The sequence below is a fragment of the Loxodonta africana genome, chromosome 1 (genome assembly GCF_030014295.1).
Source record: "Loxodonta africana isolate mLoxAfr1 chromosome 1, mLoxAfr1.hap2, whole genome shotgun sequence".
NCBI classification, from domain to species: domain Eukaryota; kingdom Metazoa; phylum Chordata; class Mammalia; order Proboscidea; family Elephantidae; genus Loxodonta; species Loxodonta africana.
In genome coordinates this window covers 99636071-99779365 of record NC_087342.1, presented here as the reverse complement: position 1 = coordinate 99779365, position 143295 = coordinate 99636071, and the positions used below count along the sequence as shown (strand labels likewise).

Here is a 143295-nt window from a genome sequence, read left to right as displayed (position 1 = left end):
GTGGAAGGAAGCGAACTGTATATTGATGACTTTAGGGGACATATTTGGGAGGAGGTATGAGTAGTTGAGCATTACATTTTTTTTTCCTCATCCTACGCCTCTGTATTACTTGACCTGTTTGAATTATAACAGAAAGTATGTATTACTTTTATTGGAAACCCTGATGGTGTAGTGGTTTAGAGCTATGGCTGCTAACCAAAAGGTCAGCAACTCAAATCCACCAGATGCTCCTTGGAAACTCTACAGGACGGTTCTACTCTGTCAGCAGGGTCACTATGAGTTGGAATTAACTCGATGGCAATGGGGTTTTTACTTTTATTATTTTTGTAACAAAAAAAAACCCCAATAACATAGTTCTTAAAAACCTTTCTGATGGTTCCTGTTATTCTAGTATAAATTCTAAATCTTGTAGCATGACATTCAAGGCTTATCCAAGACTCCATTTGTGCAGCCTCCTCCTTCTTCCCTATACCCTTGCTGGGGTCACACTGAAACTCCCCCTGAACTTCCTACCTCTGTGACTTTGTATATTCTGAGTCCTCTTTCTAAAATGCCTTTCCCACTCATTTTGCCTTTACAGATGCCACTTAAAAGTCATTTCCTAGAAGGAATCTTCCCTCTGCCCTAGGTGGTCACCACCTCTTCCTGTGCTTCTGCTGTCTTCAGCCCTCTATTAGAGCATCCACCGTGCTGTCTGGTGATTTGTCTCTTCTTTGGTCACTTTTCTCCTTAGAGCAAGCTTCTCAAAGGCAGGGGCTATCACTCATTTGTTCATAGTCTCTGGCAGTTACGGTAACACCTGGGTGGATTACGCAGTAAGCAAGGTAAGCATGGGTTTACCTTGCTTCCTGGGTAATCTGTCTCTATCAGGGATTGTAAATTTGAAAAGAGGCTTTGATTCTGTAAGGAAGGTGCTGCAGGGTTGGGAGAGAGACAGATGCCAGCCACAGAAGCATCATAGAAAAGTCACAGAAGCAGAATCTTTGATGTGGTGAAAAAATTGTTCACTACAGATAATCTGGTAAGCAAGATAAACACTGTGCTTACCTTGCCTATTGGATAATCTGCCCCAATATTAGCACCTGTTACATAAAAAACAAACAAAAAGACAGTTGCTGTGGAGTCCATTCCAATTTCAGAGTAGAACTGTGTTCTTTAATAGGTGTTCAATAAATGTGCCAGGTGCTCCCTACAAGCATTAGTTCATTTCATCACACCAACCAGCCACACTTCACCCTCTTTAGCAACTTGTACCCCCACTTCTGAGACTGTGCCCTAATGGCCAAGTTCTAACTGCTCTCCAGTCTCCCCTCTCGGGGAGGGGGGGGTGGTGGTGGGTTACCTGTAGAAACCTCAGCCTCCTCTACCAGAGAGGATCCTACTGAGGGCTCCTGCAGATATGGGACTTGTCAAAGGCTAGGAGAAGACAACTCCTCCTGTTACATCCGGTGTTAGTTCCCAGAGGAAGGCCCTGCCTCCCCCATCAGATTGGGCACCCAGCTCTGGCTTCAGGGGCTACTCAGCCGGGTGAGGTGGTTTGGACAAAAGGCAACAGGAAGAGGCCCCTGTCTCTACCCTCTGCCCCATTCGAAATTGCCTCCTTCACCTTTCCCAGGTTGCATTTACCTTGGCCTCCTCCCCCTGCCCTGTGCTCCCAGCTGATCTGATTGCTGTAATTAGTTAATCAGTAACTGGCATAATTTCCCTCTGATTAATGCAGGAATAATCACCCGCCAGGGCTGCCAGCAATTTGCTTATCAGAGTCACTTTGAAACAGCTTTGAAAACGAACGATTGGCACCTTCCTCAGGGTTAAAATTAGAGCCCGAGAGGCCGCGCTCTGCTGGGGGCGTCTGGGAATGGTGGGAGGGGCCGGCGGGGGCGCCCCCACCCCACTCCCTGTGCCCGAGCTCCTGGCAGCCTGGGTGGGGGACAGAGAGTGGGCACCCCCTTGGGACATGCGATCCCGCAGGCCTGGACCCTGAGCAGTCAAGGGCCTCGGGGCTGCTCTTACGATGGGCCCAGTGCACCCCCGGCAGCCTACAGACTCCTGACCTGGGGCCACGATCCCCACGGCGCCAGGCTCCGTAAATGCTTGCTGAGCTGATGGAGAATTGATACTGTGGTCCTGCCCACTGTGTGCCCGCTGCTAGGGGCTCCCAGGCACCTGAGGGAGGCAGGGCATGCGCACTTACACCGTTTATGACCACGCCGTCATTTCAAGGGAGGACAGGAAGCTGGCGTGTGAAACAGGGCTGCTGCTTGCGGGAGAAGGGGTGGTCTGTTGGCAACAGGGCCGGCTGATGAGGGAGGGTTATGGATTGTATCCCGCCGAAATACGTGTTTTAAATTCTAACTCCTATACCTGTGGTTATAATTCCACTTGGGAATGAGTTTTATTTGTTATGTTAATGAGGCAGTATTAGTGTAAAAAAAAATTATTTTTTTTTGTGTCTTGAAATCAATTTGAGATATAAAAGAGCGGATTGAGCAAGGAAGCCAGCAGAGATGGGGGAAGATTGATGCCCCGCTGAGGAGCAGAAGCTGCAAGGGAACAAGGATCTTCCCCTAGAGCCAACAGATAGAGAAAGCCTTCCCCTAAAGTGGTGCCCTCAATTCGAACTTCTAGCCTCCTAACCGTGAGAAGAGAAATTTCTGTTTGTTAAAGACATCCACTTGTATTTCTGTTATAGCAACACTAGATAACTAAGACTTGCAGAAAGGAGGGGCCTGCTCTAGGTAATAATGCTGTCCTTGGATGCCATCTCACGTGACAGAGTAGAACTGCCTCCTAGGGTTTTCTAGCCTGTAAACCTTTAGAGAAGCAGATCATCAGATCTCTCTCGCTTAAAACCAAAAACCCAAACCCAGTGCCGTCAAGTTGATTCTGACTCATAGCTACCCTGTAGGACAGAGTAGAACTGCCCCGCAGAGTTTCCAAGGAGCACCTGGCAGATTCAAACTGCCAACCCTTTGGTTAGCAGCAGTAGCACTCAACCACTAGGCCACCGGGGTTTCCCTCTCGCCCTCGCTTGAGTTCAAACCGCCAACCTTTTGGTTAGCAGCTGAGCCCTTAGCCTTGCTCCATCACGGTCCTTTAGGTAATAATACCCACTGCTGTCGAGTCGATTCTTACTCATAGGGACCCTTTAGGACAGAGTAGCACTGCCCCCATAGAGTTTCCAAGGAGCATTTGGTGGATTCAAACTGCCGACCTTTTGGTTAGCAGCTGTTGCACTTAACCACTATGCCACCAGGGTTTCCTTAGGTAACAATAGTAGCAGCAAGACAACCACCATTCTTACCTTACATCCAGTAGAGGAATTGTGCTCCTTACATCCAGTAGAGGAATTGTGCTAAGTTCTTCACATACAATATCTCATTTAGTTCTTACGAGATAGAGATAGATTGTTGAGGCTGGCTGCTAGGGAGTTGCCCCCAAATCATGGCAATTCCATGCACAACAGATTAAACACTGCCCAATCCTGTGCCATGCCCACGTTCAGTAGGGAATCTGTTGGGAATTGGACCATTGTGATCCACAGGGTTTTCACTGGCTGATTTTTGGAAGCAGATCCCCATGTCTTTTTTCCTAGTACATTTTAGCCTGGAATCTCCTGTTGGAACCTGTTTAGCATCACAGCAATATGGGAGCCTTCACGCAGGGATGGTTGGTGGCTGCACATGAGGTGTGTTTGGCTGGGAATTGAAACCTGGTCCCCTGCCTGGAAGGCTGTAATTCTACCACTGAACCACCAGTGCCTCATATAATACACACCTGATGAGCACCTACTGCCTCCATACTGCTTCTTTGTTTTTCTTTTTAGAAAAATTTTATCATGGGCATTTTCGAATATACACAAAGACAGAATAGTAATAACGAATTTCCAGGTACTCATCATCCAATTTCTATAAATTATCAATATTTTTCTAATCCTGTTTGATTTATTCCACCCTCCATTCTTCTGGTTGTTTGAGCATTTTTTTAAAGTATAGTTTTTCTTTTATTGATTCTCCCATCGTACTTCTGTGTCACACACAACCAAAATCACATTTCTCATCAGTTTTACATCACTTTGTTGTTGTTGCTGCTGCCATCGAGTTGCTTCCGACTCATGGTGACTCCATGTATGACACAATGAAAAGTTGCCCAGTCCTGCACCATCTTCACTATCGTTGGTATGCTTGAGTCCATTGTTGTGGCCACTGTATATTTTGAGTGCTTTCCAATGCAAGGGCTCATTTTCCAGCACTACTGTCAGACAGTATTTTGATGCCACCCATAGGGTTTTCATTGGCTAATTTTCAGATGTAGATCACCAGGCCTTGCTTCCTAGTCTTAGTCTGGAAGCTTGTTTGAGCATTTTAAAACAAGTCTCAGACATCATATCCTTTTACTTGTAAAATGAGATGCAGATAATAAGAGTACCTCCCTAAAAGTGTTGTTGGAAGGATTTAGTGAGATCTTGCATGCAAATGTTTGAGGAAACGTAACCAAAAAAAGACCAAACCTGTTGCCATCAAGTCGATTCTGACTCATAGCGACCCTATAGGATAGAGTAGAACTGCCCCATAGAGAGTTTCCAAGGAGCGCCTGGTGGATTCAAACTGCTGACCTTTTGGTTAGCAGTGATAGCTCTTAACCACTATGCCACCAGGGTTTCCGAGGACACATAAGCACTTCATAAATGTTGGTTATATTGCTGTGTAAATTGAGGAGAGTTTGAATCTGTAGGGCCCAGAGCCAAGGGTGTGTTAGAGTTTCCAGGTATTGGTGCAGAGGCTGCCCAGGCATGAAGGTCTTGTGGGTATGAAGCAGGCGAGGCTGGCATGAGTGGTATTAACATTTCCTGTGTGTGTGGGTCACCTAGGGAGCTGCAGCTGAGGACCCAGAGAATGATCCCAGAGGATGCTGCAGCCTCTCAGCTGAGCTGTGTCCCCCAGGGTGTTCCATTTGGGCTTATTAGAGTGCACAGCTTTCCCTCCAGCTCTCCTCTAGAGGCTTAAAGAGCTAAGGGATAAGGGGCAGGGGGTAATCAGGGGCGTGGGAGGACTAGTTCTAATTCAGAAAGAGGCATCACAGCGTCATGTCAGGGGATATATGGGAAGTCCCTTGAGTACCTCTATGAGCTAGGGTGCCTGGGGGCTGCTGCGTTGTTGGGTTTGCTGCCAGGTGCACTGCTGGGTAATGAGGGAGATGGGAAAGAGAGGTCATGGAAGGTGATGCCCCTGATCACGGGGAGCCCAAAACATCAGAACACAATGACTTCAGCAATGATCTATAACAAGACAAGCGTATCACATGGTAGTATGTGATTGTCCAAAACAGTTCCCAGGCCTGGCCTGCTGGGGCTCTGGTCCCTGACTCTGAGTGCACACGTGGACTCACACTCCTGACTTGCAAATGAGCTGTCCTGTGTGCACATTGTCAAGGAACACCTGTCACAGAGAAGCTTTTTGTCAGGGTGAGAAATAATAAGAAGTTAATTTAGAAACATTTCTCTGTCAAATAGGTGAGATTATACAATGGGCTGCATTAAAAAAGAATTTTAACTCCACAAAAGAACTTAAAAATGGACTTTATTTTAAAAAAATCAAGTTTTGTTCTTGCTGAGGCAGCTTCCATCAGCAAATTTGCAGAGTGCAGACTTTTGAACAGGCAAGGCAGCAGCGGGGCGGGGGGGGTCTGTATTTCTGAAAGTGAGGCTGCTGCTCCCTCCCCGACCTTAGTGAGTAGGTCCCACTTTCTGGGTTGACCCCTGGACAGGAAGCTGGGCTTGTCCATTCTCTCTATACAGCATTGGTGCTTTGTATCCCCCACCTTCCTTCTTAAAATTTGCTCCACCCTCAGCTTCGCTGAACTTATTCACTTCTCTGACTTCTCTGGTGGCTCCTCTTCACTGGCTCCTCACTGTATCCTCCCCTTAAATGCAGGCAGCCCCTCAAGACCCTATCCTTCCAGCAGAGTTCACTTCTGGCGCCATATGTGCCCGCAACCCCCCACCCTGTGTGATCGCCTTAATCTTCTTGCCTTCAAATCTTTTATTACCACCAAGCAGACAACTCTCAGTTGAATCCCTACCCCTTGTCCTGATCTTTCTCCGAGGACTCCAGCTGGCAGTTCCCCTTGAGTACTGGACACTTCCAACTAGGCTCCTCTGCTGGGACCTCAAATTCAATTTGTCTGTATCAATTTGTCAGAATCTTTCTCTGCAAATTAGATTATCCTTCTGCAATCCCTAAGCCCTCAGCCAGCACCACCACTCTTTCAGTCCCTCAATCCAGAAACTCAGGAATCACACCCCATTCCCAACATAACCACATGGAGATGGAGTTGGGGGGGAGGTTTCTTCCTTCCACCTCTACCCCTTGCCATCTCCATTGACTGCCCTTCCAGATGGAGCCTCAGCCCTTTCACAGGGACCCTTTGCCTCTCGTCTTGTCCTACTCTCATCCTCTCTCCAAACCTTAACCACGCTATAAAGTCCAGACAACTCAAGAAGGCATGTGTGAGCCCTCCAAGGCTGGTCCCAGCCAACTCCTTCTATCTCATCTCCCTGTATTCACTTCCCTCTCCCTGAACCCTCTGCTCAAGCATCACCCAGAACCCACCAGACCCCCAGCCACCAGGGATCAGTCCCCATTAGAGAGCAGAGCAGAGAAGGGTAAGGAATGGATCTGAAAACATACAGTTCAAGAGGGGTTGAGTGAATTGGTTATGGGACAGAGAGACTGGGCTGAGAGAAGAGTCACCTCATCCAGACCCTTAGCTTGGCTCAGGACTAAGCAGGCATCATTCTGAGAAGGGACAGCACGTTGAGAGCTGGGCTAAAGAGGACACCTTGTGTTCTCCCCGACACCAAGGAGGCCCCTCCTCCCAAACGTGGTATTTGAGACCAAGCCCAGATTATAGCTTTGGAGATGGACCTGATGCCAACTGTCTGTGAGACCCCCGTCAGATTACTCAACCACTCTGAGTTCTGGTCTACTCACTGTAAAACAAGGGCTTGGACAGACAAGATCACCTCTTGGATTCCTTCTATCTTACTTTCATACATGACTAAGTCAGACTTTGAAGGTAGAAGTACCAGAAGGGCACTTGCAGATGGGGGAATGGGTGGACAAGAGGGTGGGACTAGATTTTATGTATCTGAGCCTCAGGGTTTTATTGGCAAGATTCAGTAGAGTTGTCTTCTTCCAGGAGATCCAGGATATACTGCTCAGGGCTAGGAGCTTTCTCTGGAGGGAAAAGTGTCCCAGGACAGCCTATCCCATGCCCCCACCTCTTGGAGGGATTGAGAGAGCTTGGCATCTGGAAGGAGGGGATCATCGAACATGGAGGCCCCTGCAGTGATCCCAGGGAGGGGAATAGAAATTGGGAGATAGATTCAAGGGGCCCGGACAGGTTGGAGCAGGGATGGGGAAGAGTGAGTTGTACTAGAAGTTATCGAGTGCTTTATGGACCTGGAGAATGTCAGACATGGAATATATCGAACATACTTGCTAGTCCAGTTCCATCATGTTGCCAGTGAGGAAACTCAGGCCCAGAGAGGGAAAGTGACTTGTCCAAGGTTCCTCATCCCAAGATTCTTGACTCCCAGCGGGCTTCTTTTCAACTGAACTACAGCTATTTCCTACTTCAAACCCAGATCAAAACTGACCTATTCTAAAGGCAAAAATAAGTTAAAAAAAAAACAAAACAAAACTGATTTGTTATCACAATGAAATACCACTTCGTACCGACTAGAGTGGCTATGATTTAAAAAGTCAACAACAACAAAAAAGCAGAAAATAAATGTTGGTGAGGATGTGGAGAAATTAGAACGCTCATGCATTACTGGGGTAAATGTACAATGGTACAACTGCTTTGGAAAACAGTCTGGCAGTTTCTCAAAAAGTTAAACACAAAATTACCATAGGACTCAGCAGTTCCACTCCTAGGTGTATACCCAAACGAATCAAACACATGGACTCAAGCAGGTACTTGTACATGAATGTTTATAGCAGCACTATTCACAATAGCTAAAAGGTGGAAACAACCCAAATGTCCATCAGTGGATAAATGGATAAACAAAATGTGGTATATACACAAGATGAAATATTATTGAGCCATATAAAAGATGAACCTGCTACGTGCTACAATGTGGATGAAGCTTGACAACATAATGCTAAGTGAAAGAAGACACAAAAGGCTACATATTGTACGACACCATTTATATGGATATCTAGAATAGGTAAGTTCATAGAGACAGAAAGAAATTGCTGCTTGCTGGGCAGTGTGGGGACAGGAACGGGCTGCTAACCAGTGCAAGGTTTCCTTTTGGGGTGATGAAAAAGTTTTGGAACTAGGTAGATGTGGTGGTTGCACAGCATTGTGAATGTGCTAAAGGCCACTGACCTGTTCACTAAAAAATGGTTAATTTTATGTTATGTGCATTTCATCTTTTTTAGTTTTATTGTGCTTTAAGTGAAAGTTTACAAATCAAGTCCGTGTATCTTCTTATATACTCCTAGTTGCTCTCCCCCTAATGAAAAAGCACATTCCTTCTCTCCACCAAGTATTTCCGTGTCCGTTCAGCCAGCTTCTGTCCCCCTCGACCATCACATCTCCCCTCCAGACAGGAGCTGCCCACATAGTCCCATGTGTCTACTTGAACCCAGAAGCTCACTCCTCAGCAGTATCATTTTCTATCTTATAGTCTAGTCCAACCCCTGTCTGATGAGTTGGCTTTGGGAATGGTTCCTGTCTGGGGCTAACAGAAGGTCTGGGGACCATGACCTCCAGGGTCCTTCTAGTCTCAATCAGACCATTAAGTCTGGTCTTTTTAGGAGAATTTGAGGTCTGCATTCCAATGGTCTCCTGCTCCTTCAGGGATTCTCTGTTGTGTTCCCCATCAGGGCAGTCATCAGTTGCAGCCAGGCACCATCTAGTTCTTCTGGTCTCAGGCTGATGTAGTCTCTGATTTATGTGGCCCATTCTGACTCTTGGGCTCATACTTACCTTGTGTCTTTGGTGTTCTTCATTCTCCTTTGCTCCAGGTGGGTTGAGACCAATTGATGCATCTTAGATGGCCGCTTGCTAGTGTTTAAGACCCCAGACGCCACTCTCCAAAATGGGATGCAGAATCAATAGATTTTGTTATGCCAACTAACTTAGATGTCCCCTGAAACCATGGTCCCCAAGCCCCCGCTCCTGCTATGCTGGCCTTCAAAGCGTTCGGTTTATTCAGGAAACTGCTTTTGGTTTAGTCCAGGTGTGCTGACTTCGCCTGTATTGTGTGTTGTCCTTCCCTTCACCTAAATTAGTTCTTGTCTCCTATCTAATCACTGAACCTTCCTCTCCCTTCCTCCCTCCCTCCCCCCTCAGAACCATCAAAGAATATTTTCTTCTCTGTTTAAACTATTTCTTGAGTTCTTATAATAGTGGTCTCATATAATATTTGTCCTTTTGAACTGAATAAATTCTCCCAGCATAATGTCTTCCACATTCCTCCATGTTATGAAATGTTTCACAGATTCATTGTTGTTCTTTATCAATGCATACTATTCCATTGTGTGAATATACCATAATTTATTTATCCATTCATCCGTTGATGGGCGCCTTGGTTGCTTCCATCTTTTTGCTATTGTAAACAGTGCTTCAGTGAACATGGGTGTGCATATATCTGTTTGTACGATGGCTCTTACTTCTCTAGGATATGTTCCAAGGAGTGGGATTGCTGGATCGTATGGTAGTTCTATTTCTAGCTTTTTAAGGAAGCGCCAAATTGATTTCCAAAGTGGTTATACCATTTTACATTCCCACCAGCAGTGTATAAGTGTTCCAGTCTCTCCACAACCTCTCCAACATTTATTATTTCATGTTTTTTGGATTAATGCCAGCCTCGTTGGAGTGAGATGGAAGCTCATTGTAGTTTTGATTTGCATTTCTCTAATGGCTAAAGATCGTGAGCATTTCCTCATGTATCTGTTAGCTGCCTGAATGTCTTCTTTAGTGAACTGCCTGTTCATATTCTTTGTCCATTTTTTAATTGGGTTATTTGTCTTTTTGTAGGTGAGTTTTTGCAGTGTCATGTAGATTTTAGAGATCAGTTGTTGATTGGAAATATAGCTAAAAACTTTTTCCCAGTCTGTAGGTAATCTTTTTACTCTTATGGTAAAGTCTTTGGATGAGCATAGGTGTTTGACTTTTAGGAGCTCCCAGTTATCTAATTTCTCTTTTGCTGTTTGTAAAGTTCCAGTAATGTTTTGTATACTGTTTATGCCATGTATTAGGGCTCCTAACGTTGTCCCTATTTTTTTCTTCCATGACCTTTATTGCAGTTCTACTCTGTCCTATAGAGTCGCTATGAGTTGGAATCGACTCGACGGCACTGGTTTGGGACCTTTATCATTTTAGATTTTATATTTAGGTCTTTGATCCATTTTGAGTTGGTTTTTGTGCATGGTGTGAAGTATGGGTCTTGTTTCATTTTTTTTTGCAAATGGATATCCAGTTATGTGCATTTCATTTTGATTAAAAAAAAAAAGGTGGGGGCAAGACCAGAGACCAAAAAAACCACCAGAACAAAAACCTGACCTGTTCTGTGTCCCATCCTCTAAGGGCTCTGCTCTGGATTGTTTGTTGCTCTAGAAAGTAATGTGAGAAGTGAATTTCCATTAAAACAGAGTGTCTTAGACTTGATGACAACCACTATCACCGCACCATCTTAGTTTCATAATGTTACTGTAACAGAAATTGCACAAGCTGGTGGCTTTAAAGAACAGAAACTTGTTTTCTCATAATCCTAGAGGCTAAAAGGCCAAATCAAGGTCTAGGACGTGTTGATTCCTTCCTTGTCAGTAGCCCCAGGCATTCCTTTGTTCCTTGAAGTTACTTGGCTTATAAAGGATCCTCAGATAGTATCTGTTTTCCCTTGTGTGCGTCTGTGTGTCTGTGTTCATTCACTCTTTTTATAGCTCAGAAGTGATTAAATTTAGGACTCATCCTACTAGGGTAAAAAAAAAAAAGGGTATGATCTAATTAATATAACAAAGAAAACCCTATTTCCAAACAGGGTTCATTCACAGGTATAGGAGTTAGGATTCCAATTGTGGTGCAGTGATTTACTTAATATGGCACCACAGCACCTAGAACAGGCCTGGCATGTTATAGGAGTTCTGTAAATGATCCCAAGGAGCCCCAATGGTGCAATTGTTAAGTGCTTGGCTGATAACTGAAAGGCTGGTGGTTTGAACCCACTAGGCCACCTCAGGAGAAAAGATGTGGCGATCTGCTCCTGTAAAGATATCAGCCTAAGAAACCATATGGGGCAGTTTTACTCTGTCCTGTAGGGTCACTATGAGTCAGAATCGACTCAAAGGCACAGAACAACGTAAGTGATCCTAGGAGTCCCTGGGTAGTAGAAACGGTTAAGCGCTCAACTACTAGCAAAAGAGTTGGTGGTTTGAACCCACCCAGAGATGCCTCAGAAGACAAGCCTGGTGATCTGCTTCTAAAAGGTCACAGCCTTGAAAATCCTATGGAGCAGTTCTATTCTGCACACATGGGGTTGCCATGAGTCGGATTCAGCTCGATGCCAACTAACAACACAATAAATGATCCCATTCCAAATCAGAGGTCTGTTGAGGATGATGCATTAGACACAAAGTGCATCAGATGGTGGACGTTTCAGGTATTGGGTGAGGGAGCTGTCTGATGTTTTCCCCTAAGTCGGGAGGGCTATCTACTCCCACGCTCATTCTGATCACCCACCCAGTGACTCCTGGGGAGATTGTTTTATCCCCCCTCTGTCCCCTTCCCTCAATATTCTTATCTTAGAATTTCTCTAGCTGTATCTACTACAGGTAGTCTCCAACTTACGACAGGGTTCCATTCCAATAACTGTCGTAAGTCGATTCTGACGTAAGTCGAATACCTCATTTTTTTTAAGTTTTCATTATTACTGCCTTTTGTTATCATTATCTTTATAAATATGGCAGTGTGTTTTGAAGAGTAAATCATAAAATTGAACATCTGCAATTGAACATCTGAGAATGAGAACATCAGCAAATTAGGTGCTTGAACATTGTATGTAGTACATATTACTAATGATGAGGACTTTTATAAGTGTGGTTCGTCATAACTTGAATACATTGCAAGTTGGGGACTACCCATACATCTCGAGTCTATCCCCTCTCTTTTGACCCCTGTTATGGATTGAATTGTGTCCCCCAAGTATATCTGTCAACTTAGCTAGGCCATGAGTCCCAGTATTATGTGATTGAGTATCTATCATTTTGTCATCTGATGTGATTTTCCTATGTGTTGTAAATCCTACCTCTATGATGTTAATGAGGCAGGATTAGAGGCAGTTATGTTAATTAGGTAGGACTCATCTACAAGATTAGGTTGTATCTTGAGTCAATCTCTTTTGAGATATAAAAGAGAGAAACTAGCAGCAGAGACACAGGGGAACCTCATACCACCAAGAAAGTAGTGCCAAGAGCAGAGCATAGCCTTTGGGCCTAGGGTCCTTGTGCTGAGAAGCTCCTAGACCAGCAGAAGATTGATGACAAGGACCTTCCTCCATAGCCGACAGAGACAGAAAAACTTCCCCTGGAGCTGGTGCCCTGAATTCAGACTTCTAGCCTCCCAAAACTGGAATGTATGAAGTATGAATCTAGAAAAATTGGAAATCGTGAAAAATGAAATGGAATGCATGAAAATCAATATCCTAGGCATTAGTGAGCTGAAATAGAATGGCATTGGCCATTTTGAATTGGAGACTCATATGGTCTTACTATGCCGGGAACTACAACTTGAAAAGGAATGGCATTGCATTCGTCATCAAAAAGAACATTTCAAGACCTGTCCTGAAGTACAACACTGTCAGTGATAGAATAATATCCATATGCCTACAAGGAAGACTATTATTCAAATTTATACATCAACCACTAAGGCCAGAGATGAAGAAATTGAAGATTTTTAACAGCTTCCACGGTCTGAAATTGATCAAACATGCAGTCAGGATGCACTGATGATTACTGGTGATTGGAATTTGAAAGTTGGAAACAAATAAGAAGGACTGTTAGTTGGAAAATACGACCTTGGTGATAGAAACTATGCTGGAGATCACATGATTGAATTTTGCAAGACCAATGACTTCTTCATTGCAAATACCTTTTTTCAGCAACATAAATGCTGACTATACACATGGACCTCACCAGACTGAATACACAGGTATCAAATCAATAACATCTGTGAAAAGAGATGGTGGAAAAGCTTAATATTATCAGTCAGAACAAGGCCAGGGGCCAACTACATATCAGACCATCAATTACTCATATGCAAGTTCAAGATGAAACTGAAGAAAATTAGAACGAGTTGACAAGAGCCAAAGTACGATCTTGAGTATATCCCACCTGAATTTAGAGACCGTCTCAAGAATAGATTTGACATGTTGAACACTAATGACCAAAGACCAAAAGAGTTGTGGAATGACATCAAGTACCTCATACATGAAGAAAGCAAGAGGTCATTAAAAAGACAGGCGAGAAAGGAAAGATCTAAATGGATGTCAGAAGAGACTCTGAAGATTGCTCTTGAACATTGAGCAGCTAAAGCAAAAGGAAAAAATGATGAAGTAAAAGAGCTGAACAGAAGGTTTCAAAGGGTGACTCAAGAAGACAAAGTATTATGATAACACATGCAAAGACCTGGAGCTAGAAAACCAAAAGGGAAGAACATGCTCAATATTTCTCAAGCTGAAAGAACTGAAGAAAAAATTCAAGCCTCTAGTTGCAATACTGAAGGATTCTATGGGGAAAATATTAAATGACGCAGGAAGCATCAAAAGAAGGTGGAAGGAATACACAGTCACTATACCAGAAAGAATTGGCCGACGTTCAACCATTTCAGGAGGCAACATATAATCAGGAACTGATGGTACTGAAGGAAGAAGTCCAAGCTGCACTGAAGGCATTGGAGAAAAACAAAGCTCAAGAATGACAGAATACCAATTGAGATGTTTCAACAAACAGATGCAGCACTGGAAGTACTCACTCATCTCTGCCAAGAAATTTGGAAGACAGCTATGTGGCCAGCCAACTGAAGTCCTAACCTGTGGTACCTGTGAATGTGACTTTATTTGAAGATAGGGTCATTGCAGACATACTCAAGAGATCCAGATTTATGCCTATTCCCAAGAAAGGTGAGCCAACCAAACATGGAAATTATCATACAATATCATTAATATCATGGGCAAGAAAAATTTTGCTGAAAGTCCTTCAAAAGCGGCTGCAGCAGTATGTTGACAAGGAACTGCCAGAAGTTCAAGCTGGATTTAGACGTGGAACCAGGGATATCATTGCTGATGTCAGATGGATCATGCCTGAAAGCAGAGAATACCAGAAAGATGTTTACCTGTGTTTTTTTGACTATGCTAAGGCATTCAACTGTGTCGATCGTAGCAAATTATGGATAACATTGCAAAGAATGGGAGCTCCAGAACACTTAATTGTGCTCATGAGGAACCTGTACATGGATCAAAAGGCAGCCATTCAAACAGAACAAGGGGATACTGCATGTTTTAAAGTCAGGGAAGGTGTGCATCAGGGTTGTGTTCTTTCACCATATCTATTCAATCTGTATGCTGAGCAAATAATCTGAGAAGCTGGACTATATGAAGAAGAACGAGGCATCAGGATTGGAGGAAGGCTCATTAACAACCTGCAATATGCAGATGACACAACCTTGCTTGCTGAAAGTGAAGAGGACTTGAAGCACTGACTGATGAAAATCAGTATGGATTGCACCTCAACATAAAGAAAACAAAAATCCTCACAACTGGGCCAATAAGCAACACCATGATAAACAGAGAAAATATTGAGGTTGTCAAGGATTTCATTTTACTTGGATCCACAATCAACCCCATGGAAGCAGCAGTCAAAAATCAAAAGACGCGTTGCATTGGGCAAATCGACAGTAAGAGATTTCTTTAAAGTGTTAAAAAGCAAAGATGTCACCTAGAGGACTAAGGTGCACCTGACCCAAGCCATGGTGTTTTCAATCACCTCATATGCATGCGAAAGCTGGATGATGAATAACAAAGAACAAAGAAGAACTGATGCCTTTGAATTGTGGTGTTGGCGAAGAATATTGAATATACCATGGACTGCCAAAAGAATGAACAAATCTGCCTTGGAAGAAATACGACCAGAATGCTCCTTGGAAGCAAGGATGGCAAGACTGCATTTCAAATACTTTGGACATGTTGTCAGGAGGGATCAGTCCCTGCAGAAGAATATCTTGCTTGGTAAAGTAGAGGGCCAGCAAAAAAGAGGAAGACCCTTAATGAGATAGATTGACACAGTGGCTGCAACAATGGACTCAAGCATAGCAACAATTGCAGGGATGGGGCAGGACCAGCAGTGTTTTGTTCTATTGTGCATGGGGTCACTGTTAGTCAACAACGACAAACTGCAAGAGAATAAACTTCTGTTTGTTAAAGCCATCTGCTTGTGGTATTTCTGTTATAGCAGCACTAGGTAACTAAGACGCCCCCTTTTAAAAGCCCTGTGGGACCTCATGCAAGAGATTAGGAGGACAGGACGTACACCCCTCCTTCACTCTTGGTTCCAACCTGACACCACCCTCTGAGCTGATTTTCCAAAGGTGTTATTTCCAAGCTCCGAGCCCATATTCTCAAACGCCCATTAAGCATCTCCTCCTGGATGGTTGTGGTAGGTTGAATTCCATCCCCCCCAAAGATATGCTGAAGTCCTAACCTGTGGTACCTGTGAATGTGACTTTATTTGAAGATAGGGTCATTGCAGACATACTCAAGTTAAGATGAGGTCATAGGAGGTTAGAATGGGCCTTGTAAGAGAGGGAAATTTGGATAAAGACACAGGCAGAATGCCATGTGACAACACAGGCAGAGACTGGAGTGATGCATCTTACAAGCCAAGCATTGCTGGCACCACCAGAAGCTAAGAAGAGGCAGGGCAAGATCCTCCCCCAGAACCTTGAGAGAGAGCATGGCCCTGCTGACATCTTGATTTCAGACTTCTGTCTTGCAGAACTATGAGAGAATAAATTTCTGTAGTTTTAACCCATCCAAGCTTGTGCTAATTTGTTATGGCAGACCTAGGAAATGGTCTAACGGTACTGTAAACTGACCGAGTCCCAGAGGTAATCACCTTCCCTCCCAAGCCCATGCTTCTTGCAAGTGCCCTAATTCTGTTCATGGCATCCCCACCTGGCCTTCTCCCCAGGCTGAAAAGCCTGAACTCCATCCTCATTCACTCCTTGGCAAATCATTGCCAAGTCTTCTTTTGCTCTAGTCCCCTGTATCTGTTCTCCCTCTTTCTGCCACTTTCTTAGCTTAGGTCCTCACTCTGGACTCTTATAATCTCTGCTTCTATCATGGCACGTAAGATGGAATAATTAATTTTCTGTAATATTGCTTTCATGTAATAACCCGTGGCCTCTGGCTAAAAACAGAAAACGAAACAAACAAGCAAATGACCTTGGTAGTAGATTTGGCTGATGCTTCATCCTGACCACATTTACGTGGCAGGTGCAGTTACCTACTAGTTGTGGTGAGTGTTGACTGATAATACTTCCTAACTGCTCCTTCTTTGGGAGCCCTGATGGCCAGTGGTTAAGAGCTTGGCTGCTAACCAAAAGGTCAGCAGTTCAAATCCACCAGTTGCTCCTTTGAAACCCGATAGGGTAGTTCTACTCTTTCTTGTAGGGTTGCTGTGAGTCAGAATCGACTCAACGGCAATGGGCTTGGTTTTTTTGTTAATACCCCATGACCGCTGGCTAAAAACAGAACACAAAACAAACAAGCAAATGACCTTGGTTGTGGACCTGGCTGATGCCCCATCCTGACCCCATTTACCTGGCAGATGCACTTAACCCCAGCTGTGGTGAGTGTTGACTGATAATACCTCTTAACTGCTCCTTCTTTGGAGAATTGCCCTGAGCCAAAAGGAACTACCTTGTCTAGGAGGTTATGCCCTCCTCCCAGGGGCAGCCTGCAGCCCACGACTGATCTACACACATACACAAAAGGCCCTGTCCTTGTGCTCTAGAGCATCCAGTAGGGTCAGACTGAATTCAGACTCTATCGGAGACCACATCCTTGCTTAGCTCTGTTCCTACCCTGCCCTTCTTCCCTCCCTCCCTTTCTTCTGACAGCTGTCCCTTAATAATCACATAAACTTGAATACCTGCCTCAGGCTGTGCCATTAGAGAGCTCACCTAAGACAGCCTCATTAGAGCAATACAGTCCCCTGAATTAAGTCCACACTCTTTTAACTGGCATTCAAGACCCTTTATGGCCAGACGTAGAGCACCCACTTTCCCAATCTTGTCGCCCATGTCTCCTTTCCTTTGAAGATGAAATGACAGCTGGAAAGTGCTATACGCATATCAGGGAATGACAGGAGAGAAAGCCCAGCAATGGGTGGGTGGTCTTCAGAGAACCTCTGAAGGTCCCCCATGAGAGGAAGTGGCAACTTTACACACTTGGCCAGCCCAGAGAGCCCATCACCAGAGTACATGACAGCACCTGGCCAGGAAGACTTTTCCTCCTCCATACCTCCCTCACCTTGGAGGAGTAGAAGCAGCCTGGTGAGTGGGGGAGGGGAGAAGAGGCTCTCTTGGGGAAGGAGAAGTGAAGCAAGAGAAACATGTCCCTTGTTTGTTATGGATTGAATTGTGTTCCTCCAAATTTTGTATTGTAAATCCTAACCTCTATGCCTGTGGTTATAATCACATTTGGGAATGGGTTGTCTTTGTTGTGTTAATGAGACGTGATTAGTAGTCAATCTCTTTTGAGATATAAAAGAGATTAAAGAAGCAAGCTAGCAAGCAGAGACGGGGGAATAGACATGCCAAGGCACATGAAGATCAACCAGGAGCAGAAGCTCAAAAAGAGACAAGGACCTTCCTCCAGAGTTGATAGAGAGAAAAAGCCCTCCCCTAGAGATGACACCCTGAATCTGGACCCTAACCTCCTAAACTGTGAGAAAATAAATTTCTGTTTGTTAAAGCCACCCATCTGTGGTATTTCTGTCATAGCAGCACTGCATAACTAAGACACCCCCTTCCCAAAGCAGGGGGCTGGCCAGAGTCAGGCCTGAGGTGGGCAGCCAGAGAGAATCTTCATATTTACATGAAGATGCCATTCCAGCAACATGTTGACTGGACTTAAAAAAACAATAAAAATTGTATTACAGAAAATTTCAAACTTATAGAAAAGTCGAGAGAATACTAGAATGGACTCCCAAGTACCATCACTCAGCTTCAATAATTATCAGTATACGTAGTTGTTGTTGTTGCTGTTGTCAGGTGCCGTGGAGTCAGTTCTCACTCACAGCACCCCATGTACAACAGAAGGAAACACTGCCTGGTCCTGCGCCATGCCCACAATCGTTGTTATGCTTGAGCCCATTGTTGCAGCCACCATGTCAATCCATCTCGTTTAGGGTCTTCCTCTTTTTCGTTGACCCTATACATCAGTGTATGATGAGTCTTATTTCATCTGTACCCCACCCTTTCCCCTTCCCCTAGTGGACTGGACATTTTAATTACTAGAATGAAAGTGATTAAAAAAAAAAAAATCAAGTAAACGGGACTTTTTACTGCCTAGGAGTCGTTTCGACTCTGTGTGGCGTTGGGATAGTGGTTTCCCCTCTCTATGCTATAGTTACTACAGGATCGTGACCCCTGTCTTTCCTTCTGATTTCATGCAAGATGCTGACCATGGTGATCCTCTGGGAATGGTTTTGTGCTGGATGAATGGGTAAGATGATGGTGATGGTGATGATGATGATGATAACGATTACCAGGATCAGAGAGTAAATGGTTTGTGGTTGGCATATGGATGATGTGCAGTTGGCATGTAGATGGTATGCAGTTGGTGTGGAGGGCATGTGGCTGGTATGTGGGTGGAGTGTGGGTGACGTACAGTTGTGTGTCGGTGTGTGGTTGGTATATGGGTGGTATGTAGGTGGGACATGGGTGGCATGTGGTTGGCATGTAGGTTGTGGCCGAGCAATGAGGTGCCCAGGTGTTGGTCTGTCTGCCCTGGGCTCAGTGGTATGTAATGATTTATCTGATTTGCCCTCCTCTGTGCCTCCCTCCCAGTGGCAGCCGATTGCATCTCATACATACCAAGGTTCTTATCAGATCAAGAATTCATAATCATGCCAAAATATTAGATGGGGATATGAAATATTTACACACAAGGCACCAGACTATGAAATGAAACGAGCCCATCCCCAGACCCTGACAGAAACCTCTCTCCTGCAGGGACAAGAAGGGGGCTCAGCAGGGCTGGAGGCATCCTCATGTGTCCCCAACTCTCCTCCCAGATCTACGGGACCCTGTAGCATATACTGAGTATCCTTGTTTGGTGGGGAGAAGCAGATCTCTAGACTCCTCCCTGCTCCCTGGGTGGGCCTCCCCTTCTTGGCTCTCCCAATTGGGGAAAGGATGCTTCTGCTTGGCAAGGGATGGCTCAGGGGGCAACAGGAAGACTGAGGAGGAGCATGTCCTGTATTATAGGATCCCACAATCTTCAAAATGGAAGCGATCTCAGAATTATTCTACCCTCTTTCCCCCAAAGTCACAGGAATCATCATTTGTCTGCTCGTTTAACTCCAACAACAGAGAGCTCACTACCCTAATTTAATAGCCAGCGACTGTTGGTTAGAAAGCTTTCTCTTATTGAAAGCAAACTCCTGCAAACTCCACCCGTGAGCCCTCTTCAGCCTGACACCCTTCAGATCCTTCTGAGGGTCACCTTGTCCATTCCCCTACCAGTCTGGGTCCTCAGTGTCTTGAGGCCCCCAGCCCTGCCAGGAGTCCTGGGATGCACCAGAGCACAGATGGGCCTCTGAACAGCCCTAATGGCCTCATCTGTCTAATTAGCATGCAATTAGCCTAATGCATATTTTAACATCACACCAGAGCTGCTCATCAATCATCCAAGCTGGGGACAGACAGACGACAGTCAGCCCACAAAACCAGGAGGAAGGGTCTTCTCAGTAACTTTTCAGGGGCACGGCACCCTCTCGAGGGTTACAGCAGCCTGAAGGGCTGCACCCCGTTAAAAGGCCCACAGCACCCCCCCTCCCCCACAACGTTGTCTCATTCTATCCCCACAGCCAGTCTCAGGGGCTCAATTATGGATGGCTCCAGAGACAGAGACAAGCAATTCTCCTACTGCCTGGAGTGTCTCTTATGTGCTCAACACTGAATGGGGGCTTCAGGACATAGACAAGGGACAAAGTCTGCCCAGGCTAGGGGCAGAGCTCAGACCATGGGGAGGACCTCTGGGATATTGGGCCCTGGGGGATGCCTCCTATTCAGTCTCCCTAGATTCTCCTGCTTCCAGGACAGGACCGTTATTCTCAGGCCTCAGTTTCCCCAATTGCAGCTTCACCCCCACTCGGCCAGCAGAGTTCACTATGGTTTCCTGCTAGTAATGTCAATTCACCAAGAAGACTGTCTCCCCGATCAGGCTGAGAACCCCTTCAAGGCAAGAACCCTGTCTTTTCTCTCCTCTCCTGTCTTCTCCCCACTCCACCCAGGATTTCAGGTTAAGAACTGTGATCAATAACAAAAAGAGCACTAAGCTTGGAATCACTGCACGTGTGCATTACATTGACCAAGCCATGTCTTTTGGCAGATCTGTTTCCACCGTGGTAGACTGGAAGACAACAGAGACTTGCAACCTTGATCAGTGTTCCATCCCAGCTCCACAACAGGCTAGCCGGACGACATTTGGAAAGTGTCTTAACCTCTCTGAACCTCCATTTCTTCAAGTGCAAATGGGTTATAATAATACCTACCTATGGGGTTTTTATGGGGTTGGTGAGGAGCCCTGATGGTGCCGTGGTTGAGAGATATAGCTATTAACCAAAAGGTGGGCAGTTCGAATCCACCAACTGCTCCTTGGAAACCCTATGGGGCAGTTCTACTCTGTCCTATAGGGTTGCTATGAGCTGGAATTGACTGGATGGCAATGGGTTTTTTTTTTTTTGGTTTATGGGGTTGGTGGGAGAATTATATGAGTTAGCAGGTGCTAGCATTTATTTTTTTTTTAAGACACAATATTTTTCTCCTTTCTCCGTCTTTCCCTTCCTCCCTCTCTCTTCTTCCTTTCCATCTTTGACTGTCTAGAATTCAGTCCCTTCACGGGCTCTGGCCACTTTGCTGGTGGGGAGGTGAGACACTGTGAGAAAAAAGACCCTTGTTGTCAGTGCTGGATGGGGACTGAATGGATGGGCCTGGGGTTTTGCTGGGGGTGGGATGTAGCCTTGAGTGGGTGGGGCAGAGCATTCCTGATTGACACATCTTGCATGAATTGAAACTGGAATGTGACGCTGTTACTGTCAGACCCTGAGCGGCAGAACATGGAGGAGCCTAAATATTTCATGGTCAAATTCATCAATAATAGAAACCGAGACTAAATTACATAACTGTCACCTTTCTGTTAAATAATATTTTCTGCAGGGGGCTGAGAGGGAGCCATGGAGGCCTTTATTGCAAGTCATGAATGATTTAGGCCAGCAAACAAAGGGATCAGGAAGAGGAGAAGGAGAAGGGGTTTTCTAGAATCATCTAACAAATTATCCAGGGATGACGGGAGGAAATCTGCAAGGTGTGAGGGTCTTGGGGGAGAAGGTGCTGGGCATACCTACAGCTTTGGGGGTTGTGGACACACCTTCCAGACCAGGGTAGAGGGGGTGATTAACATGCCAACCCAAGTTTCACCGTCAAGTTGTTCATTTTACTGGAGATGGAAGGACAGATGCTCAGAGACAGCCAGAAATCTGGGGTTCTGTCTTCTCATCAAACAGAAAATATATTCTGAGTGCCGGGGCTTGTCTTTCCCATCAGACTAGGATCTCCCTGATGGCAGAGCTGGGTCTCTCCTTCAGCCTGGGGCCCCTGAGGCAGGATTGTGTCTCTTCTCAGACTGGGGCTCCCTGAGGGCAGGGCTGTGTCTCCCCCTCAGACTGGGGCTCCCTGAGTGCAGGGCTGTGTCTCCCCTCAAACTGGGCCTCCCCGAGGACAGGGCTGTGTCTTCCCTCAGACTGGGGCTTCCTGAGGGCAGGGTTGTGTCTCCTTCCTCAGGCTAGGGCTCCCTGAGGACAGGGCTGTGTCTCCCTCATCAGATCTCTTTCAGGAGACTAAGGGCTTCCCAAGGGCAGAGGCTCCCCCAAGGGCAGGGGCTGTGTCTCCTACAACAGAATTAGAGCCCCTTTAGACCAGAGCTGTGTACCCCCCTGTTAAACTGGAGGCTTCCAAGGCTAGGGCCTATGCCTCTGTCATCAAAGAGCTCCCTAAAGCAAGGGCATTCCCTCTCCACCAGACTAGGGAGCCCCTCAGGGCAGGGACTATGCCTCCCCTAACATACTTGGGGTTCCCCAAAGGCATCAGCCAGGTTTGCCCCATTAGATCAGGGGTTTGGGAGGTCAGGCACTCAGTCCTCTCAATCAGAGTGGGGGCCTCTGTACACAGGAGCCCTTTGTTGCCTTCATTACACTCAAGTCTCCCTGAGATCTTGACCTATCAGATTGGGAGCCCCTGAGGGTGGTACCTAAATTCTTCCTCCTCACTTTGCCCTTTTTGATCATTGGAGGATGGGAGGGACAAGGCAGGCGAACTGTCCTGGTGCCTTGCAGCCTCAGCAGTGGGCAGACCATCTCCCCCCCAGAGAGGGAGCCAGAGTGAGTATGTGTGTAAACTTGCCCTGTACCGTCAGCCCTCTGTGGGAAGGGTGAGGGTTGGGAGTGCCGTGCCCGCTAAGTGTATAATTACACAGTACTTGGGGTAATTTTCCTCTTCCTCAAGAAGCGCACGTTGGCCCTGATTTTCCTATCTGCAGATTGTAAGCTCGTAATTAGCAGCAAATTACCCACACAAGTGACAAATTTTTGTGCTTTCAAGTAAACAGACAAAATACCCACGGTTCATAAATTGCCTCTCGGTGCAGCAGGCACCTGGCTCCCGGGAATGCCCAGCCTGGCCACACGTGGCAGGGAAAGGGGGTAAGAGCTGGCGTGATGGCCGAGGCTGCAGCCAGAGGGTTGAAGGATAGGCTGGCTTACCTTTGGAGTCAGCCCTGTCTGCTCGCCACCCAGCACCAGCAGGTAAGAATCCTTGGTCTGGGTCAGCTTCGTGGTCCCCGACATGGGAGTGGAGCACTAGGGTGGCAGCTCCAGCCCCAAGGGTAAAAAAGATCCCCAGGGCCCCATCTGCCACCCAGGAGCTCAATGAAGCTGGTTCTGTGACTTCTCTCAGCCAACATCGCCTCCCTGAGTACCACGTGCCAGCAGAGCACTGCCTGGTATTTCTCCTCAAACTGGGATTCTTCACATTTTTTCATGCTGTACACCCTTTAACACTCTGATGAAGCCTATTATCCTTTTCAGTAGAATGTTTCAAATGCATAAAATAAAACACACAGGATTACAGAGGCAACCCATTATATCGAAATGCGGTTCTGTCCTTGGAGCCAGGGTTGGAACTCTGCCCTCGAACAGCTTCTTGCCCTAGTTTTAGGGGATCCCTGAGCTTCAGCATCAGGTGGATTTCGATCATATCCTGGCTCTGCCTCTGTCTGGCTGTGTGACCTGGGGTGATCCAGGTAACCTCCCTGAGTATGTTTCCTCATGAATAAAACAGCCATAACAGTAGAGGCTCCCACACAGGGCTGTAAGGATTAGACAAGATAATATATATAAAATTCTTAACAGAGTCCCTAGGACATAGTAGGTGCTCAATTAACATTAAGTGTTATTGTTACTATCAATATCTCAGGATTTTGGTGAGTCAGTTCTTGGTTCTTTGTGCTCATTCATGTCATTCCCCACCCTGCTCCCAGATTTGACAGTCATTTAATAAGAATTGATTTCCTGTGACCCCAATATCCTTAAACTCCCTTGTTGTTGTTGTTGGGTGCTATAGAGTCTAGTTTTGGCTTATAAGGACCCCATGTGACAGAGTAGAACTGCTCCATAGGATTTTCTAGGATGCGATTTTTATGAGAACAGTATATCAGGTCTTTCTCCTACAGAGCTGCTGAGTGGGTTTGAACTGCCAACCTTTGGGTTAGCAAGCCAAATGCTTAACCACTGCAACACGAGAGCTCCTTTTAAGCTCTCTAATTTCATACCTAGTGGCGAAGTGGTAGAAATCCTGGTGGCATGGTGGTTAAGAGCTACGGCTGCTAAACAAAAGGTCAGCAGTTTGAATCCACCAGGCACTCTTGGAAAATCTATAGGGCAGTTCTACTGTGTCCTATAGGGCCACTATGAGCTGGAATCAACTCAACGGCAATGGGGTTTTTTTTTTGGGGGGGGGTGGGGGATAGTGGTTAAGTGCTTGGGTGCTAAATGAAAGGTTGGTGGTTCAAATTCACCAGCCACTCCACAGAAGAAAGATGTGGCAGTCTGTTTTCATAAAGATTACAGCCTTGGAAACCCTATGGGCAGTTCTATTCTGTCCTGTAGGGTTGGTATAAGTTGAATTTTTAATTTTATCCAATAATCACCACGCTCCTGCCCTCCCAGAGAGGAGATACCGCACTACCGGAGTTGAGTAGGATATGAGGCTTACGCACTGTGCCACCCTCCCTTAGTCTTTGCATTCTTATCTTTAAATTGGGGTAATTACACCTACCCCATTAAGTGGTTGGTGGTTGAGCTGAATAGGGTTAATATTTGCAAAGTGCCTGGCACAGAGTCTGGTACCTGCTGTTGTTTGTTGTTAGGTGTTATCAAGTCCGTTCTAACTCATAACGACCCTATGCATGGATTTACTCTGACTGATGATATTGAGCTTTTCCATCGTCTCTTTCTACAGATATAGTCTATTTGATTCCTGTGCATTCCATCTGACAAGGTCCACGTGTATAGTCACCATTTATGTTTTTGAAAAAAAGTATTCGCAATGAATAAATTGTTGGTCTTGCAAAATTCTATCACGTGATCTCTGGCGTGTTTCTGTCACCAAGACCATATTTTCCAACTACTGATCCTTCTTTGTTTCCAACTTTCGCATTCCAGTCACTAGTAATTATCATTGCACCTTGATTGCATGTTTGATCCATTTCAGACTGCAGAAGTTGGTGGAAATCTTCAATTTCCTCATCTTTGGCATTCGTGGTTGGTGCATAAATTTGAATCATAGTCGTATTTTTCAAACCTGAGGTGCTCATCTTCCAGCACTATACCAGTGTTCTGCTGCTACTCATAAGGTTTTTACTTACTGGCCAATTTTTTCAGAAGTAGACCACCAGCTCTGCTGAAACCTATCCACCATGGGTGACCCTGCTGGTATTTGAAATACCAGTGGCAAAGCTTCCAGCATCACAGCAACATGCAAGCCACCACAGTACGACAAACTGACAAACAAGTGGGGGTACGTGGTAGACACAGTGTAACAGCAGCTGTGATTCATGTTATTGTTGCTGGTAATCTGTTACTTTGGGACCCCCCAATGAAGCATACCTCCTATGTTCAGGCCCTTGTGTACTTACCTCTCACAGTGACCCTGGGCTGACTGAGGCCAGTCTTAACCAGAAGTGATGTTGTGCCAATTCCTGGCCTAACCCTGAAGAGGGCCTGGCAACACGTGTCCTAGAACCAGCTTGTACCAGTTTGCAAGAGCTGATGTTTGAAATTTCTGGAATTTTGTGAGCCATCCCAAGTTGGTAGTTATATCATGGAAACTGGCAAATACTACAAATCGGGAATCCACCCTACCCTTCCCATCCTTCCTCGCTCCCTTTCTTTCCTTCTTTTCCCCTATATAGCCAGTTACCAGCCCACCACTGCCTGGCAGATTCCACTCATGAACTTTTGTGAAACTGGAGTCACCACATAAGAAGTTCTGCTACCATTTGGGAAAGACTACCACATGGAAAAGCCACACTGGGAGAGAGAAACCCTGAGACTACAGGGGGAGAACCAGGGAACCCAGTCCATATTTGGAATCGAGACCCTGAACCCATGTCCCCAGTCGAGCCATTCCACCAGCCCCCAGCCTTTTGAGCCCTCCTAGCTGAGACACCCAATCTGTGAGTGAAGGAGCGAAGGACATTGCAGCTCTAGGAGACAGCACATGGGTTACAGATGAGCCGTCCCTGCTGTAACCTGTCCAAATTCTTGGCCCACAGAATTGTGATCAAATAAAACACTTGTTGTTTTAAACCATTAAATCTTGGGGTATTTTGTTATGCAGCAAGAGATAACTAAATGGCCATCTATCCCAGAGGCAAATGGCCAGGTGGCCCCATGCTACCTGCCACAGTCTCGTCATTAGGTGACTTCTCATCTTTTTCTGCACTGAGTTCTGGGAAGCCCAAAGAAGAGGTGCCCAGCTCTCCTCACCCCAAAAGGGGCAGCCTTGCTTGCCCCGAGTCTCCCCAATCTTTCAGAGGATGGCCCCCACCTCCAGTCTCCCCACCTCCGCTCCACATAAGCAGATAGGGAGACACGAAGTGAGGAATTCTGCTGAGGAGGCTGGTGTGGAGCTGAGGGAGGAATGGAGCCCCCTCCCTTCCCTGTTGACATTTGAAAAGGACAGAATTAGGAGGAAGGTAAATGTTACTCTTCTCTTCTCCCAGGGACCAGGGAAGAGGGAGGCAGACACCCAAGGTTGTGATTGCTTCAAGTTTGGGGAGGGTGCTGGGGTGTTGGGCATGAGGTCATTGCAGGGTGAGCTGGTGATTGCAGGTGGGCTTGGCACCCTGCAGTGGAGGTTACTTGGGGCAGGTGTGGGGCAAAACCACCCCCTGCAGCCTATTCCAGTGCCCCTGGTTTGTGTAATGGAGTGGTACCTCTGGTCTGCGTAGAGGAGTGAGTGGTGCCCCTGGTCTGCATAGTAGAGTGGGACCCCTGGTCTGCGTAGTGGAGTGGTGCCACTGGTCTGCGTAGTGTTTCCAAATTCCTGACAGATGTTCATTTTCAGGATTTGGGAATGAGTAGTTGAAATTCCTGAGAATTCTTGGAAATTCCTGAAATCATAAATTATTCTGTATTTTCCATAAGACTTTCTTTACATGTTCCAAATCGCGATGAGTGACTGTCAGTAATAAACAGTGACTCGTTCCCTGTGATAGGGTTATACTAAAAGTTTCAGTGGTCTTTGTTTAAAACATGATATGATGTTAGATGCTGGTTTATTGTTATTAAGACCCTACTGGACAGAGTAGAACTGCCCCATAGAGTTTCCAAGGAGCGCCTGGTGGATTCAAACTGCTGACCCTTTGGTTAGCAGCCGTAGCACTTAACCACTATGCCACCAGGGTTTTCATTATGAACCAATATATTCTGACAAGATTCTATACTTCAATGACATGCTAAAAATGTTCAATACCTGATACAGAATTTTGATTATAGAAAACACTAAAATAAGAGCATTAACACAAAATTAATGCCAAATAAAGTTCATTAAAATTTGAAAGTACTGAATATCTAAAAATTCTTAATTCTTGAAACGAAATTTTTTATACACACAGAGGATTAATTGACCTATCTGACAATCTTGATGTTTGTTTTTCAACAAATATCTCAGATACAAAGAAAGAGCTTTCGTGTTGACATTGGCTGGAATGTTCAGAATGTGTTCAAAAGCATCTTTAGTTTGGGTGTTAGGGTGCGTGTTACTTCCTATAAGCTCGTGGTTTTTTTTTTTTTTGACAATGACAATACTTTCTCTGGTTGCCCTTGTTTTCTTTTTGCTACTGAAATTGATCTTGCTTTTGCTCATTCAGATTTTAGATCAGTTTTTTGACATTGTGTCTGAGAATTTCACGACAGTCCCATGTTCTCCCCTTTGCATTTCTTCTACGGCGAATGTTCCAACACTGGGAAATGCCAGTGCCCATGATTGGATAGTATTTGAAGAAGAATGTAACATTTGGATTTACAGCACTGCACGTGCTAAAATTGCCAGTTTAAGAACCAATTTTGCTTCCAAAACTTATTTCTTGGAATATCATTCATATGATTTGTGTAAGGTATACAATGCATATAAACTTATTAATATTTATTTTATTTGCAAGAATGACTCATCACTAGCAACAGATAGGTCCGCAAACATACATTTATACAATGGCAACAGCTATAAACAAGACTGCCTGATTAAATTGTGGCGTTCTTTCCTATGAGCTTCTGTCACAGTTCCCAGAAAAGTTGACGTTAACTTTCAATTCCACGTGTCAGTGTTTTCTGCTCTTGCTTTCAATTTGACATCAGTTAATTCCTTCAAACCAATAGAATCTTTATGTTGATTATGAAGCTTTAATTCTTGTAGGAGAATTATAATACTTTTTCTCATTTTTCAGACTTCTTGATTGACTTTTCTTGGGATTTTTGGATTTGGGAAAAGATCATTTCTGAGAAATGTTGGGAATCCACTTCTGGCTTCAGAAACATGAGCTCCACTGAAGGAGAGTGAACTCCCCATGTACCTTCTCCTGGACAGGATGAGATGCTATGTCCAGGGTTTTTTTTTTTTTTTTTTTAATCATGAACCAATAATAATGAACCTTTTTCCTGGAAAGGTCATTAAGGAGAAAGCTGGACTCTGGTAGAAAGACTTCCCTGGCTACCCCAGGTCTCTTCTGCTAGACTCTTACAAGACAGCATTTCCCAGGGACCTGTCCTTGGGTCTCTTCTTGTCTTTGTCTTCATGCTCTCTGGGGCACTCCAACCGTGATCTTGGTTTCCACGCGCTGATGACATCCAAATTCATATCTCCAGCCCAGGCCTCTCCCACTCTCTTTTTTTAAATAAATATTTTACTGTTTTTGATGAAAATTCACACACCAAGTTAGATGCCTATTCAACAATTTCCACACAAATTGTTGAGTGACATTAGTTACATTTTTCACAGTGTATCAACATTGTCTTCAATTGTGTTCAATTTGTTCCCTTTCCAGCACTCTAGTTTCCTTGTCCCCTTATCTTCTCATTTTTGCTTTAGATTAGTTGGAATCTTAAAGGATGTAGCCTTTTCAGACTGGCTTCTTTCACTCAGCAATATGCTTTTAAGGTCCCTCCATATATTTTTGTGGCTTCATAATTCACTTCTTTTTATTTCTGAATAATACTCCATTCTATGGATGTACCATAGGTTTTTTTTTTTTTTAATCCATTAGGCTGTTGAAAGACATCTTGGCTGCTTCCAAGTTTTGGCAGTTATGAATAAAGCTGCTACAAACATTCATGTGCAGTTTTTTGTGTGGACGTAGTTTTCAACTTCTTTGAGTAAATATCTCGGATTTTTTTTTTCCAGTAATATTTTATTGTATTTTTGGTGAAAGTTCACACAGCAAGTTAGGTTCCCATTTGCAATTTCTACACAAATTGTTCAGTGACATTAGTTACATTTTTTACAATGTTTCAACATTCTCTTCAGTTGTGTTTTCGTTGTTCCATTTCCAGCATTCTAGTTTCCCTGCCCCCTTATCTTCTCATGTTTGCTTTAAAGTAAATGTTAACACACAGGTGGTTTTTTTAGTACAGCACTGATCTTATAGGTAATGTCCTTTATTTCGTGTGTCACTTCACTATTTCACTAACAGGTGATCTCGGGATAGTTTCAGTTCAAGGTTTAAAGAGTGTCTCAGGGCCATAGCCTCAGGGAGTCCTCTGGTTTCAACTGGTCCAGTTAGTCATGCTTCTTTCTTTTTTTTTTTTTAAATAAAGAATTTGAGTTTTTTTCTACCTTTTCCCCCTATTCTATCCAGGACCATCTATTGTGATCCCAATCAGAACAGTCAGTGGTGGTAGCTGGCCAGCATCTAATTCTTCCGGTCTCACTGTAGGTGAGGTCATAGCTTGTATAGGCTATCAGCCTTGTAGGCTTGTTTCTTCTCTGAGATTTTAGTTACATTCTTACTGTTTTGCTCTTGATGAGTAGAGACCAATGGTTGTATCTCAGATGGCTGCTCACAACCTTTTAAGACCCCAGACATTACTCGCTTCACTAGGATGCAGAACTTGGACTTTGTGAACTATATTATGCCAACTGACTGAGTTGTACCCATAGACTGTGGTCCTGAGCATTCAAACCCAGAAAACCAATCTCAGGAGGTTTTTGGTTATGTCTGACGGGTATCTGTAGTTATATCTTCAATGAATATATGTACCTACACACCAAAAATCCCCAAACCCACTGCCGTTGAGTTGATTCCGACTCATAGCGACCCTATAGGACAGAGTAGAACTGCCCCATAGAATTTCCAAGGAGTGCCTGGTGGATTCGAACTGCCAACCTCTTGGTTAGTAGCTGTAGTACTTAACCACTACACCACCAGGGTTTCCTACCTACACATCTCTGATTATTTGCTCAGCATACAGATTGGTAAGTATGGTGAAAGGATACAACCCTGATGCACATCTTTCCTGACTTTACACGGTATCCCCTTATACTGTTTGAATGACTGCCTCTTGGTCTATGTACAGGTTCCTCATGACCACAATTAAATGTTCTGGAATTCCCATTCTTTGCAATGTTATCCATAATAGAAGTATCTATATGTATGTGTGAATACAAGTACCTACACACACGTATTTATTAAGAATATTAAATATACCACAGACTGCCAAAAGAATGAACAAATCCATCGTGGAAGAAGTAACAACCAGAATGTTCCTTAGAAGCAAGGATGGTGAAACTATGTCTCACATACTTTGGACATGTTATCAGGAGGGACCAGTCCCTGGAGAAGGACATCATGCTTGGTAAAGTAGAGGGTCAGTGAAAAAGAGGAAGACCCCCAGCAAGACAGATTGACACAGTGGCTGCAACAATGGGCTCAAGCATAGCAACAATTGTGAGGGTGCCACAGGCCCAGGCAGTGTTTCCTTCTGTTGTGCATAGGGTCACTATGAGTTGGACCCTACTCGGTGGCAGCTAACAACAACATGGATACTTCTGTCTGTTCTCACGTATGTATACATCTATACCTACCTATATACCTATATGCCTATACTCATTCATGTGAGATCATAAACTTGTTTTTTGGTCTTTGTTGGAGTTGTTGCCATCTTATACATGTCAAATTCTTTAGTACAGCCATCTTTTTCTCTTGAGTACTTCTCAGCGACATCATTTACTTTGGTCATGTTGTGCTCACTACACCCACATTCCTTTCCACTTTCCCCGCTACCAAATATAAGAAGTACCTATGATCTAAAGCGTGCTTCTGCCTCATCCCCTCCTCTCCCTGGTAACTATCAATGAACATTGATCTGTTTATATATATCTATTCTTGTCTTCTTGTAATATAGGTGTCATGGATTGAATCACATCCCCTCAAAAATGTGTGTATCAGTTTGGCTGGGCCATGATTCCGGGTATTATGTGATTTTCCTATGTGTTGTAAATCCTGCCTCTGTGATGTCAATGAGGGAGGATGGGCAGCAGTTGTGTTAGTGAGGCAGGACTCAACCTACAAGATTGAATTGTATCTTGAGGCAATATCTTGAGATATAAAAGAGAGAAGTGAGCAGAGAGACAGAGGGACCTCGTACCATCAAGAAAGCAGCACCAGGAGCAGAGCGTGTCCTTTGGACCTGGAGTCCCTGTGCCTGAGAAGCTCCTTGACCAGGGGAAGATTGAGGAGAAGGAATCTTCCTTCAGAGCCAATAGAGAAAGCCTTTCCCTGGAGCTGACACAGTGAATTTGGACTTTTAGCTTACTTTACTGTGAAGAAATAAACTTCTCTTTGTTAAAGCCTTCCACTTGTGGTATTTCTGTTATAGCAACACTAGATAACTAAGACAATAGGGATCATGCTTGACTTATTTCACTTAGCATTATGACCTCCATGTCCATCCATGATATAGTATGTTTCGCAGACTCATCATTGTTCTTTATGGTTGTGTAGAATTCCATTATATGTATAAACTCATTTTGCTTATCTATTCATCCATCGATGGGCTGCTTTGGTTGTTCCCATTTTTTTGCTATTGTGAATAAAGCTGCAATGAGCATAGGTGTGTATCTGTCTGTTTGTGTCACTGCTTTTAGGCTTCTAGGGCATATACCTAGCAGTGGGATTGCTGGATAGTAGGGTAGTTCTAGTTTTTTGAGGAAGCATCGTACTGTCTTCCATGGTGGTTGTACCATTTTACAGTCCCACCAGCAATGGATAAAAGTTCCCATCTCCCCACATTCTCTCAGGCATTTGTTGTTACCTTTTTTTTTTTTTTTTAATCACTGTCATTTTAGCTAGGGTGAGATGGTATCTCATTGTCATTTTGATTTGCAGCTCTCTAAAATCTAATGATCATGAACATCTTTTCACGTGTTTGTTGGCTGCTTGGATGTCCTCTTTGGTGAAGGTTCTGTTCATGTCCTTTGGCCATTTTATAATTGGGTTGTCTGTCTTTTTGTTGTTGAGTTGCTGGAGGGTTTTATAAGGAAATAGTATTGAATTTTATCAAATGCCTTTTCTGCATCAATTGATGTGATCATATGGGATGTTATTGGTGGATGTTGTTTATAGTACAGATTATAGACTATCAAGATGGGATCATAATAGAATTAGAGAAAAATGGGCATTACCAGTTATCCTGGTGCAATTACTGATATGAATTTGGGTCATCCCTGTCTTAGGCTGGGTTCTCTAGAGAAGCAAAGCCAGTAAAGTACATAAATGTATATGTATATATAGAGAGAGAGAGAGAGAGAGAGAGATTTATATCAAAGAATGGCTCACACAGTTGTAAATACTGGAATGTCCCAAGTCCATGGGTCAGGATAGAGGCTCCTCTTAATTCATGTAGCCACAGGGGCTGACAAACTCAAGATTGGCAGGTTAGAGAGCAAGGCTCTTGCTCATAGGCTGCAAAGATTGATGAATCCCAAGACCGGCAGGTAAGACTGCAGGTAAGCTGCTAGCTCAAGTCACAAGAACTGGAGGTCAGATGAACAGGGGCCTGCTGCAGGATCCAGCACGAGCAAAAAAGCCCCCAAGCCTTGCCAGAATGTCTGCTTATATTTGATATAGGCCACACGCCCAAGGAAACTCCCTTTTGACGGATTGGCTACTCACAGTAGATCCCATCATGGACGTGATCACATATCTGATCTCAACAGGGAAGCGATCACAGCATTATATGACTGCCAATACACTTGCCCTTGGAACCTATCCACCATGCTGTGAGGAAGCCCAAACTAAGCTACATGGAGAGGCCCATGTGAACAGGAGCTGAGGCACCCAGCCAACAGCCAGCATCAATTGCCAGACTTGTGAGTGAATAAGCCTACGTACAGATGACTCCAGGCTTCAGCCTTTTGAGCCTTCCAACTGAGGCTTCAGATATAATGGGGCAGAGACAAGAGGTTTGGGATCTGAATTCCTGATCCACAGAATCCATGAGTATAATGAATGTTTGTTTTATACCAATAAGTTTTGAAGTAACTTGTTATGCAACCATAGTAACTAGAACAGATTTGAATATATTTCATAGATTGTTAGCTTTATAACTTTAAAATATTTTTCTACATACTGTAGTATACGGGCCTTCATTGGTACTTTTGCCCCGGGTCCTGCAAATGTCAGGGACTCTTCCTGGTGCTCGGTGCCCAGGGTCAGCAGTGCAACTGCAGGATCTGGGCCCAGTGGTGGGGGCCGTATTCACTGCAGCAGGCCTAGGGTGTCATTTAGACACTGTTCCTGGCTGTGTGGTCTCCAGGATTTGTCCTCTGGCCCTCCTAGAAATTCTGTGAGCCACCTAATATTCTCGGTAAATTCTTTTTCTGCATAAAGCAGCTGGAGTGGTGTCTTATTTGCCTAGTGCTGCTATAACAGAAATACCACAAGTGGATGGTTTTAACAAAGAGAAGTTTATTCTCTCACAGTCCAGCAAGCTAGAAGTCCGAATTCAGGCTCCAGGGAAAGGCTTTCTCCCTCTGCTGGCTCTGGAGGAAAGTCCCCATCATCAGCCTTCTCTTGGTCTGGGAGAATCTCTGTACAGGAACCTCAGGTTCAAAGGACCCTCTCTGCTTCCAGCATTGCTTTCTTGGTGGTATTAGGTCCCCTTGTCTCTCTGCTCGCTTCTCTCTTTTATATCTCAAGAAATTGCCTCAAAACACAATCCAATCTTGTAGATTGAGTCCTGCCTTACTATGCTGCCCATCCTCCCTCATTAACATCATAGAGGCAGGATTTACAACATATAGGAAAATCACACAATACTGGAATCATGGCCCGGCCAAACTGACACATACATTTTTTGGGAGACATAATTGAATCCAGGAAACTCTGGTGGCATAGTGGTTAAGTGCTACAGCTGCTGATCAAAAGGTCGGCAGTTCGAATCCACCAGGTGCTCCTTGGAAACTCTATGGGGCAGTTCCACTCTGCCATATAGGGTCACTATGAGTCAGAATTGACTCAGTGGCAATGGGTTAATTCAATCCATGACAAGTGGTTTCTGTTACTTGCAACTAGAAACCCTGATTGAAACTAAAATTGGTTCCAGGTTAGTTCACTTTGATTCAGTTCAACAGACATTTTCTGAGCATCTGCCACATGGTTAGTTCCATTTTAGGCAATAGTGATATAAAGACAAATAAGATGGTCTTATTAGATAATAATAGCTGACATGTATCGAGCCCTTGGATTGTGCCGACACTGTGCTAAGCATTTTTCCTGCTGTATCTCAATTCTCACAATTACCTTATGTGGTAGGTATTTCATGAACTTCATATTGGACACAAGAGAACTGAGACTCAAAGAAGTTAAAAAACTTTTACAAGGTCACACAGCTAGTAATTGATAGAGCCGGAAGTGGAACCTGGGGCTGTCTGACCCAATGTCTGTGCTCTTAACCATCTGTCTCCAGGTGACACCTGTATTTGGTGGAGGAGACAGCCATACACACAGATAATGTCATTATAATTTCAATGTGTTAAGCGTATTATTCTGGGAGCACGGAGGAGCCCCTCACGCAGCCTGGGTGGAGATACAGAGTCCCTGATGGTTGCAAACAGTTAACATGCTCAGCTGCTAACCTAAAGTTGGCAGTTCGAGTTCACCTAGAGGAGCCTGGGAAGAAAGGCCTGACAATCTGCTTCCAAAAAATCAATCACTGAAAACCCTATGGAGCACAGTTCTACTCTGACACACATGGGTCAGAATCGACTTGATGGCAACTGGTTTTCTGGGTGACAATCCATGAAGACTTCCTGGAAGAGATGTTGTCTGAGCTGAGTCATGAGGGATGTGGGAGACTGGTTAGATGAGGAAGGACAGGCTGGGCACTCCAGCCTCTGGGAATTGTATGTGCAAAGGGCTAAAGGAATGAAATGGCATGACTGGGGTGGCCACATTGCAGTGCGTGGGAGCGATGGGGAGGAAGGCTGAGGCCAGATCACAAAGAGAGCCATGGACTAAGCTGAGGAGCCCAAACTTGATCCTGGAGTCCGTGGAGAGCCATGGAGGGATTTTCAGTTGGTTTCTGATTGGGAAACCTCTGGCAGAGCAGCAGGACAATATTCAGAGTATGTGGCCTGGGAGCTGTTGGGAGGCCTTTGCATAAGCCAGATGAGAAATGAGCAGGGCCTACACTGAAGCAGCAGAGAGAGGAAGTGGAAAAGGACGGAGGGGATGATGTGAGAGACATTGAGGGGACAGAATCTGCAGGGCCCAAATATGGATTTTAAGGGGAAAGGAAGTGCCTCCCTGGGTGACAGAGGAATGGAAAGCCATTCACTGAGATAAACGCAGGAGGAAGCACAGGGTTGTAAGTCTTAAGCAGAGAAGTGGGCAGCCTCAGGGATCTCGGAGCTGAAGATACAGTTAATAATGGCTAATGATTAAAAAAAACAGTTAATGCTCTAGGCTGCATGCTAAGGGCCTACCTCACAGGGCTGTGCCAAAGATTAAATAAGTTAATACACGTAAAGGGCTTAGAATAGTGCCTAACACAAAGTAAGTGCTCTGGAGGAATTTGCTGTTATTATTACTACGATTATTAGCCTTGGTGGTTCAAACGTTAATGTGCTTGGCTGCTAACCAGAAGGTTGGAGGTTCAAGTCCATCCAAAGGCGCCTGGCAATCTACTTGTGAAAAATCAGCCATTGAAAACCCTGTGGAGCACGGTTCTATTCTTACACTCATGGGGTCACCACGAATTAGAGCTGACTCAATGACAACTAAAGAGACAGCAAGAGCCTTCTTTAACAGACAGGGGAACAGGAAACACAAAGTGGTGATGGAGTTTGTTGGCGGTCACACAGCCAAGAAGCTGCCAGTTTGACTCCAGGGCAGTGTCCAGGGACAGGTCAAGCAGTAAGCAAAGTGTTCACCAGTTCACATTAAGCAAGGTACCCATCGGCTTACTTGTGTTTACTTACTAATATATAGTGAACAATTTCACAAAGATGTGGTGAAAAACAGGTGCAATTGTTCACTACAGATGAGTAAGTATGTACAAGGAAGCCCATGTGTATCTTGCTTATTGGGTTATCTGGCCCTGGCAGTGCCTGTAACCCCTACCCCACATCACGCTGTCTGTGGGTCCCAGAGTGTGGGTGGTGATCAGAGCTCAGGGGTGCGTGAGTTCACATGGGCGGGGAGCAGGTGGGGAGTGAAAGGGAGAAGAGCTGAGGCCAAGAGCCAAGGCCCAAGGAACACTAGTAATGCTGCCCACAAAGGCCCTCAGCCAAACTGTGCACCTTCCACCCTTCCCAACCCCCTCCCCAAGCTCTAAGGCACGTGCAGTTCTCCCCTGGAGCATTTTTTTTTTAACAGCATATTCCCAATATATCTGCATCCCACCCTAGATCCTCTGCTTCAGTCATTTTGGAAGGGTCAGCTTTGGGCTGACCTTGAGTGACCCTGGACTTCACAGCAAACTCTTCCCGTACAGGGAGGATGCTGAGTGTCCTCCCCTGAAAAGTGGGGATACGTATACCAAAGCCAAACCAAACTCACTGCCGTTAAGTTGATTCCAACTCATAGTGACCCTGTAGGACAGAGTAGAAGTACCCTGGCCCATACAGCTTCCAAGGCTGTAAGTTTTTATGGAAGCTGACTGCCACATTGTTCTTCTGTGGAACAGTTTGTGGGTTCGAACCATTGAACTTTTCATTAGTGCTTTAACCACTGCACCACCAGGGCTCCTTGGGGATAAGCGTAGTATCTCTTAAAGGTTTTGGGGAGGATTAAGTGAGAATGGTGTACATGAACTCCATAAAGGTTAGCTGTTATTATTACTGAGGCTTGTGTTTGAATTTCCAGGGGTTAGCATGGTGCCTAGGACTTAACAAACACCTGTGTGATAAATGTCTGAATCAGACAGAACACCTTGGTTCTGGTTCTGGCTTCCCTGTTCACTGGCTGTGTGGCCTTGGGCAAGTGACTCAGAGCCTCAGTTTCCTCATCAGTAGGCTGGGGACACTAATCACCACCTTACAAGGTTCCCAGGATAAAATGAGTGAATGTGTGACAGTATTTGGAGAACTGTGTAGTATTCTACAAATACAGTGTATGGTCACTGCTGCCTGTCTGTCCTCCCTGGAGACGGTTGGCAATATGCTGGGGAAGAGAGTAGGAGGCTGTCTTGACCTGGTGGGAAGCTCAGTTCCTTGTCAGACAAGCGGGGAGGGGGCGAGGTAGAGTGGGGTGGCTGGGAGGATGTGACCCAGGCTTGCCAGGTCCAGGAGGGACTACTAAAGCTAATGGACTGTAACCTTCCTCCCACCTGTCCTAGCTCATGTCTAATGGTTTGGCAACCAATGGTGTTACATCCTGGATATACACTTGTCTCTGTACAGATGTGTGTGGACATGTGCACTTGGGGGAGGCTCAGTTACTCCCCGGAGTAAGGAGGTGGCAGGTATGAAGTCTTTGGGAAGTCAGCTTCTCGGATTAATTCTATCCTGACCCCCTCTTAAGCGTAGTATAGATCATTGGTGAACTTGAAGCATTTGGGTTTGTTTGGATGTCTATCTTGATATCTTGAAGCCAAGCAGTTTCATGTGTGTCTATATGGGCTGCCTAACAGTGCCAATGAGTCACACAGGGAACAGGGTCAGTGGTGAGGGTGGTGAGGATAGCCATATCACCACGGTTATACATCATGGGGTACACTTGTGGTAACGGTGGTGGTGGTGGTATTGAGGGTGGACTGACAGTGGCCACTTGGCTGTCCTCTTTCACACATTGTAGACATTTTCCCTGTAGGTCAGGTCTTTCCCTGAGAAGAAATGATGATAATGAGAAGGCTGGGAGGAGGGAGCAGGAGGAGAAGAGACATCTTCATCTCTCAGTACCTAGTCAGTGTTCAACCAGAGACCCCTCCCTGACAATCCAGCTCTCCCAATATTCATTTTTTTCTCCAGAAAGGTATGATTGGGGAGGTAATAGGTGAAAGAAGCCTGCTGGTATAGCACCTTTACCTAGACGGATTGAACATACTCTGCCTGGTCCTTCCTCTAGGCTTTTGTTCAAACTGTCCCCACCACCTGGAATGCCCTCCGTTCAGGTTGATGTCTCACCTGTCTTGAAAGCTTCAGCTCAAATGCATCTCCTTTATCCAGACTTCCTAGGCCTCATGTGCTAGAATTAAATTCTCCATTCGTGATGCTCCTAGGAGGCAAAGTGAACTGCATAGTAGTTCGGTGTGGCTCTGTGGCCAACAAGCCTGGATGGGCCAATGTTACACTGTAAATTGGGTCTCTCCTGGTTTCAGACTATAAGTTCTTGGGGTTCAGCTTTGTGTGGACCGAGACACCAGGGCCTGGAACAGTAGTGTGCTGGTAAATACTTAACCAGCTCTCCGGGAGAAAAAGCCCTGATTTGTAGCACTTGCCAATTTCCATAGTATAAATACTCCCACTGTGGCTGATTTAGAGCTTCCAATGTGAGGGCACTGAACGTGGACTTGAGAAGAGGTGCACACAATGGCTTTTGTGAACTGGTCCCAGCAGCTGGTCATATCTACGCACCGGAAATGTTGACATCAGCTAGCGTCTGGCACATAGTGGACCCTCAATAAACGTTTGAATGAATGAATAAATGAATACTGAAATAAATAAATGACTGAAGAGATGGATGGGTGAGTGGAATTAAATCAAGGGGCTAGAGCAGCGATGGCCTGTGGCTGGTTTGGGGGGCAGCAGGAGAGAGGGGTTGCATCTGTGCTGGGCAGGGGCATTGGTAGCCAGCACGAGGCAGGTCCGTAGTGTCACAGCCCTTGCCCCATGGACTTCCTTTGCTCCCCTAGGCTTCCCCCAAGGCTGAGGCTGCTTTGCATTCTCTCATAAATAACCCGTAATGCCGCTGAATGCGGGTTTTCTTGTTGGGGCTTTTGTTTCTTCAATCATGACAAAAACCGCACTAATGAGTTATTGGAAAAACCAAGCCCCGCTCCAGGCCAGAGAGGCTGGATGAGAGCAGAGGGGGAGGTGCCAAGCTGGTGGGGAGGCAGGGGAGGTGGCTGAGCAATTCCAAAGGGAGCTCTGGCTTGAGAGAGGGAATTTAGAAAGTCTTAATAGCTCACGTTGTGAACGGGTAAAGCAGAGGGTCAGGGAAAACAACGGAACCCCTCAATGAGATGGACTGGCACAATAGTTGCAACAATGGGCTCAAACATATGAAAGATCATGAAGATGGTGCAGGACCGGGCAACATTTCATTCTGTTACACATAAAGTCGTCAAGAGCCAGAGCTGCCTCGAAGACAACTAATAACAACAGCTCACTTGTGTCCAGGGCTTTATGGTTCACATAGACTATCTCAAGGAATTCCTCTCTACAACCAGGCTAAGTAGTGTCATCAATATCCCACCTCTCCAAGTGTGTTCCTGCCTCAGAGCCTTTGTACTCACTGCTCCCTCTGCATGGAACACCCTAGCCCCCACTTGGCTCACTCCCTCAGGTCCTTGCTTGAATGTCACCTCCTCAGGGAAACCTTCCTTGACTACCCTAACTAGATTAATACCACCCATCACTCTTCATCCCTTGCCCTAGTTTAACTTTGTTTTCATAGCATCAGTCATAACCTGACGGGTTTTGGTTGGATTTTCCCCGAAGCAGACCCCAAGACAAGGATTCGAAAGCAGCTATACCAATAAGAGAATGGGAAGTGTTACAGGGAAGGAAAGGCAGCCAATAAAGGATCTGTTACTATTTATCCAGTTATCACTGTGGGCACTGGAGTCCAATCCCACTGGGGAACTCTGGGAGCCTCAGAGATATCCTGCCTGACAAGTGAGGGAGCTGGGGTATTTATGTACCAGCTTCTGTGAGTCATTGATTGAGGACTGCTCCCAGGAAGCTGAGAGTACCTGGCCCTCTGGCTACTACATGGGCAGACAAAGTGGGCCCTGGTGGCCAAACAAGGCTTTGTGCAAAGGTATGAGGGTGCTGGCAATTAGAAGACAGACCGAAGGCACTGAAGTTAGGGTGAGGGGATATGGGCTGCCTGACACATGCCTCACAGCATCTTCTAGACCTGTATGACATAACAATTCTGTTGTGTGTTCTTATCCACTAAAATGGAAGCTCCACGAGGAAGGGGACTTTTTGACATTCACTGTTATATCCCCAGCGCCTGGAACAGTGCCTGGCAATTAAGAAATAGCCCTTGAGTGAGTGAATGCCCATTTTACAGATGAAGATGGTGAGGCCCAGAGAGGTGAAGGGTTATGCTCAGGATTATTTATTCACACACAAAAATATTTATTGAGCATCTACTTTGGGTCCAGCATTTCTGTACGCAGACAAACAGGACCAGAACCCAGTCTCTCTGTGACTTCAATTCTTGGGCTTCACCCCAGGTATCCCCTACCCCTGCCTGATGGGTCTAGGGTGAGGGGCTCCATTGGTGGTGACTCCATTCCATAACCCCTGACACAGAAGTGCTGCTCTGCCCTCTTGGCATGTCTAACCTCGCAAGGATGGGCCTGAGAAGCCTTAAATTGAAGTTCAGGCATGAATTGTGCAGTCAGGATCTACGCTGTGATGTTTTCCCCTTTCACTTGGAATAACAGCAGACATTTTCCCTTCCTCCATCCCAAGAAAGGAACCAAGGTCAGTGTTCTGAGTTTGGGCTTTCTTGCCTCAAGAATCTTTGGGTTTGTTGTCACAGCAGCAGGGACACCCCCCTCCCCATTTCGTTTGGGAGGTGGAGATCCCTTAAGGAGAAGGGAAAAAAGGGTGACCTAGAAAAAGGATGAGGAGAAACTGGTCTGACCAGGAGGGTGAAGGAAGTGGGGGCTTCCCTAGCCTGGGAAGAGACAGATTTGAGGCCTTTTCTGGGGGCCTTGTGTCCTTCTGGCCTGAAGTGCCAGATGGGTCTGTTTGTGGAGATTGGACGCTAAGTGCTGAGGCCTTGAGGGTCCGCAAGAGGGTTTCTGTGGAGACCTCACAGAACCTGCCCAGGGCAGCAGGGCCAGACTGAGGCCTGACCCAGGGTTCAGAGGTCCCAACAACTGGAATCAATTTCCATGACAACCACAAGGCCTGAGGCCTCTTTTCCTGGGCCCCAGATTCTTCTATGACTCTGAAAAGACTGCCCGAACATAACTAAGGCTGATTTCTCAGCTCTCTAGAAAGCAGAGGATTGGGACCAGAATTTATTTGACTTGAAAAAATAAAACAGTATGACATTTATTGCATGTGGATATTGCGGAGTAAATTCAAACCCACTTCAGTGTGGAGGGACCTGAGGGCCTCCAGATGAAGGGGCACACACAGGTCTCCTGGGAAAGCAGACTGCCTGGGTTGAGAAGGCCACAGGGGAAACACTGGAGAAACTGAATTTTTTAAAATGTATTTGAAAATAACATTAATTTATTCCTGATTGTAAAAATAATACATGCTGCTTGTAGAATTGGGAAGAATCAGAAACATGTAAGGACAGAAATGCAAATCGCCATAATCCCATCACCCACGATAATCATTAAAATGGTATTACCTGTCCTTCTCATCTTTATTCTACACACAGCTTTTTACACAACTGAGATCATATTAATATTATTTATGTAATTTATATTCTATGTATAGAGGACAACAGGTCCCTGAGCTCTGCATGGTAAACAAATGAGGAATATACGCACTCAAATGCTCCCACACAAACACACACACTCACATGTTCGTTTGCACAGTGAAGAATGCAGCAGAGGAAAGAACAGTGAACAGTAATGAGTCCCAACCCTGCTACTAAACAGCATGGTGACCCTGAATCATTACTTCACTCTCTCTGTGCCTCAGTTTCTTAATCTGTAAAATGGGGTTGATAAAGTCTCATCCATCTCACAGCATTTTTGGGGGGGTCAAATGTGAAAGTGCTTTACTAACACTAGTGATATTATTATGCTGTGTGGCGGAGTGAAGGAATTAGGAACCCCAGCTTTGACATTGAATTTGCACTGTCGCTTTGAGCCAGTTCTTCAGTTTCTCTGGTTCTTAGTTATACATTTTATTAAAGGAAGGGCTAGACTATGATTCCTAATAATAAAATGAATCATTGTTAGAATGTTTATTATGTGCCAGACACTGTGCCTAGCACTTTGTATGTATTTTCCCATTTAATCCCCCTAACAGCCCAGTAAAGTTGGCACTATTCTTATCATCATTTCACATATGAGAAACTGAGACACAGAGAGGTTAAGTAACTTACCCAGGGTTATTCAGCGTGTAAACAGTAGAGCCAGGATGAAAATTAAGGACCCCTGTCCAACAGAACTTTCTATGGTGATGGAAATGTTCTATATCTTTGCTGCTCAATATGGTAGTCACTAGCCACGTTGACTCTTGAGCATTTGAAACGTGGCCAATGTGACCAAGGGACTGAATTTTAAATATTATTTTTTTAAACTGAAATGTAAATAGCTACTTGTGGATGGTGGCTAAGTGTTGGACAGTACAGCTTTTGGCCTCTTTCCTAGGTGAGAGGCAGCATCAAGTACTGGTAAAGAGTGCAGACTCCAGTCTCTGGAACCAGGTTCCCTGGTTTGAATGCCAGCTTTGCCACTCACTACCTGTGTGATTTTGGGTAAGTGAATGAACCTCCCTGTTCCACAGTTCCTCCATCTCTAAAATCAAGACAGTAATGGCTACTACTTCGCACAGTGGTTGTGAGGGCAAATGGCCTTCGGGCTGGGCATTTTATGGTTATGCAATTGAAACACGTATGTCTCAGAGAAACCCAGGCTTAGGGAATGAAATAGGGCATGAGAATGGGGCTGGACCATCTCCTGGAGCTGAGTGGGCCAGGCCCTTGGGGTTCCCCATTACCACGTTCCAGAAGGCACCCGGAACAGTGGGCGTAGACCCAGAACAGTGGGCGTAGAAGGTCCCTGAGGAGTGCCAGGAGAGCCAGATAATGAGGCAAGTTAATCAAAAGGACAGCAAGTCCCCAGGGCTCCAGGCGTGTCAGGAACCAAAACCGCAAGCAAGCCAGGCATGGCCGGGCCCGCGACCCCTCCCTTCCCCCCAGCCCCACATTGAGCAGTCAAGAGCGCCTCCTGCGGGGGTTTGGGGAGGAGTGGCCAGGCCACGCAGAGATGGATGGGAGTGGGTTGAGGAGAGGAGCCGGGAAATAGGATACAGGGTGGCATGACACCATCTTGTCCTGGGTCAGGACAGAGCAGACGGAGCTGCAGCAGGGCCACCACAATGCACAGCTAGGGGTGGGAGGTGGGCGCCGTCCCATCGTATTCTATGTGATGGCGCCCCCTGGAGTTTATGCCGCATAGCAGCCGTGTGTGTGTGTGTGTGTGTGTGTGTGTGTGTGTGTGGTCCCCAACTCTCCAGCCTCAATGTCTACCCTAAATTCCCTGTCCTCCCCCTTGACATGGATCAAAAAGGGGATGGTGGTTTAAGGAAAAAGAATTTCCTGGGGAAAGTATGCAGAAAGGGAGCATGGAGAATCACAGGCACTGTCCCTGGGGCTCAGCCCTGGTCCCTTCCCCTTCCATGACCTCGGCTTCACCTGTCTGCTTGCTCATCCTCTTTCTACTCCCCCGCCACCAGTCTGTCTTTTCAAGCTTGAGAGCATTTGATCCTGCTTCCCTCAGAGTCACCCAGGAGAAGATGACAAAGACCAGCTCAGCGAAACTTGATGCCTTCCATTTGGGGCTCCTGGGGCCCTGGGGACAGATGCCAGAGGACAGAGACACCCTCAGCCTGCCAGAGCCCCCACCCCTTCAGGAAACACTCCTCCCAGACAGCATCCTAGGGTGAGGCAGGAGTGGGGGTCCCTTTCCCCTGTCTCTTGTTTATATAGGAATCTCCCAGAATGTTCTGCTCCTTGCAGCCTCCTTCTCCTCCCCAGGAATTCACTTCCCCTCAGCTTGCATATATCGCAAACAATTCTTTTTATATATTCATTATTTATATTTGTTCCTAATCTACATACTGTCTGGATGATTTGGGCCTCTGTTATCCTGATAATTCAGACCTTGTCCAAACCCCGCTTTTGTTTGAATTAGGGTAGTCCAACATAATTCATGTTAAGCAGTAGACGTTGCTTGGCTACTAGATGCACGGCTCTGTGAATGATCCAGATATGAGTAAGACACGCACCCTGCCATTGAGGAGCCCATAGTACCCACGGAAATGAAGCACAATGCAAGGATGCCCATCCCAAGGTGGAAATAGGGAGGGCTGGGAAGGGGTGACATGAGGGAGGGCTAGAGTAACAGACAGGGCCTTCACAGCCGAGGCTGATTTCCAGCGGTTCTGCAGTCTTCTTAGCCAGATGTGTCTCCCTAAGGGAGGCTGGTGTTGTGAGGTGGAGTGGGGCTTCTTTCTGGGATGGGGCCTCTCTCCCAGAGACAGTGAGTTCTCCTCCCTGAGTGCTGAATGCTACTTGCTGGCTTCCCAGTCTTGCCTTCAAACAGGGTTGGTTCCCAAGAGCCCAGAAAGACATTTGCATTAGGAGAAAATACCCAAATAAAACACCAGGCTGCTTCCCTTGGGCTTGGTGGAAAGTTGGAAGGCTGCAGGCAACCAGGCTTAAAGGGTAGGAAATAATCTTGCAATAAAAGCCAAAGTCAGCGTAACCAGTCTGATGCCTTTCTTGTTCTCTGTCCTCTTAGCCCTTATCCATGCAGTGAGCACTTTATTACTGCTACATATTACTGTTACTGTAGATATTCCTGTATCTGCTCAGCTCCATTTTTATACCAGGAGCTATAACCCTATAGTAGTAATCTCCCCACCCAGACTGGGGCTCCCTGAGGCAAGGCTGTGTCTCCCCCTCAGACTGGGGCTCCCTGAGGCAGGGCTGTGTCTCCCCCTCAGACTGGGGCTCCCTGAGGCAGGGCTGTGTCTCCCCTCAGACTGGGGCTTATTTTTACTTGTAAACCTCTAGCACAATAAGGTACCCATTATGATATAGGCACGATAAGTATTTGTTGAACTAATGAATAAATAAACAGGAGAACCCAACTTTTCCAGCTCATTCACCCCCCTTCCCAGACCCGCCCAGTGGGGAAGCCAAGCTGGGTAAATTAGCATTCCTTAGACCTACTAAGAGCGGGAAGACCATATATTTTCCAAGCTGGCTTTAAAACCAAATTAGTTTTGACCCACTGAATGGTCAGCTCAAAAAAGTTAAACAAAACCTCCCCTGTTCCTGCATCAGTGTGAATAAAGGGAATTTGGGACACCCCAGGTGATCCCCCACTTGGGACATGGTGTCATCTAGATGTCGGGCCTCAGGCACAGCTCACAGGCTTTGGAGTCTGGGCTGGGAGCAATCTCAGAGCCAGCCTAGGCCCATTAGCTTGTTGTGGAAATGAAAATCTAGAGCCCAGAGAGGGGAAGGGGCTTTCACAAGGTTACAAAGGGAGACAGGGCAAAATGGTGAGGAAGGGGAGTCAGACTCTGGTCTCTTTTGTGTCCTCCCCCTACCCCTGCTATCATTCTAGAACTGGTATTTCAATAACTCGCTATGTGACCAGAAGTCGGTCCATGAATGTCTCTTTGCCTCAGTTTTTGAATCTGTAAAATGGAAGTAGCCACATAGCTTACTTACCTCTCAGGGACATTTTAAAGACCAGGTAGGTGTGGAAAGTCCTTGGAAAGTTCAAATGTGAGGGCACCCATGGCGATGGTTGTAAAAGCATTTACAAGAGAATCCAAATGGGTCGGCCTTTCCAGCGTGGGCATGGTTCCCAGTCTTACAATCCAGCCCTATCGATATTCATTCATCAGTTCATATAAGCATGTATTGAGCACCCACTAAGTGTCAGGCACAGTGCCAGGTGCTGGGGATACCACTACGGTGCCCCTTCATTCTATTCCTCATGCAGTAGCCAGAATGAACCTGTTGAATTTAAGTCAGATTTCATCCTTCCTCTGCTCAAAACTCTGCCATGTCTCTCACTCACAGTAAAAAAAAAAAAAAAAAATGCCCTGCAATGGTCCCAAGACCCAAACTACCTGCCCCCTTAACTTCTCTGATCTTATCTTCCTATTCTTCTCTCACCTACTCAGCTGCAGCCATACCCGCCTCCTCACTACCACAGGGCCTTTGCACTTGCCGTCTCCTCTCCCTGCCATGCTCTTCCCCTACCTCTTTCAGGTCAAGACTTCAGTGTCAGTGGGACCTTCTCTGGACACCCTCTCTAACATTTTAGCCCCTCACATTTCCTACTTCTCTTTCGAGCTATAATATTCTCCTTAACATTCAAAAAAAAAAAAAAAAAAACAGTTGCCTTTGACTCGGTCCTAACTCATGGCGACCCCACGTGTGTCATAATAGAACTGTGCTCCACAGAGTTTTCAATTGCTGATTTTTCAGAAGTAGATCACCAGGACTTTTTTCTGAGGTACACAAGGGTGGACTGAAACTGACAACCTTTTAGTTAGCAGCTGAGCCCTGTTAACCGTTTGCATCACTGAATGATTCCTCCTTTACATTCATTGCTATTTAAATACTATTGATTTTTCTTATTTATGTAGCCTATTGTCTGTCTCCTCACTAGAATATAACCTCCGTGAGGGCAGAGATTTTTGTCTGTTTTGTTCACACTGCACTTGCAGTGCCTAGAGCCGTGTCCGGCACATAGTAAGCGCTCATTCAGTATTTCTTGAACGAATGATGAACGTACAGACAAGGTTCCCGCTCTCATGGAGGCTGCATTCCACCAGCAGAGGGCCTGTGGGAGGGGGTTACGAGGCGAGAAGGAGTGATGAAGGGTGGGCAACAGAAGTCTCTGGGACCCCTCCTCTCCGAGGGTACCACCGTGGAATTGCATTATCACTAGTTTTGAGCAGCACAATTTATAACAGGAGTTAACTGCTTACTAATTAGCAGCTGGAGCCATTAATTGGCTGTTTGTTAGAGCCCGAATTAATAAACTGGTCTTTCAGTGGGGTCATAACTCTCCGGGTTCCCCACCCCCTCCCAGCCAGTCCTTCCCCACCTGACCAGAAAAAGTGTTGCTCTAAGATTGAATCGATATCTGCCACTGTATGATTTTCAGAGACAATTTCCCTCACAAGGCGACGACACCTTCTCTGCAAAGTCTCTTCCTCTCTTTCTCTCCCTCTCTCCTCTTCAAAGCCCTGACTCAAGGGAGGCAAGTGAGCTCAGGAGATGGGAGAACTTTCTAGTAACATCTTCACAACAAAAGCCCGTACCTGCCCACTTTGGTCAAGGCCTGGGGCTCCTAGTTCCCTGGCCTGTCACACAACCTCTCAGTCAGCAGGTAGCTCCTGAGTCCTTCCTGGGTCCCAAGTGCTGCGTTTTCTCTGGGGCAAAAGAACAGGGTTTTCCTTCAATGGGAAGTGACTCCTGGACCACCTTGGGTGGAACCCAAGACTTGGTAGCCCAGGCGCTGACCACTGAACCTCCAGACAGCCTGGCCTCATTCTCATCCAGTGTCTGATGACCCACCTCACAGACACCTCAGAACCAGCTCTCATGCCCCCCCGCAGCCCAACTGGGGCTTGGAGAATTATTCTCTCTGTGTGACGAGAATAGGAAACACCTAGGCCCTTACATCTCTTCAGCCTAGAACAGTGGAGAAGAGTAAGGCCACTGAGCCAAGTTACTTGGCTCAAAGCCCAGTTCGGCCACTTAGCAGCTGTTGAGTCACTAAACCTTTCTACGCTATTCTATGAGAATAACAGCCTTATCTCATATAGTTGCTATGAAGGTTAATAAACAGTTAATTTTTTTTTTTTTTTTACATGTGAAGGACAGTGTCTGGCATGTGGTGTTAGCTATTGTGATTACTCACTTCTCTCAAACACCCAGTGAGGTGACCCATGATCCTACCCATTTTACAGGTGGGGAAACTGAGGCCTAGATGGCTGATGACTCCAAAGTCTATAGTGTTCTTTCCCTTCTCCCATTGTCAGACACAAGATGCTGTCAGAGGCAGCAGGTCGGCACACTTGGGGGAGGAGATGACAGAATTTACAGGCACACATAAACAGGCTGTCAAGGTGTTTACGCTGTATACAATTAGCTGCAGAGTACATATTCACAAGCGGATTTGCTACAGCAAATGTTCGATCCCAGCCTGGTTTGAACTGGGTCCTCTGCACCTTGCCCCCTTCTTCCTGCCCCTCCCTTGCCATAAGTCTTCTCTTTCCTCCAGCCCAGTGTAAGTGTTTTAAGAGGGCAAACTCAAGAGAATGGTAGCTGGGTCAGTGGGGTTCCCTGTCACCCATGAGCACACCTCAAAAGCAAAGAGGAACAATTAACTGCTGTTTGGTGCTGGGAATAGAAAGTCAGTTTCCCGTTACATGGGTAAGTGCTCACTTGGTTCAGAATCGGCAAAGCCAGGGAAAGCTGGAATCACTGTGATTGCTCCCTGAGAGCTTCCTGGAGGAGGTGAGGATTTCCAGGAATCTTTGAATAATGGGAAGAAGATGACAATAAAAGAAGTTATGCATCACCACCCCCTCAGTGCCACTTCCTTTTCAGGTTGAGTGTAGGAAGAGGCAGGATAGCTCTGTATCCCTGTGGAGGGAGAAAACGGATTTTTCTGTTGGGGGTAATGGTTTGGGGGGAGCAGACAGGATGGCTTTGTTGGAGGTATTCTAGGTCTGTCTGTGGTGTCTGTCCTGTGATGGGCATCAGTCATTCATCTGACAGATCTTTAGCAGGACCTGCTGTGTGCCCACTACAAAACTGGGTCTGATTCTCTTATTCAGCCTTGGACACACAGGGGAAGAAAGGAGGGAGGGAAGGAAGGAGAGGGGAGGAAGGGAGTGCAATGGTGATAGTGAGGGTGGGCATGGGAAATCCTCAAACACTCTGAACTCCCAGACATGGACAGGAAAGGATATGAGAAGAACCCAGCTGAGGGCACCCCCCCTCAAGCCTCTGAGCACTTCCCAACACCTCCCCTCACACACCCCTACCCCGGGTGCTCCTGTGGGGGTCTGCCCCAGAAGGTCAAGGGAAGAGGGACTCAGCAGGAAATGTGCCCAGGGAAAGGGTAGTATATTATTACTATTTTAAAAATTTATGTTTTAATTTATATACAGCAAAATTGACTCTTGCGTGTGCGTGTGTAGTTCTATGAGTGTTGGCAAATGCATACAGTCGTGTAACCACTATCACAGGCAAGATATGGAACAGTTTCGCAGGTGGGAGGAGGAAGGTTTATAATTTCCCGGATTGTTAGTTGCTGCGGTTGTCTGCGCTCCCACGAGCCTCCCTAATACAATCCCCGCGCACACGCCGAGATAAATAACGGCGACAGGTGGAGCAGGTGAGATTAGCAGGACCTGGGTAGGGGGAGGCACCATCGGAGGCGCGGGGGAGGTGGCCCGCCTCGCTTCCCAGGCTACGCCCCTCCCCGCGGGCCTTTGGGAAGGTTGCCCTCCCCGCCTCTGTTCGTGGAGGACCGGGTTGAGGTACCGGAGGCCCGGAGCCTAGACTCTCCGGGTTGGAGCCGGCCGGGGCTTGGCTGCGGGAAGTGCGGGCGCCCCTGCGGCGCTTGGGGGGGCCTGAGGTCCGGATGGGGAGGCATGATGGGGCGAGGGGCAGAGCTGGGGAGAAAGTGGGGCGAGCTCGGCGGAAGGGGGTCTGTGGGCTAACCTGTTGGCATCATGGGGGCCGCGGCACCGGTAGGCTCTCGGAGCGCTCTCTCTCCGCCCCCAGCTGCGCCAGCTGCCCTGGCGGTAGCCCCGGCGCCAGGAGAGGCCGAGGCGGCCTGGAAAGGGGCGGGGGCTCCGAGGGGGGGACTCCGGTGTGTGTGGGGGGGGCGCAGACAACCTTGCAGACCGACTGCAGGCGGCCAGCTCGCGCGCCTGCAAGGCCAGAGGAGCCGCAAGCTCCCGGGTCTTTTCCTTGGACCCCCTCTTTAGTCCCAGCCCCCAAAAGTGCAAAACATTTAAAAGTGTGCAATGGCCCACGGGTTCGGGTTCCCGGGCTGAGCGGCTGTGCGTGCCCCTCGAGCGTGCTGGAATCGGTGCATCCGGCTCGGGCAGCCAGATTAGGCGTGCAAGGGCGGGCGAAGAGCAAGTGTGCGAGCGTGCGGCTGCAGAGACCGCGCCGAAACCCACGTCCCTCCGCCACTGTCCTCGGGATAGATGGATCCATTTCTGCTTTCTGACATTTTCCGGCCGGGGATAGGAGGGGGGGCCGAGAGAAGAGAGACAGAGGGAGAAAGAAAAGAAAGCAGGCAGTCTGCTTCCCCCAGCCCTGTTTTGTTTTCTCTAATTGGTCCTGGGGGAGGCGAGGAAATTGGACAGAGGCTGGGCCGGGCGAGCTGGGCTGCCTTTAATTGGCTCCTTTTTTTAACTGGAGGGGAATCAAACAGGAGAGCGAGCGACAAAGGGTGGGAGAGCGAGAGACCGAACGAGGAGACGAGTGGAGGAGGGAGGAGGAAGGGAGGCGGGAGGCAGGAGGCAGGAGGCAGGAGGCGGGGGGAGCGCGGAATGAAAAGCTCCGAGAGGGGAGAAAGCAGCACAGCGAAGCCCAAGTTGCCGAGCGAGCCGAGCGCTCCCGCGGCCGGGAGCGGAGCGGCCGCGGCGCCCGGGAGCCCGGCCCGGCCCCGCCCGCTCGGGGCCCCAGCCGGCCCAGGCCGCGGGGCGGGGGCGCGGGCGACCAAGTTGGGGCGCGGCGCACACCGGCTCTCGAGAGAGCACGGAGCCCGGGAGCGCCACGGCCGCGGCCAGACGGCAGGAGCGGAGCCCGGCGAGCGGAGGCGAAGAGCTGCGGCTGTGCCGCAGCCCCGGCCTCGGCTAGAGCGCGAATCTTTTTCAAACGACTCAAACTTTCCTCCTTTCCCGGCTTTCTGCGGTCCCTCTTGGCTGGAATTGGTCTCCTGGTTCCCGCGGGGCGCCGGGACGCGGTTCTTTGCTGGGGTGCCTTGGCGCCTTGGCTAACTTCGCGGACCCGGGGACCCGCGGTGGTCGCCTTTCGGCCGAACCCAGCCCGCGCTGCTCCCGACTCAGGAGGGCGGGGACCCGGGTTCCCTAGCTGCGGGGAGGGTGCTCAGTGCGACCACCTTGGGTCTGGCCGCGGAGCCCACGGCGCCGGCCGCCGGCGCAGGACTGGAGACAGCGGATTAACCCGAGCGGAGCTCCGACCTCCCCGCCCCCCAGCTCCGCGGAGGGGCGTCCCCTGGGCGGGGAAACGACAAGTTTGTCAGTCGTCGGTGGCCTGTTGGATCGAAGCGTCGCCGCCGCTGCAGAGGGGTCCCTGGAGCCCAGCACCTCGCGCGGACAGTTCCGGGGATCCGGGGCGGCTCGGCAGCTGGGCTCCTCGGGCTGGGGCGCTGGCTGCTGGGCCGGGCGCACCGAGGCACCCGGGGCCGGGCCAGCGCCCCCTGCATACCCACGCGGGCAACGACCCCGCCGGAGGAGAAACCCGGGTCGCCGCCGCCGCCGCCTCCTCAGTCTCCTGGTCTCAGTCGCCGTCGCCCTCTCTGTCGCCGCTGGAGGAAGGAGGGGACGCAGGGGGTGTCGCGGGGCTCCGGCGGATGCGCCCCCCGCCGCCTCTCGGGCTACGCCGCCTCGCGGGGATGAAGCACGGACCGTGAAGATGGAGGTGACCTGCCTTCTACTTCTGGCTCTGATCCCGGTTCACTGCCGGGGACAAGGAGTCTATGGTAAGAGCCCGCGTTCGGCTCCAGCCGGCTTGGCCCAGGGCGCACCACCCGCGCTCGCCGCGCGCGGAAACTTTGCAAGAGGCGCAAAGTGCGCTCTGCAGGGGCTTGGTGGAGGCCCCGGCTTGGACTCTGGAGTAGATGTTCGCGTTCCAGCCCTCTCCTGGGCACTAGTAGACCGAGCTAGCTGTCTCGGAGTACGGGCATGGGTCGTAGGGTCTGGCGTGAAGCCGGGGTTACCAGAGGGTGTTACCCACCTTCCCAAACCCTGCCAGGGGTGGGAGCGACTCGGAACCCTTGAGAGCACCCACTCGGCTCGGGAGACCCCGAAGACCCCTAGCCCGGGGTTGGGGCAGCGACTTGCACTGAAACCTGGTCCTTCTCTGGGTGGTCTCTGGAGTGGAAGCCGAGCGATGCCTGATCCGGAGTTGAGCGCGGCTTGCGGGCGAGCGGGCTGCAAGCACCGCGCCCGGGTGGCGGGTTTGCCTTCACCGCTATCGCAGCGGCTTTGCTTCTTTTATTCGCTTCTCCACAGCCTGAGGGGATGCCAGCATCCTCTGGCTTTTGCTTCTGTGATCCTGCACCCCTTTACGGACCTCTCCTGAGCCAGTTCTTCCTGCCCTTGGTTCCCAGCTACAAAAACCCAGTCTCACCTTCCTTCTCCCTGCTCGCACGCACACGGACACATTCAGCCACGGTCCCCAGGAAACGCACACATGGCACGCACCCACCTGGCTACGTGTTCAAACTCTGCCTTTCGCCACAAAGCTTTGCTCCCACGCCCACACTCCTCGCTCCCGGTGCGGACAGGGACTGTGGTTACTCCTCGCTCCCCTCCCGTGGGTTTCCTCAGTCAGGGAAAGGCCTGAAGAACATTGTCGGTTCAGGGTCACCTGGGCACACCCCTCTTGGGGACCCTCTCTCCGAGTTCTCCTGGCCCCAACAGCTTAAAAAGTCAGTCTCAGGGTGGAGCGGCACTTACTTTGCCTTCTCCTGACTCCTAGGTGCTCTTTGTAGGTCACTTTTTAATGATGTGTAGCTGGGGTGGGGAGGATTCTCCCTTCTCCTCTCTCTGGGTGGAGGGCCTCATTTTTTGCCTTCGGGTCAGGGGGAGTATGATCTGTTCTGTGCAGGAGTGGCAGAGGCCTTATCCCCCAGGCTGCCAGCCTCAGGTCCAGATGGTAAATGCTTCCTTCTGGAAGGTGCCTGGCCTGTCTCTGCCTGTGCTTGGCAGGAGGGACAGGTGTCCTGAGGGGTGTCTGGGAGGTGACATGTTCCTGGCCCTACACAGATAGCTGTCTTGGGCTTAATTCTCTGGTAAGGCTGGCCAGGCATCTGGCCAAACTCTGCTTCTTAATTAGTTTGTGTGTCTCTTTCTGCCTGGCCCCTTGCATAGGCCAGAAAAGGCAGGAAGGAGGAAGAATGCAGCAGGCACTGGGAGAGACTGGGTTGTTGGGAGGAGGCCACTGAGCGGGTCTCGGAGTCCTTGGCCTCCCTTGGGTAGAGGAAGACACCACGGGTCTGTGAGTTCCTCTTCTTTCTCCCCAAGGTTTCCCTACAGCTTCCTTGCCTCCACAAAGGTGGCCTGAAAAGGATGCCGCTGAGGCCTTTGCTTCTTGCTCATCACACCCCAGAGGCTCCAAAGAGATGAAAACCCTCCTTGTCTGCTGTTGTCCTCCACTCTGCCCTCCCTCTGTGTGCTCTTGGGCAGATCTGGCCAGTCCATCCCCTGACCTGGCCTCTCCTCCATCCTCTCCAGCTTCTCCAACCTTCTCCAGGGCTGTGCAGTCCCATCTTGAGGAGGCTCTTCTGAGCCTAGCCTGGAAACCCTGGCAATGAGGGCAGGGGGTGGAGGACAGGGAGCGGTGGTCTCTGTAGACTCTTATTTCCGAGTGTTTAGGGGCCAGGATTCAGCCATAGGCTTATTGCCCCCTTTTTGCTCTGTATTTTCTTATTTTCCTCATGTCCCAGCTGCTCTCCCTCAGCAGATCAAGGAGGGCTGGGTGCATTGAGGCCAACCCCTGGCTCTTGGGCCATGTTCTTTGCACCTTCTCTCTGAGAGCTTGGCTCCATGGAAGGCTGGGACCTCAGGGGAGCTGCAGGGTGGGATGGCTGAGCGGAGAGATAAGTGGAGAAAGGTGATGATCTAGTATGAAATGGGAGGAGGAGGGCAAGAGGCTGCTGAGTTCCTTGTGATGCTAGAAGCTTTGGCCAGATACAACAAAAGGGTGCATCTTTGTAGGACTGGGACCCATTTCAGAAGTAGTATGAGAGCTGGGAGATAGTACGTGGGTGGCGCAAATGTTTAAGCACTTGGCTGCTAACTGGAAGGTTAGCAGTTCAAGTCTACTCGGTGGTGCTCAGAAAATAGGCCTGGTGGTCTAATTCCAAAAGTTCAGCCATTGAAAACGCTATGGAGCACAATTCTAATCTGACACACGTGGGGTTGCCATGAATCAGAATTGACTCCATGGCAAGTAGGTGTGAATGCTGGTATTAGTTCTCCTGCCCCCCCCCCACTGCCCCATTTCTTTGCCCACAAAGCAGATGAAGCAGCCTGAGAAAGAGTGAGGGTAGTGGGTAGGGACAAGCAATGGCCACTCATGGCCATCACTGTATCACCGCACCCATCATGGTGCCTGGCACACAGACGGGCTTGGCAAATATTTATTGAATCAATGATGGGCCATGCTTCTTGAAATTCTTTCTCCCTAAGAAGTCTGTCTAGGACAGTTGGCAGCAGTGCAACGGACACTCTTTGAGTGTCTCTGCTTAGGGAGAGTCACAGAGTCTTAGGTTGGCAGCCATCGAAGACCTCAGGGAGGAGAAGAAGGAGAAGGCTGGAAGCCCCGTGCTACCCCAGCAGTGGGGAGGGAGGCAGCAGGTTTTAATCAAGGCACAGGAGAAAAGTGTGCCCTGGGGTGGGATCCCCCACTCCTGCCCTGAAGCCTGAGTGGCCGAAGGAGTGGCAGATGACCATGGAGGCTGAGTAGAGAAAAGGGAAGAAGAGCAGGTGTGGGGGGCAAAATGCTCAGGATCTGGCCTGGGCTTGGGGTCTCTATGGAGGCTGGTAGGAGACAGGTGCCCAGAGCCCTATGCTCTGCCTCCTCTGAGGCTCCTCCCACCCTCTCTGAGGTCTGCTGTCCACAGTAGGACTGGGGAGGCATTCACAGCCTCACCAGGTGGCTTCCCTCTTCTTTGGGGCACAGATGCTACAGCAGCCAAGTGCTGGACAAGATGGTCCATTTGGAGCCAGTCCCCCTTGCCTCAGCCTCCTAATCTCCTGGCCCAGTTTATTGTCCTCGGAGGATGGGTTCTGAAATCTGCTTTCTGGCAGGCCAGGAGGGTGAGCTGGCCCAGGGGCGGGGGGCGGGGGGCTAGTTCTGGGGCCACGGCAGTAGCCAGGTGATGGAGAAAGGAGTGTTCTGTGGGTGGATATGGTCAGAGAACACCCTCCTCCCCCTTGGCTTCCTCACCCACTCCCGTAGCAGCTGAACTTCCAGCCAGGAACAGGACGGTGGGACTCCTCTCCTGTACAAAAAACACAACAAATCCCTGGATTATTTAATATGCAGGAGTGGGAATTGACATTATCCTTAAGACAGGTTGTTTGCAACTTACTGGTGGAAGTCAAAATATTTCACCAAAGGTGTCATCAGAAACTACTATCCTATGCTAATTTTTGTGGGAACATGAAGACAGATGTTGAATAATTTGACAAGAGCAACATAGCTTACAGAATTATCACCAAGTCAGGCTTTTTTCCCTCCTCTGGGGGGTGTGGAAGAAGGAATTTCAGGAAGCGTGTCTCCCAGCCCCGTCTCCCCTGCGTTGATCTGGGTGTGAGCGCTCTTGGGATTTTTCATTGTTTCTACCCCATGCCTGGAGCCTGGCTGTCCATACCTGGCCTCCTCCTGAAGAAGGCTGGGAGGCATGGCAGCAGAAAACCCCAGTTCCCTAGGACTAGCAGAAGGCTTTGGGATTTCTAAATGTCCTTGAGAAGGCCTACACCTCTGTCCCTTCTTCCTTCTCAGTTCTAGAAATTGTAGGAGGGAGAGAGAAGGCTTTGTGTGCGCAAATCCAGGTTGTTTGCTTTGCCAGGTTCGTCTGCTCCCCCTCCAATCTGACGGGGCCCCTGAGCCAGCCTGTGGGTTCCCCAGGCCCCTGGTGTTGGGCTGCAGCATCCCAGTCAGGTCTAAGATTCTTATGGCATCCCTATCTGGCAGCCTGGGTGGGAAGGCCGTAGGTTGTGGGGGCAGTTAGAGGGGATTTGATTCACCAGGAAAGCACCCTGGAGGGGGTGGACTGGGGACATGCCAATGGCCTATGTGTAATTGGCCAGGCCTAGCTGCGAGCTGCAGGGCTGGGGTGGCAAAGCCTCATTTAGAGCCTGGTATTAGCTCTGCTTTGCTGGAACATGGAGAGGCGGGTGGGGAGCTCCGTAGGGAGAATGGAGGGAGCTAATCACAGCCGGCAAGGCCCGGCAAATGAATGATGCAGGAAATCAATACCTGGGGGCGGGAGTGGAAATCCGGGCAGTGGTAGCAGCCCCGGCTTCTCTCTGCTGCCCAGGAGGCACGGGCCTGCCTGGGAGGAGCGCAGAAGACAACCCCTCCATCCCTGCCCCCCACCCACTTTCATTCTCTTGTGGCTGGGCTCAGGAAGATTGGGTCAAGACATGTTCCACCCGGCAAAGACGGGTGACCGGGAAGGTGGAACCTTGGGCCTCAGTCCTGGAAAACTCACCCTGCCCCCTACCTGCCTTTGGACACCCAAGCCTGACTAGGTCCCAGGTGCAGGGTTGTGTGTAACTGCCTGGGGCGCCTGCCCTGTGTGGCAGGCTGGCGCTGCTGCTCCAGATGTGGCCGGCAGGGGGAGGGCTTGGCCACCACATTGCTTCTTGCCTTTCCTGGAATCCCCTGGCCTCCTTCCTCCCTGTGGGATGAGAGTTATTCTAATTTCTCAGCCTGCAGAGGCCTGGGGTTCCTCAGAGCCTTCTAAAGCTCCTGGCTTCCCTCCAGCTCCCACATACCTACTCCAGTGTCCCAGGACACCCACCTGTGGCCAAAGTCACATTTTCTGCACCCTCAGTGTGGCCCAAGTTTCCCCTTGGCCAGAGCAGGATTCTTTGGTGGGCTTAGCTTGTGAGCTCCTGCCCAGGTGAGGCTATGTGCCCACCAGCAGGGTAGGGACTTGTGCCCTTGCAGAGCTGCCTCTTTGTAAATCTGGGGCAGGGCCCCTCTTCTGCATCTTCCTCTCCATCGTCAGAAGACCCTCCTTTCCAGGCATGCATCTGCTGATCACAGGCACTAGGCACTAAGGAACCCCTATTGCATTTAAAAGGAGCCCTGGTTGAAGCACTCAGCTGCTAACCAAAAGATTGCTGGTTTGAACCCACGGGCCCCGTCGCAGGAGAAAGATGTGGCAGTCTGCTTCTGTAAAGATCTACAGCTTTGGAAACCCTATGGGGCAGTTCCACTCTGCCCTATAGGGCCACTGTGAGTCGGAATCAACTAATGGCAGTGGGTTTTTGGTATTGCATTTAAATGCTGACATGGGAGGCAAAAGAATGCTTCCCTCAAAGGAATGGATCTTTTTTTTTTTTTAAAAAGCAATCTCCCTTCCCCCAAGTCTCTGAGTAACACATACTGCTTGTGAAACAATCCAACATTACGTAAAAGTATAAGGAAGGAAGTAAAAGTCATGCCGCATCCCACCATGCATTTGGTGATGGTTCTTTCAGGCATCTTTTTGTGCAAAGAGAATGAACCTTGTAAGGAGAATCATTACTTATAACAGTATGGTAATCCCTTTTTGTTGTTAGGTGCTGTGCAGCAGATTTGGACTCAAAGTGACTCCATGCGACAGAGTAGAGCTGCCCCCAAGATTTTTTTAGGCTGTCATCTTTATGGGACCAGATCATCAAGTCTTCTGCGGAGCTGCTGCTTGGGTTCGAACTATAGACCTTTCAGCTAGCAGCCAAGCGTTTAACTGCCAGGGCTTCTTTGTAATCCCTTGATGTGTTGCCGTCAAGTTAATTCCGACTCCTAGCAACCCTATAGGACAGAGTAGAACTGCCCCATAGGGTTTCCAAGAGTCAGCCGGTGGTTTTGACCTTTTGGTTAGCAGCCGCGCTCGTAACCACTGCACCACCAGGGCTCCTTGTAATCCCTTATGGGTGTGTAAATACCACATACCTTACCAAGCATTTTCATCCCTCTACCTCATTTGGTTCCCATAACAACCCAAGAGGTCAGCACAGAGGGTCCTATTGTCCTCTTTTAATGGGTAGGGAAACCGAGATTCCAGAGGTTTAAGCGATCTGCTTGAGGTCACACAGCTGGTAAGGAGCGGCTCATGACTGCATCCTAGCGGGTCGTCTGATATGAGAGCAGGAAAGCAGTGAGGTGTCCTCTAAGTCACCATCATTAAATATTTACTGAGCACCTCCCTTGAGCAAGGCCCTGTTCTGGGCATTGACAGGGCTACTGAGATGAATAAGATGGAAGCTGTGCCCTCAAGGAGAAAGGGAGGGGACTCACATACAAGATGGTGGTTCCTGGGAGATCTTGATAAATGCCATGTGGCAAGGGCAGATAAAGGGCTGTGGGGATTCGGGGGAGGAAGAAATTACTTGCAAGGCCTTATGGGGGGCTGGGCGGGGGTGGGGGCGATGTGAACTGGCCTTGATAAATAGAAGTAAGGACTAAGGAGATGCCGAGAAGGGCATCTCAGGTGGAGGACAAAGCTGTGAAGGCTACAGAAACTGAGTGTGTGTGTGTGTGTGTGTGTGTGGCGGGGGGGGGGAGTAGTAAGTGGCTCAACTGGGCTGCAGCATAGGTCGAAGAGAATCAAGGCAGTTAGGGCTGGAGTAGTAAAGGAATAATAATAAAAATCACTAATGTTTACTGCTTGGGCTAGTATGAATATGCGTTATCTTCTTTAGTCCTTGCTACAACCCCTTGAGATGGTCATTTATCAGCCCATTTCACTGATGCATAAACTGAGGACTCAAAGAGAGCCTCATTTGTCCAAGTGGCACAGTCAAACATGAACTCAGATCTACTGATTGCAAAGCCTGTACTTGGGGGAAGAGGGGCTGGAATCCTGGGTTTGGGGGAAGATATCAGGAGGGTTTTAAGCATGGAAATGGGTAGATGTGAGCCCGTATTTTGGGCTGGGTAGCTGTGCACCTCTGTGTTAGAGGGGGCTGCCCAAAGAGTTGGGTCGGGAGGCCCTGAAGTTGTCCAGGGGAGGTGTCGTGAGAGCTTGACCCAGGGTAGTGGCTATGCGAATGGACGGAAGGGAGTGGGTACAAGAACTGCAGTCATTCAACAAACACAGGAGTGCAGGCTGTGTTTGAGACACTTGAGTTATGTAGTAGGGGAAACAAGCTTTTACTCCTTTGGAGTTGACATTCAAGTTGTGGGGAGACAGGCAGTGAACAAGTCAACAAATGAGTATATAATGTGTCAGAGGTGGACGAGTACTATGAAGAAGGGTAGAGCACCTAAGAGGAGCGGGAGTAGTAGATCATGGTGCAAGTTCATTCGTACACGGTGGTGGTGGGGGGGGTGTCTCTCAGAACAGAGACCTGAAGATGCTGACGGAGGAAGCCCCATGGGTATCTGCAGAAAGTGTATTCCAGGCAGGGGAATAGCCAGTGCAAATGCCCTGTGGTAGGATCATGTCTGATACATTGAACTAAATTGAGGAGTCCAGTGTGACTGAAGCAGAGTGAGCAAGGGGGAGGGTAGTAGGAGGTGGGGTCAGAGGGACCAGATTGTTTGGGGCCTTAAAAGCTATGTAAGGACTTTGGATTTTATTCCGAGCAAGATGGGAAGCCAGAGGAGGGTTTAGAATCTCCCTGGCTGCCATGTGGAAAATAGACTGTAGGAGGGTGGGGGCAGGGTGAGGGAGTTAGAAGCTGTTGTAAAAGGCAAGAGTCTAGATTGTAAGATCATTAGGCGCTCACAGCGCATTGGAAAGAACTCAGGCAAGGGCTAGAGCCTCAAAACAGCTCTGAGATTTGGGGTTGGGAGACTGCACACAGTGGCAGTGAGACAGAACCAAGGCCACAGGAAGCCAGACAGGTTTGGCGCAGTGAAGTGGTTAAGAGCCTGGACTTTTGAGTAAGAAACTGGGGTCTGTGTCCCAGCTCTGCCCCATGCCAGCTGTAAGATTCTGAGAAGTTATATTTGCTTTTTGAGCTGTGGCTTCTCAGTAGCAAGATGGGGATAAGGCACCTACTGCCTGGGTTTGTGGTAAGCGAGCAATGAGCCTGTGGCTGGCAAGCACTGAGCATACTGCCCGGCACTCAGGGAGCCCTCAATAAAAAAATTTATGTTAATGACAATGTGAGTTCAATTTTGAACTTCATGCTGGGACAGCTCGGGGAGGTGTTGAAAAGGCAGGAGGACATGAGTGTTGACACGCGGGAGAGAGATCAAGTCTGAAAAGGTAGGTTTGCAGTTGTGGATTTCTATCCACAGGCCAATGAGGGTGAAGACATGAGGCAGAATAACCACCAAGGAGGAAAGGATAGAGGGAGAGAAGGGACTGGGCCGAGGCCAGAGCCCTGGGGTGCACCAGCATTTGGGGGGTGGGAGGAGAAACGGGAGACATATTGGGTGGTGTAAGGGAGGTAAGGGGAGGCCCAGGAGGGGACTGGGTCTTGAAAGCAGGAGGGGGCAGGGGGTGGAGGCAGGGGAGGAACAGCTGTCTGAGGTAGAGGAGGAGATGGAGTCAGGAAGGGCCACCCCAGAACTGGGAGGTTGGTGGGGAGGCAGCACAGCACACAGAGGGTTATTCCTCAACTTCCCTGTGCTCAGGAATCTCCTGGAGATCTTGTGAAAATGCAGATTCCGATTCAGTGGGTCTGCGGCTGGGCTGAGTTTCCACGTTTCTAACAATCTCCTGGAAAATGCTGATGCTGCTGGTCCATGGACCACACTTTGAGTAGCGAAGGCATAAAAGAAGGAAGATTGGACTCCTGTGGACAGATGTGGGTTAGAGGGCCAGGCAGCCAGGGGGTTGTCTCTGAGGTACCTTGGCCAGTAGCCTCATCTCTCTGAGTCTCAGTTTCCCCATCTGGAAGGTTGGTTCAGGCATGCCCGCCTCTTGGGGTTATAGAGAAACTTGAGAGTGATAGCACTTTGTAAACTCTAAGGTAAACTTTGGGGACTCCGTATCACGGGAGCAGAGGGTGTGGCAGGCAGATGGCGGGGAGCCCCAGGTATGGGTGGCATGTGGAAGCAGGAGGTGCAGGCTGTGCTTTTGAGAAAGGCGGCAGGGCAGGGCAAGCTGCAACAGCTGTTCTCCTACCCAAGCCTGTGGGAGGCTGGGGCTGCAGGGGCGGGCGACCTCAGTGGGCTGGCAGCGGCTTGGGCAGGCATGAGGGTGCTGTCTGGCCAACTTTGGCGATTCCACCCCAGGCTCTTCATGGTTCTTTGCAGGCCCAGAAACTCAGCCGAGATAGACCTTGACTATCTGGAGGGTTGGAAGCTGTGTAGAGAAGTGGTTCTCAGCCCTGGCAGAGCCTCAGAACCACCTGGAGAGGAGAGTGTTCTCAACAACAGATGCCTGGCTCCGCCCCAGGCCTCCTGAATTGGAAACCCTGCAGGTGGCATCCAGGCAGCTGTGGTCTTAAGAGCTCTCCAGTTGATTTTCAGGTACAGCTGATGTAGACAGTGCAACCAAATGAGTCAGGCCAAAACACATGTCTTCTTCCCTTGGGCTTTCTGAGGGCATTTCTGGGTTTTCCCAGTCACTGCCCAACCTTTGTTTCATTCAGCCAAGCTCATCTAGACCCCAGGGTCATTAAAAAAAATGACTCATTAAAAAATATGAGTGGGGAGAATTCTATTTTAATGGTGCTAATGGAAGGTCCTTTTGAGAAACCCTGGTGGCGTAGTGGCTAAGTGCTACAGCTGCTGACCAAAGGGTCAGGAGTTCAAATCTGCCAGGCGCTCCTTGGAAACTCTATGGGGCAGTTCTACTCTGTCCTATAGGGTCACTATGAGTCAGAATTGACTTGAGAGCAGTGGGTTTGGTTTGGTTTGGTTTGTTGGAATGGAAGGGCCACGTCAGGAGCTCAGGAGACTGGCCTCTCTCCCTGCCTCTAACCAAGGGATTTCTAGTCCCCAACTAGAGAGACTGAGAGATACTGCCCCAGAAATGCTATTCTCACTGATTTTCAATAGATATATTCTAGTACCTTTTTGAAATGTGGCACCTTAATTTTTTTATTTATTCTTTTCCCTGTTTGGCTTAGAATAAAATGGACTTTTTCAAGGCTGGACTGCACTGTAGCAATTCAATGTAAATCAAGCAAATATTCATTGAGTACCTACTAGGTTTCCGTGGTAGAGAATCAGTTAAAACGGGGGAAGCTCTCAGTAAGATGGATCGACACACTATTCACAACAATAGGCTCAAACATACCAATGATCATGAGGATGGCACAGGACCAGGCAATATTTCCTTCTGTTATACGTAATGTTGCCATGAGTCAGAGCTGACTCGACACCTAACACGAACAACAACTCAGTGTCAGGAATGGCTATGGGCCCTGGGGCTGCAGAAGTTCATGGCACTTGCCCCTAAGGAGCTCCCAGTTCATTGGGAGAAAGCAGCCTATTCCATCTCCCTCATTTTCCATATGAAGAAGCTAACGCTCAGGTTGAGTGACTTTCTAAGGTCCTACAGTTCTTTTTTTTTTTTTTTACATTTAGTAGGTGGTGGAGTTAGGATTTGAACTCAAGCCTGCCCGATGCCAAGCCTAGTGTCTGCCTCCTGCCCCAGGTATGAGGTTCCTGGGAGTGATATCTGGCTGTTTTCTTGTTCTGCTGAGAGGGTTATCTAATGGGAGCATCATGAGGACCCCAATCACATTCTGCCCCTAGAAACAAATTAAAGGTGGCTTTTTTTCTTATGTAAAAGAAGCCTAGAGGTAGGCTATCCATGGCTAGTACGGTGGCTTCTTGGTCATTAGAGACTCAGGCTCCTTTCATCGTGTTGCTCTCCTTTCCTTACAGCAATGGTTTTCAAACTTTGCTGCACATTAGAATTACCTGGGATGATTTAAAAATCCAGATATACAGGTCACATCCCATACCTGCGGGTAGGAGTCAGGTATCAGCATTTTTTAAAGAGATCTCTAGGTGATTCCAAAGTGCAGCAAAGTTTGGAAACCATTGCCTTAGGACATTTTGCCTCAAGGTCACCAAAGGGCTGCTGGAGCTCAGCCATGACAGCACATTCCAGGCAGAGAGAAGAGAGGAACATTTAAAAGAGAGTCCCTGGGTGGTGCTAATGGTTAACACACTCTGCTGCTAACTGAAAGGTTGGAGGTTCAAAGCACCTTGGGAGAAAGGCCTGGCAATTTACTTCTGAAAAATCAGCCATAGAAAACCCTATGGAGCCCAGCTCTAATCTGACACACATGAGGTTGCCATGAGTTGAAACTGATTCAATGGTAACCACTACTGGTACCAGCTGAGTCAGCCTCTTTTAAAGAGCTTTCCCAGAAGCTCCCTCTCAATGACTTAGCTGCAAAGAAGCTGAGAAATATGTCTGTTAGATGGGCGCATCCTCATCTAAGAAAATATCAGGGATCTGTTAGAAAGAAGGAAACCTGGTGGTGCAGTGGTTAAGCGTTCAGCTGCTAGCCAAAAGGTCTGCGGTTCCAATCCACCAGCTGCTCCTTGGAAACCCTATGGCAGTTCTACTCTGTCCTATACGGTCACTATGAGTCAAAATCAACTCAATGGCAATGGGTTTTGGTTTGTTTTCTTTTGGTTAGAAAGAAGGGGAGAATGGATATTGGGTAGATACTAAGCAGTTCTTGCCACAAATCCCCACCTTAGGGTCATTTGGCATTTCTTGAGTGAGAGGGAACTTAGATAGATGTGAACAACCCTTCTCTTTCCAACAGCAGCCTCACCCTACCAGCCTAACCCAACTGGGGGCTCTGGCTGCTTTGAGGGCTCCCAGAATGGGCCTTAGAGAAGATGAACCCAGAGTGTGGGAGTGACTTGCTTGGGGTCACTCAGACATTCATGGGAGAGTCCAGCCCAGCTTCTCATCAGCTAGTGCTCTTGCCCTGCTCCCACTCCCCCCCCGCCCCATAGCTGGTTGGTACCTCTTTCCACTAGCAAGTGTCTCCTTTCAGTCCCAGCAGCAGAAGAGCCCTGTAGGCCCAGAAACAAGCAGCCTCCTGATTTTTGGGAACAGAAACTGAGGGGCTGGGTTAGAAGCCCTGGATGAGAGGGTACTATAGAGGTCAGCTAGCTCATCCTTGGCAGGCCAGGCCAGCGCCCACACGAGACCAGGAGACTCCACTGCTCTTTGCTCAGTGTCTCTGGTCCTTCATTGTTGGGAAATTCTTCTCACTGTCTGACCTTATTTCAACTTGCTGCAATGTAACCTCTTATTAGAAAGATTCAGGAGCTGAGGCCTCTGAGCCAGATCTCGGATATCTCCTTGACCCTGAGAATATTCTCATGTGATTCTTTAGAAATTCTTAATGGAGGTGCTTTTTCCTTACTCTGAGAGGGACCTTGAGAGGACAGAGGCTGAGGCCATGACTTCAAAAATAGGAGTCCTGGTGGTGGTGAGAACAGAAGTGGGGAGGAAGCAAAATTCTAGTGGCCTTATCTACCTGGGTTTGATTCCGATTGTTCCAGTAAAATGTAGGGGACCTTGGGTAGGTCACTTTACCTTTTGGCAAAACACATAAGCATACAAGGCATGCTGAAGGGACCAGGAACCTGTGGTGTGGCAGGGCCTGGTCTCAGTCTTTCTAGTTGACACAGAGAAGGCCATGGGAAGGGACATGAGGTGTGGCAAAGAGTGAGCTGCTAGCCAGTGGCCTTAAGTGGCAGATCTTTGAGATTCAGTGTAGGAAAAGACTGAGAACAGAGAGGGGAAGGGGCTTGTCAAGGTAACACAACAAGTAAGTGCCAAAGCTGAAGTTAGAAGCTGTATCAAGACTCTAAAGCTGCATCTTTCTCCACTTTCTTATATTGCTTCCCAGGCTCAGAAGAAGCCAGATCATGTTGCAAGGTATTTATAAGCTCATTTTATGCCCACATCTCTATCATCCTCCCCTCACCTCCAGGATCCTCATTTCTTATTTCCAAGCCTCATTGCACCTGGGCTATAAGGGCTCCCTCTGGGTCCAGACTCCTAGTTAGATGTTAGAAACCCGTAATGGAAATGTCGATGAGGCCCCAGGAGGCCTCCCTTGTGGAAGGAGGAGGACTGCTTGGTGGTATGAACTGGAGGTTGCTGCCAGTCTTGACCAGATCCAAAATCTCCATCACACTGCCTACAAGTTCCACCATTAGACTTCCTAACAAGTTAGCCAGCAGAAACAAGGCCACTGTTTCTAGAATGTTCCTCTGGGACTACTGGCAGCCCTCAAGTCTTCTCCAGTGGCCCAGGTTGGTTTATCAGATGAGTTGGATCTTAAAGTGTGGGATTCAGGCAAGGAAGTTTCCAGGGGAGTGATAGATGAAGGCAGGGAAGCATGGTAGAGGATTTGATGTGTGTGTGTGTGTGTGTGTGTTGGAGGGGATATGTTGGGCAATATGGGGTCCCTGTTGTAGCCATGTGAGGACCATGGACAGGCAGAATTCACTTGGGCTCACAGTTTAGGTGTGGGTTCCTGAAGAAGCTGAACCTGAGTTAAGGAGTCAAGTGCAGATAGTTTATTTCAGAGGGAAGCCCAGCAGCTTTGGCAGGGGAGGGGGTACTGAGACACAGAAGCAAAGGAAAGCAGTAAAGTGTGCTTTTTCAAGGCAGTTACCACGATGGGAAACTGGAGCTCTATCCCATTGAGGAGCCCTAGGACACCTTATAGAACACACGCTTCAGAGTTATCCCACCATGGGGTGAGGGAGCTGGGGCATTTTTATACTAACTCCCACCTGTCATTGGCTGAGGTGTTAATTTCCTGGGACTTCTAGCCCGAGGCACGCACAGACAGAATGAGCTCTGGCAGCCAGAGACAACGTTCAGGCAAAAGAGAGCAGGTGCTGGCAGTTGTAAGTTGGGCCACAGTGCACTGAAGTGGTGGGGGGGGGCACGTGGGTGGGGCATCATCAGCCTTGACTACACCCCACCTAACCCACAGGTCTTGCTTCTTCCCATTCAGCCTGTTTTGCTGTGAACTCATTGTTCTTAAGCCTTTTCTTCTGGTTGCATATATAACCTCCAATTCTAGGCTGAAAACTCCCCTGTGGTCACCTGATCTGTGAGCTAGTCACTTACTTGCAGAAACCAGTGGCCAAAGGGAGGGATCATGTGAAGCTGGTGCCGCTGGGCTCGGCCTGCTGGTGAACACATTCCCTCTCCCACACCTACCTCCCAAGCCAAATCAGGGCTCTAAGTTACTGAAGGGCGTATGTGTGTATGTGAGGGGCTGGCTCAGGGCAGGTTGGGCTGCAGACAGGCCACAGGAGTGGCTTTCTCCTGGTGAAGCTATCCCACTTCCTTCCCAGGGCATTCAGAGGCTGCAGCTACTGCCCCTCAGGCCTCCCATATAGTCGTGGCCCCTGGCATTGCCCGCTGGCACAGTGGTCTCAGGCAATGCCAAGAGGAGCTTCCTACTGAGTGATGATGTGCCTGAAGCCCTTAGACCCTTGTGTGGCTCATTTCTCGCTTTCTGGAGCTGAGGGAGCAGGGCTGTGAGGCTGGCTGGGGTGGGGGTGGGGGTGGGCTGCACGGCTCCACAGCCCCCTGCCCTTCATTCTGTTGGAGGTGGAGCAGGTATAGCAGATGACTTCTTCAGGCTCCCCTGCAGAATTACAGAGCCAGGCTGAGGGGATAAAGAGGTGAGTGGGTGGGTGCCCTGGCTGCTGGTGGAGATCGGTGTGTGTGTGTGTGTGCACGAGTATGTATGGAGGACCATTTGCATGAGATAAACTACTCTCACTAGGTACTGCCGTAGGAGCTGAAATACACTTCCTGTGTTCTCTGTACCCCGTACACATGCACTTCATCTGTATTTTTTGTTCATGTGAATATACATGGGCTTGTGTGTGCAGTAAGTGTGTATATGCATGACGATGTTGCACACAAGAACATGTATGTGTGTGCAGGGGACCATGTGTGTATATGGGGGCAGAGGGGACTGCAGACCTCCTGAGTTTCTCTGGGTCCACCTTTATCCCACTGCCCCTCCAAGCAGCCCCTGGCCACCCTTGCCTTGGCTCCCAGGCAGGGACAGGCATAGACATCTAGCACCCTGGTCAGCCCAGTGCTTCTGCCCAGCCTGGGGTTATGGCTGCCCCTGCCCTTCCAGAAGGCCTGAAGTGGGGGGCAGGGGCAGGCCGAGGCTGGCCTGACGCTCCTGGCTAATTTTCCTGGCCTCCATCGATCCAGCAGCTTCTCTTGAGTCTATTAGCAGTCGGCGAGTGAAAATATCCCCCATCGTGAGCCCTGACCTAAGACAGGGAGGAATCCATAGCAATTTGTTCAAACAGAGGAAAGCGTTTCCCTCTGATTTGTATTCCAATTTATTCTAGGCAGGAAGGGGGTCAGGGTTGGGTGGGGGGCGAACCCTGGCACAGGGCCTGAGCTGGGCCCAGGCCCCTCCCCTCAGCCCCCCATGCCAGCCAGGATGGCAGCTGGTGCTCCCCATGGTTCCTGGGGGGGTAGGGAGGGGGCTGAGAAAGAAGGGTGGGCTCCAGCAGGGGGACGGGAAGGAGGCCTGCCAGCCTTCCCAGCAGGCCCTGCTTGGCTGGGGAGCTAAGTTGTGGATTTGGTTTTCACAAAACACAAAGCAGCCCACTTGGAGCCTCTTTCCCAGGCACTGGGGTCTGTGCCAGGCGTGTGCTCACCCGCTGTGCCCTTGCCAGGTTGGGGGTTGGGCTGGGCACATGGAGACAGTGGCCCCAGCTGGGCTGAGTGGCAGGGGGGCCTATTCTTCTCCAGATGCCCTCCTGGGCCGGCCTCGCCCAGTCAGAGCTGCTCAGGCTCAGGGGGGAGCTAGCATCTTTGAAAAGCCCCTGTGAGGAGCCCAGAGCCCCTCACAGGAGCCCTGACTGGGCTGCTGTGTTACAATCAGTGCTCCTGATTCCTTCCTGGTCTGAGCAAACTGAGGCTCACAGTGTTCTAATGAAGAAGTCTGTGTTGAGCCCCTACACTAATGGCAGCTCTGGTTGACATTTATTAAGCACCTACTATTTGCCAGGTGTCACAGTGGTTAAGAGCTTGGCTGCTAACTGAAAGGTCGGAGGTTGGAACCTACCCAGTGGCACCTCAGGAGAAAAGACCTGGTGATCTGCTCTCGTAAAGGTTGTCATTGTTGTGTGCTGTCAAGTTGATTCCAACTTATAGCAACTGTATAGGATGGAACAGAACTGCCCCACAGAGTTTTCAACGCTGTAATCTTTACAGAAGGAGCCCTGGTGGCACAATGGTAAGCTAACTGAAAGGCCTTAGTTCGAACCCACCAGCTGCTCTGCAGGTAAAGATTACAGCCTTGGAAACCCTATGGGGCAGTTTTACTCTGTCTTGTAGGGTCGCTGTGAGTCAGAATTAACTCGACAGCAATGGGTTTGGTTTTCTCATTTTTAATCTTTACAGAAGCAGATTGCCACATCTTTCTCCCACGGAGCAGCTGGTCGTTTAAACCACTGAACTTTCAGTTAGTGCCTAGCGCCTAACCATTGTGCTATCACGGCTCCTCCCCATGAAGTTTGTTGTTGTTAGCTGCAATTGAGTCGGTTCCGACTCATAGCGACCCTATGTACAACAGAGTGAAACACTGCCGGGTCCTGTGTCATCCTCACAGTTGTTACTGTTTGAGCCCATTGTTGCAGCCATTGTTCCAACTCATCTTGTTCAGGGTCTTTCTTTTTTTCGCTGACCCTCTCCCCATAAAGATTACAGCCTAGGGAACCCTATGGGGCAGTTCTTCTCAGTTATATAGAGTCATTATAAGTCAGAATCGACTTGACGGCACAAAACAACAGTGCTGCAAGGTTCCCGGTCCTTGCCAGACGCCAGTCTTCCTCATGAGTCTCAGTTTCCTCACTGGAGCACTTCTGGCCCTTCCCTCACCTATCACTGCTCAGTCCTTCTCGCTTTCTCCTTGCCCTCATCTTTCTCTCACTCTGGATTGAGGGTGGCCCTGGTGACTGAGATCTCAGGACTGATCCTCAACAGCTCCTCTTTTCTTGAGGGACTCCAAGAAGAGGCTAGTAGCTTCCTTTCTTCTAAGTCCCTTCCTTTGTCCTCACATTGTCCTCCCCTCCCCTCCAGAGCCCAGGCCTCCTCAGAGGTGACGCCATGGCAACCGGAGCGGAGGATTCTGGGAAGGGTCAGCCAAGTGGCCCTGTGCATCCCCTACCTCCTGGTCTCGACTGTTTCCTACCCTCGTTCGTCAGCCCCCTCAAGAAGGGGAGTAACTTGAGAAGTTCACACCCAGGTGTCAGCGACTAGCAGTTCTAAGGTCAGGTGTCGGCACATGACTAACCAGGCTCCCTGATATCACCAAGGTCTAATTTCAGAAGCGAGTAACTAAATATATTAAAGTTGATGAATAATCATCTCCTTCACAAAAAAAAATTTTTTTTTTTTTCACTCAGGTTAGAGTGTAGGGAGGCAGAGTGGCCTGAAGGATAGGCGTGGAGACATCCAAAACCGATCCGGGGTTTGAGTCCTACCTTAGCCATTCTCTGGCTGTGAGATCCTGGGCAGGGTAGGCTCTGTGCCTCAGTTTCCCCATGCACAAGACAGGGTAATAACAGCACCGTCCCCAGAGGGCTGCAGTGAAGATGAAAGGAGGAAGGTGTGGAAAGTTGTTCTCAGCCCAGTGCCTGGCACACAGGGAGTAAACGGCTCAGCTGTGTACTCTTAGTGGGAGGCCCTGCTAAGTGAGCAGTCCCAGAATCCCAGCACTATGCTTGGCTCAGGAAGCTGTTGCCTTCATTGCTGAATCACTTTTCTGCCACCAGGGCAGTGGCGTGTGAGGAAATATTGGGGGAAAGAGGGAGTGAGGCCGAGACCCTGTTCTGGAAGAAAGGGTGGAAGAATTTCAGCCCTCCTTCCAGGTCCTTCTTGGGAAGCTTGTAGCAAGCATGTTCCCTTTAGCTACTCTATACGTCGGGAGACAAGTGTGTTTTGCATCCAGCTCTTTACCTACCGCCACCTGGATGCTTCTTCCAGACCTCACTGGACTCCCTCCTCCTGTGTTCCCCCCTCCTCCTGCATTCTCAGCCCCCAGAAGCCTTCTAATGACAATGACTTTTATGTCCCTGGCTGTGGCTGAACTCTGGTACAATTGGCCTCCCTCATCCCCAAATCCTTCACTTTTCTCCCCCAGCCTACTGGGTTTGAAGTCATTTACAGGTTGCTCAGAGGCACTACCACCACAGAGGCTCAGCATTGTAATCAGATCCTATGGTGCACGCCACTTAATGCGGTTTCTAAATTTTTTGCCAGAAAAGGAGAGAAATCCTTCAGTGATAGGAAAAAAAAAAAAAAATAGTAAGAGAATACTTAAGCAAGAGGGAAGGCATTGCATTTCCTGATTTATAAACATATCTGATGCTAAAGAAAATAGGTTCCCAAACTCTATTCTTCCTGAATTGACTCTTGAAAAACAGATTGTTCATCCCTTTCAGGGATTTAACCGTGTTTTCCCTCCCAGGGTGTTTGCCTTTTGAAAAGGATACAGAAAGAGAATGAACGAGTGACTATTTAACATGCTGGTGCGGAGTGTGGTGCTGAGTGCTGTGGAGGACATGCCAAGTAGGGAAAGGGGATGGAGAGTGATGAGGGGGTGAAGAGAGGTGCAGTCTCAAATAGGCTCTCAGGGAAGGCCTCTCTCAGAAGAGCACTGATGGAAGTGACGGAGCCAGCTCTGTGAAAACCTGGGGAAGAGCAGTCCAGGCAGAGGGAGCTGCAAGTGCAAAGGCCCTGAGGTAGGCCTGGGTGTGGCCTGCTTGAAGAGCAGCAGGGACCAGTGTGGCTGCAGTGAGGAGGAGGGCAGTAGAACAGGAGGTGGGGGTGGGGGCAGGTGGAGGTGGAAGCCTGATTGTTGTTGTTATGTGCCCATCGAATTGACTCTGACTCATAGCAACCCTATATGACGCAGTAGAACTACCCCATAGGGTTTCCTAGGCTGTAATCTTTACAGGAGCAGGTCCAGGTCTTTTTTCTCGAAGAGCTGCTGGGTGGGTTCGAACTGCTGACCTTTCAGTTCACAGCTGAGCACTTAACCATTGCACCACCAGGGCTCCTTGGAAGCATGGTAGGCTATTGAAAAAGCATTGGCTTTTCCTCCAAGTGAGATGGGAGCCCTGGCAGGGTTTTGAGGGAAGGGAGGGGAGAGAAAGACAGTGTTTCTGAGAGGGCCTCCCACCCCAGGTAGTACCTGAACTCCCCACCCCATGCCACTGTGGGTCCTGGACAGAGCTCCAGCCCCTGGAAAGCCACCCCGCCCATCCCTGTGATTAGTAGTAGATTCAACCATTGTGATCCACAGAATTTCCACTGGCTGATTTTTGGAAGTAGATCACCAGGCCCTTCTTCCTAGTCCTTCTTAGTCTGGAAGCTCTGCTAAAACCTGATCAACATCACAGCAGCACACATGCCTCCACTGACAGGTGGTGGCTGCACACGAGGTGCACTGGGCAGGAATCAAGCCTGGGTCTCCCCCATGGAAGGCAAGAATTCCACTACTGACCCACCAATGGATAGAGAGGGCCCTCGCACCTCTGCTTCTTGGTTTTAAACCTCAGAGCTAATCCTCCTCCTGCCTCCAGAGGAGGCCTGGCCTAAAGGAGCCTTAGCTCCCTATGCAGAGGCAACGTTATGAGGTTTCAAACAGTCAGGTCCAGGCACCCCAATTCCCATCCCTGAGCTGGGCGGGGTGGCTTTCCAGGAGCTGGATCTCTGCCCAGGACCCACAGTGGCATGGGGTGGGAGGCCCTCTCAGAAACACTGTCTTTCCCTCCCCTTCTTTCCCATTCCGTCCTGGCTACTAAGTCCCCACCCACCCTCAAGCTGCAAGATTGATTTTGCTGTCAGGGTTCTTAGTGTTATTATTATCCACTTAAACAATTTCATAGGAAAGAAAAGGAACCCAGTGGCCGTCAAACATTAACTGTTGGCTCTAAATTTCCTGCCCCTACCTGTCAATATATTTTTACATAGCAGTAAACAGTGGTCCATTCTGTTTTCCTGGCTGACTTTATCTCCAACACATGTCTCCTGGTATTGACTGGGCCCTCAGACCTGTCACTTTAATGGCCACAGGGCACACCTCCGCATTGATGTGAGGAGTTTGGGTCACCATTTCTCCATTGCTGGGAGTCTGGGAAGGCACCAACTTTCCCTTCTTCTGAATAGCTCTGCCATGAATATCCTTATGTGAATTACTTTTTCCTTTTAAATGATTTCCTTGGGGCCAATTCCCCAAAGTGAGAGTGCCTAATAGGTCATAGGATAGGAACAGTTTTATGGTTCTCATTTTGCACTGCCGGATTGTGCTTCAGAAAGTTCGAGGCGGCATTAGGCCCGGCCCAGCCAACAATAGATTTTATCATTTTAATTTATTTTCATGGGTTTAATAGGTATATTACAGCCTGCGTTTTAACATCCAATTTCCACTTCCTGCAGCCATATTTGAGCCTTTCAGCGCCTAATAGTAGTAAGATCCTGTATCTAGTTGGAACTTTACAGTTTACATAGTGCTTTATGTCGTCTCACTTAATGGGATACTATGAGTGTAACATTATTGGCCTCTGTTTTATATGGGGAAATGGGGGGTTAGTCAAGTTAAGTGCTAGAGCAAAGCCTCCAGCCAGGTCTTGCAGGTTTGGTTGCTTTTCTACTATCCACCCACCCACTCCATCCCTTTCTTACTGGGGACTCTGCATCTCCAGATACCCAGTTGTAGCCCAAATCTGATGCTTTAGCCCCATTGTTTCCCCCATTCCGGCTGAACCAGCACCCCAACCCTCCCTTCGGGGTTGGGTCTTGGCATCATGGCGCCTGGAGGAAGCCATGTTCTATCTCTTTGTCCCACTGGACTTTGGGGTCAGCCGCTGCTCCTTTCATTCCCTAACCCAGGACAGCCCAGGCTCTGCATTTTGTGCTGGGGGCCTAGACCTGGCAGTGTGTAGTCATCAGTGACTAGGCCTCAGGCTCCTGGGGACAGGGTCACTCTGGGGCTGTCAGACTCCACACTGGGAGCCACAGTTCTGAGACTAGGAGGACCTTTTCTGGGCAGACACACCTCCAGGGATGAGTTTGGTTTTCTTCCCCTCCCTCCTGACTATACTTTTAGAGCGTATACTAGGCAGCAGGCACTGTGCTCAGTAGCATTCTGTCTTATTTTATTTAATGCTTATAATAGGGAGCACTATTACAGCCATTTTCGTAAGGAAACTGAGACTCTAGACTAGAGTGGTACGTGATTTGCCCCGGGTCACACAGCTGTAAGTGCGACAACCTGGACCAGACCCCCAGACCAGCCCTGCTCCTCCCACGGACTTGGTTCCATAGGTATGCTTTGGTGGGTGGGGGTTTGGTCCTAGCTGGGGACTAGGGCCAAGTGAACTGTAGCAATGAACCCCAGGACTGGCAGAGCTTAGTGGGGCTGGGTGGCTGGGACAAAGGCAGGAAAATTCTCATAGGAGTAACTCTGTGTCTGTGGGCCCCACAGCTCAGGCCAGGTGGGCTAAGGTCCTGGGATCCCAGGAGCCATTTTCTGCCCTGATAGGTACTAGCCTTTCTCTCCTGTCATCACCCTGGGAGTTCTCTTGGGGAGGTATTTCCTCCCAGTGATGACTACTTTAAGCCCACCTTGACATTCTGGTCTCTCGGGATTACTGCTCTTAGCATCCCCCCAAAGTAGACCTCCTCACTCAGTTTTACATTTTCCTCTTGCAGGACTTTGGGACAGGTTCCCAGAGGTCCTGGGCTATACTGCCAAAACGGAACCAACATTTATGAGCACCTACTAGGTACTAGGTACTAGTCATTGTGCAATGTACCCTGTGTGCCTTATCTCATTTAATCCTCACAACAACCCAGAAGTTACTTCCACCATAGTTTGATATTTATTATTATCCCCATTTTGCAGATGAAGAAACTGAGGCTTAAAGAGATTAAACAGCTTACCCCTCAGACTTGCATTTACAGCTTCGAATCAAGCAGTGCCCAACTTGAAGCATGTGCCTTTTTGCTCTCTCTCTCCCCTGTGTACTCTGCCTGCACAGGTCAGAGCTGCCTCAGGTCCCCTCATTGTTGCAAGTCTTGATCCTAGTGTCCTGGGGCCCACCAGGGAGAAAGTTCCTTCAGGGGACCTGAAAGTCCTCGTTTAGGAGGCTTTCTTGGTGGCCTGTCCTGATATCCTAAAGTCCTAGAAGCAGTAGTGCAGATTAGATTTCCATTGATACACACGACAATGGAGATTCTGTGAGCATAACCTGGCTCTCTCAAAATGTGTGTGCCTTCCATTGAGGCCAGGATGTGGGTGCAGTGATGCTGAACATTTCCTGGGACTGAGACACCACAGGGCTGGCCACTACTTTCAGCAGAGGAGGGTTGCTAAGAGTGCCAGGCTCTGCCACAAGCTTCAGGCCCTGCAAGCAATGGCAGGCTCTGCAAACATATCAGTCCCTGCAAATGGTAACAGGCTCTGTAAGCAATGCCAGGCTCTGCAAACAGGCCCTGAGTCTGACTATGTAAGCAGTAAAAAAGAGAAAAGCTGCTTGCTTTTATATTCAGTCATGGTGATAGGATGGCAGCCTGTGTACTGCTCCTTTCAGCTTTGGTGGCTTACCTTGGTTGGCACCTCTTATTCTGTGACAGTGCCTTTGTACCCAAAGGACAGAGACACACATGCAGGTTAGGCAGAGATTTCTGTGGTTAGAGGGGAGGTCGACTGAACATGAGTTTGGTTTTGATAAGCAAGAAAGGCCTCCTAGGGGAGTGGGCTTTAATACGGTCTGCAGCAGGGCAGGGCAGAGGCTCTGCACTGAGACGGCTGGGCCTTTTGGCTCTGTATCCTAGAGCCGAGGGCAGGATGTTCACATAGTAGGAGCTCAGGCAATGTTAGAGAATGAATCAAAGAGTCAGTGGCAAATGAAAAGGCCATTGTGTGTGCCCTGTGGAGGCTTGAGAGGATAGGGAGCAAAAGGGAAGATGATAGGGAATCCACTTGGCTCTAGGTCTAGTGCTCTAAAAGAGAATGGCCAGAGGCAGATGGGGCACAAGTGTGCTGGTGCTTCCACCTAACATGACTTGCATTAAGGTGAGGCCAGAGGAGATGGTATGTGGCAGGTGTGACTGTTTCAAACTGGTTTTCCCAGCCCAGAATTGGAGCCTCCCCCAGGCTTGGAGCACTCCCAGGAAGTCACCGGGCCACTGCCGGCTGGCAGTGAACACACAACAGACTTGAGACAGCTCTGCAGGCAGCTGAGGCTGGGGTGAGGGAAGGGCACAGAGAGCAGGGTTGATTTTCCTGAGAGGTCCATGCTCTACGGCCCACAGGAGAGGCTCAGAGCATCATCCCTGGCAGAAGGAGGCCCAGGCAGAGCCAGCCAGGCACCTGCCCCCCAAAGAGCCTCCTCCCAGCCCCCCCGGGCTGCCATTCTCTGAGCAGCTAATTAAAAGAGAAAAGCCTGTTAATATTTCAGCACTGTTAACTCCGATAAATTATTAAGTGTCCATTTGCATTAGTATGTGCATAAAGGGATCGATAAACACGTGCGTACCGGGGTCTCAGAGCGAGGGAGGGGTGGTTTCTTAGGATGCTGCTGCCCAGGACTGGCCTAACCAGAGACTCAGTGACTATGTCCTGAGCTCTGCTGTGTCCTCAGCACTTCGCTCCAGGTGCTCAGGAAGTCGTAATGCATGTGGGTTAGCACAAAAGTCAGGGAATCAGACTCCAGACCAGCCGGGGGGTATCCCTGAGCAACTTACTTAATCTTGCTGAGCCTCAGCTTCCTCAGCTGAAAAATGGGAATAATAATAGGCTTGTTATGAGCCATAAATAATAGATATAAAGCATGCAATACAGTGTTGGCACAGAGCCAACGATCAATAAATGGTAGCTATTATGATTAAAAAAAAATTTTTTTATTATGATTATTGTTATATGATGAGGCAGGTGGGGTGGGGAGACCTGAGACAGAACAGTCTCTAGCTCACAGCAATTGCTCCCTGCTGCTGTTCTACCTTTCAGCAGGCCTTTATATGCATGGTTCTTAGCTCAGCTCTTCTAGACTACATGCTTCCCTAGCGCAGTGTCTAGCTCTACAAACCCCCAGCTTCAAGTGCAGTACCTCGCACTGAATAATGGTTTGTTGAATGGCTGCCTGATGGAACTCAGGACCAGAGCCCGGATCCTGATTCCATATTACCTGGCCCAGAACACCCAGTGCTGCTTAAGGGAGGCAGGGTGGTGGCACCTGCCCTGCCTCTGGTAACTGCGCCGGAACCAACTGCAGGTGGGGAAGCCTGCAGCCTCCCTTCCCCTTTTCTCTTTGCTCTCCTCCACCCTACCCTGTTTGGACGTTTCCTAGCCTGCAGAAACTTCTGGAGAGTAGGGGGCAGGAAGCAAGGTTCCAGCCCTCCCGGGGCTAAGCCATGAGCACCCTTTTTAAATGAATGGTGGGGTGGAAACCTGAACGGAAGCTGAGAAGTGGCTTTAAGACTTTCCATTTATTTAACTGTCTGCCTACCCGCGCCCCCCCCCCCGCCCCCGCCAATCTGTGTGCATTTGACAGCACTCCCCTCACCCCCCACTGGCAGCCTTGGAGGAAATTCTCTCATGGGGTGGGGACCCTTGATGAAATCCCCTCTACAAGTTCCAGTGAGAATTCTTTTTGGAACCACAGTGGTCAGATTAGAATTCACCTTGGCGTGAGTCCCCTGATGGTTTGTGCCGTCTTCGCTGGGACCGTTGGGTGCTGGCAGCCCCACCTCCACCTACAATTCGGTGTACACTTTTTGCTGAAGAAAGGAGTGAGCTGATAAGCCAGAAGCATTCTGCCAGTAACTCACTATTTCTGTCTTAAGCATTCTTGTTACAAGGCTGCCCCTAGAATGACATCACTCACGCCACTTGGCTCTTCTTCTCAACCGAGGGGCTGGGCAGGGGGCATGTTACACAACCCGCCAGCTGTCAGTTTTGTATTAAGCTTTAGATCGACTTCTCTCCACTTGTTATTCAAGTGCTGTCTATCCAGTGTTAAAAGTATCCTGTGAAGAAAGGGTTTTAGGGTCAAATGAGTTTGGAAAACACTGGATTAAACTGAATTGCATGGGTATGTTTACTGCAGGACTTTTCAGAGCCTGTAATATACTCTTGTGTACTCCAAGAGGGAGGGAGAACATGCAGCAGCCTTATTGGACAGTGAAAGTCTTCTGCCACGGACTATCAATGAGCACTCCGTGGCACACAGGTTTGGAGACACTGTTTTCATTTTCCGCTGGAATTTGTTGATACAGCTTGGGGGAGTGAAATAGGAAAAGTCTCACAGACCAGAGGTGGGGTAACATACTTGGTTCTGCAGCCATGTTCAATGTCCTGTCCATCAATGTGGTGTCAGGCAGAGATTATCAAATCCACCCGTGCCTTTGAAATTCCTGGGGAGCTTGCTACAAATACAAACTCTGAGGCCCCGCCCCTGAAATGTCAGGTTTGGGATCTGCGTTTTAACATCCTCCCTGGTGATACAAAGTGGCGGTGGGGGTGGGGGGGGCGGTCCATGAATTACTGGGATAGTGAACAGAGAGAGTCCCAAGCCAGGAGTCCAAAGACCTGGATTCAAGTCCTAGCTCTGCTACTGAGTGACTTGGGTGAGGCATTTCCTTCTCCATGCCTCAGTTCCCTTCTCTGCACCTGTTAAAAACCCGTTGCCATCAGGTCAGTTCCGACTTATAGCAACTCTACAGGACAGAGTAGAACTGCCCCACAGGGTTTTCTAGGTTGTAATCTTTACAGAAGCAGACTGCCATATCTTTCTTCCACAGAGCAGCTGGTGGGTTTGAACCAGGATCTTTCGGTTAGCAGCCACGCACTTAAACACTGTGCCACTAGGGCTCCTCCCTTCTCTGCCAAAGAGGTCTAAATATGACTTGCCTTCTCTGCCTTTCAGCTGAGGCAAGAGCATGGAAATATACGATGGCCCCCAGGAATGTACCAGCCCTCATCATCTGTGGACTTGAGCTATTCAGCAGATAAGGCAGAATCCTTTCCCTCAAAGGGCTTGCAGGCTCCAGGGGAGGTGCGTTGCTTAGAGAGCAAGATCATTTAAAGAACAATAAGCGGCGCAAACAGTTAATGTACTCAGCTGCATACTCAAAGGTTGGAAGTTCAAGCTCACCCAGAAGTACCTTGGAAGTAAGGCCTGGTGATCTACTTCCAAAAAAATCAGCCATTGAAAACCCTGTGGGGCACAGTTCTACCTGGAAATACATGGGGTCACCATGAGATGGACTTGACTTGATGGCAACTGAGTTTTTTAATGCTGGCTAGTATTTTTGGATTGGCGGCTGTGTACTAAGCAGTGTTTTAAACACTTTCCATGAGTTTACTTATTTATTCCTTGAACAACCCTATTTTACAAATGAAAAAACAAACACTTAAGTAACTTGCTGAAAGTCACAACTACGTGTGATAATATTGTAAGAGAGATACTCCGGAAAATGGCTCCATTCCTCCCCCATTTTCCAGCTCCTCTCAAGCCCTGCACAACCCTCAGCATGAATTTTGACATACTCTTAGAACATCCCTGTGGGTTGAATGCCTGAGTGTTTCCACCCTGGAATATAAGGGGGCCACTGAGACTAGCTTGTATCCCCATCTCTTCCTCCGATTTAATCATCTCTGGAGTACGTACTCTTTGGCCAGATGTTTTACATTATTAAATATAAATTCCTTCCTAGGAGAAGGAATCATTGCTCCCATTTTATAAACAAAGGTGCTGAGGTTAAGTAACTTACCCAAGGTCACTCAGCTAGCTAGCGAATAACCAAAACCCCAAACCAAACCCACTGCAGTTGAGTTGGCCCTTTACAGAGTAGAACCACCCCATAGGGTTTCCAAGGAGGGGCTGGTAGATTTGAGCTGTCAGCCTTTTGGTTAGCAGCCAAGTTCTTAACCACTGTGCCGTGAGGGCTCCACAGTGGGTAAGACAGCCAAGAATTGGCCCCAGGTTGTCTGACTCCACAGCCCTGCTCTTTCCATTTCTCTAAGGCAGATGTCTCCCCTCCTCACTGCTCTCTGTCACATCCCTTCAGTTTTAGGGTTGTAATAGTACTCCCCACACTTCCAAACCATCCTGGTGAGTTCTGTTTCCTTGTTTGTTATCCATCTCCCCAACAATATTCCTTGAGAGCCCATCCTTGTTTGCTTTTCTTGAGGGTATCTCCGGCATCCAGCATAGCGCCTGGCTCAAAAGCATTTGTTGTTTGACCAATTGAATGAAGGGATTATGCCTTGGTGCCTCTCCACACAGGCCCTTTCGAATCAGAAGATTCTGCTGCTGGTGGTGCCTTTTTGGGGTGTGCAGAGCTGGAGGTTGGGGTTAGGAGGGACAGGGCCCCTTTGAGAGTCTGTGACTTGATGGGGCCTCTACAGGTCCAGGGTCAGGGGAGGCTGACTCATTTAGCTAAATTCAGTGGGGGCTGATGGGCAAATGGAAATGCCAAGACCAAGGCTGCCTAGATACTTTGCTCCTAGCAAGTGCTCATTCCAGAAGGAAAAGCTACACATGGAACCAAGTCAGTGACAGGAAATGGCTTATCAAGTAGAAGTCAGTGTAAAGAGAGGCAATTGTAATGGTTAGTGTCATCAAAGGAAAGTGGATAATCACAGTGTTTTATGTCATCAAAGGGAGGTGGTTACTCTCTTTTTTCTTTTTTATTGGGGTGTAATTTAGATACTGGGTGGTTCAGATACTGAGTTCCCGAGTGGCGACAACGGTTAAGCACTCAGCTGCTAACTCACAGGTTGGAGGTTCAAGTCCACCAAGAGGCGTCTCAAAGAAAGGCTTGGTGCTCTACTTCTGAAAAATCAGTCATCGAAAACCGTATGGAGCACAATTCTACTCTGACACACATGGGGCCGCCATGAGCTAGAATTTACTCGATGGCAGCTGGTTAGTTTGGTTAACTTAGATACAATAAAATCTTAAGCAAATACCTCAGTGTGTTTTTACATGTATATCCATGTGTGTAGCCACCACTCACACCAAGAGGTAGAACCATTTCCATCCTACCACATGGGATCCCACCAACTCCCCAGAAAGTTCTCCTGTGGCCACTCCAGTCAACAACCCTCTGCCCCAGCCGAGGGCAACCACTGTTTAGACCTCCGTTACCATACATTGGTTTTTCCCATGTTTGAATTTCAAAAAGATGAAATCATACACTATATACTTCGGGTCTGATTTATTTCACTCAAATTACGCCTGTGAGATTCAACAGCGTCACCGCATCTCGCATCTGTTAGTGTTGCTGTTGTTGGGTGCTATCGAGTTGGTTTTCAACTCAGAGAGACCCCATGTGACAGAGTAGAACTGCCCCATAGGGTTTTCTTACCTGTAATCTTTATGGAAGCAGATTGCCAGGCCTTTCTCCTGTTGAGCCCCTGAGTGGGTTCAAACCACCAACCTTTTGGTTAGCAGCTGAGTACTTAATCATGGCACCACCAGGCGCCTTGCATCTATTAAGAGTTCATTCTTTTTCAGTGCTGTGTAACATCCCACTATACGAATATACCATAATTTATTTAGCTTTGCTACTCTTGATGGACATTTGAATTATTTCTTGTTTTCAGCTATTATGAAGGAGAGCTGCTGTGCATTTTCTTGTACCTACTGCTTGGTTGTCATAAGCACTCATTTCTATTCGTACAGACCCAGAAGCGGAACTGCTATGTTGTGGGGCACTTGTTTAGCTTTAGCGGGTACTACTGCCATTTTTTCCAAAGTGGTTCTTACCATTTTAGAGTTGGATAATCTTAATAGTTAACTTCGTCAAAAGGAAGTGGATAATCTTAGCAATGTCATCATCCATGAGGTCCACTCATAGCCCCATCTCCAGGGAGGAATTATACCTGTCCCGTGGAGAGAGGCCTTGTGTCTGCCGGCATGGCCCATCTTCCCTGGCCTGTGCTGGCCATGCCCTGAGAAACTCTAGTTTTCCAGCTCTTTTTCAATATTCCTTATCAGCCACCAAAGTTCTGTCATTACAACACTGCCTTGCTTCGGGCAGGCCACAGTGTCCAAGATTACGGTTTAAAAAAAGATTACGGTTTAGAGCCTGTTAAATCATGTCTTCCTTGTTGAGAGCACCCCCGGCCTCTTGTAGACATCCAGGCAGCCTCCTGGTCTTATCAGCAACCGGCATACATACCATCTCTTGGTAGGTTGTTTCCTGATGAGATTTCCTGGGGACCTTGGCCACAGATGGCTATCTTCTTCATGTTATGGTGATTTTCATTGCAACGGGTGACAGTTTCAGGTCCTGTCTCCAGACTCTAAGGTGCATCTTATATAGGGCTTATGTGCTGATTGTAACATTCATAGATGGTTGAGCTGAAAAAAAACCTTAGAGGTTATCTATTTCCTGCATATGGGTGGGGGAGACAGGCCCAGAGAGGTGAACTAACTTGCCCAAGGCCACACAGTTTGTTTCCTGACAACCAGCCCAGGCTCATTCCTCTGTAGCATCTAGACAGGTGGGGTGGTCACCAGGACACTGAAACTTGGTGGGGGGCAGTGGCCACTTTTTGTAGAACCAGCTGCTGTTTGCAGACCCTCAGGGTTAAACATGGCCTGAGTAACTCCCAATTGCTGCCCCACAAACTTCTTGACCTGCTGCTGGGCTGCCTCAGTGGACCCACCTCTGTAATTAGTTCATGTCTGTCCCATCAGTGTTGGCTGAAGAGACTGTGGCATCTGTAGAGCTCATTACAATTCTAAGACTTTTCATTTATATTCTATGTTATCGTCACATCCACCCTGTGGATTCCTAGGGTTTGTAGTATTCTCTCCATTTTAGAGATGAGAAAACTAAGGCCTGGAGATCACTAGTGGTTTCCCCAAGGTCATATATAATGTTGAGACCCTGCCTATTAACTAGCATGAAGCCTCCCTGTTCTTTAAGACCTGGCTTAAAAGCTGCCTCTTCCATGGAGCCTTCCATGATTCTTCCTCCAGCAGGTGGTGATATCTCCCTTCTCTAGCCTCTTGGAGCTTTCTGTACCTCTCTTATAGGCTTAGCCACTTCACCTTGGAGTATTCTTGTAACTTCTTTCATTCATTCTGCCTTCACTGAGCGCTCCCTATGTTTTGTCAGAAATGAATATTGCCACTCCTGCTCTTTTTTGATTGTCGTTTGCTTGATATATTTTTTTCCATCCTTTGAGTTTTCGTTTGTATCTCTAAGTCTAAGGTGTGTCTCTTGGAGGCAGCATATAGGCGGATCGTGTGTTTTAATCCATTCTGCCACTCTCTGTCTCTTTATTGGTGCATTTAGTCCATTTACATTCAGTGTAATTATGGATAGGTGTGAATTTAGTGCTATCATTTTGATGTCTTTTTTTGTGCGTTGTTGAGAGTTTCTTTTTCCTACTTAATTTTATGTGCTGAGTAGGTTATCTTTATATATTGTCCTTTCCTCATATTCATCCTTGTTGATTTTGTTTCTGGTGAGTCTCTATTTTTTTCTTGTATTTTATTTTGATGAGTAGGATAGTTTTTCTCCTTTGTGGTTACCTTATTATTTACCCCTATTTTTCTAAATTTAAAATTAATTTTTATTTCTCTGTATCGTCGTATCTTCCTTTCCATATGGAAGATCTATGATTACACTTTTTAGTCCCTCTTTATTGTTTTAATGTTGTCTTCTTTTATATAGTAACATCACTGTTACCCTGTTTTGAGCTTTTTTTTTTTTTTTTAATCTTGCTTTCTAGTTTTGACTTCCCTGTCTGGGTTGACTTCTGATTTGCTCTGCCCGGTGTTCTAGTCTTGGATTGATACCTGATATTATTGATTTTCTAACCAAAGAACTCCCTTTAGTATTTCTTCTAGTTTTGGTTTGGTTTTTATGAATTCCCTAAACTTCTATTTATCTGGAAATGTCCTAATTTCACCTTCATATTTAAGAGACAGTTTTGCTGGGTATATGATTCTTGGCAGGCAATTTTTCTCCTTCAATTTTTTAAATATGTCATTCCATTGCATTCTTGCCTGCATGGTTTCTGCCAAGTAGTCCGAGCTTATTCTTATTGGCTCTCCTTTATAGGTGACTTTTCGTTTATCCCTCGCTGCTTTTATAATTCTCTCTTTATCTTTGGTTTTGGCAAGCTTGATTATAATATGTCTTGGTGACTTTCTTTTAAGATCTACCTTATGTGGAGTTTGATGAGCATCTTGTATAGATATCTTCTCATCTTTCACAATATCAAGAAAGTTTTCTGCCAACAAATCCTCAACAATTCTCTCTTTATTTTCTGTTATCCCTCCTTGTTCTGGTACTCCAGTCACTCATAGATTATTTATCTTGATAGAGTCCCACATGATTCTGAAGTTTTCTTCATTTTTTTAAATTCTTTTATCTGATTTTTCTTCAAATGTATTAGTGCCAAGTGATTTATCTTCAAGTTCAGAAATTCTGGCTTCTACTTGCTCAATTCTGCTCCTCTGACTTTCTGTTGAGTTGTCTACTTCTGTAATTTTATTGTTAATCTTCTGAATTTCTGATTGCTGTCTATGGATTTTTCCAGCTTATTCAACTTTCCATTATGTTCCTGAATAATCTTTCTAATTTCTTCAATTGCTTTATCTGTGTGTTCCTTGGCTTGTTCTGAGTATTGCCTGATTTCCTTCCTGATGTCTTGAAGGGTTCTACATATTAATCTTTTGTATTCTGCCTCTGGTAATTCCAGGAAGGCATTTTCATCTAGAAGATCCCTGGATTCTTTGTTTTGAGAGCTTATCGAGGTGATCATGGTCTGTTTCTTTATGTGACTTGATATTGACTGTTGTCTCTGAGCCATCTATAAGTTATTGTATTAGTTTATGTTTGTTTACTGTGTCGTAGCTTCTTGGTTTGTTTTGTTTTGATATACTCCTATGGGTTGCTTGAGTGAGCTAGCTTGATTATTTTCGCCTTTGGAGTTCTGATGTTCTGTCCCCAGATGGCTAGAGCTGTTATCAGGTATATCAGTCTAGGAGTCCATTCACTTTTCTTGTACGAATTCAGCTCAGGTTTCCAGGTAGCTGATATCAAGTGTGTGGTACAGGCTCTGTCCTACAGTCTTAATGGGGCAGGGGTGATTGGCATAGTATATACCGGTATCTGACTGCTGCAGGGGGTCACGCTCTGAACAAGGCAGGGGGCTGAGAACCGAGCCCCGAGTGTCTCTGAGGAAAGCGTGTCCTTGTTCCCTAGAGTGTGCAGGTGGGTGGCTTTTGCAGATGGACCATGGGCACCCAAAGTTTTTGGTTGTAAGGACTGGGAGGTACCAGTTATCTTTGGATGCCTGTCACAGGTGGCTGGGTGACCTGAGTGGAGCTACCAGTCCTTAGGTCCTGATGTGGGTAGGTGAGGACTCTGTTTAATAGGCAAAGGAATGTCAAACATCAAACACCCACCTCTCCGCCACACAGCTGAAATGGTTGGAGTCTGCCAACAAGGGCCTGTTCTCCTGTAAGAGGCCCACACAGGTCCATGCACATGGGAAAGGTGCTCAAAGTCCACAGACCGTTTATGCCTGGACAGGAGCTGCTTCTGTCCTGTGCTCCCCTGGTTAGTGGAGCTGGCAAATTATCTTTTCCCCCAAATGCCAATTTTTTCCCTTCTCCAAGGCCAGGAGGATGGCTCTAGGTGCTCAATAGTACCTATCTCAGGCCCAGGGAATTCAGTCACTGAAGCCAGCTTGGGGGTGGCGGTGGGAGCGCTACCTATGTTTGAGGCCTTGTGCTAGAGACACCAAGATGGAGATCACAGTCTGGTAGGCAGAAAGGCAGGAATCTGAATTTGACAGACACACAGGTCCAAAGCTCAGTTGTCGCACTGGGGATGTGATGCACACTCTGATGGGATACAGAAGGAGGGAGGGTGGTCAGTCATGGAATGCTTCCTGGAGGAAGTTACACATTTTATGTACAGGCTTTATCCCACCTATGCAAGCCCCTTGAGGGCAGAGACTTTGTTTTTACCTCCTCCTGTCCCCTCATGCCCTGTGCCAGCTCTTCCCATCTCCAGGCTCTTCAGACCCCAGCTCCCCTCAGCTGTAAGCAGACAGGTCTGAAGTTGGAGTCCTTCCCTCCTTCCCAGACCCCAAGATTGGTGCGCTGAGGGCTGGTTTGCCTTTAGAACAATGGGGCTAGCCTAGACACTGAAGGTGGGGCTGGGAACTCTGCAAGTTCAATTATTTCTTAGCTTTGGTCACCCAGCTCTGCCAGAGCCCAGTCCTGGGTACTTTGAGAGAGGTCAGGGAGGGGGCATCGTCTTCTGAGAGCCCCCAAGCCACCTGTGAGAACTTCTGTCCCTTGGGGAAGAAGCTGGTTGCAGGCTTGGGGAGCCACGAGGAAAAATGAACAGGCCTTTGGTGGGAGGAATGTGAGCCTCTGGGCTTAAGGGGGCATCTTAGATTACATTCTCTGAAAGCAGAACCTGAGATGGTTGGGGCAGCGGTGGGGAGAGACATGGTTTAGGCAAGTGATTTGCTGAGAAAATGCTTTCAGGAGAAACTGTAAGGGAATGAGGGAAGCAGCCAAACAAAGATGTGGCTCATTTGAAGTTTAACCTCAGCCTGTTCCCGTGGGAAGCTCTGGAGTGTGAATAACACCACAGAGTCATCTCACCTTGAGGTCAGGTGGCTGGCCTTTTGTACGGTATCAGTCAGTCATTGGTGTGTATGTGTGGGGTGGCGGGGGGAGGTGAAGGTAACCTCTGAGGCATTTCTGGTCAAAAAACCAGTTCCCATCGAGTTGATTCCGAATCATGGAGACCCCAAATGTGTCAGAGTAGAACTGAGCTCCATAGCGTTTTCCATGGCTGATTTTTCAGAGGTGGATTGCCAGGCCTATCTTCCAAGGTGCCTCTGGGTAATCTTTTCAGTTAGCAACTGAGTGCATTAACTGTTGCACTATCCAGGGAATCCCATTTCTGGCCAAGGCAGCTCTTATTGGCTAAAGGGGGTTGTTAGCAGCTACCATAGCAGCTGGAGATGGGTGCATCTGCCAGATATGGGAATCTGGGTGGAGCACCAACAGTATCCACTACCAGGGTGCTGCTGATTCAGACAGTGATACTAAGTTGACCGATAACCAGTCTGTACAGGAGACAAAGTTCCCTCGCACACGTTAGCTCATTTAAGAGCATGGATCTCTTGCAAGGGGAAATTGCCCCTTCTTGAGTCCTTGGGCCAAGGATCTTGGCCCTTCTGGTTCTAGCGTGTGGGCCCTGGGAGGAGTCTTTCCTGAGATCAGTGGGGTCAGATCTCTGAGGAATGGTCTGGGAGGTCTGCGTTGACCATTCCCCCTGATGCATTCAGGAGAGAACCTCAAACCCCTCTGGCCCTGGTGCCTCTGGTCTAAACCTCCTTGCTTCTGTCCCACCAGCTCCAGCCCAGGCCCAGATCGTGCATGCTGGCCAGGCGTGTGTGGTGAAAGAAGACAACATCAGTGAGCGTGTCTACACCATCCGGGAGGGGGATACCCTTGTGCTGCAGTGCCTCATCACTGGGCACCCTCGGCCCCAGGTAAGCCCCCCCCTGACATTGCTCAGGCCCCTCTTGCCCCCACCTCCTCACTCCTCACCCCCTCTCTGGGACCAGAGTTTGAGAAGAGGAAGCAGGAGCTATGCAGTAAAGACACATGGTGGCAAGTGAACAGGAGACAGGAGACTGGGGCTGGGGAAATAGCTGGAAAATTAACTCTGTGGAGAAAGGCTGGAGGCTCTGGGCTTATTCACCTGAAAAAAACGGAATGGCTGAGGGGAAAAATTGAATGTCAGTTACTCAATTCCACTCCATTCTATGTTTCTGCTGAGCAGACATCTACTTAGATGCACTCTCAACCAATGTTGGAGGGAGGACCATGTGCCACGCACTATCCTAGGTACTTTCTCCATTGTTTTCTCTTTGAATCCTCACAATAGTGCCTCCTTTTACAGCTGAGAACCCTGAGGCTCAGAGAGGTTGGGTAAGCACCCAAGGTCACACAGCTTTTATGATAGTGGAAGCGGAATTTGAATCCAAAACCAGCGTACTCTGTAGCTTAGCACACTTCTTCCCATTGTATTCCTCTTTGGGTTGGGGGCTCAGAAGTTACAAGCAAAATGTAGAATAGCCTCTACTTTAGTAGGCTTTTGGCAGGCAAGCTCCACATTCTAAAAGTTAGAAGACCCAAAGCAATTAGAAAGCAACAGAAGATAAGTATCTGCAAACATGACGAATTTTGTCACAGGCCAACTGTCTGGTTCAGGCAGGAAGTGTGGCTGGTTATCACCAAGGGCTGGTGGGAGGAGACAGGAAGGAGGAGGTAGGCTGGAGGCATGGTGGGATTTGCTGGTGAGATGCTGTGACCTTTAATACCAACAGAAAAGATTGCAACTGGATCCTTGGAAGGACAGTGAAATACAAAATCCTCTTTTCTGGGTAATTTTGGGAATAGGGATGGCTTTTTTTTTTTAGTAGACTTGGCGTTGAGACAAGCAGATGGACAAGGAACCCCCTAAAGACTCTTTCAACCTGAAATTGTTATCACGGCTTGCTCCTTCTCCAAGGTTTATTTAGATGTGAAAACAATGCTGCTGGTCTTCAGGGTTGTGTTTGTGTCAGGTGTGACTGTTACAGTGGGGATGATCCTCCCTAAAGCCAATGAGGCTGCTGGGCCATCTTTCCCTGAGGCTGCACTGGCCATCTGTGTGTGTCCCCTGTGCATTCCACATCTGAGTCATTCCACTTCTATGTCTGTGTGTACATGCACCATCTTTTCTACTTCCATAAGTGGTTTTGTTGTTCTTCCTGCTATCTAGGCTCAAAACCTTGGGCTTATATTTGATTCTCCCTCATCCCATTCTCCACATTTAGCCAGCTTCTGAGGCCTTTCTTTTCGTGTTTCTTGCATGAGTCTTCTCCTGTCCATTCCCCATCACCTCCCTAGGTCATACCTTCAGTCCTGTCCCATGTACCACAGCAGTAGTCTCTACATTGATCTCTTGGTCTGCCTCTCCCTCCTCAACCCATCCTGCACCTGCACCAGAATGCTCATCTCCAAGCTTATTATATCACTCCCCTGCTCATAAACCTTCCATGGCTCCCCATTACTTACCAGACCCAGTTTAAGCTCCTAGAGGTGGAACTGAAGACCTTCCACGGTACGGTCCCCACCTACCTTTCCTGTCTGATCTTCTGCTGTTCTAACACCCTGCATTACAGACAAACGTGTCTCCTCACCATTCCCCAAATACACCCTGTTCATTCCTGCTTTCATGCTTTGGCCACTGCGATGCCTTCTAGCTTCTTTTTTGCTCACTTTATGACAACAAGTATTTACTGAGCACATGCTATGTGCCAAGCACTGTGACGGGTCCTGAGAATACAGCTATGATTCTATTCTCACGGAGCATCCAGTCTAATATGGCAGAGGGGAAGTATCATCTCATGGCCCACTTTGTGAACAGGATGGGAAATTGAGTTGGCATGGAATTCCCCACTTCAAACAAAAAGGAAGAGTGAGGAATCTCTAAGGGCCACAGAATGAAGAGGGACTGTATAGTGATGGCAGTGAGCAGGGGTTGAAGAACCTGGTCCATGGGGGGACTTGGCCTGCAGACAAACCTTAGGGATAATAGTACAAGTACACACATACGGGTATGAATTGAGGCCACAGGTCTATCCATGGCTAGGAACTGGAATTGGACCCTCTACCTAAAGCTGGAAGCTCAACAAGAGTGGCACCAGCTATCAGTGGGGACGAGAAGATCTCTGTCCCACAGCCCAGAGTCACAGCACGGAGTGGACTCCCTGCTTAGGGTGTGGGTACAAATAGTCACCTATGAGAGATCTCTACCTTAAGCCTGTCTGTGTCTTACACTATCAAAATGGTGAGGAAACCCTAAGCTAAGAAACTAACATAAAAACCTATGAACCCATTTTATCTTGGCTATAAGCAATCATAGGAGCCCTGGTGGCACAGTGGTTAAGTGCTCAGGTACTAACTGAAAGATTAGCAGTTTGAACCCGTTGGCTGTTCCAATGGACAAAGATGTGACAGTCTGCTTCCATGAAGATTTACAGCCTTGGAAACCCTATGGGGCAGTTCTACTCTGTCCTATAGGGTCACTATGAGTTGGAATCGACTCAATGGCAATGGTTTTTTTGTTTGCTTCTGAGCAACCATAAAATCACACCACAGACAGGCCTCCTAGGGCCCAAGTAGGATGCCTGTGGAAGAAAACTCCACTAAATATAAGTCTGCAGAGTAAAATTTTAAACTACATTTAAAAATACAGTTACAGGAGAACCAGTTCACTAACCCAATAAGTTGAACAATTCACATCTCAGAAGCCAGAGATAACTGAGCAATCTAAAAGGATATTGAAATGAAATGTTTCTAACATTCGAAGAGATAACAGAAGGAATAGAACCTATAAAATAGGAGATTATAAAGCCTAATCAGTCAGATATTAGAAAAAGGAAATAGAAATCCTAGAAATTAAAAAAAAGTCTTAAAAAAATTGGCCACAATATTCTAGACATAGCAAAACAGAAAATTAGTGAATATGATGACAGATCTGAGGAAATCAGCCATAACTGCAGCATGGAGAAGACTAAGAGGTAGAAAATGTGAAAAAGGGAGATGATACACATGGAGAATAGAATAAGGAGCTACAAACACATGCTTAGGCATTCTAGAAGGAAAGACTAGAGAGAAAACAAAGAGGCAATATTTAAAGAGATAAAGGCTGAGAATTTCGTGGAATGGAAGAAAGGTGTGAGCCCTCAGATGAATAAAGCAAATCAAGTCTCAAGCAATATGTAAACAAACCCCATCCAGGCAAATCATAAAACCACAAAATATCAAGTATAGAAAGAAAAAGACATCTTCATAGTCCCATTCTCTCTCTAAAACATCTTCTGATCTAAGCGTGAGTTGCCTGACACTACCTCTAACCTTCCTCAAGTTTTTGTGGCCTCTAGAGCCATGGGGATAGAGCAGGGGGTGGAGAGGGGAGTAGGGTAGACATATTATGGCCTGTAGTGACCCCTCTGCTGCATGAGAAAGGTTGCCCTTTCACCCCCTTCTCCCAGTTTATGGGCTATGGACTGACCCATTCATCAGGATTGCACTCACCCAGGACAGTGGACTGCAAGGCCGAGAATGGTGTGGGTGTGCCTGCCATCAAGTCCATCCACGGGGACTTGCAGGCACTAAGTACATACTCATTTAATCCTCCCAGTAACCCTAACCAGTTGCCGTGGTGTCGATTCTGACTCATGTGTGTCAGGAAACTGTGTCCCATAGGATTTTCAATAGCTGTGATCTTTTGGAAGCAGATAGGCATGACTTTCTTCTGAGGCACCCCTCAATGGATGTGAACTGCCAACTTTTCAGATTAGTAGCTACTGCCACCTAGGGACTCCTTCCCCAAACCAAAACCAACCCAAACCCATTGCCGTCTAGTTGATTCCGACTCATAGCGATCCTGTAGGATACAGTAGAACTGCCCCCATAGGGTTTCGAAGGAACGGCTGGTGGAATGGAACTGCCGACCTTTGGTTAGCGCCGAGCTCTTAACCGCTGCGCCACCAGGGCTCCAGGACTCCCCAGTAACCCTACAAAACTGACAAACAACCCCCTCCCCCAAAACAAAACAAAAACCCTCTGCCATCAAGTCGATTTCAACTCACAGGAGGTTAATAAACCAAAAAAAAAAAAACAAAACCAAACCCGTTGCCATCGAGTCGATTCCGACTCACAGCGACCCTATAGGACAGAGTAGAACTGCCCCATAGAGTTTCCAAGGAGAACCTGGTGGATTCGAACTGCCTACCTTTTGGTTAGCAGCCTTAGCACTTAACCACTACGCCACCAGGGTTTCTGAGAGGGTTAAGAGTTTCCATTTTTACAAATGAAGAAATGGAGGCAGGCAAGGTTAGGTAACTTGCTCACAAACCCATGCTCTTAAGTGCTACACTATACTGCCTAGATTTAAAGCATCCTCTCTCTGATCCCAGATTCCCCAGACTCTACCTTGCTGCGGCGTCCCACGAGTCTGTTGGGTTAGTTTCCTAGGCCTGGATATACCCCAGTGCGCTTGTGGAAAGCATATGCGGGCAGGGCGCGCCGCTGTAGGGCCTTCTGCCCTAGCCCAGGCGCACACCCGCTCCCGCTCTCTGCCGGCTCAGGTGCGGTGGACTAAGACCGCGGGTAGCGCGTCGGACAAGTTTCAGGAGACGTCGGTGTTCAACGAGACGCTGCGCATCGAACGCATCGCGCGCACGCAGGGCGGCCGCTACTACTGCAAGGCGGAGAACGGCGTGGGCGTGCCCGCCATCAAGTCCATCCGCGTGGATGTGCAGTGTGAGTCTGCACCCTTCGCCACCCCGGCCCTGGCAGCCCCGCCCTGGGCCAGGGAGCGTCCTTCGCAGAGCCTTGGGGGTCAGGGTGGGAAGTAGAAGGAGGGAGGGAAGGGGGAGGGAGAGGTGGCAGCTGCATGGAGGCGGGCAGTAGAGACTTTCTCTCTTTGGGGCTACGGAGGCAACTCTGTTGCCCTTGCGATGTGTGCCGCACTATCAGTTTATATATGCCCGTCTGTAATCTTATGAACCTTACAACGGCCCTGTGAGGTGGGCAGGACAGGTTGGATTATACCCATTCCACACACGAGGAAACTGCAGTACGAAGCCGTGTGACTTGCTCAGGGCATAGAACAGGGTAGTACTGCATCCAAGAGGGGACAGGTCTCTTTCCTCTGGCTCAGTGCCGTTTCCACAATACCTCATGTCTCTGCTTTTGTCCCAGGGGCTGCTCTGAGACTGCCCTCCCCAATCACCTGCAAGATCAAGTCCCCGACCCCCACCCCAGTCCTGGTTGCTGGTTCAGTCCCTACCTGGCCTCCATGGATATCCCCTTACCCCCCGGGAGCCTCCCTCCCTTTTTGCCACTCACCCAGGTACCCAGAGCTATGAAGCCAGGCACAAGGGCACCATCTTAATGCCCAGAATGAACCTTCCCATTAACCATGGCCCTCCCCAAGTGGGACCTACAAGGGTGGTGAGAAGTGGAGCTCCAGACTCTTCTCTTCTGCCCTCTCCATCAGCCATCTAGCTTCCTGCCAAACCTCTGGGCTTGAGGGTCCTTCCTTGCCTTGTTGGTACTGGAAGGGGCTGGCAGGCAAGGCCAGGGCCTCACCAAGGCACTCCCCACCCCCCAGCCTTGGCTATGGGCTGTGGAAGGAGGACAGGATGACCGGCTGTTACAATGTCTGTGGTAGAATGTTGGAATGGGGAGTGCTGGAGCCTGTGGTTTGCACAATCCTGGCTGCACATTCAAATCGCTAGGTAATCTTTAAAAAAATATACTGATGTCTGGGCCCAACTCTCAGAGGTTCTGATGTAATTGACCTGGGATGGGGCCCCAACATTGGAATTTTTTTCTTAAACTTTTTTTTTTTAATTGAGGATTAACTTAACATCCAATAAAGTGGACTAATCTTAAGTGTACAGTTCAGCGAATTCTTACACGTGTATGTGTGTGTGTAAACACCATTTAGTTCAAGATATAGAACATTTCCAGCACCCTAGAAAGTTCCTCATGCCCTCTTCCAGTCAGTAATTCCCCTAGAGGTAGCCACTGTGCTAACTTCTGTCACCATCAAGGAGCTCTGCAGGCATCAGTATCAAAAAATATTGACAAGAAAATCCCCATGTGATTCTATTGTACAATCAGAGGTGAAGACCACCCATCTAGTCCAGTTTACCAATGCGGACACCGAGGCTCAGAAACAGAAGGGACTTAGGGAGGTCACATGACAAATTAACAGCTAAGCTGGGATTCAAACCAGGGTCTCCTGATTTCCAGTCCACAGCTGCTTCCTACATCCTGTGATGGGAGGATATAAAGATAGACACTTCCATGTTGGTCCCTGGGGAGGGACAGCTGGGAGGGAGTCTGAGAAGCCGTCAAGTCCAGTCCCCCCTGCTCTAACAGGTTGATCAAGCTTGCAGGACTAGAAGAGTATCTGGCTCTCTGGAAGTGTCCTTCACGAGTGGCTCAGGTTTCCCTAAGCCCTCCCCCACCCCACCTTGGGGTCACCCAGCCCTGACTCTCCGGGGGCCATGCCTTTGCAGACCTGGACGAGCCAGTGCTGACCGTGCACCAGACGGTGAGTGACGTCCGAGGCAACTTCTACCAGGAGAAGACAGTGTTCCTGCGCTGCACTGTCAACTCCAACCCGCCTGCCCGATTCATCTGGAAGCGCGGCTCCGACACTCTGTCCCACAGCCAGGACAATGGAGTTGACATCTATGAGCCCCTCTACACCCAGGTCAGGATGGGCAGCTGACCTAGTCTCCTCGTGGTTCACTCCTCACTCTTTCTCCTGGCCCCGCTGAGGGAGAGGGGCCTGGGGGCTGAGGCCTTGTGACCTGCAGTTCATGGGACCACCCTGATTCAGCACTTCTGTTTTGATGTCAGAAGCATGCAGTCTGATTGGGGTTCAGAAAACCTGGGGCAGAAATATCTGGGCAGAAAGGTCAGGAGTGGTGGTGAAGAGAGGAGTGGCCCCAAGGCAATCTGCTCTCCAGGGAGGTTGCTGGTTAGGAAAAGGCGCCCCCCTAGTTCAGGCAGGTCGTTTTTGTCTATGGCAGGCTGACAGAGTGTTGGCAACCCATAGACAGCCCCAGCAGGAGCTGGGGGGCAGGGAGATGACTCCTCTTCCTCTGAGTTCCCCACTGTCCTAGGAGATGCTGACGAAACCATCCTGCAGGGGATGGGTTTGGAGATGACTTTCCTAGGTGGCTGTCAGAGCCCCACGTGTGGCCAGAGCCCTGTGGGCAACTTCGTGTTTGTGTGGGTTGTAAGAACAGGATTCCCTCCCTACCCCCTCCACTACCCACAGTGGGGAAACTGAGGCCAGATCCTGGCCAGCATGCACTAGGGCAGCCTCACACCCAGGGAGCCCCATGACAAGGGACTAAGGGTATGGAGAGTGCAGCATCTGCCCCAGGCTCAGGTGTCCTGGAGTGAATGGTGTGAGTGGAGGTAGAGAAGGCAGGAATTAGAATACAGACCTGCTTTAGCTTCCAGTGCTAGATGAATGGGTGGGTGGGGCCCCAGGAGACCCAAGCAGACCCCTCACTCCAGTGGTCCACTACCATCCAGGGGGAGACTAAGGTCCTGAAGCTGAAGAACCTGCGGCCCCAGGATTATGCCAGCTACACCTGCCAGGTGTCTGTACGCAATGTGTGCGGCATCCCGGACAAGGCCATCACCTTCCGGCTCACCAATACCACGGGTACAGGCTCTTCCCAACCCAGACCCTTTGCCCACCTTACCCAATCAGGAGACAAGTCCACCCCACACAGGACTCTAGGCACATCACTGCTAGTGCTTCTGGTCCCTCCCTTCTCCCCAGTGTCTGTTCCTCGCCTTCTTCTCCCCTCTTTCTTCCCCCCAGGGCTTCCCCAGTCCCCATGGTTTCCCTATCATCTTCATCCCTCCTCCACCCAGCCTTGCCTCAGGGTCCCCTAAGACCCCACCTTCTTTCCTCCTAGCACCGCCAGCCCTGAAGCTGTCTGTGAATGAAACTCTGGTGGTGAACCCTGGAGAGAACGTAACGGTGCAGTGTCTGCTGACAGGGGGTGACCCTCCACCCCAGCTGCAGTGGTCCCATGGCCCTGGCCCACTGCCTCTGGGTGCTTTGGCCCAGGGTGGCACCCTCAGCATCCCTTCAGTGCATGCCCGGGACTCTGGCTACTACAACTGCACAGCCACCAACAATGTGGGCAACCCTGCTAAGAAGACCGTCAACCTGCTGGTGCGATGTACGTGGCCTCTGGAGGGGTGGGAGGGAGCTCGGAAGGCAGACAGGGTCCTGCGTCCTCCAGGAACCCCAACAAAACGGGAAAGGGGCCTGTCTGCTTCCGCTTACGTGAGGAATATGCTGAGGAGGCTTGTTCCAGACACTTTGATTTCCGTATAATTCAGATGCCTGCCATCAGGTGGCACAAGGACTAAAATCTGCTTAAACTTTATTTACAGTTTATAATCTACATCTCCAAATGCAACCTCAACAGTCCAAGAAGTAGAAGGGCTGGTTTTGATTACCCACATTTTTTTTTTCTTTTTTAGTTAGGGAAACTGAGGCTGTCAAAAGCTAAATGTGGACATTTCAGTTTTCAAGCCAAATTTCCTGGCTTTCTCTCCTTCTTCTTCTTCTTCTTTTTTTTTTTTTTTAATATACCATGGTATCCTTATAATAAATTAACTGAATTACAGTGGAAATGACACACATTTCCACGCCTTATCTGTAAAAATTTACTAGCAAAGCATTTCACGGAAAATTTGGAGCATGATCTAAAGAAATCCACTTTTCTTACTAAACCTCAGCCTCAGTAGTTATCATTAGCTGCTTAATATGATCTTGATTTTGCTACTCTGCTTTAAAGAGAAAACTTTAAATTCTTCTGCTTGGGCAGCTTTAATTACTATTATTATTATTATTAATGATCCAGGCTTGTTTCCAGCTCTTAGCACTTAAAGTATGAACTACATCTGCCAAATCCATTTGAGAGTCCTGTAATGACTTACACTATCTTCTTTGTTCATCTCTCACTGGCCAGTCAGTCTCTCTTTGACCCTCCTCACAGAAAGAAGCTAGCTCCCTATGTCTTTTTACTTAATCAGAGTAAGAAAGAAAGTAGCAAGGTTGTGGCTATCTGATGACTACTTTTCCTTTGACACTGCTTGCCTTACCAGAAGATTATTTTTCTTCACCTGATTCCGTTTGATCTTTAAAGCCTAGGTCGGTGAAAGATCTAAATTTACATCAAATATACATAGTCACCTCTTAGGGTGATGATACAAACTGCTTTTGCCAGGACAGTCTTGGCTTATGCCTGTTGTACAATGCCCTGTCCAATTAGTGCCCAGCCTACTAAGAGATCTACCTAACTCTTGGCTTACTTCAAACAAGATTCAGATTTTTAAAGAGGCCAACTCCCTTTTCTTTCTAAACTCTACATTTTTAATTTAACTGCATGTAAAATGACCATATTGGTCTTTTATTTAAAAATCACACAAACCTGTTGCAAAGAGCCACACAGCACAAAAGGATAAAATGTGGAAATTAAAATTGCCTTTCAGTTCCCCTCAGTCTCACTCTGTAGATATAACCATTATTACATTCTGGCACACCCTTCTAAAATTTTTATTTTGCGTATTCAGGGTAACAACAGTAAAAAATAAAGCAGTGTAGTGGTTAAAATCGCAGGCTCTGTGTTTGAATTCAAGGGTTGCTACTTTCTTGAGCAAATTGCCCTCTCTGAGCTATCGTTCCTTCCTTTGTAAAATGGGGACAATAATAGAACCCCTCCGTAAAGATTTCAGGATGGGTTAAATGAATAAATCCATATAAAGTGCTTAGGACAGTACCTCTCACATAGTGTATGTTCAATAAATTGTTGTTGTTTTGTGTAGTCCAGTCGATTCTGACTCATAGCGACCCTACAGGACAGAGTAGAACTGCACCCATAGGGTTTCCCAGGCTGTAATCTTTTACAAGAGGAGATCACCAGGTTTTTTCTCCCATGGAGATACTGGTGGGTTTGAACCACTGACCTTTTGGGTAGCAGCCGAGCTCTTAATCATTGTGCTGCCAAGGCTCTTTATGTTCAGTAAATAGTTGTCGTTAGGTGCCATCGAGTTGGTTCCAACTCATAGCAACCCTACAGGACAGAGTAGAACTGTCCCATAGGGTTTCCAAGGAGCGGCTGGTGGATTTGAACTGCCAACATTCTGGTTAACAGCTGAGCGCTTAACCACTGTGCCATTAATGTTCCTCAGTAAATAGTAGCTATTATTATTACTGAACTGACTTTTCTGCAGTGAGCTTATTTGGAACTTTTAAGGACACATCTGAGCAAGCAGAACGATTTCCAAGCAGAGAAAAGTGATGGTTTCTCCCGGGGCCTTAGCCCCCAACCTCCAGGAGGGCCAGTCTGAGGGGAGGAGCTGGGTCTGAGTTGGGGTGGGACAGGAACCTCTGGCTTTGGGCCAGCCCCAGCCACCCCAGCCTCCCACCCACCCACAGCCATGAAGAATGCCACGTTCCAGATCACCCCCGATGTGATCAAAGAGAGCGAGAACATACAGCTGGGCCAAGACCTGAAGCTGTCGTGCCACGTGGATGCAGTGCCCCAGGAGAAGGTGACCTACCAGTGGTTCAAGAATGGCAAGCCGGCACGCATGTCCAAGCGGCTGCTGGTGACCCGCAATGACCCCGAGTTGCCTGCAGTCACCAGCAGCCTGGAGCTCATTGACTTGCACTTCAGCGACTACGGCACTTACCTGTGCGTGGCGTCCTTCCCCGGGGCACCTGTGCCTGACCTCAGCATCGAGGTCAACATCTCCTCTGAGACAGGTGGGCAGCTGGAGGGATTTTGGGGAGGTGCGAACGAGCTGGACAGGCCCACAGGGGGTGGGAAGGCAGCAGCTTGGGGAAGGGAGGCCAGACTGAGAAGGATACCATTTGTTCATGCCCGACACATTTATTGAGCAGCTGTTGTTATATGCCAGGCACTGTACTAGGTGCTGGGGTACAGTGATGGGCAAAACAAGCCTCTGCCTTCATTGGAGTTAGTAGGGAGAGAAACATTTTTCAGATAGTTTCACAAATAAATATATCGTTTCAAACTGTGATACATGAAAGTCAAGAAAGAGTTCTTTGAGTTAGAATGTTTAATCTGAAATCTGAGGAAGGGGCAGGATTTTACTGGCAAAGGGGAGGAAGGGAGGGTTGGGGGAAGAGCGAGGCAGGCCAAGCCATAGCATGTGCAAATGCACTGAGGCAGGTTGACAGGGGCCAGATTACGCAGGTCCTTATAGGCCATGGTAAGGATTTGGGTCTTTATTCCAATAATAGTAAATAATGATAATGAAATAATAATGGCTAACATTTATTGAGTATTTACTATGTGCTTTCATGAGTTTGTATTATCTCATTTGCCTTCATTATTTATCTTATGGTGTACATAGTTTGTCTTCCCATTATACAGATGAAAAAAACTTATAGAGTTTAATTAAGAAAATTTTTCTAAGGTAATACAACAATAAGTGGTGGAGCTGGGATTCGAATCCAGGCAATCTGACTTCTGAGCCTGCTGTCTTAGCCACTGTTAAAGGGTTCATACTTTGAGAATGACAGGAGAATAGAGAGGATGACTTTCGAGAGGGTCTCCAGAATCTGGTGTCCAGCTTCCAGCATCCTGCACCGAAGAGCCTCTTCAACTCCCTGGGCCTCAGTTTCTCCTCTGTGAGAGACCAGGTGGCCTCAAAGGCCCTTTCCATCCTGACATCTGTGACTATTAGCTGTGAGGTAGTGTGTGATATGGCAGTGTGCACAAGGAGAGGTCCAGTGAAGCTGGAGGAGTCAAGGAAGTCTTCTGGAACGAGGCGGACTTGAGCTGAGCTTTGGGAGTGAAACAAGTTTCCCCATATTCCACAAATGGATTTTGCAAACTGCTGTGTGTCAGGTCCTTGGTGAGGAGCCCCAACCTCAGAGCTTATCACCTAGCCAGAGGAGTGTGTTGGGGGAGGGAGGTGGGACAGGCAGGAAATGGAAGGACAAACCCTGGATATAGGACACAGGAAGTAAAGGAGGAGTATGCAGGAGGTTGTCTGGGGAGGTCATGGAAGGCTTCTCAGAGGAGGTGTACTCCATGTGAGCCTTGAAAGATGTATTGGCCATTTTGCAAGTGGGTGGGCAAGCCCAGGTGGGTGGATAGTAGGCATAAAGAATGGGGAGTTCCCAAGGTATGTGAGACTTGGTGTGTCCAGGGAATGTGTTCCTTACAAATGGATCCTACACCTGGGACCCAGGATGGGAGAGGGAAGATGAAGCTGGGAGGTGGCTGAGTCTGGAGCATGAGGGCCTTGTTTGCAAAGCCAAGGAGTTCGAGCTTTAAGCTGAGGTCAGTGTGGCCTCAAAAGGAGAAACAGCCCTTTAGCCTGTGAGCTGGGATGTTTTAGAGACAGGGAAATTCACCGGGCCCAGGGCTGATTCCTCCGTTTGGCTCACAGGTCTGATGCCTGGGGCATGGAAGCTTTTTAACGCCTTGTGGAAACAATTTAGACCAGAAAAAAACAAATTAATTGGCTCCAAGATACAAAGACTAAACCACAAAATTAAAGCCATAAACGTATAAATGTATACGGAGCCTAGATTATGCTAATTAGATAACTGGATCTCAGCTTGCCTTGTAGAGTTATTTACAAATTACATTTAATATAGGACATGGGTGCATTTTAATTTGTTTCTTGTGTTGTAGAATGGGACCCATGGAGGTCTTTCGAAGGCCCTCCCATTTGGGCTATATGTTCGACTGGATTAGGTTTGGCTGAATTAGGTTCATCAGTGACTAACAGAAAAACTTTAAATAATAGTGGCTTAAACAAGCTAGGGAAATCCTGGTGGCGTAGTGGTTAACTGCTACAGCAGCCAACCAAAAGGCTGGCAGTTTGAATCCACCAGGTGCTTCCTGGAAGCTCTAGGGGGCAGTTCTACTCTGTCCTATAGGGTCGCTATGAGTCGGCATCGACTCGACGCAACGTTTTTTTTTTTTTCTTCTTCTTTTTTCCGGGTTTAAACAAGCTAGAAGGAGCCCTGGTGGTGCAGTTGTTAAGTGCTCAGATGCTAACTGAAAAGTGGGTGGTTAGACCCTGCCAGCCTCTCTGCGGGAGAAAGATGTGGCAGTCTGCTTCCGTAAAGATTTATAGCCTTGGGAAACCCTGTGGGGCAGTTCCACTCTGTCCTATAGGGTCCCTGAGAGTCAGAATCGACTGGATGGCAATGGGTTTGGTTTGGTTCTGTAAACTAGACTGCTCTTCACATAAAAGTCTGGAGGTGAGCCAGCCAGGCTTGCATGGTGACTCTGCTCCACCAAGTCCTGAGAACTCCAGACTCATATGTCTTGTTCTACCATCAGCACATGCCACCTCAGTCCAAGATGGCAGTTCCAGGGGCAGGGATCAATCTACATTCCAGCCTGCAGGAAAGAGAAAGGAAACATGGGCACAGCCTCTCCCTTTAAAGATACCTCCTCCCCATCCTCATATCCTATTGGCAGAATTTAGTCACATGGTCACAGCTGGCCACAAGGCAGGCTGGGAGATGTAGTCTTTATTCTGGTTGGCTTTGTGCCCTGATACTCTTATTACTTTGGAAGAAGGGGAAAGATGTTGGAGGACAGACTAGCAATCTCTGATAACACTCCAGGCAAGAGTAGATGGAGGCTTTAACTGGCCCTGCCCTACTGGGAAGGAGAGAGGGGAATAGGTCAAAATGTTTAATAGCTTCTTAATAAAGTTGGAGTAAGGGGCTGGGGGGAGAGGGAATAGGTCAGGCTCACTTTAGGTCTCTTTCTGAGTTGGAAGGCCCTGAGATAGAGAACCCGGGAGGTAGAGAGGATTTGCAAAGGTGAGTTCTACTTTGGAGACACTGAAGGGCATGTGGGACATCTGGAACGGAGGAGGGAGACTAGTGAGGGGTTGAGGGAAGCAGGAGCCCAAGGCAGAGCCCACTGGGGTTCTAACTCTGCCCCTCCCCCCTCCCGTTCCGCAGTACCACCCACGATCAGCGTGCCCAAGGGCAGGGCCGTGGTGACTGTGCGCGAGGGCTCGCCCGCAGAACTGCAGTGCGAGGTGCGGGGCAAGCCGCGGCCGCCTGTGCTCTGGTCGCGCGTGGACAAGGAGGCTGCGCTGCTGCCCTCAGGGCTGCCCCTGGAGGAGACTCCAGACGGGAAGCTGCGGCTGGAGCGCGTGAGCCGCGACATGAGCGGAACCTACCGCTGTCAGACAGCTCGCTATAATGGCTTCAACGTGCGCCCCCGCGAGGCCCAGGTGCAGCTGAACGTGCAGTGTGAGTTCCACCGCCCCATCCAGATTACCTTCCCAGCTGTCCCTCTTGGTTCCCAGCCCAGTCTGATCCCTCTTCACCCCTCACCCCAGTCCAACTCAATCCCTCCACCCATCCTGAAAGCCCTTCAACCTTCCTTGACACCACTATCCTCTAGGGACACAGAAGTCTGCGGCCCTTGCCCCACTTTCACGGTCGAGTGTCCCCCCATCTTCTTTCGCAGGGACCCAATGAGCGAACAAATAACGTAATTTTGACAGGCGGAGACCCGGGTGGGAGGGTGTAAGGAGGAAGGACAGCCAAGGAAAGCACACTGTATCAAATAGCATTATGTTGAGAGTTACATCACCTCCTGCCAAACACTGTTCTAAGTGCATTTTAATGTATTACTTCGTTTAGCCCTCTAGTAATAGATTATATTAGTCCCCCATTTTTACAAATGGGGAAACAGAGGCACAGAGAGGTTAACCAACTTGCCTAAGGTCTCACAGCTAGTAAGTGGTAGGGCTGGGATTTGAACCTAAGTCATTTAGCTCTAGAGACTGTGCTGTAAACCACGATGTTATCCTTCTTATCATCACATGCGGATTGAAGGACCCATTTAAGGTTTTACAGGATCAGTCTGGGGAAGCAAGGCTAGAGGGAATGGCCACAAGAGTGGTATAGGCAAGTCGGGAGCTGTTAGGGTGGCTGTTGTATGAGTGTGTTGCCAGCGCGTATTCGCCCTGAGACCCTTCCAGGCTGAGGGGCACGGAAGTAGGGGCGAAATGCGTCGCCGCCCGACTGTGGGGAGAGCCCCCCTGACCGCCGCTCCCGCCCCCAGTCCCACCGGAGGTGGAGCCCAGCTCCCAGGATGTGCGCCAAGCGCTGGGTCGGCCGGTGCTCCTGCGCTGCTCGCTGCTGCACGGCAGCCCCCAGCGCATCGCCTCGGCAGTGTGGCGCTTCAAAGGGCAGCTGCTGGCACCGCCGCCCGTCGTCCCCGCCGCCGCCGAGGCCCCCGACCACGCCGAGCTGCGCCTCGACGCCGTCACTCGTGACAGCAGCGGCAGCTACGAGTGCAGCGTCTCCAACGACGTGGGCTCAGCAGCCTGCCTCTTCCAGGTCTCGGGTGAGCGTCCCTTCGGTCCAGTCTACCCAACCACGCCCGCCTTGGGTCAGGCTCCACCCCAAGCCCAGCCCTGCCCACGCCTGGCCCGGGCTCCGCGCTTTGAAGCCCGCCTAACCGGTTGCCCTCGAGTCTTGCCTTTCCAAGGCCCGCCCATGCCAGGTCTAGACCCCGCCCCGTTCACCCCATCCAATCCCTGACTTCCTCTTGCAGCCCCAGCCCCGCCCCTCCTGACGTGGGTCCCGCCCCTCTGCAGACAAACTAGTTTAAGCCTTCCCTTTTCGAAGCTCACCTGTTCCTGTCCTAGGCCCCGTCCATTACAGCTCAGCCCCTTTCTTCGGCCTTTCAAACCCAGCCTTCACCAGGCCTAGGCTCCAACCTTTTAACCGCGCCCGCACCACGTCTAGGCCCTTTAAGGACCCATGATCACCGCGTCTAGGCCCCCGTTCACACCAGGCCCAGGTTGTACCCCTTCCAGTCTAATCCAGCTCTTTGCTTCCAGCAGTTCCATAGCAGGTTTCAGCCTCGCCCCTTCAGCCACGCCCACACCAGGTTTAGGCCCGCCCACTCAAGCCCTGGTCACTGCCCCATCTCAGGTTTCTATCCCTCCCTCGTCCCTGGTCCCCAGAAGCATCATCTGGGAAACTCTACTCCCCCCCCCCGCCCCGCCCCTCCGCAACACCACCACCACAGGCCCTAGTTGAGGGGCCTGAATCGTAGCTTAAATGAGGGAAGACGCCCCTCAACGACTTTTCTTGACTGTTGACTCTGGGCCAGCCAACACATACGGTACAGGCCCCTTGGCTCCCAGAAATCCCCAACTCCTCACCAAGCCATTCCTGGGTAGGGGCTGCAAGTGACTTAGAGAGAGATGGAGGATTGTGGTGAGGGCTTAGGGGAATGGAGAGGGACTGTCTGGGTTGCCACCCTCTTCCTCCATTTGGGGAGTGCCTCCTCCCTGCCTGATCTGGTGGCAGCGCCTCTGGAGAGCCTTAGGCATGTATGTCCCCATTCCACCGCACCCCCAGCTTTCCCAACAGCCCCAGACTGCCTGGGTGTCCCTGCAGCCCTTGTGAGGATCCCCCCACTCAACAACAGGGGGATGGGATGGCAGGTCACTGATCACCTCCCCAGCCCTTCCCCACCCAGCCCTGCCAGCCAGAGGCCCCTGTGACATTTCCCACCTCCTTCCCCTCTCCCCTGTTCTCCCACACTTTCCTTGTCTCCCCACTTTTTTCCTTCTCTATCTCCTCTCTTCCTTCTCTCTCAATATCCCCAACCCTCTTTGTCTTTCCCCAAATCCTTTTTCCCTGTGTCTTCCCTAATATTCCCTCTCTGTGTCTCCCCAAATTTCTCTTTTCTCTGTATCTTCCTTGACCTTTCCTCTCCTTTCTCACCAATGTGGCCTCTGGGAACTCCGTATCTCCTTTCTCCACATCTCCCATCTTGCCTCCTTCCGCTCCCTCATTCTCCCCAATCCCCTCTTCTTCCAACATCGCTTTCCTCACAATATTCCCTTTTTCTTCATCTCCCCATACCCTATCTGCCCCACCCCATCCTTTTCTGTCTCCCTCTCCCTTGCCTCCTCTCTCTGTCTCCCCATCCTCCCATCTTCCACGGCCCCATGCCCCCCTCCCCGCCCTCTCAGCCAAAGCCTACAGCCCGGAGTTTTACTTCGACACCCCCAACCCCACCCGCAGCCACAAGCTGTCCAAGAACTACTCCTATGTGCTGCAGTGGACCCAGAGGGAGCCCGATGCTGTGGACCCTGTGCTCAACTACAGACTCAGTGTCCGACAGGTGGGCCAAGTGGGAGCTGGGGCCTGGGTGCAGGCAGGGAGTAGAAGTGCTCATCAAGGCCAGGAGCAGGGGTTGGAGAGAGGGGCTTGGACACACTGACCCTCTTATAGACTGAACTCTTCATGGGAAGAGAGAAAGTGTTCTGGATGCAACAGCAGGAGCTGGGAGGCTCTGGGAACCTGTCCCATCTGGAGCCATGCTCCGAGCACAGAGAATTGTCAGAGGTCTGCTGGGACTGTAGGGCTGGAGTCACCACTGTTCATAGAGCGGAGTCTATTCTGGTGTCAGGAGCTAGAGGTGGGAGGTATGTGTCAGTCTTTCATCTATAGGCTTTCTAGAATCCAAGGCCAGAGTCACTCTGCTAGTCTTGTACCCAGTCTGATTCCATGTGGATCTGCCAAGGGCAAAGGACAGTTGGTATGAAGGCTAAGAATGTGGTTCTAGGGCAGACTGCCTAGGGTAGAATCCCAGCTCTATGTGAGCTTAAGTGAGCTACAAGTCTCTTTGGCCTCAGTTTCCTTATCTGTAAAATGGGGGTTATTATAATATCCTACCTCACTATTGTTATTAAGACAGCCTTGAGAGGTGGGCATGGAAGGTGTGATTGCCCCTTTCCACAGATGAGAAAACCGAGGGCCTGACCTCCTAGTCCTTTGCTCTTTCTGCTCCCTCATACTGTCCCTCAAGTCACACCAGGGGCCTGGACTGGTGCTCTGGTGGAGGGCATGGCCTGCCGGGCATCTGGAAACTCTGTGTCTACAGTTGAACCAACACAACGCCCTGGTGAAGGCCATCCCTGTGCGGCGTGTGGAGAAGGGGCAGCTGCTGGAGTACATCCTGACTGACCTCCGCATGCCTCACAGCTACGAGGTCCGCCTCACGCCCTACACTACCTTCGGGGCTGGTGACATGGCCTCCCGCATCGTCCACTACATGGAGCGTAGGTGGTGCTGGTGGTGGGAAGAGTTGGGCCCTTCTCGTGCCAGAGACCCTTGTACCCCTCATATGGTTCCTGGACTTGGGGCTCCCTACTGCGTAGCTCCCACCCCCCTTATTCTAGGCACAGCCTGTCTGGCCCCACTCTTGGCTCTGAGGATCCTGTGTCCAGGTCCCAAGTCTGGGTGCTCTCTGTACAGCTCACGTCTCTGTTCTGACTTGGTTTTCCCTACTTGCTTTCTCAGCCATCAACTCTCCGAACCTGTCAGGTGAGAGCTCCCTGCTCCCCACTTCCCCATCCATTTACTGACACAAAGGCTCTCCTGGTGGGTGGAAGGGACCCCCAGAGACACCCAGAGAGAAGATGACTTTCCTCTTGTGTCTTTACGGGGGTGTGGTGGGGCGGGGCGGGGGGGTGGTGCTGGAAGAGGAAGGTCTGGGCTTGGAGATACCTTATCTGGGATTTATTCTGGGACTTGAAGTTGGTGAGGGGCAGGAGTGGAGTGGGGGCATCTCTAACTGAGGGTCTTTTGCCCATACTCAGCACCATTCTCGGCCTCTGTGACTCCCTCAGCAAATACCCTACTGTCCCCAAAAGAAAAAAAGGAGAGGCCAGGCTAATCCACATGCCCTTTTCACTGGGGCTGTGGTCCTTAATCTGTGGTCCATGGACCCACCAAGGGGCCTGTGTATACAATTCACGTGTCCATGAACCTGAAACTTGGAAGGGTATGCAGTTCCTTCTTTATTTTCTCTAGCTTCTAGCAGACATTTAGCGCCCCTTCTCGGTAAGAATGCAGGAAACACACCTCAGTAGTGTAAGCAGTCCCTGTGACTTTGTCATCAGGAGGAATCAGGTGTTTTCACACCACCTCACAGTTGCTGCAGATATCTCACAGTATCACTTACCTTCATTAATATTTCAAAATTACGGCGGTAGTTATTAGATCCAGCACTAGATCTTGTGATTTAGTTAATAACCCATTGTTGTCAAGTCGATTCCAACTCGTAGTGACCCTATAGGACAAGAGAACTGTCCTATAGGGTTTCCAAGGAGCGACTGGTAGATTCGAACTACCAACCTTTTGGTTAGCAGCCGAGCTTTTAACCACTGCACCGCCAGGGCTCCTTAGTTAATAAAGCCCATTTACTACTATATCACAAATCTGTGTTTTTTTAAAAAAACATTTTGACAACTGTATTTCAAGATAATTGATTTCCTTTGTAATTCTGTATATTTCATTTTATGTATCTCAAATCATTATTCTGGGATGGGGTCTTTAGGCTTCACTGGAGACCAGAAGAGTGTGGCACAGAAAAGGTTAAGAAGTGCTATTCCTGGAACATATTCGTCATGGGCACTATTGCCTGGTTCCTCAAGCCCTGGAATCCTGGGTCCATTGTTCGGATGCTCGGGAGTCCCTCAGGGGTGACAGGGCATGGTGAAGCTGGACTGGAGGGGCTAAGGAGACTGACTCTCTTTATCTCAACAATCCCTACAATGTAGACAACACCTGCCACTTTGAGGATGAGAAGATCTGTGGCTACACCCAGGACCTGACAGACAACTTTGACTGGACACGGCAGAATGCCCTTACCCAGAATCCCAAGCGCTCACCCAATACCGGTCCCCCCACTGACATCAGTGGCACCCCTGAGGGTGAGGAGCATGGCCTGTGGCCAGGAATGGAGAGCTGCTGCAGGGAGGGGTTTAGCTGTAGGGAGTCCCAATATGGGGGGCTAGGAAGATAATGGGAAATAGCCCCTGAGCTCAGGGAAGCCCCAGTCTGAAAGACATGGCCCTGACCTGAGGGAGCCCCAGTCTGAGAAGAAGACACAGCTCTGACCAGTTAGAGGATCAGGAAGCGGAAAAATTGCAGTAGAGCTGAGAACTCATGAGCAGAGACCCAGACTCCTGTGCTGTGATGTGAAGAGGGGAGGATGAAGTGGTATGGGGTGAGGCACCTCAGATTCAGACAACTGAGGTTTAGGCAGAGAAGGAAGTGGGTGGGAAGAGGCCAGGGAGGAGTGAGGAGGAGGTTGTTGGTGCATCTCCTCCTTTCCCACAGGCTACTACATGTTCATTGAGACCTCAAGGCCCCGGGAGCTGGGGGATCGTGCACGACTGGTGAGTCCCCTCTACAATGCCAGTGCCAAGTTCTACTGCGTCTCCTTCTTCTACCACATGTATGGGAAGCACATCGGTGAGTCTGGGGACCATGTAGTCTGCCTGGGTGTGTGCTGGGGGAATGGAGGACAGGAGGGGTCCACAGGAGCCTGGGGGCCGGTACATGTGAGGCTTAGGCTTCCCAACTTGGCTAAAGCGCAGGTCCTTGGTGGGGGTGTGGGCAGAATGTTGGCAGGGGAGAAGTCCACAGCCAGCTTGTCTAAGGTCTCGAGATTATCAAGGCTTCCTGAGTCTTCAAAGAAAATGTTCTGTACTTGAATGAGATGGATGTAGTGAAGGGGATGAGAAAAACAGGAGATGGCATGTACTGAGTGGTTGCCATATGCTGGGTGACATCGTGAGTACTCTGCATGTGTGGGCTCATCAGCCCTCACAACCACCACGTAAGGGAGGTGTTTCCGTACAACTCAGAGAGGTGAAGAATTTGCCCAAGATCACACAGCAACCCAGGTCTGTCTGACTCCCCCAAACCCTAAACATGGGATTTGAAGGGTGTTGCTTTGTGAGCAGTGAGAGGAAGTCCTGCTTCCAAACTGTTGCCATGAACCTAAGGAATGCCCAATCAGAAGAGGTGGTACAGGTAGGCATGTCAGATTAATCAAAGAACTGATCAGTGCACCATCACTTCCGGAGCTCCTGCTCCATGCAGACATCGGGCGCTGCAGTGAACAGGGTGGATGAGTTCTCCATCCTCTTGGAACCTACAGTCAAGTGGGAGAGACAGACCTTAACCAACTAATTGCACCAGGTAGAATTTACGTGATCACCGTGACAAGTGTCTGCAGCAGGACAGGGGCCAAGACAGCTCAAAACAGGGAGATCTTACTGAGTCTGGGGACTGGTCATGGAAGGTTCCACTGAGGAAGTGACAATTTAAAAAATATTCATTTATTCATTCATGGAAAAGATAGTGTATTTCGCATGGATCAAAAGGTACAGAAGTCCATAATGATCCTTCTGTCTCAGTCCTCCTGCCACCTACAGCCCCTCTCCAGAGGCAATCAATGTGCTCGACTTTTGGGTAACTTTCCAGAGATACTTCACGCATATAGAAGCTGGTATATATGCACGCATGCACGCATGCCTGCACACACACACATAGATAGAGAGACCCTGAGTGGTGTCAACAGTTAAGTACTTGGCTACTACCTGAAAGGTTGGAGGACTGAGTCCACCCAGAGGCTCCTTGGAAGAAATGCCTGGTGATCTACTTCTAAAAAAATTAGCCATTGAAAACCTTATGAAGTACAGTTCTTCTCTGACACACATGCGGTCACCATGAGTTGGAATCAATAGCAACTGGAACTTGTGTGTCTGTGTATATATATCCCATTGCCATTGAGTTGATTCCAACTCATAGTGATTCTATAAGGGAGAGTAGAACTGCCCTATAGGGTTTCCAAGGCTGTAAATCTTTAGGAAAGCAGACTTTTTCCTACTGAGCGGCTGGTGGGTTCGAACTGCCGACCTTTTGGTTAGCAGCTGAGTGCTTACTCACTGTACATCCAGGGCTTCTTGTCTAGCACATACCAGTGCTCTATTAGTTGAATGAAAGAAACAAGGAAGAATGGAACGAAGGAGGGAGGAAGGAAGGGAGGGAGGAAGGAAGGGAGGGAGGAGGGAAGGAAGGAGGAGGGAGGAAGGAAGGAAAAAAGAAGGAAGAAGGAAGAATGGTAAGGAGGTCTGGCCTTGATGAACGCTGAGGTAGCTTCTAACCCTGAGATTCTACAAAAATCCTTGATGACAATTATGGAAGGTTCTTCACTCAATCAGCATTTAATGATTGAGAACCAATAGAAATTTGACACAGACCTTTTAGGGAAGAGAAGATGTGAAGCCCACTAACCGCCACACCATAGCAGAGAGTAGTTTGGACATGGGGAGCTTCAGTTTAAGAAAGAAAGAAGAGAAAGACGTCTTTTTGGGGCTAGCAGGGTCCCGGAAAGGCATTGGGCCCTTCCTGGTCCACTGGGTGCTGTGCAGTCCTCCAGAGGACCCATCTCCTGCTGGTGAGGGTGCCCCCATGCCTTGAATCTTTGGTGTACTCCTTGCCCCAGGCCTGGGTCTGCTGCTGGGGAGGAGGGTGTTTCTTGCATCCTCTTTCCTCCCCTCCCAGCCCACCTGGCAGCTCTGGACACCAGCTGTCCCCAGACCTTGTGTCTTACCGGCTTTCCTTGGTGCAAGCCAATTCCTTTCACCACAAGCAGGTAACATTTGGTGGCTTTTCCTCACTGGGGTGTCTGTTGGTGGGGCATCACAGATGGTGCGGCTTTGTCTGTGGGCAGTGCCATGGAAATGCCAGCCACCAGGCACTAAGATTGATTCCCCTTTCCTCTGAGCCAGGTCTTTCATGTTACTGGGGCTCAAGGTGGCCTGGCAGAGCCATGAAGAGGCTGTTGACATTGCCTGAGTGCTCTTAGCCAAACCACAATTCCCTCCTTCTCTTCCAGTGCTCCCTGGCACCCACAGAATTCCAGGCCCCTGTGGCTGTGGGCACATGAGCGCAGCACCCTCAGGCTGATGCTTCCAACATTTTACTTTCACTATTTTTATCACAGCTTAGGAGCTCTGGTGGCACAGCGGTTAAGCACCCGGCTGCTAACTGAAAGTTCAGCAATTCAAATCCACCAAATTACAGCTTTGGAAATCCTATGGGGCGGTCCTACTCTGTCCTTTAGGGTCGCTATAAGTCAGCATCGACTCGAGGACAACAGGCTTGGGTTTGGTTTTGTTTTTTATGTAGCACATGTACTAACATCATTCTTTAAATCAACTCACTCTTTTCTTTAGCTTTGTCTTAAGCATCAACAGTAGAGAAATCATGGAAGGGCTAGCTTTATTTCCCTCTTAAAACACATGTATAAAAATTGTAAAGTCTGTTCCTGTACCTCCAGAAATCAAGTCATATATCATGGTCCACCAGGGGTATGCGTTGTGCTCTTCTGTCATCCTGCGCTGTGCTCCACATAGACCCCGCTGGTCTAGGACAACACCCCTGTCTATCGAGGAAAGAGTGTGTGTGTGTGTTTAGGGGTGGAGAGATTAACTGATTAGCAAAGAAGGGAAGAAATGAAGAAAAATCAGCAAGTTGTCCTGATGAACTAAAGTCCTGTCGCTGTCCTTTCCCTGCCCATGTCGAGGTTCCCCCTGGGCTAATGGGACATTGGACCAGTCTAGGGGTGGGGAGACGATCCCGTCTGGGGGGAAGTTGTTTCAGTGCCCACACACTCTGGACCCCACCCCCTCCAACAGGGACAGTGCTGTGAGCAGCAGTGGGAGTGGAGGGCTTGGTGAATGTGGAAGGTGCCCTTGCCCAGGCCTCATGGTGTCACTCTCTGCACGCCCACCACAGGCTCCCTCAACCTCCTGGTGCGGTCTCGGAACAAAGGGGCCCTGGACACGCATGCCTGGTCCCTCAGTGGCAATAAGGGCAACGTGTGGCAGCAGGCCCATGTGCCCATCAACCCCAGTGGGCCCTTCCAGGTGAGTGTGCTGGGCCCAGGGGCTTCTCGCAGGCCCTCTGAGGCCTTGGACAGTTGGCCTGGCTAGAAAGCTTTGGCCAGGCTTAGTGCTTGTTCTGGGAGCCAGGCAGGGTCTGTGTTGGGGGCTGCCAGATGGATTGGGAGGGAGGGGTGGAACGGGGGGGTCTCTGATGTCTGACAGAGCCTTCCCAACCCCTGCTCCCTGCTCTCTGACCCCACCCCAGATTATTTTTGAGGGGGTTCGAGGGTCAGGCTACCTAGGGGATATCGCCATAGATGATGTCACACTGAAGAAGGGAGAATGTCCAAGGAAGCAGATGGATCCCAATAAAGGTGCAAGACGGGAAGGGGGTGGGGAGCGGAGCCTGTGGGTGGTGGGGGGTGGGGGCGGGCTGCATGGGTGGGCATTGTGTCAGGGGGAGTGTTAGTGTCTGAATGGAGTTCAGGGTGTCTGAGTGACTGGATATGTGTACATGTGACTGTGTGACAAGGCCTGTGTATTTGGTGCCCACCTTGGGCCCCACCTGACTCAGGCTGTGGGGCAGCTGCAGGACTATTAGGAGACCCAGGCCCTGTCCTTGTGTGAGTTTACTAAATTATTTGCAGTACCAGAGTGCCTCCTGTATGTGTGTCTGAGTACACCTCGGGGTGTGTGTGGGTCCAGGTGTGAACATGTGCCCTCCTTTGGGCAGGTTTTTCTAATAATCATAGTTCACGTTTATGGAGTGATTACTATGTACCAAGCAAAGTACAAAAACCTGGGTATGCATGATTTCATTTAATCTTCACACCAGCCCTTAGGGGTAGCTCTCACTATCAGACCCATTTTACAGATGAGGAAACTGAGGCTCACTGAAGTTGAATAAATTGCCTTAATGAGCAGCAAGGCAAGGATTTGAACCCTGGCAGGCTGACTTAACCCCCACACCACCTTACTTCTGTGCTAATGAATGTGTCTGCATGTATTGAGGGCGGGCAGTGGGCAGTGCCCACATTCAGGCCCCCAAAGGGAGGGAGCCAAGTAATGGGGCCCTTTCCATGGCCAGCCTACCTGCCCCCTGCCCCTATGGGAGCTGACCAGAACCCTGGCTGTTTCCTCTCTCTCTCCTGTCGCAGTGGTGGTGATGCCAGGCAGTGGAGCCTCCCGCCAGCCCTGCCCACAGCTCTGGGGGCCCGTGGCCATCTTCCTCATGGCGTTGCAGAGATGATGAGAGCTGCTTGGCCCCCCCACCCCGCCCCCGGCACACCAAAGTGTCCACATCGTACCAAAGACTGACCCCCACCAGCTGGGGTGCCCAGGGGCAGGGCCGGCCCTCCAGGGAGGGGGCCTGCATTGGCTGCGAGGATGAGCAGAGAACAAGGACAGAGGCCCAGCGCTGAGGCCTGGAGACGGTCGTTTGACACAGAAACACGCTCAGACACTCACACTCACACACACACACACACACACACACATATCAAAGCACAAGTTTCTATCCAACCTGCCAGCACCTTCTTTACTGTGGAGACCGGGACCTGCCTGAAAGGCGTTCGCCACCCCAGGGACCTCGGCGTGACATAGGCCTCGTCCGGGCTGCATTTGTGGCTTCTGACCTTCCCCCGTCCCCTAACTCAAGCTGAACTCCAGCCCAGAGCTTTGCCAGAAGGAAGCCGGAAGTGAGGCAGATGCTGAACCCCTCCCTTGGCCAGACTTCCAGACTCCTTGGGGTGGGGGGGGGCAGGGGTCGTGGAGGGCCAGGCGGGACTTGGTGAACTCTGCGAGTGTCCCCATCCAGGGGATAACAAAGAAGATGGGCCACCTGCTGCACAGAACTGTTTCCAGAGAGTGGGCTGGACGGTGGAGATGCCAGGTCACCCCAGGCCCCCCAACCTGTTCCTGGGACATTATGCTTCCCTTTCTCACTGTGTCCCCTTGGAAGGGGCCCAGCACAAGGTCTCACACCTGGGCAATCTGAAGAATGACACCCCCCCACCACCCCATCTCTGCAAGCAGCTGGATTCCTGCGAGCACACTGTTCACCTGGGTCCGCTGGCCTAACCTTAGCCCCAGCTGGGTCTCAGAGGAGCTGGGAGCATGGTGGCCAGATTTTCAGGGTTAGACATGACTTGAGGCGGGGCGAGGAGAAGTTCTGCTTCTGTAATTTTGTGCTCCTGTATGGGACACTGAATTTGAGAGTGGAGTGGAGACTCCATTTCTTATATACTTGGCACGAAAGGGTACCCTGGATAGGAGCGTGTGTGTGTAGGGGCCTGCCCCTGCCCTCTCTCCACTGCAAAGCACTGCCTGGTTGGTTGTCCCCCTCCCCACCCAGGGCCAGTGAAGGAGGAGGGGTTTGTAGTGCTGGGGTTGGTGGATGGGGGAGTTGCTGGTCACCTCATTCCCTGGGAGCTGAGCCTCATGCTCTCGGGTCCTAGGATCAGGGTCTGAGATGGGCACGACCAGATCTAGACCCTTCTCAACATCAGCCCTAAACCCTCCACCAGCTGTCCATGGGAGAGAGGAGAGGCCCAGCCCCTTTCAGGCTGTCTGTATGTCTGCGTGCATGTGGCCGTGTGTGTGTGTGTGTGCGCCTGTGCGCGCATGTGTGCATGGGCATTTGTGTCTCTGTACCACTGTGGCTATATCTCTGGGCAGGAGTATATAAATATGGGTCTGTGTGTGCACTGAGACATATCTGCCTGTGAAGCTGTGTCTGTCCCCATATCTGTGTGCCTGAGTATGTCAGTGTGCACATCCATCTCCATGAATGACGTGTGTTTGTGGGGTGCTGGCCAAATAGACCCCTTTCCACCCCATCTGTACTCTCAAGCTGCCCCACTAGGGCCTGGAATCCCACCTTTCATCCCCTATGAATGATCAAGAGCTTACAGAAAATCCTATTGAAATGCAAGCCCCCTTGCAGGGGAGGTGGAGGGTCATGGGGCTCCTCCTGGAGCATTTGAGTGGGCATTGCTGCAGAGATGAGGCCTGGAACGAGGGCAGCGGTGCTGAGCCAGGAGGCGGACGGGGGACCAAGGCAGACGCTGCCAATCTCACTGTCGGTCAGGCCTGTGTGATCATCATCGCCAAGAGCTGGTGGGTGGCTGGGTCAGGCTGGAGCTGGGCCTCCTGATGTCCCAACCAGCATGGCTGCCTTCCTAGCATGGCTGAGGCCTCTGTCCAGAATGAGTTGTTCCTTAACTGTCCCATCTGTGCAGGGTCTGAGGCCCCAAGTAGACTGTGAGCTCCTTCTCTGAGCTTTCCCACTCCTCTACCTTACCTCCCGCTTAAGCCCAGCACAGGCCTGGCCTGCTGTGGTAATCACTCAGCGGACCTTGCCCAGTAAATGATCATATAAATTAGTGGTTCCCAGCCCTGGCTGCCGACTAGAACCACCAGAGGGTCTTTAAAAAGCACTGATGCCTGGACCCCACTCCCCAGATTCTGACTTAATTGCCCTTGAGTGCAGCATGGCATAGAGATGTTAAAAGCTCCTCAGGAGAGCCTGAGGGTGGGAGCCACTGGCCTCTCACCTGCCCAGTGCTTCCTCCGGGCCCTGCCTGGGGCAGGGCTGGAGTAGAGACCCAGAGGTGAATAGCCCCAAGCGCCTTCTCCTCAGGGCTTCCGTGGCAAGGACGACCCTCTGATACATCTGTCCCCTGCCCTGGGTGCCCCACGTTGGGGACAGCATCTCCCTTGTTCCCCTCTGTAACCATAGAGCCTGGCACGCTGGCTGGGCTGGACTGAGCACACGTGATCCCGAATTCCTGGTCTGTGTGGGGAGCCATGAGGGTCACGTGGATTCGGGGGGTGGGGGGGCACAGGGAACTCTACAGGAGGTCAGAGTCGGCCAAGGTCAGCCCTGCCTTGAGGGTGGCTTGATCTGGGCTTTAGTCACTGGGCCTCTTTGTGCCTGTGTGTCCCCATAGGTGAATGGGTGATGGATGGTGTGTGTCTGTGGGCCCGCAGGGGACCTGGGTGTCAGCACGTGCTGTGGGTGATGTGAGTGCCTAGGGGCATGTCAGCTCATGTGTGGTGCATCAGTGGGTCTGCAAGTTAGGAGTGTCTTTGTGTGTCACTGGGTGACTGGGTAAGGGTTTGTGTGCCTGTACTTGTGAGTTACATCCATGTAGCAATGTCACCTGTGCTATGTGTCTTTGTGTCTGTATGTTGGTGGGTGGCCCATCCACGCCCCCAGCCCAGGGGAGACCTGGCTGGCTGGATCCAGTTCCTCTCCCCAGGGGCAGCCTTGCCCTCGGATCAGCGTGGCCGAGGTATTCTGTGGCCTTAAACGGGGAGTCCAGGGTCAGTCCTCAAGGTGTTGGGGTCTCTCTGCCACTTTCCCCTTAGGCTGGTTTCTGGGGGAGAAAGGGACTCCTGAAGCCAAGTGCTGTGTAGGCAGAAGAGAGTTTCTCAGGTTGGCCATGCTCCCCCCAAGATCACAGATCCGGCCGGCTCCACGTGGGACGCCCTCCCAAACTTGCCCTTTCTGGAATTGGCCCGGCACCTCTTTCCCATTCATTCTCCTTTCTCCCAGTGCTCTGTCAGAGCCCATGGCTTAGGCTGCCTGAGCCAGAATGGGCCTCACAGGACCAGACCCTTCATGGTGCAAAGGAGGAGGCTAAAGCCCAGAGGGGGAAAGGGACTGGCCTGAGGTCACAGAGCAGTTGGGGTGGAGCAAGCCTTGGAAGCCAGGCACTACAGCCCTGGGGGGTGTCACACAACTGGCCCACTGCCCTTGGGCTCTCCTGCCAGGCAGCAAGGGGAACTTGTTCAAAGTGCCCTGCCTTAGGGTGCTACTGGGGATGTTACTGGGCTCTAGCCCAGGGACATAGTGTTTCTCTGCCTCGAATTCTGGCCTCTCATCCCAGACCACAGCCCCTCCCATCCTAGGGCAGGCAGGTGTCACACAGAGGCTGCCACCCTCTGTCCCACAGGCCGTAGCTCTCACCCTTCCTCCAGGCTCCCAGATAGAAGGGACTCGTGTTTTCTCCCCTCCCAGCTGCTTTCACAAGAGCCTGGGCTGGGAATGAAAGTCAGCTGTCCTCAACCTGTTGTCTTCCCTGTAGGGACCAGAAGGGCCTGGGTGGGGGGCGATGCAGGACAAATCACTGTGTTGTCCTCTCCCCGAGAAAGCTCAAGGGGAAGGGAGCTATTTCCACAGTCTGTCCCCAGGAATGGGATGAGCGAGCCTGCTCTGGGGAGTCCCTGGAGAGCCATTGGTTGAGGTTTGGTTCTGGGTTCAGGGGAGACTTCCTTGCTTCCAGAGGCAGGGTAGCACCCTCCTCTCTGTTGAGTGAGTGCTGTGTGTGTGTGTACACGTGTGTATATCTGTGTGTGTGTATCTCTGTATATATGTGTGTGTCTCTCTGTGTGTATGTGTGTGTGTGATGCCTGGACTCCTCCTTCCTACCAGCTAGCCACACAATCCCCATCTCAGCCTGACTGTGCTGGTCCCTTTGCCCCAGTGGTCTCCAAGCATCTTCCTGCCTCAGGGTGGCCAGCTCACCAAGGCCTTTATCTCCAACCCGAGAGGAGACGGGGCAGGGGAAGGAGGGGACTGCTGCAGCCCTGAGGCCGTAAAGACTTGGGAGAAAAGCCAACCCCCCATGACCAGGCCCACATGTCTGACCACCCTGGCCCATCCCGCCACCAAGGTAAAAGCACAACAGGAGACCCCTTATTAATGGGTGAAATGTATTGGGGTTGTTTTTTTAGTCACACGACCCCATCCTCACCCCTTTGCCTTGCTCTTTGTCTCCACCCAAGCCTCTGTCCCCCCGTGTCTCTCTTTGACCCCCAACTCCCCCAGATGTAACCTCTAGTTGCGGACGCGGTTGTTTCAATCAATAAAGCTGAGGTGTTCCAGCACTCGGGGTCCGGGTGTGTGTGTTGGCTTGGGTGGGTGGGAGGAGCGGGCACCTGGAGGGGGTGGAGACACTAGTAGATTCCTCTCAGCACCCTGGGGCAGCCCTTCTGCTCTTTGCACCCATCATCATGGGGCCTGCTCTGGGGCCTAGACAGTAGAGACCTGTGTCCTGGCCTCCTCCCCAATAAACTTGGGCTTCTGCATTCAGTCATTCATTCAACAAATACTAGCCAAATGCTGCCTTTGTGGACCTCCTATTTAGTGGGGGAGATGGACATTAAGCTGATAATTATACGAAGTAATATACAATTATGAACACAATTAGAGTTGTGAAGGAAAATTAGTGCTGTGAAAGAAGGTGAGAGGAGGGTCCTATTTGAGTTGGGGCTTGAGGAAAGACTTCTCTGAAGAAGAGACATGTAGGAGAGGCGTAAAGAATGATAAGAGGTTCCTAGTTGGTGCAAATGATTTGTGCTCAACTATTAAACAAAAAATCAGTGCTTTGAACCCACTCAGTATCACCGCAGAAGAAAGGTCTGGCAATCTGCTCCTGTAAAAGAGTACAGCCAAGAAAATTCTATGGAGCACAGCTCTACTCTGTAACAAATGGGGTCACCATGAGTTGAAATCAACTTGCTGGCAATGGGTTTGGTTTTGGTTTAAAGAATGATAGGAGTTAGCCTGTTGGGGTAGGGGATGTCTTCCAAGCAGAGGGAACAGAATATGCAAAGAGCTAGAGGAGTGAAATAACTTAGAAGGAAGAAGGGCAAGGAAGGAGGAGTAAAGTTGGTGCAAGCTGGGGAGATGTGGCTGGTGATATGGGCAGGGGAGATGGCACACATCTTCTAGACCAGGGTTCTTCAACCTTAACACTATTGACATTCTAGGCTGGGTAATTCTTTGCTGTGGGGCTGTCCTGTGCATTGTAAGATATTTAACAACATTCCTGGCCTCTACCTCAGATTCCACTCCCACCCCAGTTTGAACAACCAAAATTGTCTCCAGACATTGCCAAATGTCCCCTGGGGGCTGAATTGCCCGGGATTGAGAACCACTGGTCTAGGCCATCCATGTTCACAAAAATCAAAGTTTGGTGAAGGCAGAGATTCTTATCTGTTTTGTCCAACTGATGTATCCCAAACAGCTAGAGTAGTGCTTGGCACACAGTAGAGACTCAACAAATGTTAGCTGAGTGAGTGAATGAATGAATATCAAAAATTCTGGATTTTAAATTAAGTGTGGGGGAAGCCATTGAAGGTTTTTAAGCACAAGAGTGACATGATCCCAAATTGTTTTCAAATTTAATTTTACTCAACTGCAACAGAAGAAGGTGAAAAGCAATAAAAAGGGTGGCATTGCTATTTCTGAGAAATGTTTTCTCACCCTCAAGAGATGTTAGCTCTTTAAGAAAGCTTATGACAAAGACACTAGGGAAAACATTTAAATGTTGGAGTCATTATTTATTTTTTTAAATAAACTTAAAAAAAATTTTTTTCTTAGGGTTGCTATGAGATGGAATGGACTTGACGGCAACGGGTTTTTTATTTTAGAATAGATTTACAGAAAAATTACAAAAATAGTACCGAGTGTTCTCGCATATCCCACTCCCAGTTGCCCCTACTGTTAACGTTTTACATTAATATGGTACGTTTGTTACAATTAATGAGCCAATGTTGATACATTATTATTAACTAAAGTCCATACTTTATTCAGGTTGCCTTAGTTTTTACCCAATATCCTTTTTCTGTTCTAGGATCCCATTCGAGTCATAATTTTTAATTCTGCATTTCAGTTTTAGGCCGTAACAATTGACTTTCTGCTCTTCAAGATGAGGTTAAGAGTTCATATCTTCCTCCCACCTCCCTTTCCCCTACGCCTGGCTTTGGCTAGTTGCCTTTTTTTTTTAATACTTTGTGAGCACATTTTCCCTTGAGTTCCTCCCATCCTTTACGGGCTCGGTGCTTGCCACCAGGCCTTTCAACATCCCTTTGAAACAGATATTCTGGCTGCAGCAGAGAGGGAATTAAAAATAAAAACAAACAAACAAAACCAAACTCAGTTGCCACCGAGTTGACCCCAAATCATGATAACCGCACGTGTGTTAGAGTATAACTGTGCTCCACAGGGTTTTTCCAATGGCTGATTTTTTGGAAGTAGATCACCAGGCCTTTCTTCCGAGGCATATCTGAGTGGGCTTAAACTGCCAACCTTTCAGTTAGCACCTAAGCGCTTAACCCTTTGCACCATTCAGGATGGAGAGGGATGGAGGGGGAAGCAGAGAGCCCTGTTAGCTTCTTTCTGCCGCCCTCCAGATCCCATGGAAACCCTGCTGGCATAGTGGTTAAGTGCCACAGCTGCTAACCAAAAGGTCGGCAGTTCGAATCCCCCAGGCGCTCCTTGGAAACTATATGGGGCGGTTCTACTCTGTCCTGTAGGGTCTCTATTTCCTGAGGAAGAGGCAGGAGGTCAGAGCTCAATGGGTACTGACCATATACAGACAGGATAAGCTCTGCTCTTTCTCGGCATCCTCACCTGCCTTCTCTGCCCGGCTCACCACTACTTCTCCCCCAACACTCTTCCTTCAGTGCCTCCCCTGGGAACAGGCTTCCCAGGGCCCAGCCCAGGTGTCTCTCTCCCTCTTCTGTGCTTTATATTTATCCCTCCTGCATAACCCACCCAGCTCTAAAAGCGTTTCCTTGTCAGCATCTCCCACTCGACCTGATCATATCCTCTCTCTGTCCCTGGTGCCTAGTGCTGTGCTGGCTCACAGTCAGAGTTTTGTAAATATTTTTTGAATAAATGAAATGGTTATGAGCAAGGGCTGATTTACTAGTAAGCATGGTATGCAAGGTACACACAGGACTAATTGTGCTTACTTACCAATCTGTAGTGCCCATATTCACCTGGGTTTCACCACATCAAAGATGTGAAATTCACCTAAAACGAAGATGAAATTGTGCACTACAGCTTAGTGCTCCTGACCAAGCCATGGTGTTTTCAGTTACATGCATGTGAAAGCGGGACAATGAGTAAGGAAGACTGAAGAAGAATTGATGCCTTTGAATTAAGGCGTTGGCAAAGAATATTGAACATACCATGGACTGCCAGAAGAATGAACAAATCTGTCTTGGAAGAAGTACAGCCAGAGCACTCCTTAGAAGCAAGGATGGTGAGACTTCGTTTCACATACTTTGGACATGTTATCAGGAGGGATCAGTCCCCACCATGCTTGGTAAAGTAGAGGGTGATCAGTAAAAGGGGAAGACCCTCAACGAGATGGACTGACACAGTGGCTGCAACAATGGGCTCAAACATAACAACGATTGTGGGGATGGCGCAGGACTGGGCAGTGTTTCGTTCTGTTGTGCGTAGGGTCGCCATGAGTCAGCACAGACTTGACAGCACCTAACAACAACAGCAACACAGATTAGTAAATGAACACAATTAAGCCCCATGTGCTGGAAACCCTGGTGGTATAGTGGTTAAGAACTACAGCTGCTAACCAAAAGGTCGGCAGTTTGAATCTACCAGGTGCTCCTTGAAAACCCTATGGAGCAGTTCTACTCTGTCCTATAGGGTCGCTATGAGTCAGAATCAATGTGATGGCAGTGGGTTTGGGTTTTTTTTTTTTTTTGTACCTTGCTTATTGGTTTATATATCCCTGTTCAGAGCCAAGGAACAACATAGATGAATGTTCTGTTTCAGGGGATGGTTTTCAAACTTTTCCTCTGTCCTTCCCACACGGCACCCTAAGCTCCCTCATGGAATCCCAGGGTTTCAGGGAACAGGCCCTTCCTCCTTCTCGGCACGCAACCCCTACATGCTCAGAGTTGCTCCCCTCATCACCTTTGTGTTCCTGTCCTGGCCCCATAGTCCCCACTCTGCACCCTTCTCAGGCTGCCTCCTTTATTCATAACTAGCTAGCTGCCCACTCACTCAAAAACCTTTTTATGTCAACATTTCCCTTTATTCCAGACCCCACAGAAGCCTAGGACTTCAGATCTTGGAGGTCCTTAAAGGTCATTTGTTTCAACTATCTACTCCTGTGTTCTCCTTAGGAAACAGATTCACCAAGATCACGGTGGGGGAAGCAGTGATGAGGAAAATTCAGTCTCCTGTGAGCGTTCACAAAGTGACCCCAGATCAAAAGCATGGGTGTCACGAGATGAACTACAAGGAGATCAGGCAAAAGACAGGAAGAAAGCCTTTCCTGTTACTCCATTACGATGAATCAGGTAGGTAGAGCAGATATTTTTACTTTTGTATTCCAGATGGGGAAACTGAGGCTCAGAAAAGTGACAAGACCAGGTGCTTCCTACCCAGCTTTATTAACTCACAACTTGGGTAACTTCTTGCTGCTACAACCTGGGATTTATCTTCTAAGGCCTTGGGACTCACCGCCACATTAGGTTGGCTCATTGGGTACAAGGAAGAGAAACCCACTGAAGCTCACTCAAGTACAGGGGTGTTATTGTGAGGATACACATAGCGAGGGGACAGACAGTCTGAGAAATCCCAACCTTGGAGCTATAACATGGGTGAGTTTCTTGAACCAGGTGAACATCCTGGATTCAAGGCTGCACTAGGATCCTTGGCTATAGAAGTTTACGGCCCTTCACCCGTGGTAGAGTCAAGATGGCTGCAAATCCTTTGCTATCCCTCCATTGGGGGGTGGAATATAATTGCCATCCCCTTGAATCTGGGTTGGTCTTAGTGACTTGTTTGATCATTGGTATGTGATAGATGTGATATTCTGAGTTGAAGATGACTTATAGCTTCAGCTCAGGCCTCTTGGAATGTTCTCTCTGGGAGACCTGAGCCACCATGTAAGAAGTCCACCTCCCCTGAGACTCCCCTGCTGGAGAAGCCACATGAGGGGCTCCAGTTGACAGTCCCAGCTGAGCCCAGCCTTCCAGCCATTCCCATCAAAGCACCAGACAAGTGAGCGAAGCTGCCTTGGATCCTCCAGACCGGCCCACCCACCAGCTAAAGACCTCTGGCCATGCACATGGGACAGAAGAACCACCCTGCCCAAATTCCTAACCCACAAAGTCAAGAACTATGATGAAATAATTATTGTTTTTTACAACCCTGAGGTGGGGGTAGTATGTTACAACAGTAATAGATAACCATCCTGGCATGATTCAGCCACTCCTCAAAGTCTGCTTCTTCTTGCCCACAGGGCTCCTTTACTGACTCATGATGTCTGCTCCCTCACAACTTTAGTTTTCAAAATATCATGAACTTTTTTAGCTCTGAGTCTCCCTCAAGACCTTCCAGCAGCTTCCAGCATTCATTGGCTCAGCCTTTCTAGAGAAAAAACTGATTGGCCTGGCCCACCATTTTGTGCCCAGTCATGCATTATTGGGCAACCTGTTGATTGGTTGCCCTGGGTAAAGTGCCACCTCTGATCCAAACAGCTGGGTTTGAGGAAGGAGTCATGGATATAAAATATGGCTGCCTGGGGGCTGCTCATTCTAGAGAGGCCATGGGTGGGCCCACCTGGGAGAGGCTGAGGGCTGGCAGCCACCATAAACATGACTTCTTGCCTCCTCTTTTACGCGTCCTCTAGTCCCCATCTGCTCCCAGGGGCACAGTTAGTTGTGTGTTGTATGCACCATGGAAGTCTTCCAAGTGACCCCATCCATGGATGGGTCCCAGTCCAAACTATGCAGGTAGGTCAGTTAACTTACAGTGTCTCGTGTTGCTCATTTAGGATGACTCAGGTATTTTTATTTTCACATTTACACATGAGGAAACTGAGGCTCAGAAAAGTGCTATGGTTACACAAGCTGATAAAATTAGGAAGGGAAAGAGCCTGGAGGTAAAGCTAGATTTTAGACTTATGATCCAGTGTTCCTTCATATCAGCCAGACCCATACCTCTTCTTCCTCCCCTTTTGGGATCACTCTGCTTTTCTCACCAGCTCATCCCCAGGGGCTGGAGAAGCAGGGCCCTTTGCTGTGGGGCTCAAGCTCCAGCCCTTCAGTTCAGATGAAAATCGTCACTGGACCTGAAGTTCTATTTCCAGCTGCCTGACCTTTTTGTGTATGTCCTTTGTTGAAAGCTACTATAACACCTTTTCAGAAAGAGATTGGGTATAAATAAATCCAAGGAAAAAAGTTGAAACTCTTCTCCTTTAAGTCACCCCGACCTGGGCAGAGGCATCTCTCCACATTGCTTCCTGAACCCTCTGCTCCCAAATTCATCTTTCCTGAGCAGGCAGTCCTGGGTCAGCCCTCAACATGGCTCCTGCTCTGAGGCCAATTTGGCAAGACTCCAAATGCAAGCCCTACTCCTGCATCCACCACCCTGTCTCTTCAGCTGTTTTGGCCTTCTCTAAAAACGTTCTGAGTTTCCTATTTCTCTCAGGTCCTGTGAGGCCTTCCAGAGCTCACCTGAGTGGACTTAGCACTTTGTGAGGCCTCATTCTGTCTACACGTGCTGTCCTAAGCAGAGCCCCACCCATGCTGTTCTTGTTAGTTGCAATCCCATGTGTGCTGTGTAGACCTACTACATAGAATTTTCATGGCTGTGATCTTTCAGAAACAGACTGCCAGGCCTGTCTTCCGAGGAGCCTCTGGGTGGGTTTGAACCGCCAACCTTTCGGCTAGTGGTTGAGCACTTAACTGTCTGCACCACCCAGTGCTTTCCCCCAGAACCATCCACCAATCCACTCTCATCTGGGAGGCTGTGAGAAGTAAAGCATGAATCAGAGTCTCCGCTGCCCTTTAAAAAAGCTCAACCCTGGTTGTCATCTGGTTAAGAGCTATGGCTGCTAACCAAAAGGTCAGCAGTTCGAATCCACCAGCCATTCCTTGGAAACCACATGGGGCAGTTCTACTCTGTCCTATAGGGTCGCTGTGAGTTGGAATCAACTCAATGGCAATGGGTTTGGTTTTTTTGGTATAATATATTGCTGAGAGAAAAAGGCAGACTAGAAAAGAGCGTGCACATTATGATCTCATTTCTAATATATAAATATCTATGTGTTTATGTGAGCATAGGCTTTTTTTTTTTTTTAAGACGAGAAGAATATTGAACAGTGGTTATCTCAGTGGGGAAATTTCAGATGCTTCTGACTCACCCCTCTAGACTGTTCTGTATTGTTTGGATATTTTTACATGAACAGGTATTATTTTTAATAACCCAGGGGGGGAAAAATCTTTTTTCTTATGAAAAGAAAAGCCAGAAGTCATCAAGGACTATGGATTAGAAATAAAGGTCACTTTCTGTTCTTAGCATTACTTTTACTATACATCACAGAGTTTGGGCAAGGGCTTTGAACTCGGGCTTTAAAATCTTTTCCTGCTGATTTATTCAAATAAAAACGCTCATAAAATTGCAAGAGGAGGAAAAGAATTGGATTGAGTTGACCAGGGAAGCTTCCCCTGCAGGGATGGGGTGAGGAGGTAGGCATGTCAAGCCAAGATTTGAATAAGAGAAATCCCAAGGAGAATCACACGACTCCCAGCCACAAACACTAACATTGAGGTGTGCAACACCTGTGCATGTGTGTGTGCATCTGTGAGTGCGCATGTACATGCATGTGTCTGTGTGCATGTATGCTTGCACATGTGTGAGAGTATATGCATCCCCACAGGTGTAAACCTGTGGCAGCCCTGACTATGTAATTATAGCGAAACCTGCGAGAGCTAGAACTCATCGGGACTGCCTTATGTTTCCAGGTCTCACAAGTTTTCCACCTCGGACAGGGTGCTTACTACTTTTCTGTCGCTGTTTGGTGCTATGGCTGCTAACCAAAAGGTCAGCAGTTGAAATCCACCAGGTGCTCCTTGGAAACTCTATGGGGCAGTTCCATAGGGTTGCTATGAGTCAGAATTGACTCAACAGTAGCAGGTTTTTGGGTTTTTTTGGGGGGTACCTCACAAATACCCAGTGAATTTTCCTTCTCTGACAGGTTTCTGCCTTACACAGTTTCCGACTTTCGCAGGTTTTACTGTAGTATTTCTTTTTTTTTATAAGGCAAGCAGCTAATTGACATGTCCTGGGTCGGTGGTTAGGCAGGCAGAAGGGAAAGGGTTCCAGAAGGTACAGGAGCTGCAGCTCCTCTGTCTCCTCCACTCCATGACCTCCTCCTCAGCTTCTCCTGATGATCCTACCCAGAGTCAGGACCCATGAGTGGAAACTGAGGCATGGGGGGAGGGAAAGAAGAGAGGAAGAGGACCTGGTGGCTCAGGACTCCTGCATTCTGTCACTATCCCTCGGCTCCCTCATCTGTGCACTCTCTCTTTTGGCTCAAGAATGCCAGGTCCCCCAAACCCTGAAAAACTCAGTGCTTCGAGTTGATTCCAATTCATGGTGACCCCAGGTGTTACAGAGTAGAACTGCTCCATAGAGTTTTCTTGGCTGTAATCTTTTCAGAAGCAGGTCATCAGGGCTTTCTTCTGCAGTTGTTGGGTGGGTTCAAACCACCAACCTTTAGGTTAGTAGTTGAGCATGTAACCTCTTGCACGACCCAGGAAGCTACCAGGTCCCTATAGCCCCAGAAAGCTGGAAGGAGAGAAAGAAAATACAATCTGTTGAGGATCAAAATTCTGGGCCACTAGTTAATAGATCCACACAGTCAACTGCCTCTGCATAGTCAATAAAATACAGGCAAACACCTTTGTGATACTCTCTGCTTTCAGCCAAGATCCACCTGACATCGGCAATGATATCCCTTGTTCCACACCCTCTTCTGAATCCGGCTTGAATTTCTGGCAGTTCCCTGCTGATGTACTGCTGCAACGGTTTTTCAATTATCTTTAGCAAAATTTTACGTGCGTATAATATTAATGATATCGTTCGATAATTTCTACATTCTGTTGGATCGCCTTACTTTGAAATGGGCACACATACGGATCTCTTCCAGTTAGTTAGCCATGTAGCTCTTTTCCAGATTTCTTGGCATAGACGAGTGAGCACTGCCACCACTGCATCCATTTGTTGAAACATTTCAATTGGTGTTCCATCAATTCCTGGAGCCTTATTTTTCGCCAGTACCTTCGGTGCAGCTTGGATTTCTTCCTTCAGTACCATCGGTTCTTGATCATATGCCACCTCCTGAAATGGTTGAATGTCAACCAATTCCTTTTGATATAGTGACTGTGTATTCCTTCCATTTTGTTTTTTTTATTGCGCTTGAAGTGAAAGTTTACAAATCAAGTCAGTCTTTAACACAAAAATTTATATACACCTTGCTATATAATCCTAGTTGCTTTCCTCCTAATGAGACAGCACACTCTCTCTCCACCCTGTATTCCCCATGTCCATTCAGCCAGCCTCTGTCCCGCTCTGTCTTCTCATACTTTCAGAATGGTTCCTGTCTTGGGCTAACAGAAGGTCTGGGAACCGTGAATGCTGGGGAGCTTTTAGTCTCAGTCAGATCATTAAGCCTGGTCTTTTTACAAGAATTTGAGATCTGCATCCCACTATTCTCCTGCTCCATCAGGGATTCTCTGCTGTGTTCCCTGTTAGGGCAGTCACCGGAAGTAGCTGGGCACTATCTAGTTCTTCTGGTCTCAGGCTGATGTAATCTCTGGTTTATGTGGTCCTTTCTGTCTCTTGGGCTCATAATTACACTGTGTCTTTGGTGTTCTTCATTCTTTTTTGCTCCAGGTGGGTTGAGACCAACTGATGCATCTTAGATGGCCGCTTGCTCATATTTAAGACCCCAGATGCCACTCTCCAAAGTGAGATGCAGAATGTTTTCTTAATACATTTAGTTATGCCAGTTGAGCTAGATGTCCCCTGAAACCATCCTTCCATCTTCTTTTGATACTTCCTGCTTCACTCAATATTTGCCCATAGAATCCTTCAATGGGAATTCCAGAACACTTAAGTTTGCTCATGAGGAACCTGTACATAGACCAGGAAGTAGTCGTTTGAACAGAACAAGGGGATACTGTGTGGTTTAAAGTCAGGAAAGGTGTTTGTCGGGCTTGTATCCTTTCACCATACTTATTCAATCTGTATGCTGAGCAAAGTAATCTGAGAAGCTGGACTATATGAAGAAGAACGAGGCATCAGGATTGGAAGAAGACTCATTAACAATCTACAATATGTAAATGACACAAACTTGCTTGCTGAAAGCAAGGATGATTTGAAGCACTAACTGATGAAGATCAAGGACCACAGCCTTCCGTATGGATTACACCTCAACATAAGGAAAACAAAAATCCTCACAACTGGACCAGTAAGGAACATCATGATAAACGGAGAAAAGATTGAAGTTGTCAAGGATTTCATTTTACTTGGATTCATGATCAACACCTATGGAAGTAAAAATAGCAGCCAAGAAATCAAATGACATATTGCATTGGGCAAATTTGCTGCAAAAGACCTCTTTAAAGTGTTAAAAAAGCAAAGATGTCACTTTGAGGACTAAGGTGCACCTGCATCAAGTCATGGCATTTTCAATTGCCTCATATGCATGTAAAAGGTGGACAGTGAATAAGGAAGGCTGAAGAAGAGTTGATTCATTTGAATTATAGTGCTGGCGAAGAATATTGAATATACCATGGTCAGCCAGAAGAACAAACAATCTGTCTTGGAAAAAGCACAGCCAGAATGCTCCTTAGAAGCTTACAAGACTTCTTCTCACATACTTTGGACATATTATCAGGAGGAACCAGTCCCCAGAGAAGGACATCATGCTTGGTAAAGTAGAAGGTCATCGAAAAAGAGGAAGACCCTCAGTGAGGTGGACTGATACAGTGGCTATGACAATGGGCTCGAACATAGCAACGATTGTGAGGATGGCACAGGACAGGCTGTGTTTCGTTCTATTGTACATGGGGTCACTATGAGTCAGAATTGACTTGATGGCACCTAAAGCACAACAACAGTTAATAAATTCAAATATCCATTTAAAAATAAAAGAATAATCCCTCCGTGTACATAGCTCTTGTTTACGTTGGTTTCTCCTTTCATCGTCAAGTTAACCCTAGGAGGATACTATATATGTTCATTTTATAGGTGGGTGACAGGCTTAGAGAGACGAAGGGTCACAGCTTCAGGGTTGGAGCTGAGACTAGGAGGCCGGGCTCTTGTCCTCCGGGCCAGGGAGCCTTCCACAGCTACCTTTATGCCTTAAAAAGCATGTTTTCAAAATAACGTTACACAAGCACCACACATTCATTGGGAAAACACCCTGATGGAAGAAAAATTAAAATCACTCAGGGTGCCCTTGGGGAGGATAGCAGGTGGATTCTGAAGGGGCCATGAAAGTATGAAGGGTTGGCGGGGGGAACCTGGTTAAGAGTACAGGTCTCAGAGCCAGACAGATATAGATTTGAATCAAGGCCCTTCCCTCCTTTACTGTTGCTTATTGTGTGACCATGGACATGGCAAGTTACTTAGCCTCTCTGAGGCTGGGTGTTTGTTTGTTTTTTCCATCTGTAATATGAGGAGGATAAGAGTAAGTGATAGCGAAACACCATAACCTATGTAAAAGATCTGGCACAAGAGCTTGTGCAGAGTAGGTGGTCAGCAAATGTAACTATCACCACCATCATCAGTATGTTAGAGGGACAACATGTAAAGCACCTAAGAACCCACTGCAGCATGTTTGTAGATGTGAAAAGCAGGATATGTATGGGCTGAGAGCAGGAGGATACTCATCTCCCCAGCCTACTGGGCCAGTCCCTGAAGTCTTCCCAAAGAAAGAACCTTTCAAGGTTTAGCCACAGGGAAGGGGCAGGAGCCAGTAAAGAGACCGGGAGTACAGACGCAGGGAGGCAGCTGCTCATTTTTGAGGGGGACCAGAGGTCTTGGAGGTAACAGATAAGGATTCCTCTCCCCCTTTCTCTTTGGGACTCTACAGCACTGGCTGATCCTGTTCACTGCTGGCATCTCCTTCCTTCTTATGCATAAAAAAAAATACAGGCCATTTAATAAGGACAAACACACCCCACAGCAAAGACAGCGGGGAGGGCTGGCCTATACGGCCTGAGGAGGCCTGGAGGGAGGGAGAAGATGGGGCAAGAACTTTGGTCCCCCAGACTCCTCTTCCACCCAGCAGGCAGAAAGCTTCCACGGAAACTCTCAGACCCTTTGACTACAAGCCACCAGAACTCTTTTTTTTTTTTTAATTTTTATTGTGCTAAGTGAAAGCTTACAAATCAAGTCAGTCTCTCATACAAAAACTTAAACACACCTTGCCATATACTCCTAGTTGCTCTCCCCCTAACAAGACAACACACTCCTTCTCTCCACCCTGTATTTCTACATCCATTTAGCCAGCTTCTGTCCCCCTCAGCCTTCACATCTCCCCTCAGACAGGAGCTGCCTACATAGTCTCATGTGTCTACTTGATCGAAGAGGCTCACTCCTCACCAGTATCGTTTTCTATCTTATAGTCCAGTCCAATCCCTGTCTGAAGAGTTGGCTTTGGGAACGGTTCCTGACTCGGACTAACAGAGGGTCTGGGGATCATGACCTCTGGGGTCTTTCTAGTCTCAGTCAGATCATTAAGTCTGGTCTTTTTAGGAGAATTTGAGGTCTGCATCCCACTGTTCTCCTGGTCCATCAGGGATTCTCTGTTGTGTTCCCTGTCATGGTAGTCATCGGTTGTAGCCAGGCACCATCTAGTTCTTCTGGTCTCAGGCTGATGTAGTCTCTGATTTATGTGGCCCCTTCTGTCTCTTGGGCTCACAATTACCTTGTGTCTTTGGTGTTCCTCATTCTCCTTTGCTCCAGGTGGGCTGAGAGCAATTGATGCATCAGCCACTTGCTAGCATTTAAGATCCCAGACGCCACTCTCCAAAGTGGGATGCAGAATGTTTTCTTAATATTATGCCAGTTGACCTAGATGTCCTCTGAAACCATGGTCCCCAAACCCCCGCCTCTGTGACACTGACCTTCAAAGGGTTAGGTTTATCCAGGAAACCTCTTTGCTTTTGGTTTAGTCCAGTTGTGCTGACCTCTCCTATATTGTGTGTTGTCTTTCCTTTCACCTAAATTTGTTCTTTTCTACTACCTAATTAGTGAATCCCCCTCCCTCCCTCCCGCCCTCCCCATTCTCATTACCATCAAAGAATATTTTCTTCTCTGTTTAAACTATTTCTTGAGTTCTTAAAATAGTGGTCTCATACAAAGTTTGTCCTTTTGCAACTAATTTCACTCAGCATAATGCCTTCCAGATTCCCCCATGTTATGAAATATTTCACAGATTTATCGTTGTTCTTTATCAATGCATAGTATTCCATTGTGTGAATATGCTATAATTTATTTACCCATTCATCCATTGATGGGCGTCTTGGTTACTTCCATCTTTTTGCTATTGTAAACAGTGCTGCAATGAACATGGGTGTGCATATATCTGTTGGTGTAAAGGCTCTTATTTCTCTAGGATATATTCCAAGGAGTGGGATTGCTGGATCATATGGTAGTTCTATTTCTAGCTTTTTAAGGAAGCACCAAATTGATTTCCAAAGTGGTTGTACCATTTTGCATTCCCACCAGAACTCTTGATGTTAAAAGTTCTCAAGAAGAAATGGAGATATTTCCAGAACCTTCAGAGGTCCCACACTCCTTTGTCTTACCGCTTCACTCCAGCTAGGAAGTTGATTTTGATCTAACCTACACTTTTCCTGCTGAAGCCTGATGAGATATTACAATGAGCTCCTTCACCCCTCCAGGCATCCCCCACAACTGACAATAGCCCCCACCCTGCTGAAGGAGAGGGTTGCTGGCTTCTTGGCCAGTGTGTGAGTCCTCTGTGGCCCCTGCAGGGACCAGCTTTGGGCCATGCACATAGCAGGTGTGGATTTAATGCTTGTCATGGGCATTGCCTCCTCCTCCCCCTACCCAGAGCTCCCTACTCTCTGCCTCAAGACTAGGCTCAGAGAACAAGGGCTCCTGCTTCCATGAAGAGAGGGAGAGAGAGGGGCAGAGAACAGATGGAGAGAAACAGAGACTGAGCCCAGAGAGGAAAGAGCACAGGACAGCACGTCCAGGTGCCTGGCCCAATTCTGGCTTACCAAGTTGAATAAGCCAGCCCTCCTCTCTGAGCCTCAGTAAACTGGGAGAGGAGGTGGGGAGACTTGAACTGGAAGGTCCTCCCAGCTCTGGGGTGAGGTATTCCTGAGCAATTCAGAGAAAGAGGCCCCCACAAAAGGGTAAATGGAAACCCCAAAAACACAGCTCCGTTTCTGTTTGTGAGACTGAGCACGGGTCTGTCTCTGCCCGCCCTCCCACTAGCACTCACACTACCCAGGCGTAGGTGGGAGCTAGTCAACATGCGTGCTCCCCACCCGCCCCATCCCTGAACCCGGCGCCACCTCCGCCAAGAGGTGAGCAGGTGGCGGGAGCGGCGACAAGGACGGCTTGGCGGGCGCACGGCGAGGCGTGGGCGCAGAGCGGGGACCCGGGGCCGACGGAGCGGGGCGGCGGCTGCAAGCTCCGGGCTACGTGCCCAGGGGCGGGCAGCCTGCTCCGCTCCAGCGGCGACCGGACGGGAAGTGAGCGCGAGTGTCGCCAGCAGGGTTCTGGCTGAGTCCGGAGGCAGGGGCTCTTTGTGTGTGGGGGGGGGGAGGGTGGGGGGGCAGCGGGGAGAGTGTCGGGAACACTGGAGGGCTGAGCCAAAGACAGAGGAGAAAAGACTGACAGTTCACAGATGGGACCGGGCGGCAGGGTGGGGGGAGGCTGCAGGTGGACCTGGGGAAGGGTCTCCTACTGGGAGTGGCTCTGGGAGAGGTGAGCCAAAGTCGAGCCCTCCATGCGCCCCAGAGGCATCAGAAAAGCTCAGTCCAGCCTCCACCCTGACGTGGGTGTGGCCCAGTAAATCCAGAAGTTTCTCTGGAGGTCATTAGGGTCATCCCTTGCCCTGGATACCCTTTCTCAGAGTGAGAGGGAAGGTTGGAGGGAGGTGGGGCCTATCTATACTGGGTCTCAGAGATGTCTTTTCACCACCTTTACCTTACTCCTGGTTCAGAGAAAAAGATAGAATAGGGTGCGGTGGGAATGAGGCATTACCGGTTTTTTTTTTTTTTTTCTGTCTGCTTAATAGCTACAATTTAGAAATTCAGTCATTCAGTCATTCACTTACTCATGAATTGACTTACGCTGTATTCACTTTCCTGCTCTATCCGTTAGGATATAGGTTCAACTGCCCTAACAGGGACCCAAACAACAGTGCCTTAAATAAAATAGAAATGTATTTCTCTCTCATACAGCAATCTGGGTGTAAGCAGTTAAGGGCAAGGATGGCAGCTCCAAGATGTTAGACACCCAGGCTCCTTCTAGCTTGTTGCTCCACCATCCTTGTGGAGTTTCCTTGTCCACATGGTCCAAGATGTTTCACCACCACATTCGTGTTTCAGCTGGACGGATGGGGGAAAGGCAAAGGGAGGGCCTGGCTCTCTCTCTTAAAGATGTAAGCTGGAAGCTGCACACCCATGCTATTGTTCACATCTCGTTGGCCAGAACTTAGTTATATGGCCACACCTAGCTGCAAAGGAGGCTGGGAAATGCATGCCTTCTTCTAGGCTGCCAACTGTTCAACTATAAATTATAATTTTTGTTTTACTGTAAAAGGAGGGGAAAACGGATATGACGGGAGCAATTGGCAGTCTTACTTTTTTTTCATTCACTCATCTATTCATTCATTCAAAAACACGTGCTAAATACATATTGTGGAAACCACTGTGCTAGGTGCCAGGGCTCAGATTTCAGGCTGCTCATGGTCTGGTGGGAGGATAAAGCAAGTCTTATCCTCCCACTAGACATTCACATTCAACAAACCTTTGTGAGTACGTGCTGTGCCCAGCCATATGTCCAAACCAAAAAGCAAAGAGCGCCAATGGCATTACATTTTGGGTCAGCCATTGTCCCCTTCACTCACCTGTCCTCTCATGCTCTCCCAACTGAGCCCAGACTTTGGCAACAGCAAGTGAGAGTGTGCCCTTCAGAACAAATCTTTGCTTAGAAAGAATCTTCTTAGGTCTGCTGAAATATGAACTCTCTTTCTGATCTCAGATGTGGCAGGCACTACTGCTGGCCCCTTTCAGATGCCAGCAGTGAGGGAGCAGGGCAGAAGACACAGACCTGCTAGGTGTGATCCCCCCCTCTGGAGAGTCGCTGTCAGTCCCTCACTGTCTTAGTCATCTAGCGCGCTGCCCTAACAGAAATATCACCAGTGGGTGGTTTTAACAAACAGAAGTTTATTCTCTTACAGTCCAGTAGGCTAGAAGTCCAAATTCAGGGCACCAGCTCCAGGGAAAGGCTTTCTCTCTCTGTCAGCTCTGTAGGAAGGTTCTTGTCATCAATCTTCCCCTGGACTAGGAGCTTCTCAGTGCAGGGACCCAGGGTCCAAAGGACACACTCTTCTCCAGGCACTACTTTCTTGATAGTATGAGGTCCCCTTGTCTTTCTGCTTGCTTCTCTATTTTAGATCTCAAAAAAGACATGGTTTAAGACATAATCTAATCTTGTAGATTGAGTCTTGCCTCGTTAACACAACTGCCACTAATCTCATCTCATCAACGTCACAGAGATAGGGTCTACAATGCGAAGGAGAATCACATCAGATGACAAAATGGTGGACAATCAATCACACAATACTAGGAATCATGGCCTTCTCAAATTGATACACGTATTTTTGGGAGACATGATTCAATCCACGACACCCACGTTTGGAGTAGTGAGGTGGCTCAGTTCCTTTGAGAAGCAGAGAAGCTTTGTGCACTTAGCGAGTGTGCCATAGAAGCCTGACAAACAGATGAATGATGAATCAAGGACCATGTGACAGATGGCATTTTCCAGATTTGGCCTCCGTAATATTTCTGGTTCTACATTATTTGGCATTTTCCAGATTTGGCCTCCGTAATATTTCTGGTTCTACATTATTTGGCATTTTCCAGATTTGGCCTCCGTAATATTTCTGGTTCTACATTATTAGCACTTCCAGGACCTTACTGCTTCTTAGGGAGAGATGGATCTATTTCCTCATCCCTTAAAAACTGGGTGGGATTTCGTGACTGCCTCCCAGTAGAAGAATGTTGCAGAAGTGACGCTGCCTGACTTCAGAGGCTAGGTCTACCTCTGTGTCTCGGTCTCTCTGTCCTGGAATTCTCACCCTTGAAACCCAGTCACCACACCAGGAGAAAGCACAGGCCACATGGAGAGACCACCTGTAAGTGTTCCAGGTCACAGCCTCAGATGAGGTCCCAGCCAACAACCAGCATCAGCCACCAGGCATGTGCGTGAGTGAACTTGAGATAATTCCAGCCCCCAGCCTTCAAGCTACTCTAGCGGATGCCATATGGAGTAAAGATGAGCTGTCCCCGTTGAACCCTGCCCAAATGGCACATTTGTGAGCAAAATAAATGTTGTCAGTGTTTTATTAAGCCACTAAGTTTTGGAGTGGTTTGTTATACATCGATAACCAGACATTGGGATAGATTTTAAATGGCCACAAATTCTTTGAGGCTCCTCTCATCAAGAGATGGAGTCTATTTTTTCCACCCCTTGAATCTGAGCTGGCGTTGTCCAGTAGACAACAGCGTAAGTAATATTGTACAGCTTCCAAGACTAGGCCTCAGGGTCTTGCAGCTTCTGTCCTCACTGCCTTGCCGCCCTGAGACTGCCATGTGAAGAAACCCCAACTATCCTGCTGGGTGCTGGAGACATAAAGTCCAGCGGACAGCCAGCACCAACCTCCAGACATACGAGTGAGTTCATCATAAACAATCCTGCCCCAGTCAAACCACCAGCTGATTGCAGCTGTATGAATGATGCTAGGCAAGAACCCAGCCCAAAGAGCTGACCCATAGAATTGCAATAAAGTATTTGTTTAAGCTACTAAGTTTGTTATACATTGATTTAAAAAAAACAAAAACAAAACTAATTGCTGTGGAGTTGATTCCAACTCATGGCAAACTCACATGTGTCAGAGTAGAACTGTGCTGGAAAGGGTTTCAGTGGCTAATTTTTTGGAAGTAGATTGCTAGGACTTTTCTTCTGAGATGCCTCTGAGTAGACATGAATTGTCAACCTTGTAGGCTAGCAGCCGAGTGCTAAACTGTTTCCACAACCCAGGGACACCTACACATCAAAAGCTAATTGATAATATCAACTTCCTATTTCCGAATCAACATATGAACCCAGAGGTATTATTGAGTGCCCGGTGCAGTGTCAGGTGCCAGGATGGGTATAGGAAAAGATGAGACTCTGACCCTCCAGGAGCTGATTACCTTGCCTAGTTAAATCATAGGGAAAAATTGAGCCTCAAACTGGAGCAGAGGCTGCTAGCTGACAACCCCAATCCTTTCTCCATTCTTCATGGTGATGGAATGGTAGCCCAGCACTTGGCTGCACAGCCATACCTTGTTCTCCAGCCTCCTCGCCTCGAGGGGTGACTAAGCTCTCTCTAGTGGAAAGAGGGAGGAAGAGATGCAAGCCACTCTTGAGCCTGTAGGAGGAGGGGCTGTGTTTCCCCTTCCTGCCAGCATCACTGAACCACATCTGGGGTGGAGAAACCAGATGGGAGGGACATCTGCATCACCACCACTTTGGAGGAGAGCTGCTGCCACCCTAGAAGTCTCGCTGCTGCTGAGGAAGCTATACACCTCTTGTTTGCATTTTGGATTCTCCCTGTTATAGGAGTTTAGCTTTACCCTATTTAATAATACAGCCAGCCAGTGAGTGAGTTTATGTTAATGGGGGAAGAACAACTCAGAAAAGGAGGGTGAGAATGGTTGCACAACTCAAAGAATGTAATCTATGTCACTAAATGGTACATGCAGAAACTGTTGAATTGTATGTTTTGCTGTGTATATTCTCAAAAACAACAAAATAAACAACAACAACAAAAAGCCCACCTTTCCTGCAAGGCAGCCTGCAGTAGCCCATTCTAGTCCCCAGACTAGAAGCTTGGGGTTGGGGAGATGGGGGATGGAGGAGGAGTGTGTGTGTGGGGAGGGAGGTTCCTCCACTAGAGCAGGGACTTTCATCCTTTTTGTTCATAGCTATGTCTTCAATTCAACGCTGGAGATAGAACATGGCCGATAGTAGATGCTCAGTAAATATTTGTTGAATGGTGAGTGAACCAGGGCAGAAGCAGCATTTTGTCATAATTCTGGAGGTTTTCTAATGTCAAGGCCTTGTCTCCCCTTACATTGGGGCTCCCTGAGGGCAAGACTGTATCTCCCCTCAGACTGGGGCTCCCTGAGGGCAGGGCTGTGTCGCCCCTCAGACTGGGGCTCCCTGAGGGCAGGCCTATATCTCCCACTCAGACTGGGGCTCCTTGAGGGCAAGACTGTATCTCCCCTCAGACTGGGGCTCCCTGAGGGCAGGCCTGTGTCTCCCCCTCAGACTGGGGCTCCCTGAGGGCAAGACTGTATCTCCCCTCAGACTGGGGCTCCCTGAGGGCAGAGCTGTGTTTCTTCCTCCCACTACTTTCTCAGGTCTAGAGTAGCATCTTTCTACAGTTGAGGCCAATGCAGGCCAAGACTCTTGGGTCTCCCTCTCTTGTTCCCCAGCCAGGGGTCCCCTGTGACATGGTCAGTGACTGTGGCAGGGCTGCAGATGGCATTCATTGATGCTAGAGGGTGGCTAAGCACCCTTGGAATGAAGCTTAGCCTCATTACAGCTTGTTTGTGAGAAGATCCAATTAGGGAAGCAATTTTCCTTGAGCAGTCTGAAGAATGGAGCAAAATGGTACCCAATTAGACAGGAGGCCAGCAGCCGCCCCCATCTCAGCTGGCCCCACGGAGGACCCTGCCCTCCCCTTTCCCTCCTGGGAATCCCTCCAGCCACCTGGACGTGGGCCAGTAAGTAGAGAGGGCAACTGAGCCCCACTTGAGGCCTCAGGGCCCCAGAGGTCTTGGCGACCAGCCCCCTGCTCCCACGCAGCACTGCACTAACTTAGCTCTCCATACAAACACTCCCAGCTTCTAAGAGCCTCATGCTGTTGGGATGTTCTTTTTTATCCCTAATTACCCTCTTTGGGGCTATAGTTTCTTCTTATTTTGTCCTTTTCGAGAAAAGGAAACAGGAAACACCCTCAAGAAAGGCTCAAGGGCCTCTTCACCTTGTCTTCTCCAACCAGAAAGTCCTGGGCTTCTATCATAGGCAGGCGGAGGAAAGACGGTTTGCTGGGAGTTCTGCACTGACCAGGAATCCAAATGAAAGAAACCCAGCTTCCATGACTGAACTAAGGCCAAAAGGGAGTTTATGGTAAGGATTCCAGAATATCCCTCATAATCAAAGGAAGAGAGGGACAAGCAGGCAGAAAAGCTGTGGAGACAACTGGACCCCAGGACTCAAGCACTGCCATGTCTCTCCCTCTCCCCATCTGATCTCTGCTTCTCTCTCTGCCTATTGGCCAGAGTCTTTCAGGCCTCCTTCCTCCACCTGATAGGCAATATGGCTGCTGGAAGCAACCCCTCCATCCTCATATCTCATAGCATCTCCATCAGAAAGGAGCTACCCTTTCTCTCATCTCCAGTTTTAAAAATCCCAGGGAAGAATTCTGATTGGCCCAGCTTTGATCATGTGCTTGCTACTCAACTAATCATCTATGGCCAATAGGTCAGGACCCATGATAAACACTGCCTACTAGAATCACAGAGCTGGACTGGTGGGGACAGTTCCCCCAAAAGAAGGGGACTATCAATCCCTAAAGGGGGCAGGGCTGGGGAGAGTGTATGATAGTTATCAAACATGGAGGCAAAGCTGCCTCCCTCCCTCTCTGTGTGCCTGTTACACTGTCAAATATTTTGTCAATCTCATCTTCTTTATTTCCCTAACAACCATGAGGGAGGTTCTATTATTATCATCCCCAGTTTACAGTTGAGGAAACTGAGGCTCAGAGAAGTTCAGTCACTTTTCTCAGGTTACACAGCTGTTAAGTGGGACAGCCAGGACTTGAATCCAAAACTTTTGGTGGCAGGACAGGGGAGGGAAGGAGATATAATCCATATGATGAGATAAAGATTGGACATATGAAAACGGACTCCTAATGCCAGACAATCTAAGCTGAGTGTCAAAGCAGAGCTCACACAGGGTTGACAGAAGCCCGATCTAGGATGCAAAGTCAAGCCGACTCCAGCAATCAGAGTAGGCTTCCTGGAGGAGGTAGCATTTGAGAGCATAGTGGGGATGGTTAGGGCTGCCCCAGAGAGAGCTCAGTCAAAGAGACGCAAGTGGTGACAGTTGGAAGTTAGGCCTGTGTGCACTGCGGGAGTAAGGATGAGGTGACGTGGGTGGGCTCAGCAACATCTGCTTCAGTGGCCATGTCAGCGGGATTGTGGGCCACATCAGAAAGGCGGGCTGCGGAGACCTTGTGGGTAGGACTGGACTTCACCCTGAAGGCACTAAGGCATTGTGAATTCTTAAACAGAGCCACTGACAGGAGGGAAATAGCTCCAATTATTGGGCACAGTAGCCCACAGCCTGGGCCAAGAGAAGGGGACAAAGCAGGGAGAGCCAGGATTTTTGTCCACTCTACCCCCACCCCGAGGCAGTGCGGGGCTTATAGAGTTGGAAGCAAGCCCTCTAATACGGAGTCACCTTGGAAGAGCAGACCTAGCACAGCACCAGCCACGTAGTAGGTGCTTAATAAGGAGTAGTAACTATTACCCAGCCTAAACTAACCAGTTGCCATGGAGTTGATTCCAACTTCTGTGTGTCAGAGTAGAACTGTGCCTCATGGGGTTTTCAATGGCTGATTTTTTTTTTTTTTGTAATTTTTATTGTGCTTTAAGTGAAAGTTTACAAATCAAGTCAGTCTCTCACATAAAAACTTATATACACCTTGCTACATACTTCCAATTACTCTCCTCCCTAATGAGACAGTCCTCTCTCTCCCTCTACTCTCTCTTTTCCTGTCCATTTCGCCAGCTTCTAACTCAATGGCTGATTTTTTGGCAGTAAATTGCCAGGCCTTTCTTCTGAGGCACCTTTGGACTTGAACCTCCATGCTTTGCATTAGCAGCCAAGCTAGTCTAGTTGGATGGTAACACTGCTGAGGGTAGGCTGGGATGTTCAGTAGAGGCTGTGGGAGAGGACATGCTCCACTACTGAGCACCTACTGTGCATCAAGCACCCTAGCACATTATCCTCCAGGAGGTGGCTTGTGAGAGGAGGTTGTGTTTGTTTTGGCACTGTGTCCTCACAGCCTAGGCCAGTGCCTTGCCTGCAGTAGGGGCTTTCTACAAACGTGGTGAATCTTCAAGGTAGGCCTCATAATCCCCATTTTAAAGATGAGGAAACTGTGGTTCAGAGAATTAAAGGAACTTGTCCAAGGCTAGAAAGTGAGAGAATCAAGTTCCACTGATTTCTTCCCAAAGCCATTTTCTTTGGAGGGTGGGGAGGATTCTGCCTTCTCCATCAGACTCACCGATGAGGAGTCTGTGTTTATTCTTCCTCCACCCTTGTCCGGCCCTGCTCAGGGGGTGAGTCCTTCAGTCCTGGATCAGCGCCTCACAGAGGTGGCTCCTGCAGAGGCTGCCTTGATGGCCTGGGCCCACGCCCGGCACCGACCATTTCCCGCGGAGTCTGAGGGAGGCAGCCTCGGTGGCAGCGGGCGGCCTGCTAATTAGGACACAGTCTTTATGACTCACTATCTCGAGATGTCATTTTCTAGACTTGGGGTTGGGGGTGGGAGAGGAGAAAGCACACACAGGGTTGTTTTTAATTACATTTGGTTTGCTAATTTCTGATAGAAAATAAATATTTACCAGGAGCCATATTTCTTCATTTCACGCCGGCTGACTCCTGAGATTATCGGGAGCTGGGACAGGCACCTCCTGCTCACCTCCCAGCCCCCCAGATCCCCACCCCCGTATCAGAGCCACACACCCGAGCCTGGGTGAGGGGGCGGGAAGAGATGGAGCAAGATGGGGCAGCTTAGCAGGGCCAGGCTGGGAGCTCCTGGCTTGAGGGGCCCAGGCCTGACTTCTGTGGGTGGCTGGGCCCAGCTCAAGTGGGGACGCAAGGAGGAGGGTCTGATCCTCACTGGGGGCTGTGGCCAGAGCACAGGCAGGTACCCAGCCCTGAGCAAGCCTTCGCCTCCCTGGGCCTGTTTCCACCTGTCAAGATGATCTCTAAGGACACTTCCAGCCTCCACAGCCTCAGGTGTGGTAATTCTGGACCCAGTAAGATCTCTCTAAGGACCCAGCCTTGGAGGCCTTTGTGGGTGGGCAGAGAGCTTTGAAAGGTCATCCGTTCATTTCTAATCTCTGGCCTTACCTTTGTAAGGGAGTAGGGGGGCAGGAGAGGAGAAGAGGAAGGGAAAAGGGGAGGAGGGGAGAAGGGGGAAATAGAAAAGAGGGAGGGAGAACGGTGAGTTCCCCTGGGGATAACAGGGTGACCCCCAGCAAGAAAGGACAGAGGCCCTTCTCTCTGCTGAGGTCCAGGTCTTGGGGTTTACAGAGGACACATATACTGGGGAGTGTCTCCCTGAACCTGGAGGGGGGGAGGCAACTAGAGGCACCTCTGTTAAGGGCTGGGGGCCTGGGCAGAGTGTGGGGGAGGGGAGAGGCCCAAGCACCTCAGACCCCTAGGCTGCTCCTTCCTACAGGCCTAACCTCCTCTCCTCCACACCCCTTCTCCAGGCCCCAAGTTAAGCTCGTTCCCTAAGAACCAGCCTGGGGCCTCCTCTTTGCAGGGCTCTGGCTGCTCTCCTTCATCCCCTCCCCCTATCTTAGTCCTCCTTGTAGCAAGATGCTTCCAAGAAGAGGAAGAAAGTATCTCCAAAGAAGGGGATCTGAGAGTTGGCTGTCCCCTCTTGTGAGGTTCTTGGAGTAGGGAATGTTTCTCAACCTCAACACTACTGACATTTTGGGCAGGCATAATTCTTTGTTATGGGCTGTGCTATGCATAGAAACCCTGGTGGCGTGGTGATTAAGAGCTACGGCTGCTAACAGAAAGGTCAGCAGTTCAAATCCACCAGGCACTATTGGAAACCCTATGGGGCGGCTCTACTCTGTCCTATAGACTCACTATGAGTTGGAATCGACGCCACAGCACCGGGGTTGGTTTTGGTTTGGTCCTATGCATTGTAGGATTCTTAGCAGCATCCCTGACCTCTGCCTAACAGATGCCAGTAGCAACCCCTGCCCCAGGCATGACAACCAAGTGTCCTCAAACATTGCCAGGAGTCCTCTGGGGGACAAAATTTTCCCCAATTGAGAAATACTGTCTTGGGAAACAGAGGGGTGAGAGAAGGGTGGGAGGAAGGGAGGAGCCTCAGGAAGATGAGGCAGCTTGTGGCAACTCTGGGCTGAGAGGTCAGCGGGCCACCTGAAGGGTAGAGAAGAGATAAGGAGATCTGAGACTGGAGAGAGAGAGGCCCCTGCCCCCAGCCTGGTTTCCAAATCCATGTTAAGCCATGATTGGGTTTTTTTTCCAATTACATTTCAATTTAGCTCAATTACTTTTCCATTATTGTTCAAGCGACTCGGTTTTAATTGAAGCTGCTGGTTCTTATCTTTCTCGTTCTCCAACATAGAAGGGGGGAGTGAGAAGGAGGGCTGGGGTTAGAGGGAGTGCTGGCTGGTGGAGCTGTAGGGGCAGTGGGCACTTTCAGCAGAAAGAGCGAGGCCTGGAGGATGTGAGCCCATCCAGGAGCTCTCTGGGGCACTCCAGAGAGGCCAAATAAACCTGCAGAGGGAAACAGAGAGCTACAAAGGACATCTGTGACAATGACACTTCCCAAGTACCTGGTGGTGTTGTAGCCATCTCCCCCATAATCCTCAGCACCACCCTCTGAGGTACATACCAGTACCATCCTCATTTTACAGATGGAAAACTGAGGCACAGAGAAGTTAAGGAACTTGCCCTGAGTCTTACAGCTGATAGGTAGTAGAGCTGGGAGGCAATCCAGCTCTTTGGCTCCAGAGTCTCGGTGCTTAACCCCAGGGAACATTCTCTCTCCATCACAAACAATTATACCCACTGACCCCCTCCAAGTCCTAGTCTCCATCTCCCTGACACTCCATCCCTCACCAACTCTGACTCAGTTCCCTCCAGGGTGTTCAACTTTCCATCTATCTCCAATTTCTCCTCAGCCTTCAAGGCCTGTCCCTACCCTACCTCTTCCAGGAAGTCTTTCCTGGTTGCCCCTGCCTTCATGTACTTCCACAGCCCTGAACTGCCTATCTAACCACCCGTGTTACTAGCTCCCTTTGGGCCGGGAGTGGGCAGAGGGGAGGAGGGGAGGGAAGAAATCAGGGTTTAGAAACCAGGGAAAGGGTAGGGGATCAGAAAAGGCAATGCTTTGGAGTTGATTAGAGTCCCTGGGTGGTGGAAATGGTTAATGTGCTCAGATGTTAACCAAACGGTTGGAGATTTGAGTCTACCCAGAGGAGCCTCGGAGGAAAGGCTTGGAGATCTACTCCCAAATCGGCACAGTTCTACTCTGACACACATGGGATTGCCACGAGTCAGAGATGACTCAGTGGCAACTGGTTACTTGTTTTGGAAGCTGATTAGATCTGAACGAAATTTCTGTGTCACCTGCAAGCTTTGGAATTTGGACAAGTCACTTAAACTCAGTGAGCTTTCTTTGACTTGTCTGTAAACTGGGTGTTAATAGCTGGGGCTCAGCATTGTGAGGATTAAACTAAAAGAGATGAAGAAAGGAATGAGGGCTTTAAGCAGGGTAAGAGTTTTTTTTTTTTCCAGCCAACCCTGATATCGAACCTGAGACACAGGCAGGGATCAATCTCTCCACAGACCAAACAACTGAGCCCCAGAGATATGCTGTAATTTTGCAGGGAGGTGGGAGCAGAGATGGGACTGGGATCTACCTCTTAACCCTGAACACCATCAACCCTGTGATGGGGGATGGGGGCAGAAGTACAGATAGCTGTACACTGAGGCCCTGGGGTGAGGGGCTGGGTTCACTCTTCCCCTACCACCCTGCTCTGTTGGGAGCCCAGTGGAGTCAGAGGTGCTGCCCCTGTGACTCTGGATGGGTGAGTGATAGAGATAAGAGTGGGCAGGCTCCTCTGCCATGCAGTTGTGGAGTGTGTGTGGTTTTCTCAGTCAAGATAGAGGCCTTCCACAAGAAGTAATAGAATATTAGACCAAATGTGGCTTTAAATGATTTCTCTCACATAGCAAAAAATCTGGAGATGGGTGGTTCCAAGTTGGTCAATGACCCAGGCTCTTCACAGACCCTTCTGCTCTGCCACCTTCCGTGTGTTCACAATGTCCACCTCATGGTCACAAGATAGCTGCCAGAGCACTACATCACAGCCTCACAAGAGAGCATCCAAAGCTGCGAGGAAGGAAACAGAAGAAGGAAACTCTCTCCAATGCCCGCTCTGCTTTCATCAGGGAAAAGGCTTTTCCAGAAACTTCCCAGCAGACTTCCCCTATGTCTTATGGCCAGAACTAAGTTATCCAGTCACCCTCCAGCTACAAGAGATTTTGGGAAAATCAGTCTCCGGCACCCTTGCCTAGAGGGTGCACCCCTTGGGGCCCCAGCTTAATGTGGAAGGGTCTCCTGGAAGACCCCCACCTCTGCCTTGGAGGAGCTCAACTTCTGTCCTTCTCATCTCAGGCCTCTTCTGAACCAAAGGAGATAACCCAGGATAAGCAGCTTTGGTGCTTACCTCTGGCATAGTATTCCCTGCTGTCTTTTCATCTTCTTGAAGCTTTTAAATTTAACTATTTAAAAATTTTTTTTTTTTTTTTATCCAATACTTTTTGTTGTTTTCAGAAGGATGGCTGATCTGGAAGCCCCGGTGCGTCATTATTCCAAACCAGAACTCCAGTATCTGGCGACAAA

At 48.8% G+C, this 143295-nt stretch overlaps 1 protein-coding gene across 1 annotated transcript; it reads left to right on the top strand.

Moving 5' to 3' along the window:
• The first annotated feature begins 51997 nt into the window (after positions 1-51997).
• Positions 51998-111911, top strand: MDGA1 (MAM domain containing glycosylphosphatidylinositol anchor 1). The gene is made up of 17 exons (XM_003403935.1): positions 51998-52064; positions 86672-86811; positions 91465-91639; positions 93409-93605; positions 94442-94574; positions 94834-95103; positions 97371-97700; positions 100899-101195; positions 102016-102300; positions 103946-104097; positions 104860-105037; positions 105279-105302; positions 106541-106693; positions 107103-107237; positions 110574-110704; positions 110928-111036; positions 111820-111911. Exons 1-17 carry the CDS (start codon positions 51998-52000, stop codon positions 111909-111911), a joined length of 2868 nt encoding a protein of 955 aa, XP_003403983.1.
• The last annotated feature ends 31384 nt before the right edge of the window (positions 111912-143295 follow it).

Coding starts and splice junctions, on each gene's coding strand:
- MDGA1 (XM_003403935.1), top strand. CDS start 51,998: ATGGAGGTGACCTGCCTTCTACTTCTGGCTCTGATCCCGGTTCACTGC. Junction 104,098..104,859: donor ACAGACTCAGTGTCCGACAG/GTGGGCCAAGTG, acceptor CTGTGTCTACAG/TTGAACCAACACAACGCCCT. Junction 111,037..111,819: donor GCAGATGGATCCCAATAAAG/GTGCAAGACGGG, acceptor CTCCTGTCGCAG/TGGTGGTGATGCCAGGCAGT.